We start from the raw sequence: 144179 nt of genomic DNA, 5'->3' as shown, positions 1-144179 counted from the left end.
TTAAAGACACAAAAAAGAAAGAAAACTACAGGACAATATCACTGATGAACATAGACGCTAAAATCCTCAACAAAATATTGGCGAATCACATCCAGCAATACATTAAAAAGATCATACACCATGATCAAGTGGGATTCATCCCTGAGATGCAAGGATGGTACAATACTCACAAATCAATACACGTAATACATCACATAAACAAAAGGAAAGACAAAAATCACATGATCATATCAAAAGATGCTGAAAAAGTATTTGATAAACTACAGCATCCATTTATGATAAAAACACTCAGCAAAGTGGAAGTAGAGGGAGCATACCTCAACATATAAAGGCCATATATGAGAAACTTACACCCAACATCATACTAAGATTAGGAACAAGATGAGGGTGTTTGCTTTCACCACTTCTATTTAACATAGTATTAGAAGTTAGCCACAGCAATCTGACAAGAAAAGAAATAAAAGGCATCCAAACTGGAAAGCAAGAAGTAAAAGTGTCATTGTTTGCAGATGATATATAGTGTACATAGAAAACCCTATAGTCTCTACCAAAAAAACTACTCAATCTAATAAGTAAATTTGGCAAAACAGTGGGATATAAAGTCAATATTTAGAAATTGAAGTCATTTTTTGTACACCAACAATGAAGTATCATAAACAGAAATCAGGATAAAAATCCCATTGGCTATAGCAACAAGAAAACTAAAGTACCTAGGGATAAACCTAACCAAGGAGGTCAAAGACCTACACTCAGAAAACTACACAACACTGAAGAAAGAAATTAATGAAAACACAAATAAATGGAAGAATATACCATGCTCATGGATTGGAAGAATTAACATCATCAAAATGTCCATACTACCCAAAGCAATCTATAGATTCGATTCAATCCCTATCAAAATACCAATGACATATTCCACAGATATAGAACAAATATTTCAAAACTTTATATAGAGCCATAAATGACCCTGAACAGCCACAGCAATTCTGAGAAAGAAGAACAAAGTAGGAGGGATCACCATACCTGACATCAAACTATATTACAAGGCTACTGTAATCAAAATAGTCTGGTATTGGCATAAGAAAAGACACATAGAGCAGTGGAACAGATTAGAGAGCCCAAAAATAAAGCCCTGTCTCTATGGTCAATTAATATTCAACAAAGGGGGCAGGGACATAAAGGTAAAAATACCCTCTTCAACAAAAGGTGTTGGGAGATCTGGACAGCTACATGCAAAAAAATGAAACTTGATGACCAACTTGCATCACACACAAAAATAAACTCAAGGTGGATAAAAGACTTAAGTATCAGTTGTGACACCATAAAAGTCCTAGAGGAGAATATAGGCAGGAAAATTTCAGATATTCCATGCAACAATATTTTCACTGATATGTCCCTTAGAGCAAGGGACATAAAGGAAATAATAAATAGGACTTCTTCAAAATAAAAAGTTTCTGCATGGCTAAAGAAAACATCAGCAAAATGAAAATGAAACCAACTGTGTGGGAAAATATATTTGCCAATGATACCTTGGACAAGGGTTTGATCTCCAAACTATATAAAGAACTTTCACAACTCCACACCAGGAAGACAAACAATCCAATTAAAAAACAGGCAAAGTACCTGAACAGGTACTTCTCCAAGGAGGACATACAGAGGGCCCAGAGGCATATGAAAGGGTGCTCAGCATCACTAGCCATCAGAGAGATGCAAATTAAAACCACAATGAGATACCACTTCACATTGGTGAAAATGGCCATCATAACCAAATGAACAAACAACAAGTGTTGGCGAGGTGTAGAGAAAAGGGAACCCTAGTGCACTGTTGTTTGGAATGCAGACTGGTGCAGCCACTGTGCAAAACAGTATGGAATTTCCTCAAAAAACTAAAAATAGAACTGCCTTTTGACCCAGCAATTTCACTGCTGGGGTTATACCCTAAGAGCCCTGAAATACCAATTCAAAACAACCTATGCACCCCAATGTTCAAGGCAGCAAAATTTACAATAGCCAAGTGCTGGAAACAGCCTAAGAGTCCATCAGTAAATGAGTGGATCAAAAAACTGTGGTATATTTTACACAATGGAATACTATTATGCAGCAGAAAGAAAGAAGGAGCTCCTACCCTTCATGACATTACAGATGGAACTGGAAAGCATCATGGTAAGTGAAATAAGCCAGGTGGTGAAAGACAAATACCATATGATGTCACCTATAAGTGGAACGTAATCAAAAAACAAACAAGTGAACAAAATAGAACCAGAGACATGGAAATAAAGAACAAACTGACAATGACCAGAGGGGAGTGGGGAGGGGATAATGGTGGAAAGAAGAGGAAGGGTCAAGTTAAGGAACAGGTATAAAGGACCCGTGGACAATGACAACGATGTGGGACAGGACTGAATGTGGAAGATGGGTGGTGGGTAGGGCACAGGAGAAGTAATGGCAACAGCCATTAATTGAACAACAATGTAAAAAAAGAAAAATAATGACAATAAAAAAAATCTGTCTCAATACTCATCTCTCCAGATAGAAAATGTGATTCTTCCCTTCCTCCCTCACACTACCTGTACCTAAAGTCTCAACTTAAAAATTATGGCCTCAGAGACAACTCCACTCACCCATATACATAAATTAGGTTTTCCCTCAATTCTTTCTGCCAGAAAATTATCATTTTTCTTCAAAAAATAATAGATTACTAATTGTAATTATATATTTACTTGTTTATGTTTTTTATGTTGTCTCCAGTAAGTAGGATATAAGTATAATGAGGGCAGGAGTAATATTTTTTTCTTTCACTATTTTTAGTATAATGGTGACAGACTTTGCCTCTGGAGACAGACTATCTGATGTAATTCTGTGTTTAGAACTAGCTGTGACTTTGGGCAAGTTCTTCAATGTCTTAAGCTTCAGTCCCCTTATCACAAAAATGTGGACACTAATAGTACCTACCTAATAGGGTTGTGGTACATCCTTAATGAAATAATGCATGTTAAGAGCTCAGCAAATGGTCTGGCATGTAGCAGCTGCTCAGTGTGTATTTCCCATTGGTATTTCTGTTACTATTGACTCCTGTACAGTGCCAGGGAGTGCTCAGCTGGTGCTCAGTAAGTTTTTAATGATTGAATGAACGAATGGCAAAAGTCAAGCATTGCTTTAGAGAAAGGCAGTGTATTTCAATGAGATGTTCTGTATTTCATATGCATTTTATATATTTTAAAAGATATATTTTGAAGGACAAAGTAGTATGTGAAATAACTAAAAATTATTATTATCTTCATATAAGGCCAAATATTTCTCTTGTCTTAATGCCAGCTCCATATAATAATAAAATATCTTAATAGATCATACAAAAATTAATTCCAATTAGTTCAAGCTGAATGTTTACACATTTTGAATTAATGACATTCTGATTAATGAGGTTTTTCTGTAGTTATGGTTTATTCTAAGCTACAAGTAAATTATACATGCTGATAAACCATTCAATTCCTTTCACATAAGCATTTTTAAAATGAGATCATTGGATAAAATTTTTTGTGAATAAGAATATATTCATAGTACTATATACTATAAGAAAAAAATTGACCTTTGAAATTAAAAAAAAAGTAACCCCTTTAAGAATGAAAAGGAGAAGGAAGAATAAGGGTTCTGTTCCTTCATGACATAATTAATGTTATCAATTTAAAATATAACTTGGTTTTGGCTTTAATATTTTTTTTAAATTATAGATAATAATCAGGCAAGATTCATAGGGACAAACATAACAATACTCCATTTTTAAAAAACAATAAAAACTGCTGATACATATACAATATTCCTTAAACATAGTAAATTGAATCTCATTAAAATTAGTTTGTTTTACTTTATAATCATGTGTAACACCCATTATAATAAGTAGCTTCCAGTAATCCTTAATTTTCCAACTCTCAAACTTTTTAATAACTTGTGTCCATTTCACTTAACATCACATTTCCTATGAAAAAATAGAAATGGAAATTCACTCAATTTTAGCTCAATAATTTAAATATTTTCAAATTAATTATTCATCCATTATTAAGCAGAAAAAGATTAGATTTCTATTTACGGTTAAATTCAGAAACTGATTTGCTCAGTTTTTTAGTAATTCAATTTCACAATTTCTTTCAGAATGAAACTTTCATTAACATTCCCAGAGGACATATTCATGGGATTGAATCATGTGTGTGCATTTCAATGTCTTATGTGGAGTTTTGTTAAATTATAATGGTTTAATTTATATAATTAACTATAATCTGCCCAATGTTTTTGCAAAAAGTTCTTGCTATGAGAGTTTTTTAGTAACAGTCATAAGAACACAATGTGTATCTGGGGTTGGGGTATTGTTACTAAGGAAATCTTAAAAAAGACCCACTAATTTTTTAGGAAAAGTTTTCTTACAAAAGCAATAGTTTCTAATTCACTGTTGTTGTTGTTGTTGTTTTTCTTTTAATCCATAGAAAATAATGACAATCCAAGGTTTTATTCTCATGTTTCTCCTCAAAAATATCTAAGAATGGTAAATCTTTTTATCTCATTACAGTCCCTTGGCCAACAAAAACAGTTGCATAAAAATATCGGTGATTCTGCTGACTTAAAATTTACCCAAAATGTTTCTGTATCCATTTTGTTAAATATCATCTTAGGTTAATTTTACTGTGATTCTTCAAAAATTATTAATTCTTGCATTATTAACTCTCATTTTATCAGCCATTCTGGGCTTGGAAATAGAGTTTATTTTGCTTTTCTGCTACAATTTGTTTTTTTAATTCAAATCAACTTAAAATGAGACCAGAGTGTACCTACATACCCAATAGGAAGAACAATTCCATTTGGTCTGTCTTTTATACAGGACTGCATTGCAACCCACAAACTCACTATCCCATGCTGACATTACACACATGTGGCAGGAAAGATCGATAAGATGCATCCGTCCCCCGCCAAAGATTTCCCCACCTAACCTCCAGAGGATGTGATATGATGAGCTATCACTTCTGTGATTATGTTATGCTGTGACACAGCTGTAAAACGGGGAGATTATCCAGGTGGGCGTGATCTGATCACATGAGCCCGGGAAAGCAGAGAGCTTTCCCCAGATAATGGCAGAAGAGGGAGCCAGAGAAATCTGAAATGGGAGAATGATTTGCTGCTGTGAGGATGGAAGGAGCCACTTAAGAAAGAATGAAGATGGCCTTCGGACAATAAGAGTAGCCGCCTACTGATGGGAACACGGCTGTTACAACTGCAAGGAGCTGACTTCTGCCAATAGCAGGAATCATGGGGAGACACTGAGCTTGGGATGAGAACAAAAATAGTCGATACCCTGCAGTCAGCCGTGTCAGACGCTGAGCAGAAGCCCAGCTACACCATGCTGGACTTCCGACTCACAGAAAGTGAGTAAAAAATGGGCTTTATTTTAACTGGTAAATTATGGTAATTTGTTACATAGCAATAGGTAACTAATACAGCCGGGAACAATCCTAGCATCCATTGAATGAGCCGCTGAACCTACATTATAATTTAGATCTCAAACAAAGTTCTTAAATTTGTCTTATGTTGATATCCAAACCACTAAGCCAACATGTACATTAACACATTTGTAAATTACATTGGTCTTTTAAGTTCCTTTTCAAAACAAAAATTTTAACATTATTTGAAAAAAATTTTGAAAAAAATTTTCGTCATTATATTCTAATGAAACAAACTAAAATAATCTATTTGAAGGTTGAGGAAACACTGATTGAAGCTACTTTCTTACATAGGAGATTGCATTTCCACCCCAGACAGACCCATATTTGGCATCACTTTTAATAGTTTGATAATACTGCTCGTCGGCAGCAGTATACATTCTCGTTCTAAAATGCACGCCTATCATCTAAAATATTATTCATGATTACCCACATATGCCTGCCACACATCTGTTTTTAGCTTTTCTATTCCCTGCTCCTAGGTTTCACTCTAGCTTTTCAATGCATTGGTTTCTAAAAACTTCATCAACCACAAATTAATGACCCTGCCACCCGCTCCTTCCATTTCCAAATGATTATGCACACCTGAAGGCTTTTCCACTTCACAGTACTTCTCTGCTCGCCTGGCATTTCTTTTAAGACTATTTTCAATAATCCCAACATCTTAAAACAATTTAATAAATAGACATGGATGTGACTGTCCTATTAGCAGAGGAATTGAAAGAAATTAACAATTGATTTAATATGGAAAACAAATAGAGAGAGAAAGTAAAACTAAGAGCAAGAGTAGATGACTTGCAGAAGGATGAAGCCAGTAACAACAGGGAAATACAGAAAAAGTAAATCTGAGAAGAAATGTAATGGATTTTTGATATATTGACATATTTATTCAAATACTAACAGGTGAGATTTGTACCACAAAATTTAAAGTGTAACCTTGTTTTACAATTTTAGACTAAAATTGTAATCTCTCTTGAATTTTGGATTCTCCAACCCTTTATTATTAGGTAAACCTGTATTTCTCTTTATACCTTGAAACTTATTTTCATTTGTACATAATAAACTATTCTTAATGTGAGTATAAGCCCATATTCTCATTTAAAAAATTATTTTCTATTATGTTTCTCTTTGTAATTCAGGGAGTAATAATTTTCTTTAGGGAATATTCCTCCAAACATTATAGCTAGTTTGCTATTATAACCAAGCAAGGAAATTTTACTTCCAAGTATAACCACAAACCCAGCTACTTTCCTCTGTAAACTATTGTTCCAACATATTTCAGCCTGAAATTTTCCAGCTGTGCTCAAGGGCTTCTCGCAACCACATGGAAACTATTTCTTGGGGCTTATTTTTAATTATAGCCTTTACTCTCCTTTGGTTCTTCAGATATTTCTGCTCCCAAGGTTACATGATGCTCCAGAGACATAATATTTGTGACACCACCACTGTATGATATTCTGTAATAATGAATGTCATAGGACAGATGGAAGCATTACCACAGAACTTGGATGTGTTTTTGTAGTTTATTCAGAAAGATGTCCATCCTACCATTAATGTGTGTGCTTTGAACTCACAGAGGTTATTTATCCAGTTAGATGCCTCTAAATATACCACACAACTAGGATCCCACAAAATGTCATGCTAAGCAGGATCCATACCCTTAATGACAGAAGTGGTAACATACATTACACAACTAAAGAACATCGTGTAACAAGTCTGTCTAGAGAAGCAACCTTCTAAAGACTGATGCATCTTACTGGCAAAAGCATTCAGGCAAACTCTCATGTGAAGTCATGTTCTTTTCTCATAAATGACCAAAAGTAAACCAAAGCCCAAAAACATAGATATAAATGTTTTTAGTTCAGTCTGAAATAACCATGGTGGATATATTTATAAGTCTGCCTCAAATGATTAAATTCTCAAAATTCTGGTTAATTCCAAAGTACGTAAATCCAGAATTTGTAGATTCCAAGAAAGGGTTAAAAGATCCAAGATGGTTTTCTACCTACCAGACCTATTCCCCAGAATTCAACAATGACTGTACTTCTTAGGGACTATTCCAGAATTGACCAAGGAGATTAAAATGATTATTATGCTCTAGATCCTCTGATAAAGGGTCTTCCAGTGACTTTTGCCTCAATTGTTTAGAGCTGTTTAGTTCAAAGGAGTCCATACATTGTTGTCAGGATAATTTTTTTCAGTGAAATCTGTATGAGGAAAGAGGCAAACTAAAATTAGTGTTATTGTTAACATTAATTAATTAATTTGTGTTACTTTATAAGGTAGCTAATAATATATTATCATTGCCTTTCTACAGATGATGAATCTAAGATTCAGCAACAAAAGACCTTCTAGAAAGGATTGAGTAAGATCTAAACCAAGGAGTTTTGTTGTTTTCATTTTAATTTGTTTCAGCTTCCATACTTCTTTGACTATACCACATGATCATCTCAAATTATAAAATTATTAATAAAATGTTTTGTTTGAAAAATTGTTTTTGCCAGAGTTAAACAGCATTAAACAGCACAAATAAATATGCTGTAGACCAATGATTCTCAAGGTATGGTTTCAGAACTAGCAGCAGCTGTGTCATCTGGAAAACTGTTAAAAATGCACAATCTTATGCCCTGGTCAGACCTAATGAATTAAAGTCTCAGGGACTGAGCCTTGGCAATCTGTGTTTTAACAAGGCTTCCAGCTGATTCTGACACACATTCAAGTTTGACGTCTACAATAGTACTTCTCAACATTTGATATGCATTATTGTCACCTCTATAACTTTTTAAACTCCCACACACTCCCTACACTTGCAGCTGTGTAATTCTCATTTTCAAAAAAGGTTGAGTGACATTGCAGTGAGATGTGCAAAATCAGTGACATTCAATCATTGAGCAAATAAATAGCTTCATTATTTTCACATTTGGTCGGGCTAAGGTGTGTCTACCTTTTTGGTGTCTCTGCACCACATTGGAAGAAGAAGAGTTGTCTTGGGCCACACATTAAATACACCACGACATGTAATCACACACACACACAAATCTCATAATGTTTTATGTAAACGTATGATTTTGTGTTGGGCTGCATTCACAGCCGTCCTGCGCTGCATGTGAGGATTTCATGTCAGATTCTAATTGAATATAATTTTTAGGTTTGGGGGGCTGTGATTGGAGCCACAATATAGGCTAATATATTTAGATCAACAAGATCAATGTATCTTGCCTTGTATTCCATAGATATATATAGACTTGCCTTCTATCCATCTAGAATATGTGTTCTAGGTAGATATGTCAGAAGGCAAATCTTAATATCATCCATATATATTTAAAAATTTAGTTACAAACATTTAATTTTACAAATATAAATTAAAAGGATTTCTGCCTCAGCCCATAAATGAGTAAATGAGAAAAACAAGTAGAAAACTGGAAAAAAAATGATACAACTCTTGAGACAACAGACTCTAAGCAGAGGAACCCAAATGAGCCCTACAACTGTACTAGCTCTGCCTGTAGTTTCCCATTGAAGCCCAGGGGGGGGACACAGATGGACTAATGGTCTCACTGAGGTAAGAAAATATAGATTGGTGTTCAGGGGACCAAGAAAGCTAGAATTTAGGAGACAGAGGATGAAAGAGAATGGGCTCCAGAAACCTACTTAGGGTTTTCCTAAAGTCTTTCAATAAAGAATAACATGAACTTATGTAAGGTGAAACTCTACAGAACTATGCAAAAAAAAAAAGAAAAAAAGAAAGAAAAATCAAACTTAAGAGAAAGAAAAATTACTGAGTACCCCATAAGACAAAAATTTTTTGACAGCTCATACAAGTCTGAGTATTATTTATTCAATTCCCACCAGCCAGAGTGCACATACCTTATTAAATATGCTGAATGTTAGGGACTAAATTGTGTCCCATAGTATTCTCATGTTGAAGCCCTAATCTCCACTGTGACTGTGTGTGAAGACAGGGCTTTTCAGGAGATAATAGAGGCTAAATGAGTCGAAAAGGCTCAGGCCATGATCTGATGGGACTGTATCCTCATGTATAAGAGAGGAAAAACAGAAAGCACACAGAAAGACATTGGCTCATGCACAGAGACAAGAGTGTGTGCGAGCACAATGAGGAGAAGTCCATGTACGATCCACAAAGAGAAGACTCACCGGAAACCAGCCCTGTCAGCACCTTGATCTTGGACTTCTAGGCTCTAGAACTGTGACAAATAAATGTTATTCAAGCCATCCAGACTGTGATATTCTGTTATGGCAGCCCAAGTAGATTAATACACTAGGAGTCTTTGGAGAACCCAGAAAACACTGCCCTCTACATTAGAAATGAACTAGTCCTAGAGAATGTTGACGTTTACCTACCCAAAAATGGCTTAAAGCAAGCCTTGAATGAACTGTACTTATTTGTAAGTAATGTAACTGCCTGTCAGAACAAAATATAGAACTTATTAAAGTAGTGCAACAAAATCTAAACTCAACTGTGAGAAATTTATAATGTCTAGCATCCAATCAAAACATACTAAACATGTCAAGAAAAAGAAAAATATAAACCTTACCCTGGAAAAATATGATCAATATAAACTGACCAAGGAATGACAGAGATAATGGGATTAATGGACAAGGACTTAAAAACTGCTACAATAAATACTGTAAATATGCTCAAATTAAAAAAAATCCATAAATAGCCCTGGCCAGCTAGCTCAATTGGCTAGAGCATCGTCCTGATGTGCCAAGGTTGCACTTTCAATCCCTGGTCAGGGCACATACAAGAATCAACCAATGAATGCATAAATAAATGGAACAACAAATCAGTGCTTCTCTCTCTTCCCCCTCCTTTCTCTCTCCCTAAAATCAATTGAAATATCATAAACATAATGCAGAAATAATGGGAGGATATAAAAAATAATAAAATGAGACTTCTAGAAATGAAAAATACATTATCTGTCATGAAAATTTCACTGTACCTGGTTGCCAGCAAATTAAACACTTCAGGGGCAAGAAGTGGGGAGGAGAAGTAAACTGAAAGACATAGAAATAAAAACTGTTCAAAATAAAGCAAAGAGAAAATAAAATTTAAAAAAATTAACAGAGCCTCACTGTCCTATGGGACAATACCAAGCAGCTTAATTTATGTGGAATTGGAGTCTCAGCAGCAGGGGCAAAGGTGGGAGGGAAGAGTAGAATACACACATACACACACACATGAAATGATGGCTGAAACTTACCCAAATTTGATAAAACTGTAAACACACAGACTCAAAAAGCTTAACAAAGCCCAACCATGATTTTTAAAAAATCTACACTGAAAACATCATAATTAAATTATTGAGAACAAGTGATAAAGGGAAGAAGCAAAAAGACACACTGTGTATAGAAGGCAAAGATAAGAATCACTTTAGACTTCTAGTTGTCCAAAAAAAGAAAATGAAGAAACATCTTTGAAATTCAGAAAGAATATGAAATGTCAACCTAGAATTCTGTACCCAGAGTACAGAAGAAGTTCATAGTTAGCAGACCTGAATCAGGAGAAAAAATGATTTTAAAAAGTTCTATAAGCGTAAGAAAAATGATACCAGATGGAAGTTCAAATCTACACAAGGGCAGGAAGGACAGCAGAAAATGGTGTGTGGGCCCTGGCCAGCGAGCTCAGTTGGTCAGAGCATTATCCCAATATGCCCAGGTTCCAGGTTTCATCCTCAGTCAGGGTACGTGCAAGACTCAACCAACGAATGAATCAATATGTGGAGCAACAAACCAATGGTTCTCTCTCTCTCTTTTTATTTAAAAAAAAAATAAAGTGTTTTTTAAAAAAATGACGTGGGCAAATACAAAATATCATCATCTCCAATTTAATTTTTTAATGTGATTTAAAAAACTGTAAGCAAATTATTCCCTCCAGATCTGTGTATTTTTCAAAAGAGTTTCCCATGAATCTATTTCTGTAAATAGTCTGCCTTCTATTGTGACTATGGCTTACAAGTATAGTTCATTTGAAAAAACTCTGTATCTTAATTTTGTCCCTATAATTAATATCCACTCTTCATCATTCAGTTTCTTTTCCCTTTATGTTGTAGCTGGTAAGTGTAGATGACATTTAACTTATTAAAATATGCGTAGCCAATTCTGATGCACCTTTAGTCACTTTGGCACATAATCACTTTCTAAGACATATTATGGGAATTGTAGGTGCTGGAATTCTCAGAGTGATATATACACTATATATGGTTTATATAGTGACATAACAAATTTATTTACTAGGAAGAAACTAGGTTTCCTTAATGCCTACCAAACAATACTCAGCTCTATTCAAAGGATCCACATTCATCCAAATTATGTATTGAACATAAAGAAATCCGGTATTTGGGATCTTATTTTATGTTTTTTCTCCTCTAAATAATAAATTTAATAAACATTGCTAAAATATAGTTTAGTAGTTTAATGATCCCAATTTTTTTCAAATAAAGGTAAATTTATTTCAACTATCAAATTATACAAACCCAGTGCTAACTGGAAAATTATGTTGCAATATAAAAGTAGACTATTATGAGCAGAATCAAATATTTTTTCAAAAGATACTGTTTTTTTACCCTAAAAACTCTAGACCTTAAACTTCAAGAATCCCTTCTCCAAGATATTTTCTGGGAAAAGAAATATAAAATTGAAGGAAAAAGAGAACTAGAAAAGAATTCTTAAATATTTAGAATTGGAATTCACATAGTATTATCTTCTTAACCATCTTTCCCACAAATCCTCCAACGGCTTCCCACAGAACTTGGAATAAAATCCACAATTCTTGTCATTTCAGTCACCTGCCCAAATGCTTTGGCCCCTGCTGACTTGGCAGGTCATCTCCTGCCACTCTCTCCCCACCCTCCTCAACAAGTTCAGTCAAGCCCTGTTAACCTGGTCACATTGTTTGTTGATGTTGCTGAGCTCCTTCCCCAGCAGGACCTCTGAACGGCCGTTCCCTCTAACGGGAAACACTTTCTGCCCGGAGAACTTGTCACCTGCCCTCCTCCTCTCTTCCCATCTGAATCAGCTTATAACATTTCATTACATTCTTTATTTTGCCTTCATTACATTTATCTCACATAGTAATTATGTATTTGTATTCCTACCGTATTCCAGCAGGGAGGCATCAGGTCTATTTTATTCCTCTCTGCATATCCCGGAGTGTTGCCTGGCACAGAGTAGGCCCTTCACATTTGTGCAATGAATTAACAGCAAGATTTGCCCATGAAATCATGAGTGCTTTTTACAAAGAATGCCATTTCATTCTTAAATGAAACCCACAAACTGTGGTGGTATTTGCTATTATTTTACATGCTCTAGTGGGTCTTTTAAGAATACTGTATATTGAAATTGGTTCACTTAGCATTACAGAAATTCCTAGTAGTGGTATGGAGAATCAGTTAAAAGCCTCATATTATCCCATTTAGGGATGCCAGATGCATAGAAATTCTGATGTTTTATCCAGAAAGAAAAGTGTGCCACACACCTTTATGAACTTATACTAGAAAATGGAAGCACTAAGTTATGATGATATAAAGTGGAAAGGAAAAGCAGTGCAGGCACTGGAAATCGTGCGCCAACAGGATAGAAAACGCGTTCCTCTGGCACGGCCACAGAATCTGTGTCGCAACATCTCCACACTGTGGCCAGAGTCGGAATTGCTTCCGACTCTGTGGGAAAGTGTGGTTTTAAGGGTGAAGTATCCAAGCATTTATTCAATACTAATTTGAAGTCATTTGAATAGTTTCCTTAAAATTAATCTGAGTCCATAATTTTATTTGTATCCCTTAATCATCATGGCTTAATGGCACACAGGCACGGTCCACTGTGGTGGTTTTCCTAATGGTTCGCTTCTGTCCCACCCTACATATCCAAAAGGATTCTAAAAAAATAATCAAATACATTATTTAGAAAGAAAAAATAAATAAACTATACTACACCCCTTTCTCAATTGTGGCAGCAAGTTCCTTTATTAATTATCCCTTTCACACAAAATGTATCTAATATACAATAACCTGAGATGCTAATCTGAGTTAAGTTTAATATTTATGGAACTTTTTCAAAACGTTGTGCCATTAGATTAAAAATCTAAGGTCTACTGTTTTCATATACACTTGCTTCAAAATGTCTTTGCACACAACCCTTTTTTTCTAGTATTGAGTGAGGAGGAAAAAGATTTCTTAAATGAAGAACAAAGTGAGAAAAATCTAAATAAATTTTAGCTTTATCTAAATCTAAAAAAAATCCTTCCAGAAGATTCTATTTCTATCAATATATTTTTTTAACTGTTTGCCCAATCCTCCTTGGCCAAACCTGATGGACAAAATTTTGGGGGAGGTTGAAGTGATTGCTCAATGAGCTGGACTACTTTGTTTTAAAAACATTAATCTATACTCTCTCTCGATTGACTTGTTAGTAATTTTACCGTATAATAGAGGAAAGACATTTTGTTGGCTAAAATCATTCATTTATTCTTGTTTCATCCAACACTGACAACTTCCTATATCAGAATCTACAGATGGGACAGCAAAGATTTCCCCCAAGTAGGCGCCCCCAGAGGGCAGGGAGAATGTTATCACCACTTTCTGTTTCCTCATCAGCTCCTAACATAACTCCGTGTCCATAGTGAAAGTCTGATAATATCTAGAACGAATGAGGGGAGCAAGTAATTTTTTAACCACTTTATCATGCGTTGATCGTTGTAACTGTGTAAGTCTGAATCACGGATGGCGTGTGAACATGTCCCATGACTTTTAACTAATCCCCTGATTTTCCTGGGACTTCCATCCTGCACGCACAATAGATGCAGATTGATTTTCTCCGCCTTTTCCGGATTTAAGATTCTATGATGATCCCGCATGTGAAAATAATAATTAAACAAATATAAATTTTTAAACCAAATGCCACATATTTAGAACAGACTAAGACTTTTTTAGGTAAATACTTTAAAGAGAGAAGCAGCTGTGAGTCTATCAAGATGTGAATCGGACCACGTAAGGGTTCTAGATAAAAGACTAAAACACATGGAATACCAAAATTACATTGTTGTATCTGAGGGGCTGGGTATGTTATGTGCTTAACAATTGATTATTCTCGTTAAAAAACAACAACATAAGCTGATTCCATTAATTCCATCGATGTAGCTAACATAGGTAAACATAATAGGCATTATCGCTAAAATCATTGGAGCAAAATCATGTTTGAAAAACTTAGGGCTTTGAAAGACAACTCTTGTCAATGGAAAAAAAAATGAAACTACACCGTTTCTCTACACTTCCTGTAACTATTTGCTGGAATATTATTGTTTGGTACATGTCCTGAAGCTCAGAGAGCCCCTAAAAGTGATCAACTAGGAAAGAAAGTTAGAAACAATCAGTCAAAGAATTGGAATAAATGTTACAATTAATTAAAATAACACAAGAAATTTTATGTTTAAAAACTAAGTTATAATCAGAACTTTATTAGAGTTTTTAAACACTGCATCAGATTTTTGGCCATTTTTTAAAATCCACTCTCTCAAAAGGCACCAGTGAGCTGTGAATCATTACATCAGTTCTATCCAGTTCCCTCATCTCATTTTAGGATGAAGCCGTGACCGCTTACTTAGTCCCTTTCTTAGTACTGGTTATATAACTCTCTTTCATTCTCTTCCATCATTCTAAAAAAATTCCTTCCAGAAGATTCTATTTCCACCAATATATTTCTCAATTGTTTCCTTTGGATGGAATCATAACTACAGTCATTCCTTGGGACCCACTGGGGACTGGCTCCAGGATCCCCTGCAGGTGTCAAAACCCTCAGATGCTCAAGTCACTTACAGAAAATGGTGGCGTATTTGCGTATAATCTATGTACATCCCCCTATATACTTTAAATCATTTCTAGATTACTTACAGTATCTAATACAATGTTAATGCTATGTAAATAGTTGTACTGTTTAGGGAATAAGGGCAAAAAGAGAAGTCTGTACATGTTCAGTACAATCATGGATGTTGAATCCATGGATGTGGAACCCAGAGATGTGGAGGGCTGACTGTACATGTCTTTTAATACCACCATTTAGCCTGTAAATGGTTCTCAACTGCTCTCTCAATATCTCTTTAGGAAATATACAAGGGGGGACCCAAAAGAAACTGAAATTTATTTGAAGAAAATTGTGTATTTATTCTTATATGTTTAGACTTCAGTCACCTTCAAAGTACTCTCCATGTGATGCAATACACCTATCAAGGTGTTTTTTCCACTGCTCAAACCAGTTTTTGAACTCATCAATTTCGACGCCTTTTAGTGCTTCTGCCATCTTTGTGTTTTATCTCTTCTGTATTGGCAAAATGTTTTCCTTTGAAGACTTTTTTCATCTGGGAAAACAACCAAAAGTGTTGCCTGGGGTGAGAGTGGATGAATAGGGAGCATGGGACATGGCGGCCATGCCATTTTTTGGTCAAAAACTGCTGAACATTCTGCAGTATGAGCAGGTGTGGGTGTAAATAACTGTAAATCACTCATCATGAAATGGGCAAATGAGTTGGAAGACTCTTCACTTCTGGTCAAGATGGAGGCATAGGCAATATGGCTTACCTCTTCACACAATCACATCAAAATTACAACTAAAATCCAGAACAACCATCACTCAGTACCATCAGAAATTGGGTTGAATGGAAGTCTGATAACTATGGAATTAAAGAAACCACATCCATCCAGACTGAGCTGGCAGGCTGGTGCCATATCTGAGACTCCATCATCCTGGCTAACACTGTTTGACCCACCTTGGAGATCCCTAGAGGTTCTGCCTCACCCAACTTATGGGCCCACCCAAGCTGCTTTTCCATATGAACAGCTGGCCTTGGCTCATGCTTCACAACTTCCTAAATCCTCTCAAACAAGCAACAGTTGGCTTCCATGAAGCCAACTTCTCATCAAAACTGTCATCATAATTAAATTACCCAAGATTAAAGATAAGGAGAGAATCTTAAAAGCAGCAAAAGGAAAGGAGACAATTACCCACAAAGGAGTTCCCATAAGACTGTCAGCTGATTTCTCAAAAGAAACCTTACAGGCAAGAAGTGGCGGGAAAGAAGCATTTGAAGTCATGAAAGTCAAGGACCTACATCCAAGATCACTTTATCCAGCAAAGCTATTATTTAGAATGGAAGGGCAGATAAAGTGCTTCCCAGATGAGGTAAAGTTAAAGGACTTCATTATTACCAAGTCCTTATTATATGAAACGTTAAAGGGACCTTTATAAGAAAAAGAAGATCAAAACTATGAACTGTAGACTGACAACAAACTCTTAACTATCAACAAATGAACCTACAAAAACAAAAACAAACTAAGCAAACAATTAGAACAGGAACAGAATCACAGAAATGGAGATCACATGGAGGGTTATCAGTGGGGAGGAGTAGGGGGGAAGATGGGAGTAAAGGTACAGGGAATAAGAAGAATAAATGTTAGGTACAAAATAGACAGGGGGAGATTAAGAATAGTATGGGAAATGGAGAAGCCAACAAACTTATATGTACAACCCATGGACATGAACTAAGGTGGGGGAATGCTGGTGGGATGGGGAGCACAGGGCACAGGGGAATAAAGGGGAGGAAAAAAATGGGACAACTGTAATAGCATAATTGATAAAATATACTTTAAAAAATAAAATAAAAGTATTGCTATGAGCTAAAAAAAGACTAAACTTTAAAAAGATATATATTATGTCCTTTAGAACAGAAATGTAAACTTCATTAGTAAGTAAATAAAAACAACAAAAAAAGAAATACAAGTTTCAAATTATTAAACTTAATCTTCCATATAATCACTACTGAGAATTTACTACAAAATAATCATCTCCCAATACCAGATGCACTATAAAAATATATCTACATTACAAACTTGCAAAATATATCCCACATTCCTAGAACACGATAAAATTCATAGTCAGAATATAAAATAAATGTTATTGAATAATTGACCATATTTACAAATGGTCAATTTGTGGTTCAAGGACATAGCCACTTCTGAAGAAACTAACAAGGAAATTGCATTTTCAATAAAGCACAGATGGATTAACCAGATGATGGTTGGACAATACATCTTTCTAATATCAATGGAGTAGGAATAGTACTTAGAAAAATGTATTTAAGAATGTGTGACCTCCTTTGAGCTCAGTGGGAAAGAATGAGATGGGTTACTGGGGTCTGCTATGGTTTGTTGGAGGGAGGAGGAGTTCGGAATAAAGTATTTCCCCACGCTATTGTAGACCATTCAACATTTACATCCTACAGAACTTTCCCTCCCATTCCCACCACCTTGACTAGGTATAAGTTTTCTATTCATTCATATTTAAATTATCAGCTATGCTTTCAAAATACCTCCTCTTTAAGGGAAGTAATATTTAATTTTGATGAACGAAAATCACTTTTTTTCCAGATTTGCATCAGACAGTAGAATCCCAGAATATGCTTTCAGCAGATAGCCATCATCCATCATCAATACAAAATTAATGAGGAAGGAATGTAAGGTCAACCCAGAAAACATTAATTTGGAAAAAAGAAACCAAAAAGTTGAGAATATCAGTGTCGTATAAATAAATATATGTGTGTGTATAGAATACCAGTGCCACATTAATATATATGTATATATAAATATATGTATTTCCCTCATTTCTCTGATTTATCAACATTGGAGGGACCCAGAACTCAGTCCTCAGACGTCACCCAGCATCATACTTTGATGGTGTCAGCCATTCTCATGGCACTAAATAACATCTTTATGCTAATGATTTCCAAATGTACACCTTTGTTTGGTGTCTCCAAACACATGCTTTAGGCCTTCTTGACAGTTTTCAGACACTACTTGACAAACTCCAGAGTTATCATTTCATCAACTGCAAATTGCATTTCCACTTAGATATCTAACAAACACCTTAAATTAGCATATTAAAAAAAAAAAGCCTCCTGGTCTTTCTCCATATCACTCCTACCCCAACTCTTTTCCTCCTGTAGTTCCTCGCAAGTCTATCCTCCACGTGCTCAGGGCAGAAGCTTTGAAGTCATTGATTCTCCCCTTTGTCTTGCCATCAGGAAGTTCTGGCAACTCTCCCTTTGAAAAGTATGTTGTTGGGTCTGACGAGTTCTCACAACCTCCTCTGCTACCATCTTTGTCTAAACTACCATCACCTCTCCCTGGTTTACTGCGGATAGCTTCCTAACTGGATTTAACGCTTCCACCAACCCTTTCCCTTATTCTCTCCCAAAGATTTTTCTTAAAAAATTACTACTTCTCTGTTCAAAATCCTCCAATGGCTTCACATGACATTTAGGGTATAAGCCAAAGTTCTTAGGACGATCTGTAATGCTGTGGCTTTGTGCCCCTCACAACTTCTCATTTCCCATTGGTCTGTCTCTTGCTCACTGATTCATTCTGGCCATTGGTCTCCTTGATGTTCTCATACCTGTATCCAGGCTTGTGTGCTTGATATTCCCTCTACCTGAATAGCCACATGATTCACTTTTGCACCGCTCTCTATTCTATCTTAGTGTTTCCTTCTTAGGGAAGTTTTCTCTCACCATTCTTCATGAAGCGTGACCTCTCCTTCTCAACCTAACCCTCTTGACTGCTGATTTTGCCAATAGCACTCACCGTCACCTAGGCTATGTCGTATTTTACATGTCCATTTCTTTTCTTGTCCTACTAGAATGCAGTCCCCATGAGGTCTGAGATGTTTTAGTCTCTTTTGTTCGCTGCTCTTTTATTTACCACCAAGACTAGTGCTTAGAACATAGTAAGCACAGAATAAATTCCTAATGAATAAATGATTTAATAGATGAGTAAGTTAACATCGTACTCGAGAGAGAATTTAGTGACTGGTTAAATAATTTCAAAAGATCTTACAAATCATATCCCTATTATTTACTAATAAATTCTAAACTTAACTTTTCATCTGTTCTTTTCCTTTCTAACACCACTGAGCCCCAGATATGTCCCGCCTCACATTTTTACCACCCCTATAATCTTCTAACTTCTCTATCCCGGTTGTTGATACTGTGTTCTAGTCTACTTTACATGCTGCTGCCAAGTTCATCTTTCTAGGAGTATTATGACGAGCATTCCCTGGCTCTGAAAACTGCTGAGGCATCTCAATGTCTAAGGTACAGTCTCCAAAGGTGGCCCTAACCCACCTCTACTCCACTGACTTTTCTTCTATTACTTGTCCTTCTTCCACCGTGCGGCACTATCATCAGGGTGCCTTTGTGCACGTCACAAATCCTGCCTGGGAGGCTGCTCCTTTGCATCGGAGATGAGTGTAAAGATCAGATAACAAATATTTTAGGCTTTGCAAACCACACAGTCTTGGCCCAACTACTCAGTTCTGCCCTGTAGAGCAAAAACAGACCAACAATAAATAAATGAGCATAGATATGCTCCAGTAAAATTTGAATTTCATATAACTTTCATGTTGCCAAATGTTTTTAAAATTTTCTCAACCATTTAAAATCATTAAAACCATTCTTAGCTCGAGGTGTTATATAAAAACAGATGTTGAACAGGCTCTGGCTCTTGGAGCACAGTTTACCCACCTCTGTTCTACACGAATCTAAGTCTTGTTCTTTATTTTTAGTTCACTCTGTGAATGTTTCCAGGTTGTTAGAACTAACTGTGCTGTTTTTTCCTCATTAAATTTTCTTCTGTTTATATAAAAATATTAACCATATTTTATAACTATATGTAACCATAAAGCCAGCAGCTGCTGTTTGCCGTTACTAAAGATGTTAATGTCGGCACATCACATTCAACATCGCCACATTAAAAAAAATTAAAACCTGTTACTTAAAAACCTGTTGTGTGTAGCTTATTTCTTCAATTTTAATATACTTCCTCACCTCCCTGCCCACACACACACTTAACATTTCTGATACAGGATTTTTTTCTTTATATATCCATTGAACACAATGCTAATTTTTAGCACCAAAAAGTAATTGAATAATGTAGCTTATAATTGATAAAATCTTACAATATGACAAATCAGAAAATTTTGATTCTAATCAGAAAAAGAAAAAACTTCTCAGAAAGTTTTCTTTTGTTTTCATTTCTAGCTTATGCTATAATAACCATAGCTCCCTAGATTTGGGAATATGGTTTTGATTTGGAATGTTCTATAAAGTACTCAGACTTCGTCTTCATTTTAGTTTCAGAAAATATTACCACGTATCTAAAGCATGAGTGAAAGTGGTTTTCCTCCCCAACATTATCTCTCTGAGCTAGTGAACCATTTAATGGTCAAATTAAATACCATCAAATCCTGCTCTTCAAACTCGTTTGCTTGCTTATCCTTTAAAAGAAGGTTGAAAACTTTATCCCCTCCCAAGTTTTGAGTTAACATTTGAAATACTTCATTACATTACTAAGTAGTTGAAAAAAGTAATTTCCATTTTTTAAAAGAAAAAGGTTAAATAACTCTTTAAAATGTATCCAACTTCATTGAGTTCTCTACCAACCAACATCTACTGAAATATTTATAAATAAGTTCCTCTTTATAATTAGAAATTTTAGTTGTACTCCTTGATGCAGTACAATTTTATTCCAGTTTTTTTTCCCACAGATTTTTATCCCAATGTGATATACTTTATGCTTAAAAGACTTATTAATCACAACACTTCTATGTAAGAAAAATTTCATAATTAGAAATAAAAACTCTATAATGTTTTAAGTGCTAAAATTTTCTTCTGGATTGAGTTATAATTTTTAGTATTATATAAGTTATGAAAACAATATAACTAATTCACACATTTTACTGAAAACCATAAATTAGATGAATTTATTGCTTGTATAAGTCGGACTTCATCAATTATATTCATTTTTTGATAGAAGCATGAAAAATCATCCTTACATTAATAAGTAGAGAAATGAAATTATAATACCACCCAATATTTTGCATATTCCTAAGTAAGATTTATACATTATAATGTACATTAATTTTACATGAAAAGAAAAAAATCAGATGATGATTTGTGGCCAAGATTTATTTTTAAGTAAGTAATCTATCAGGTGAAACTGTAATTTCTTTAATTTTGTAGACACTGAGTAATTTTAAAGTTTAGCAGCCACTTGGCTTGAAAAACTTTTGTTGGACACTGCTGTAGTGATTCCTTTTCACTACACCAACTCCAATAACCCAACAGATTTTGCTACCACCAGGCAATGCACTACAGTGAGGCTGAGAAGGAAGGTGCGAGAGAAATAGATCTTTCTTACGTAAGGTGGGAGAATGGTAACTATAAGAGCAAGGCTGAGTGTAGTCCAGGTCGTTTAGGGAGAGGGCAGGAAATTAGGGATCAGGAAACTGATTACCTTAAAAGTCTTCATAACAACTTAAATTATCTAAAATCTTTAGGTACCCTTAGAAGTTCCTGTTTTCCGGCGGGAAGTCACTACTACAAAGCCAATTCCATTACACAGACTTAGAAAACTCAGAGAAAAGTCTTGGCCACCAGATGTCACTAAAATTCCACATTCTACTTTCAGGTGCTATTGCAGACTTCTTTCCTTCAAAATAATCAGCCGCAGCATTTGGGTTCCAAACAAGAGGAGGATAAAATCTTCTTGACTCCTCCTTAATTTTGAAAGAAAAAAATGCAATAGGGAAAGAAACGCAAAGTAGTTTTGCAATAGTATGTTGTGGTATTTGGGCCCTCACAAATTTGTGTCTAGCAATATGGAATCAAACAAACATGTTTAAAAGGAATTAAAATTTAATATTTTAAAGTAGGTATTCTAAAATGGAACTTGTAAAAACAAACATTTTATTAAAATTCTCAGAAAATTATCTTGTGGATCAAAATAAACCTATCCATTAAAGTAAACGTACCTTAGAAAATGGAATGTATTTGTTCATTTATCTACAAAGTTCTGTGCAGCCCCTAAAAGATTTTAGAATCAAGTTAGTTTTTAAAAATTAGCTATTGCTTATTCAAGAGTGGTATATACTTATACTACTCACTCTACTTTATGTATCTGGAGAACTTGTTTATTGGCATGCTATCTTTATTATGGGTAAGGGTTAAATGCATCACTATGCAAAGTCTAGTGATTGGGATATTTTAAAGGTACTTGTGAGCCCTGGCTGGTGTGGCTCAGAGGATTGAGCTCTGGCCTGCAATTGAAAGGTCACCACCACCAGTTTGATTCCCAGTCGGGCACATTCCTGGGTTGTGGGCCAAGTCCCCAGTGGGGGGCACGCCAGAGGCAACCGATCCATATATCTCTCGCACATTGATGTTTCCCTCTTTCTCCCTCCCTTGCCCTCTCTCTAAATAAATAAAATCTTTTTTTTAAAAAAAGTACTTGTGAACAACTCGAAGCTTTCCCTAACGTGCAAGTCCAAGAGCTTCTGAAGTGCCAGCCTTACACAGACTAGCCTGTAGGGGGTGGACAATGGCGTGGGGACTGACGGTGGGAGTGGAAGGTGGGCTGGGCAGAGGAGGGCAAAGGGGGACAAATTGTGACAACTCTAATAGAATAACAATTAAAAAATTTAAACAAGATAAAGAAAGACTAGGCTATAAAATGAAGAAGGATCATAGCCAGCCATTTAAATATAAGTATAGAAGTATGACATACTTATATATTTACTAATTATGATAATGAATAGCTTAATTTTGGTTAGAAAATAACAAGGAACATAAAAATTATTGAGAATCTCCCCACCCTCCAATATATTGTACAAAACAGGTCCATACTCTACATACTTCTGAAAGCAAGACTGTCTACTGGGCAGTGACATGTCATCATTAGTCCTTGTAATTCATAAAATGTGAACAAAAGAAAATAGCTTTTTAAAAAAGTATTTTTCATTCCAGTACTGCAAATGTTTCAAACTAAGCCTTCATTTGGGTGGAAAGGAAAAGTACAGAGTGAAGTGATCTCTGACAAATTGCCAAAATACCAGGATTATAAAAGGACAGAAAATAAGAGCATTGAATGCGTGTTTAATAACAAGACAAAACTAACAAACAAAACAAGGCAGGCGATGTTTCCAGTTGAAATGCTCCCGAGAGAAGATGATTATTGCTTTAAGAAGAAAACAGTATATGAAGTCAGGTCAGCAGAAGCATTTAGTGTACAACTTGCTGAACCTCTCTTAAAAGTGCTGTGTACGTGCAAGCAGTTATGTCTTCCCGCAAGTCTGTTCTGCATTACTAAGTTCACACTGAAAGAGGAAGTTCATCGCTGGTATTCTAAAAATAGGCATGTGAGTTATATAACTTCTTGTTTTTCTTATTGATCCACGTATAATATTCTTTAAGTCATATACTTTTACAATAATCTTCTTACCTAGAATCACAAAAAGAAAAATCTACCTGCGGATGGTGTTAAATGGATTCCCAATCTGTCCTTCGCACTCAGTTTAGGAGAGTATTCTTCCATATTACGTTGCAGTATTTGGACGTGGTTTTAAATAAGTACCCAAATATATTGTTTCAGCAGTAAACCAAGAAAATGAGACTGGGGGAGGTACTGAGGAATGAAGCTCTGTAAAACTGAGCCACTTGCACAGAAGTTGTGTGATGTTAAAATCACCTCAATTCCCTGCCATTACAGTTCTCATGATGGACCTGGAGGCAGGATGTCTCTTCACGAAAGTAGACAGACTGGTTGAGATGCCGCTTGAGCAATACACTTCCCGTCAAGGAAAAGCCCTTTACTAACATTAACAATGTCATTAAGAAATGTTTTAATCTCTGCTTTTATCTCAACCTCATGAGAACGCCTTTCCTCTAAAGAGGCAGAATTGGATTAAAAAACAGCTCTGTAATTTCCTGACCAGTGTTCCTTCCATACAGCTTTATTAAAAATGGTGTAGACACAAGGGGTAAAATTTAATTGTATTTCTATTCCAACACTGAATCAGTGTCTTCATGGTTTCTTGTTGAACAAGAAACTGCTCTTTCAAGAACGGGATGAGTTGACGACTTTTTTGTATAAACCTCTTATTTACCTAACGACCACCTTCACTGCTGTCCCCAAACTGGTGTTCCATCATTAAAGATCAACACATCCTTTCGAGTCCTCACCAAAGCTTAGTTCCTCTTGTAATCCGTGTTTTATATTCAAGGACTTCTCAGTCATTATACCAAATAATGATTTAGACACTGTACATCAATAGTTTTGTCTACAAAATATCCTCTAGAACTGTCCACCATAATTCTTTCTTGTTCTAGTTTTTGCCCCAATAACACGAAGATTTATAATACAATTTGCCTCCAACATGTTACAAGCCCTATTCATACTCTGGAACTACTGACCTTTGGTGACCCTGGACACCACTGCAACCCCTTCCATCTGCAGGAAGTAGCTACAAAGGAGACCCTACATTCCTTTCCCTTAGAAATTCAGAGCCAAGAGCCTTGAGGAGAGTGGAAGAGTGGGGATATAGCAGGTAGAAAGGCATGAGCTGAGTAAAGACAATAGGCCAGCTGCAGAGAGAGGGTCCCCAGGGTGGAGAACCCCAGGTATCTAGCAAAGGGCAAGGTCTTGCACGACCACTTCCTTAGGCATTAACCCCTGGAGGGGACACCTATGCCTCAGCTGTGTTTCAGCTCCAGGCCCAAAGAAGCAACAAAACCAGTCAGTGACCTATGGCTGCTAAGGACCAGATGCACTGACTAATGACCCTCTCTTCCCTGGTGCCAACCCAGCCGTGGATACAACCCTGAGGGGCACACCTGGGAAGGCTGATGAATATTCCACTGAGACCTCCACGTAAAAGCCCTTAGGACAGGGACCCAGTGATATGCCTTTTCCAGAGCACGACTGCACCATACCTCCCTCCCTCCCTCCCTTTTTGCCTCTGTAATGCCTTTCCTGGGCCCATTTCTCCTATGGCTCACTTCTTCTACCTCTGTGACTGCCTCTAAGTAAACTTTCTCTTATAACTTGAAAAAATAATATCCTCCAGAATGCATATAATAAGAACTGCTCTTCTGTGCTGTTACTGAAGTATGCAACTTTCTTAGAACTTTCCTAATAACTGTTTTCTAATCAGTTTGTTATTGAGACTGTACAAGCTTCTTGGAAACAGTGTTTATTACTTTGTTTTAGATTTAATATTTGAATCTAGCCTACAAATTCAGACACACAGGTAACAGATTGCTTCATAGTTGTTAGAGGCTAGCATGCATTATTTCTGAGGATTACATCCGATGACCCAACTCAGAAAATACAGACAGAAAAATGGACATAATCATTAAGACAAGAGATGTTAAAATGTCTTCATGGCCAAGTCATTGATCGTAGGCAGGGACCTCGGTAACTGATGTTAAGGGAGGTGGCTTCCGGTCATCAAGGGCTCAGTGTGCTGTGTGCCAATCATCTGCGACAGCAACTGGTAGCAGTGTTTCACACTGGGCTTTCCAGTAAGGAGTGCAACTGTGCATGATACTTGTAATTTTGGACTCTTCTCCACCTTGTATGACAGATTTTAAACTAAGATGTGTTATACATATTTTACAGCTGTTCAGGAAATATAAAACCACTTAACTAAATTCATATACCAGGGGTGACAAGTTTGACAGTGACATGCAAATACTGACAGACCGTGTGCTGCTAACCAGTGGCAGATCGCAGGCCACCTTCCTCATAGAATTCAACTGATTGTTGAAAACATCACACTCAGACTCTCTTGCACAACACATACACGTTCTAATTCTGCATGCACACTGAGGTTTGTTTCTACTATTTACATTAAGGCAATTAATGGTGGTATTTGTTACTATTTTCATCAAGCACAAAAACCAAATTTAACCAACATTAAGATCAATAGGAAAGTCCATTACTGAAGATGAACACATTAACTTTGTGTCGGCCGAGCCAACCTGACCAGCATAGTCCTTGTTGTGTTACACAGGCACCTAATGATCACACACTAACAGAACACTACTAGTGAGATTTTATAAAGTCATTACATTAAAATTTATAAAATGTGAATTATGTGCATAAAACTGGCACAATGTTCCATATGTGAAAAAAAGTTTCAGTGCATTTTTTCCCTGTCTGCCCTGTCTGGAAGTGCCCGGCTGTTTACCAAGGATCACCACTCTTTCAGCAGCTCTGCTCTCATCCAAAGGTTAGGGTTCTACCTACAATTCAGATTAAACCCTAAAAGATGACAACAGTTAAAGTGGTAACAAGGGCATCAATAAGAGACCACAGAAAGGCAATTTCTAATAAAATAAACCCTTTATTAAACAGCAGACATTATTTATATATTAAACAAAGTGAGAAAAGCCTAGGAAACTAAAAATATACTGTCTGTTAAAATACCTGATACATGGTAAGTGCTCAATAAATGTTTACAAAATTGGAAGAACATTTAAGAGAAAACACTGATATATTATTTAAAACCAACTTTTTCTTAGCCCTAAATTCTTGTCATAGTTTAAGGCTGCTTTTAGAATTAAAATTATGGCTTTTACAACTTCTCTTAATTCCTAGGAGTTCATAAAATTTCTCTTAATGACTTTGTGATTGTTGTACTGGTTCCAGCATTAAAGCCCCTCACATGTTTACCCATCCCACTTACCTTGGTTCTGTAGTCTAAGCCAAATGTCATAAAGGTCTCCAATCAATGGAGTCAGTACAGCAAAACCACCTTTTTGTTAAATGTGTCCTGTTAAAACTTCCTAGAATTAACTCTAGGAAGCTAATGACCCACCCACAGTGCCATCCTTCCTACAAAAAACCCTGCCCAAATATACCACTGTCTCCAATGTCACTCTTAACTGTGTGGCAACTCCAATTCTCTTTGGAGAAATCTGTAGTTCATTGCTGGGGGCTCTTTTTAAGATGTTAGTAGCATCTTCATTTTTACTAGAGATTACTGGGAATCTATAACTTGGCCATCTGTAAACCACTTTTCAATTTTCTTGACTAACACATGAAAATATATTTTGAACATATGCAACAAAGCAAGAGTTTTACAGAATGGTAGTTTCAAACAACTTTAGGATTTCTAGTGGTTAGAAAATAGGAAAATATTTAAAGGCTTCATACTTTTTCCCTTTTCTATCGTAGACTTGATGTGTAGTATTTTCATCCTTTTGCCTTTCCTTCCTATAAACAGAAATGCACATACTACACACATTCTTAAAAATGCATAGTCAGGAAAAAAACAAAGAATGAACTGTTTTTCAGTGAGCATGATTTATGAGGAAGCAAAATAATAAAAAATATCCTCAGCAATGAACTACACTTTAAAAGGAATATTCCTGAGTTGCTGAGAAGACGTATAATCATAAAACCACATAACTTCAGACTTTAAAAATCACCCTAACTGGCTTATTATGTGTGAAGAAATCAAATACTAGAGTTATAACCCTTTCAAAATATGGTAGTTGCAGTAGTCGGACTGGAAATAAAGAGCAAGAAAACACACAAGTTTTGTGGTTAAAAATAAAGCCCAAAAATCCCAGGGAAAAATCTTCATAACTAAATTATGTAGTTTTCAGTGCATTACATGGGGGGGAGGGGGGGCAGTGGGGGGTGTGCTCAGTTTCTTCATTTTACAAATGCCTAAAACTTTAATAATTTTATCTCCTAAAGAGTGTTGATTGTACTACAGCTCATATACCATTACTCAGGAAGATAATTTTGGCTTTGTTCATTTCACAAATGTTTACTGAGCATCTAATATACATGCTAGGCATTGTCTTTAGCAGACAGGCAAAGGACTAGGAATGTACTGACATAAGGCTCTGAATGAACAGCAGCATTTGTTCCTAGATTTGTATCTTTTGTAAATGTTGAATACCTAATCTCTGTGCAAAGCAATGGAAATTCAATGAAAGTGCAAACGGTCTCTGTTCTGACTTTAAAATCAAGTGGGGAAGATTAATAAATAACAGTAGCTAAGTACTAAGACTGAAACAAACAAGATGCTCTCATAAAATATTATCAATAGGGTCTACTTGGTCTGAGAGGAAATATCTAGCACACAGGTGGCAAGCACATGGCCCGCGGGCCAAATCCCGCCCTCCACCTTGTTTTATCCTGCCCGGCAGCACCGAGCTCCTTGCCCCTAGTTAAGGGGTAGTTACATTTATACAGTCCTTACATTCGGTCCTTTGAAGGCAGCTGCAAGGCTGATGTGGCCCCCTGTGAAAATGTGTTCGACACCCCTGATCTAACCCAAATCCTCAAAATGTAAATAAAGCAGCCATGAAAAATGCTGGGGAAAGATTATTCTAAACAGATGATGTACACAAATTCCTGAAGAGAAAAAATGCTTTACTTACTGAAATTTCCAGTTGCTAACTCCATTTCAATCATAATTCTTTTCTTTCTACAATACATTATCAAACTACAACAAAAAATTAAATCTACAACTTCATATACTTGCCAATAAAAGCACAGGGATAAGTATAGGATAAGCGAATACAAAGACTATACAGTAGTAAATGCTGGATCAAATGATGTGTGAAAATGAGTGGAATCCAACTTAGCTGGTGATGAAAACCAGACTTTGAAGGTAATGCAACACTACTGAAGTTCTGAACATGGAAAACATGATGAAAGCTGTACTTTAAGGGAATATAATGTCACAAACATTATATTCTGAAATATTAAAGCAAAAAATAAGTCTAGGTTTATGTAAAAAGTCTAATTACAGCAACAGCTGAAATAGAAAACAATACTGTACATATGCTACATCCAGACATGGCAAGAAACTGAATACATGAAACAAAGACTAATTCTCAGGCAGAAAGCACAACAGTCGTAACAGGAAGGGAAGAAGACTGGAGATTGCGGTGTGACAATGAGTTCAAGAAATCTGATATAATGGTTACACATATATTTAATATTTATTAAATATTTAATATTTTTATATTACCCCATCACCTTTAAGAAAGATTTTTATTTATTAATTTTAGAGCAAGGGGAAAGGAGAGAGAGGGAGGAACATCAATGTGCAAGAGATACATGGATCAGTTGTTTGGACTTGGCCCACAACCTAGGCATGTGCTGTGACTGGGAATCGAACCTTTGGTTCCCAGTCTGGCACTCAATCCACTGAGCCACACCAGCCAGGGCCAACCCAGAAGTTTTAAATAACTACATGAGCAACTTAAGAGGTTTAATTAAAACATGATACAGTGTGCACTGACACTCCTACTCTGTATTTCCATTAACAATACAGAGTAAAGGCATCTTTGCTTTGGCAGTAAGTGCCAGAAATGACAACCTTCATATTGAAGATAACCAGTCAACAAGGATGCATCAAAAACCTATTACATATAAGAGGCAATATAACTTAGCAGTTATCACAAAACTCTCAGACTCTCACACCTGGTGGTAAATCTAGGCTCTAGCATTTGCTCCAAATGCTGGGAGGTTAGTTATTCAACCCTGTTTTTTTGGTAGAAGGAGTACAACGATATCTACCCCATTTAGCTGTCCACAGGATGAAGTAAGTTAATAAACACAAGGGGCACAGAAAGGAGCCCACATATTAAGCACCCAAAATTTAACTTACATATTAAGCACCCAAAATTTAACTTACATATCCTGTGCAAGGCACTAGGGAAAAAGTGAATTGTGAAATAAGAGTCACCAGTTCTAGGAATTTTCCTAGAACTTATGATCTTATTTCCTTATGATCTATGTAAGGAGGCAAAAGTAACTTACATGCAACAATTTGAGACAATTAAGTGTTGACACTATTAGTATAGTAAAAAATGGGAATGAAAAAGATGCAAACTCATGCAACTAAATGGATCCAGGAAAAAAGGCTTTCCTTAGTTATTTTTTGTTCAGAAAACATTAGATTGTTCAAGTAACACAGTTGGCAGTGGGTTACAGGGGATTCCTTCAATCCTTACATTCATTAATTCAAATATAATTTCACACTTGAGATTCAGGGTATTTAAAAACCGAAAATGACAACTGCTAACCAAAGAGCCCTCCCTAAATAACTCACTAAGAGGAAAAATTAAATTTGCCAGTACTGAGAACAGAAATTAGGAGGTAACAAATTCTAGGGCTCTGATTCTAATTAACACAAGTAATTCTGCAGATTCTGGTTTAATATTTTGAGGTACATTCTAACTCACGGCAAATATCACATTCAATTTTAATATTAACATGTTTTTACTGAAAGACTACCTACCAGGAAGGTTCGAACTAGAAAAAATAAGGTAAAAAGATTCAGTACACTCTGATACAATTCTTAAATATTCTCCTTCCAAATAAAGTGGTCTGCCAAAATATCCTATATTCTTTATTAATAAAATCTATATGACTTAGGTAAAACCATATAGCTATTTAAAATGCCAATTATATATTTCTTGTTGTTCTGACCATAGAAAAGGATATTACCAAACCCAGCAATATGTAGTTCATACCTTAAGACATCTAAACCCAGGGATTAAGGATTGAATTCAACATAAATTTACATAAATAACATAGTAATGAATTATTTTATCTTGTACTTGACTCGGTAGATGCTCAATAACTACTTGCCAAACACGGTTACAGAAAGCCCAGATACAGAAAATCCTGTTTGTAGCACTGCAGCTACCTGCAAACTGGACACATACAAAGATTACAAATGGGGTGTGGGGTGGGTGTGGAAGGGAGGCGAGGCGAGACGACGTGTTATAAAGTAGATCATGTATGGAGGCCCTTCAGAGAAAATCTTCATATTTTTTAAATCTTTCATCAGAAATAGCAATATTCGATCATTATGAAATATACACCTTAGGATAGTTTTTGTGAAGGTCTTGGGAAAATATTTCTAAAATATTTTCCTTTTCACATTTTTATCACTCCAAAGCATGTTCATTGTTCATAAAATTTTTCTTGTCAAAATAAAATGAATTCTGATTTTTGTTTTACTTGACAGTATTTCAGTAGGTTTTGTCTTAAAGCTGACATCTTTTGAAAACTACAATTTACAAGTTAACAGCTATCATAAACTAACAAGATTTCCTAGGAATCATTTATAAGATTTAGTACTCTAGCTTTGGGAGTCTGGCAAGGGGACAAAGTTTCTAAAAATAATTTTAATTTTTAATATAGTGTAGAACAGTAGTCTGGGGGTAAATAAAACTATTATGGCAGGATTTTAACATGGAGAATAAGAATTCCTGTAAGATTCACAGATGTGCTTTAAAGAAGTCTAAGAACTCACTGAAATATTATGCAACAATTGTAGTATTTTATGCAAAAAATACTTTTTCTAGGGAGAGGAAACATAGTTCTTATTTTTCAAAAGGTTGATGAACAGCTCTCCACAACCCTAATTAAGAACAAGTGAAGAAAAGGGCATCTAAATTTGTGAAAATAGGTACTAAGAAAAATGTTAAGGTATGGTTTTCATTCATTTTTATGAACTTAGCCACAAAAGCCACTTTGTTAAAACACAATGTTTCTGACTAGCTAGTTTTAAAATTAAACCACTATTCTTTAAATCCTTTTTTGGTGCTATTAAAATTTTTACTGAGACTAAGTAACTAGCCTTCCTTTAGCATAAAAATGTTAACTTTTCTGAAAACCCAAGAACATTTTCCTAACAAGTATTCACCATTTGCAAGTAGATTTAATAAATTAGAGGTGGCTTTTTTTCCTATTATGTTAATGAGACACATGATTTTTTTTTTGCATTCCAGATACTAATATACTGATATTACTATTACCTTGAGATTTATTTCCCCCAAAAGATACTTGATGTACACTACTGTTTTAGCCTACAGTACATAAAGTCCAGGGGCTCCTGTGATCTGACCACCAGATTATTATGAATTATGTGTAGAAAGTTTTATTCTTTACCACTTGCCTCCACAGACTTCCCAAATACCAGCTGAATGTGATAAAGTAAGAGACAGAAGCCTGGGGTGGGGGTCTTTGCCCTATGCTAAAATAAACAGAGCTAGGGTGGCAGTAAAGGGAGAGTTCAATCTGCACTGGGCTTCTTAGAGGCCTGCCCAAGTTTTAAGCTTCATGAACAAATTTCAGTTCCTCCAGGTCTTCTTTCTCCAAACTGGGAAGTATCCACTTCCCCTTTAACAGTTTTTAGGTAGTCTTAGGGCCCTGCTAGTATATCCCACTCTGACCTTGGTCTTCTGAAATTCAGGAAATTTTAAATGAAAGTTCAAATATTCCCCAAATCTTAGTTTGAGGCCTAAGAGTATCTGTGTATCCACATATAAAACTCAAACTGACAATGTGACCAAAAAACCACCATTGATAAGAATCACCAAAGACAAAAATCTAGACACAGATTCTTTTATACAGAATGTAAGCTTCTATTGCTCACTGTTTCACCCATTCAGTCCAACATTAGGTCCTACAGGTGTGCCCAGCTGTGGGGATTCACAGGACATAAAACATAGCTCCAATTCTCAACAGATTTAGTGTATCAGGGAAATTTCAAATGTTTAAGGGTGATTAAAGCAAAAATGCAGTTTGCAGCTTTACCTGAGCATTACAAATATTAAAAAATTCCATATTACAGATAGCTGGAGGTAATTTCTGCTCATCCTGAGCATCCATAGTTGGATTTCTGCAGCACCTGACATCAACAGCACAAAGAAAATGGATGGAAATCATTTCTAATTTATCCTTTACTTAGGATATTTATCAATTGCATGTTATAAGGACATTTTCAACTTAAAGAAAATTTGGCTTTAACTCTAAACAAATTCCAATAGCTGAGAAAAGACATTTCCCTCTTTTATTAAGTTTTTATTTTAGGACATATCAATTCATACTCCTCATTAGAGGCATGGCATTAAAAAAACAAAAAAGTATTTTCCTCCTGCTTCCACAATTCTTTCCAGTCACTCTAGATGATCACAAGCAGAGTTAAAGGTAGAAAGTTAACATGTACAAATACATCATCACAACATTTCCTGGTTGAATTTTTTCCAAATGGACATTTTGGAAATTAAAATTACAAACTAAATTCAGATCAGCAAGTAGATGCTGGGTGATGAGGAATTTAAATTTTAAAGCAAATATGTAATTAATCTGGCAACTTCACCTCATAACTCAAACCTAGTAAAACAAATCACAGATGAAAAAATCCTAATAATTTTATGAGGGAGTATGCTCTCACATTATAATTTTTGTTGTTGTTTACCTCATCCAAGAGGAAAGCAGTAACTCACTTAAAGGTTAGAAATTGGGCACATCTTTTGAAAAATTTCAACAGTGTGTTTCCTTTATATGGTATGCCAATACATACTCCATAAAACTGTTAAAGCCTAACATGGTAAGGTGTGTGTTCAGCTCAGCACTTATCATTGCCTAGAACAGTTCAGGAAATGTTGCAGGTTGTAAGACATTTAGCTTGGACTACAGTAGGTAACTCTGAAATATGTTCTTCAAATTTTAAAAAGGCAAAGTAAATTTTTTTATACCTTCTAAGTTATTGGACTTTTTGCGTAAGAATGTCATTCAAGTTTTTCTAAAATATTAACTTTGATTTCACATTAAACGTCTCTAATATATGCACTTTAAAAAAAACATTATTGTCATTGCGATGTGTTTGTAAAATTATCTGGACTGCTAAAAGAAATTTGAAAAGGGGAAGCCTTGAACACATTACTCCTTTCCCACATGAAAAGTACACCCATTAGCAGAATATTCATTCAGTAAAATAAAATATTACCTGGTTTGTAAGGCACAATGTTTATAATATCTAAAGTGGAATTTATTTGATGACCTGCATTAAGCCCTCAGAAAATCTGCTGCAACTTGAGTAGAAAGAGGCAAGTATTCACGTAATGTATTAGTCTGCAGTCCAAAAAGATATTTCATCTAAAGTATGTCAATGAAGTACCTGGAAGAGTTTCTTTATAGACTGACATACAGTTCTGAATGCTTTGGAGGGTAACCTAAACTCAGTTCTCTTTTGTTCGACAATGTCTCCTTTCCACTGCATAAACCTTGGCTCCAGTTCCACGACCCAATGCCTACCTTACATTATGTTGTACTTCACTGGTACCACATAGAGTGATTACGTTATAAAAGGCCTCTAGATCACTTGGTTCAAATTTAATAGCTGGTTTCATTAATGCTCCAGGTGCAAGCGAAGCCTCTCCAATAATTCTCAGGTTGATAAATTTGATTTTCCAAGTATTCTCCACAAAAGGGCAGCGGATGAGTCCAAAAATTTGTTCAAAAATGCCCAAGCAAGTGTTCCCTCGGTGGACAGTCCCAGCAACTCCAACCATAACCAGACCATGGGGAGAAGAGGCACATTTCAATCCGCGGGAATCAAGGTTGGGACTGAGAAAAAGATATTCTTCTTTCACTAGTGACAGCAGACGAAGGCTCACAACTTCTGCACCTTGGTAGTCTATCACATTTTGTTCAGAAGTGTTATAGTAAAACCTAAGCTTGACATCATGCCAGAAGTGCTGTGGTCCCCATTCATCTTGAGGTGGTCCAAGAAAAGGATTCTGAGAATTAAGAAGTTCAAAGAACCAGTGACAGAATTCCTTTCCTAATTGACGAAAATCAACTTTTTCAGTTTTATCTTCTTTCTCCTGCTGATTAAGATAAATACAAAATAAAACCAAGGTTAATTCTATCTATTTTTCTACATAGCCTGTTTCACAAGGGAAATGAACTATATGTAAACTCACTAAAACCACCATGCATAGTAAATTCTCTCTGCAAAAAGGGGGAAAATCATTTTAGAATTTCCAAGATTAAACATCTAAAAATCCAGCAAAGAAATTAAGGTTTAACAAAGCCTCTTAAAATCGCATCATGTACAGTCAATAATTATTTACATAAGCATCTTCTCTTGATTGTGGCAGTGGTTTCACAAGTATGAAAAAAAAAGTCAAAACCTTTCAAATGTATGCTTTAAATGAATATATTTGTGGCATATAAACCATACTGCAATGAAGCTGACAATATCAGTCTTTAAAAAGATACTTCTAATATTGAAATAGGTTGTTTTCTATGATCGGAATGAATTTTACACTACTGTTTCTCTCCCCGCCCCAAAGAAAATGTTATTGTAAAAATATACCCAATAGACTAGATTTTCATTCACCTATTTATTCCAGAGCATAATACCTCATTTACATGTTATGAAATCTTCTATTTATTGAGCACGTACTATTTAATATATTGGGCACTACGCTTTCCACTTAAGTGCTACTTCCTTTTAACTTCATAAACCTGTGACATAGATATTATCCTTATGCCCATTTTATAGATTTTTTTTTTTAAAAAAGGCTCAGAAAGGTCAAGTTATTTGCACAAGTTCACATCTAGTATATGGTAGACACTAATTTGAAGTCATATCTGCCATGATTTCAAAGTCAAGGTTCTTTTCAGTACATTAAAAAAGTCCTTATTAGATTCCTTCCTAATGTGAAGGTAAATATCTCTCACTGTAAAAACTCATTAATTCAAAGTATGTGGTATGTAGTTTAAAAATCTGCAAATGGCATAGAGGTTCATTCAATCAACATGTAAATATTCACACAATACCTAAAATGTACAGTGGGGATAAAAAGGACAATGAACAGCCAACGTCAGCCAGAGAAAATTTACAACAGAATTTTTTCTAGGTTAAAAAAAAAATAATAAATGTAATGAATAAGTTTCTTTTATGGAATTTTTTCAATTTAATACCAAAGAATGTTTTCAAAATGAGAAAGGGCTTATAATAGCATGCATTCATTCATTCATACACTTATTTTTCATTACTTTTAGAGAAACGGAGAAACATCGATATGAGAAAGGAACAAAAATTGGTTGACTCCCATTAAGTGCCCAGACTGGGGATCCACCAGGCACGGTCCCTGACCAGGAATCAAACCTGCAACCGTTTAGTTACGGGCCGATGCTCCAACCAACTGAGCCACGTCAACCAGGGCAATAGCATTCTTTTAAAGTAAAAGAAATTTACAGAAAACTAGAGGCTAAATTAAAATTAAATCGATCCTGCAGTCTATCCACCCTCTTTTAAAAATCCAATACTCCTCCTTTGATAAGGGGATAAAATTCTTTTGCCTCATAAATCAGAATAGTATTTTATATACATTACTAAATGTCAGAAATATTGTATTTTAGATGCTTTACTGGTATTCCTTTAGAATCCATAAGATATAAAGCTAACAATTATTTTTAAAAATTATTAACATGTTACCCCAGATGCAGAATTAGACTAAAGAGTCTGAGACAAAACTATGGTTCAGGTTATAACTATAAGATCAATTTTACCTGTTGAAAGATTTTAACGTCCACAGAGGTCTTAACTGGCTCTGGCGTTTCCTTCAATTTCAGATGTAATTGCTTTCTCCAATATTCCTTTGCATGCTGGATAAGATTGTGTTTTTCAGTAGCTGGAGGTATAATAACCCCCTGTGATGCCAAGTACTTAAATATGACATCTCGGTGGACTTTTTTACGCTTCAGAAGTTCTTCTACATTTTGACTATATGCTAATATTGCACGAATAGCATCTAGAAGGAAATTGTAAAGATTAATAGAAAATCATGAGTCACTTCTAAATTTGTCCAAGGTCAGCAGAAACTCTATTTATACTCGTCAAGGCATTTTTGCTTCTGTTTGAGATGGTTATCATTTTTTAAAAATAGGTAGTGAGTTGTCAGGTTTTGGGTTTTTAAAAAAATTTCTTTAGGCTTTGAACTTCCCTACCTAAAATTCCCTCTCATTTCACTTTTTATACCATATAGTGAAATTTTAGCACTTCTTTTATAGTGTGTTTTAAGAAAGAATTTGAGCCAAAATAAAAAAATATTTTCTAATAAGGCCAATGGACCTAAATTCAGTTACAATCCATAAAAATGGGTAAAGTTACAATATTTAGATGTGCAAAAACTTTTAGTTCAATCTCCTCATTCTATACATAATGAAATTTGAGGATACATGAGGTATCAACAATCATACTTCTTAACAGGCAGAACCCTGACTGTACTTTTTTTAATTAAAAAATATTAAACGATAAATCAAAAATTATTTTTAACGTGTGTGAGGTACACAGAATAGCAATAAAATGAACTCTCCAGTACACAGCATACAGCTTAGGACACAGGAAATAACATCTTTGAAGCTGCAGTTTTACACCTCCCTACTTAATACCATACCCTCTTCCCACCGACCTCACAGGTAGCTATTATCCTAAATGTCGTTTACTATTCCCTTTTTAAAAAATAGTTGCAGCGTAACTATGTATCCCTAAACAATACAGTTTTGTATTTTTTGAACACTGTAAATTTCAACCCATCATAGTCTTCTGCAATCAACTTTTCCCTTAATGTTGTTTGAGATTAAACTATGTGAATATACGTAGCTCTAGTTAATTCATCTTCACTGTTGAACCGTAGTTAATTATATGACTATATCACATGGTATCTATCATGCCGTTTACAGAGTTTTATCATGTGTGTCCCATTACAAACACTATTACTTTCATATGTCTCCCAATGCAGAGGGGCAAGTGGATGAGCATTACATAGGAGCTTGTTAAAAATGTAAAATTTCTGGACCCACGCTAAAACTACTGAACCAGAATCCACATTTTAACAAGATCCCCCAGTGATTTCACAGGCACTTTCAACTTTGAGAAGCTCAGTCTAGAATATGTGCCTTGGAATAAGAGAATCTTCCATTTTAAGAGAGAATGTCAAACTGGTTTTCCAAAGAGGTAGTCTAAGAGTTGTTGTGCATGATCACGAAAGCTTGAGGTTTATACATTAAGTTTTTTGCCAATATAGTACATAGAATAAAAATAGATTACATGTTTGGGTTTTCATTTAGCTGCTTTCTAAAGAGGTTACACCTTTTCATATGTTTACTGATTTTTTTTTTCCTCTTCGAGAAATGTTTCTTCAAATCGTTTAACATTTTTGTACTGGAAACTTTATTTTTATTTGCTTTTAGATCCATCAATTAAATCCAGCATTTTGATCTACTATAATTTTAAATTCACTCACCTGGTCTTTAGAGGTGATTAGAATGTAAAATATATACATGCTGAAGAACTACATTAAGTCTAAAACTGTTCTCAGTCTATATTCATAGAAATTTCTTCTTTTAATGTTTATGGTATGAAGTTTCAGATGAGATTTTTCTTAAATGATAACAATATAAATCTGACTTAAGTAGAGAAATATGATTTTTAAAAGCTGAATCTTAGTAAGTAAGCCTTTTCTAATTTAGGGGGCAGTAATTTTCACATTTTAAAATAAAATCCAGCAAGTTTAAAATAAAACTAGACAGGTGACATACAAAAAGAAACGCTTAAACTACTCATTTTTATACGGACTCATTACAATCAATTTGAACGTTAATTACCCTTGAAAACTATTCTACCAAAATGTTTGACTCTGAAAATGTTTTTCTACTAAAATTATCTCAGAAAAAAATCTGGATCGAAAAAAAGAAATAAATTCAAACCATCTGCTTTTATAACAGTGGTTGTTTGAAATCCTCTTCCCAGCTTGAAAATGCCTCAGCAGCAACTGACAGTCTCAGCTGATTGAAACAAAGTGGAATACACCCTGGTTCCCAAATTTTTTTTTTAAAGTGACTGTTCACGTACTCTGGCTCCTCGAAACAACAAATAGTTGCCTGTAATATTCAATGGGTAAAACCAGCGCCCTTTCGATCGCCACAACCTCCCCCAGGGGAAAGTCGCGGAGGGGCCGCCCGAGGATGCGTTGTAGTTCCCAGACCGCTGAACGGCTGCGCCGACCGAGATTCCTGAAGGTTCCGCCCAAACGCAGTCCAGGATGGGTTTGGGGGTAAGGCCCTGCACCTCCTCCACTCACAAGATCCCGTTACCTGGGGGCCAGTGAGGCCTGGGGAGCGGCGGCCGACCGTGGGGATAGGGTTCTAGCCTTACCCTGGCGGTCCTCAGGCTGCACTAGGCGGTTTGTGATGGTGTCGCATAGGGCCATGATATCATCGTTATCCAGTAGGCAGAGCATGTTACGACAGCCCTCTCTCTCTGGGTCGCTGAGCCCCGACATCTCGACCCCCAGGTAGGGGGAGAGGACAACGCCAATAATGTCGCTCCTTTAGGCCCAAGGGGCCGGCGCCTTGGCAACAGGCACCGGAAGTGCCTTTTCAGCTGTTCGTAGCGAAAGCGCCTCCAGTATTCCAAACCCTTGGGCGGAAGTGACCGCCAATGTGGTCAATCAGGAAACGCGGTGCTCCAACTCGTCGTTCCGGGCTGGCCCGGACGGAGCGTGGTCCCACGGATCTCACTTAAGGAAGCACCCCGCTTACATCGAAAACATTGACCTTCCACAAGCGAACTGGTCGCGGAAAGCGAAGCCCTGTAACCTCAGGAGTCCCTCTTCCGAAAGAGTGCCTGGGACGGCTGCGCAGGTGCAGGTGCGTGGAAAGCGGGCGTCGGCCCCAAGCGTACGGCGAACTCCCGTGATGCCGCGGGGCCGGCCAATGGAGGCAACTCCTCCCCGCCAGCAGGCCCAGCCCCCTGGAGGGCTTGACAGTCCTCTGCGGCCACGTCGAAGTTGGGTGTTCCTTTAGTTTGATTCTCTTAAATTGCATAGTACTGTTAAAATACCATGGTTTTACCAATATACTATGAAAAGTCCCCTCTCCCCAACCATCCTATGCCACGCCTGCCTGCCTTTCTGCTGACTTCCCTCTCAAGCTGAGATCGGCTGTTGCTTCCATTCCGAACACCGCGGACTTAGGCTGGGCAGTTGTCGCGTAGCAGTTTAAAGTTAGAACGCTGGAAACCGGAGGCCAGGGTTTTAATCTGCCATTTACGAACGGTGACCGTGGGCAAGCCGTTTTGTCCCAGTTTCCTATCTAGAAGTGAATCTAGAAGAGATACCTACAAAGGTTGTTGGCAAAAAGGGTGCAGAAGGAGGGCGTGAAGAACAGTGCCTGGCCCTTCTTTAGAAAGACCTCAACACATATTAGCTGTTAGTACCCACATTCGCGAGAGGGAGGCAGTCACGCTGTCCTGGACGAAGTCTGGATTAGGAATCAAACTTAAATCACTTGGCCTATAAGGATTTCTAACAAATTCTGAGGTGCTGCTAATTCTGCTGCTCTGGGGACCACACTGTAAGAATCACTGCTGGTAGAAGTCTGTAGCCAACTTCTTTTGTCTCTGAAATCAATAATCATCAGGCAAGTCTAGCCCTCTCAATCTGGATTTATTAGATTCACTTACGTTCTACATTTGTAGGGAAAACTGCATGACCAAAACTGCATGACGTTATGGTTTTAGGACACATCTGATTTTTCATTTCCACCTATTAGCTACGTGACTTTAGTCAAGTTATTTAACTTTTCTGAACCTTGGTTTCTAAAAAGCAGTGTTCTTACCTACTGTCACAATTACACATACAAAGTAGCCGGTACACAGTAATTTAGTAAAACAAGAAGCCTTTCTTCTCCAGTGTGCAGCACCCCCAAATGCCATGAACTATTATTGCCTTCATTTCAAATTTTGACATATAACCAAAACTTGTCTATTATCAGTTGGTTCTTGAAATCAGTATGAATCTTACATTATGCTTTGAAAGGCCACCTATTTATCTTGGGAGCTTACTTATACGAGTATTTCATTGCTTCTCAGAATTCAAGTTTCAGGAAAGAAAAATGGAAAGGGTAGATAAACCCAATAACTGTATCTAAATACCTCAAATATATTTATTTAATAGCTTAAGACCACTTAACCACAATTCATAGACTGAGAATTCTAGAGCTCATCTCTAGAATGCTTTAGTAACTTTCTCAGTGTTTCTCAAAGCATAACATTTGTAACTTGCGCAAAACACTATTCAACACTGTATGTGTTCTTCCATTTGCAGTGCTAACTTCTCACATTAAAGATGTTCTTTTACTACATTGGGCCCATTTTTTTCCAGTTGCAAGTTACAGCAAATAGTGTAGAGGGTTTTCCTTTGTTAGTGAACCAAAAAAGTAGGAGCCCTCATACCCAAGGATCTCACTTTTAGGTACAGATTAATTGGCTTATTTTCCCACTGAAATGCTTTTTTAAGTAGTAATTTTAATTGTCGTTTATATCTTATTTACAAATGACTTCAAAGTTTTTGTTTTATTGTTTTAAGTTCCACCAGAGACTCTTCATCTTTGGAGAATTACCAATATAGATAAGTCCATCTGCTGCCTTGCTTTTGGAGAGTTCTCACATTTGTCTCCCACCAACTAAATTTGCAGAAGGTGCTATCTCACAGTGAAACCATTTATCTGAAATGACTTTAGTAATTCTAGCAATGTGTAATTTCTGCATGTGGACATTAGTTAAAATAATTTCTAATGGTATTTTTATGTGAACTTTTAGAGTTACCTTTTTCGTTTTTAAAAATCACTCAATATGAATATGGTAATATAAACCGAAATACCTCATTTTCTTATGAAACATAATAGAAATTTCTTATTTAATACATATCTTAAGCCTAATTCCTTTTGAAGCATTGTGCTACATAAAACTGACCACTTCATTACCAATACGGACAATGTTTTATTGAACAAATCTATGTACAGTACAAAAAATTTCTTGAAATGAGACACTATTGTTGATTTATTGCATCAATGGCTCAGTTTTAATTTGTACTCTTATAAAATGCAAAGTAAAATAATGTTCAACAAGGAAGCACAAATTCCTTTCTTGCTGAATCTGTAATTATCTTTCACATATTAACAATTCCAAAATGCATATGCAGCACTTAGTCATTCTGAAAAGGTGTTTTACAGTACCAAATAAATTAAAAAATAAACACTATTATCCCTTTTAGATTTTTAATCCATACAACAGCTTAAACCAAATATGAAAGGCTGAACCTTCACGTGTGATTTGAGAATCACAAGTTCAACGTTATAAATTATCTAGTCATTATATAACTGGCAGTTAAAAAAAAACAAAAACAGTTATGGCTGAAGCCCAAAGTACCAGTGTCCTTATCCACAGAGATCCCCCTTTCTACCTTGTCCATAATATCTGAGCAGCAAAAATTCAGATTTGCTGTTTCCTTGACCTTACTGAAACATAACAAAAAGTTAGTATTTAATGTTTTGAAGGCAATTTTTTTTTATTTAAAAAAAAAGGATTGGAACTTGGTCAATGTAGGTAACACATCCTCAAAAGAGAAGACAAGAGAATAAAGTGATGAAGAAAGCTTTCTTGTCTTCTGGATTCCAGATTAGAACTGTTGGAAGTTTATGCACTCTGTAAAAGCAAAATGTTTACTTTATAAAACATACATAAAATGTACACATTCTTTCAATAGCAATTATTTGAGAAATATATTAAGAGGTTAGAATAATGTGGTTAAATAGAATTTTATAAGACATTCCTTGACTTATGTATAAACCAAATTGATCTCAGTCTTTCAGAAAGTTTTCTCTCAGCAACACAAAAATAGAAATAAAACTTCAAATTAAAGAGAAAAAAAATAACACGTGGGGTATGTTTAAAACATCTTGGTATAAACTGCAAAATGAATGAAAATAATTTGTAGACATGATGGTTTCAACTTACAAAAAATAAGTTAAAAGTGTTAATTTGTAATTTCAAACTTATGGAATATGAAGAAGAAATTACATTTCAAAAAAACTTTATTGTCCAAATGAACTAGTTTCCAAACAGACTTTATTGCATGATTATTTTAGACTAAACTGAAATAGATCTCATGTTGTATTTTTAGTCTCAGGGTGTATGGAATACATTTTGAGTTGACCTTAAAGAATTAAAAAAATTTAATTGATTTGTGTGTAACTGTACTATTTAAAAGTAAATCACACAGCCTAACGTAGGCTACATTAAAAAAGAAACCTAAATTTTATTAGAATGGTATGACTGTCAATTGCATAGTAGTGAATGTCCATGATAAATAAGCTAATAAAATTGGGAAATTTTTTAGATGTCTGATCTATCATGACCTATCATGACTTGGAAATCCTAATTTAATAAAATCTGGGTGTACCCTGGAAGAAATGTCCCACTTGCTTGGTAACTTCATTCAAGCTGTAATATTCAAAACATTTGGATATAGTAGGGTCTGATGAGATTATCTACTTTGAACAAAAATGTGTCAGTTGGAATACTGGAATATTTGGTTGACACTGGTTCGTTACTAGCTCAGTTTTTGAAGAATCTGCCTTCGCATTTTTGTTCATTTTATCCCTGCTACAGATTAACACAGTTAGGTAAATGGAGGTCTTTCAACCTTCCTCTTTTAGAAAATGTACAAGTGTTGGGTTGGCCAAAAAGTCCGTTTATTTTTTTCTGTAAAATGACACATTTTCATTTTCACCAATAACTTCATTAATTTGTATATTTTTAGTACATCACCTATCTTCCAGATGCAGTAATATTGATTGTTCTTAATTAATATCTCAATTTGCTCCCTATCAACTTCAACTGGTTTATCCAACAGTGGAGTATTGGCCAGCAAGAAATCTCCAGCACGAAACTTCACAAACCACCTTTGACACATTCAAGCAGTCACAGCACCTTCTCTGTACACTGCACAAATCTTTTTTTGCATTTCAGTTGCATTTGTATCTATCTTGGAATGATAAAGCATAATATGCCAAAAATGTATTTTCTTCCATCTTCAATATTAAAATGGCTACACAAAAATTCACCAATTTTGATATATATTTTTTTTTAATGCATGATGATATGACAGCTGTCACAATGCAATCTAATAAAATTCCTTCCAATGAAGTTAAAGACAAGTAAGCACTACTAGGGCCATCTTACAGAAAAAACAAACATTTTGGCCAACCCAACAGAACATATCTGAGAGGGTATTTAAAAAACACTTTTTGTCTTAACAATTAATTGACAATTAAGTTAAAATCTTCCTTAGGAAAATTACTGGTCATTAAGGAAAATAAATGTGTCAATATATCTTACTGTATTCTTGTGCAAATTTTTGTGTAAATATTTCCTTTCATATATATATATATATATAAAAATTACTATTCAGACCAAATTCATCACTAATAAATATGAAAGGGTAAGTAGTATGGCTTATTTTATAATTAACTCTCCTAACTGAAAAAAAACAATGAATTCTTGACCTGATTCTTAGCTTACATTTCTTACAGCCAGTTATTTTTATATGGCTGTACTTAACTCACATCAATGTCTATAGGACCTTACTATGAATCATCAAGCAATGTCCTAACACTACTCTATATACAAATAGAAATATCCCAGTGTGCTTATACCATTATTCACATTGAAGAATTTGTAATTCAGTGTTTTCCTTCAACTCGACAGCCTTTAATGGTCTTAGGTTCCTCCAATCTGTCCCGTCATTGCTGGTACTTTTTCTATTTAATTAACACTGCTGCCTTTTAAGTACTACAATTCACTGGTATTGTAGGAATGGAAAATGGAAGGTTCTACTGAAGCACTGTTGTTTTGTTTTCTTTTGTTTTTAAATTTTTCAATGCTAGCATGCCATTCATTGAACTTTGACGTGTCTATTCAATCATCTGGAAACAAGTTACAATGTATTATGAACAGAATGGTGATTGGTCAAGTTTTATTTTCATGTATGAGCTTCTAAATTATAGTAAAGCAAATAGCAGTGATTCCTTAAACCATGTTTGACCAGAAGGAAGGTCATAATCTGATTACGCATGACAAGAAAACAAATCCCATTTGTAGAATACTTTTATTGTAAACCAACCCCTCCCTTTTTTTTTTAATAACAGGTTAACTTTTCCCTTTCCGTAAGGCCATAGCTTGTTTCTCTTTGACTAGTTGCCTGAATATTTTTGTCACATAAACAAAACTGAACATGCTGCTATTAATCTCACAAACTTTTTTTAAAATGTGGTTTTCTGGATAACTGGTACTTTGGGAGTTTTGAAATAACCCTTTTGAAATCTAACCCAGCACATCTCTGTGAGTTCATTCTGGATAATGTGCGTTGTCTTTATCTTTAGTAATCCAAGACCACTCTAAAATTAAGGCCATCAGGGAAATAGCAAACTGATGATGCATTTTCTTGTAGTGCTTTTTTCACACTACTGCTCGATCAATAGATCTTTCTGAAACATTTTTATCAGGCACCTGTAAAAGAGAACACGTCTATTAATTCAAATTTTATAGATGTTCATTTGGAATTCTAAGTCATCCCTGTTTATTTATACCCTTACATATTAAAAGAATACTGATTATCAGTAGAAAGACCAGCTTTTCTTTTTCTTTTATTTCTTTTTCAATTATTTTCTGACTCTTTTAAGTATTTTTGTAAAGAGGCTCAATTTCACTTGGTTTATATTCTAGCATGCAGATGAAAAACACTTCCTTCATAATTACTTTTTTTCTAGAACTTTAGTCACATGAAACTTAGAATGAAGAAAAGCCTCAGATACAGTGAAAGAGTATGATCAAAGAGTATTAAAAACCTGTGTACAAGTTCTGGCTCCCACAAGTTCATAGGCCTGTGCCTTTGCAAATTACTTAATTTGTGTATTTGAGTTTGATCTATAAAACAGGAATAGTAATATCACCTAACTGTGCTATACAAATGCTAATTTTTTTAACCTCAAAGATCTGTGGCATTTTCTATTTCTACAGATATACCTACTAAGAAGATAGAAGACTTACTTTCATCATCTGAATCAAATCCAAAGAGTGCCTGACATTTCTTTTGTGCAAGGTGAGCCTCAAGTGCTTCTGCATTACAGTAGGTGGTCAGGCATTTGCCACATCTTAGTCTTTTCACTGACTTTTTACAAATGTTATCTTGATCAGAACAGGCATCTATTCTATCAGTCAGAAATTTTCTGCGTTTTGGCATACTAAGGTACCGTTCATCAAGGTAACTGGGAGGCAATGGTCTGACATATGGCTTCGATAAAATTAAGCCATATGAAGTATGTTCACTCGTCGGATTTGGTTTGGATGGTGCCTGAGATACTGGCGGGGTACTGTGTTCTTGTGGTAGAACACTGGGTAAAATGGAACCATTTTCTGTCCTGATTCTATTTGTATCAGTTTTCAAAGCGGGATCTGATGAAACTAAAGGTGTCTGTTCTATTCCACTGTGTCCATTGACTAAATCACTAATACTACAGTTATTTTCAGAATTTGGCTCTATGTCAGGCATCTTTTGGTCTATCAAGCTTATATCAGAAACAGTATCATCAGAATGTTCATTTCCATTCTGAACTAAATTGTCTGTCTTCTTTTCCATACTTTCTATACATGTCTTTGGTTCTGTAGAATCTTTCCTTGACTTGCTAGTAGAAACTGGCAGACTAATAGCCTGTTTCTCATTACTAGATGAGTCTTTTTCCTGATGATTAGGATTTGATACTGTAAGAACATCCCAAACAATTGCTTCACTTGGTTGTGCAGATGATTCTGGTGTTTTACTTAAATAGTGCTGAGCTTCATGTTCATATAGCAGAGGAAGATCTTCGAAAAGTTCATGGCATTCTGGAAAACTACACTGAGCTTGAAATATCCTGTGACTTTTTGTGTGTTGAGCAAGCTGGAATGGCAGCTTAAATGACTCATTGCAATTAAAATGCAAACAGAAGTATACATTTGGATAGCTGTGTCTATTAAGGTGATCTATAAAATGCTGAGAATCTTCAAACTGCCTTTGACAAAATTTGCATTTTCCTTTGCTCCACTTCATTACTGTTTGCCGCACATTCAAGTCAGTTGGATGTACAGTCCTTGCATGTTTATTTAGAAACCCAATTCTTTTAAATATCCTGACACAGCCAAGAGCAGGGCACTTAAAGTTTCCTTCTTGATCTGTATCATATATGTCTTTTGGATGGCACACAGTTCCATTGATTTTATGAAGTACTGAGGTTTCTTGATTCAGGTCATAATCATCTTCAAAATCACCTTCTTCGTCCTCTTCCTCCTCGTAGTCATCCTCACATACAGGTAAAGGCTCTAATGCATTATTTATATATGTATCAGTACTGCCATTTTCAATAATGTTTTCAATAGCATCTTCTGATACACTTATGGGAATTTCAGTGAATTCAGCCACATGTGCAGGGATGACTTCTTCATTTCCATCACTGGAAATATTAATAGTCTGTACTTCCAAATCTTTATCAGAATTCTCATTTTCAAGTGAAATTAAAGAATTGGAACAACTTATTTCTCCCAAAGCAGGAATTTCCTGATCCTCCTGTTGAGCTGCAGCAATTTGTTGTCTTTGTATTTTTTTAACATGGTTCTTTAAATGCTTCTGCATAAGTCCTCTGTTTCTAAATTTCCTACCACATATTACACAGGAAAAACTGCCCTTTTTCTGATGAGCCTGGGCATGCCTTACAATGTGACCACCTAGAAATTCCTTGTTACATAACATACACCGATGTCTTGGGACATTGTGATCTACTTTAGTAGCATTAAGAGCCGTAAGGTTTTTCTTTGTATTAACATGGCCTTTAGGTTGGGCTCCAGATATATCATCAGGATCAAGCTCTCCAGTGCTCTGATCTGTTAGAGAGTCAAGCCCTTCATCTAAATCTTTCTGTTCCACTGTCTTTCTTAGATTACCTGTAGAATTTTCCAGTGTATTTTCATTTAGAAATCTAATTGCTGATTTATCACTCAGTAATGCTACACAGTTTTTCTTAATCATTACGAAGTTCCAGAATTCAGGATCAAAAAACAATCCCTTTTTTAAAATTGGAAGTAATTCAAAACGAACACGATTTTGAACACTACTAGTGCCTTCATTATATTCTTCATCAGGACGTTTGTAAAGTTCTTCAACAGTGTGATAAGCTTCCAAGGAGCGCTCAAGAAAAAATATTGAGAGTGCACAAATCCTGAGGATCTCCAAATCATTTGGCAAAAAATGTGCAATTGTTTTATAAATCAGACATTTAGTTTTGGGATCATCATGAAGGTCTAGTTGTAGAGCACAACCACATATTTCAACACAAATTTGTAAGCCTTCTTCTTCAACCTGTAAAAAGAAAAAAACATTACTACTAAATACCTTTTTATAAATATTACACTAACTAGTTTATCTTTTAAAAATACAACCCTAAAGTGAAAGCTAAAAAAAAAACCCACAGTATTCCAAATGTGTAATTTTCCTTAATGGATAGTCTTAACTCTTATTTAACATATAAATAAATCTTCCTAAATTTGAGAATCTGAAAAAGATAGCATTTTCACTTTTAATTTACTTAATTTGCAAATTTGGCAAGCATTACTAACCACAATAAAAAATGCTTCATAACCTTATGTTGATTTAAAATACAAAATACTCTGTAAACTTACGAAGATTAAGTTTCTTACTTCAGGTACTAATCTCATTTTGTGGCAGAAGGGTTAAATTATATGAATTTAAGCACACTTATCAATTTTTGATGTCAAAAAATAACTAGACTTAAAAAAAATAACTTTATGGAAACACTTTCATAAAGCTGCACTATTTAATTAATATGATTTAACCAAATAAGGGAAGAAATGTAGGCCACATGAGGAGGGCCATTACAATCTTTCCAAATCTAATAAGGTTTCAGAATAATGAACCTACTGGAAGTTACCAGCAAAATTATTCAAGTTTTGAAATTTTTACTTATGACTCAAAGATAAACTGCATCAGCCTTTACTCATGTATTTGTTGTCTATCCAACTTAATTCAAATTATAAATAATGCTGCTAGTGATTTGAAATGATCTAAATACCTGGTTGAATAGAAAGAGGTACAAATAATGGATTTTAAATTATGTGTGTGTATACATCATACCGCCTACATATGGTATATTACAGATGGTAAGAGAGGAAGACACCTTACCATCCTTACGACCACACAGTCCTTTACATGTTCTACAACCCTGCTTAACTACTTACAGTTTCACACACAGACCTTAACTTTGTACATCATATTCCTACTTTATCTAGCTGATAAATTCTGACACATCTCCTATTCATTCTTTGGGAATTAATTCTACTGTGAAAGTGTTTCCTCACCATTCATTCTGACCCCTGCCCTGGGGTACAGTTAAGCATTCCCCATTCTTTCCACTTGGAATAACTCATACTTATTTCTAAAAAGCATGTATATATTGTCTTATAACAACCTATGTATGATGTCCCTACCCTCCTACTTTTAATTATTAAATTCCTAGGAATCTTTGAATTCCTAAATAATATAGTATCTCATTTTTTATATCCTCCTATGGTTAGCAGAGAAGTTAGAATATAGTGACTTTTGAATGAGATCAGATATATTCCACTGAGTTTAGTTTTCTATCAATCCATCCTTTCCAGTCTGAAATCCTTTACTGAATTCAAATTTCCTCCCTCTAATTGTCTGTTACACTTAGACAGTTCCACCTAGATTTTCCAGATATATAACAAATTCAAAATTCACTGCTTCAAAACAAAAATTCCTTCTTTCTCCAAAGTTCTGTTTTTACATTCTCTCTTTTGCCTCATGAAGTTATAATGTATCCAATTGCTCAAGTTTAAAAATTTCAGGATCATCACAAAGGACAAAAGGAAATGGGACACTTTCCTTACCTGAAATCCTTTAACAATTCCAGTATATTTATAGACTGAAGTTCCAATTTTTAATGTAGAATTCAAGTCCCTTTAGGATCTCCAGCAACCCACCCTCAACTCCAGCTGTCCCTCCAATCAGTATCATCTTCTACATACTTCCCCCAGGTTTCTCTGCTACACTATTAATGTCACTGAACAGTTGTGAGATAACAGTAACATGAGAAAAGTGGTCTGTAAAATACAAATATTAGTATTATCCTCATCTATCATTCAAAACCCAGCTTAAAGCATCCTCCTTTGTGAAGCCTTTTCAGATATGCCATCTATGTCTCCTTCTGAACTCATATGGTAGGTATTGTGCCTCTGTTCACAGCACTGGGGCATGAGAGTGACCTATTCCATTAGACAAAAATCTTTTAAGTACGGTGTAAACAATTAAGGACATTTTAAATATTTATTTCATCTTTGAATTTTTCCTCTTATAATGTATTCTTAGGTTGATCAGACTTGTGAAAATAAGAAAGCTTTCTGATAATTGGCTGAACTTCCCCAATGTTATAAACTTTAACAAAGTCTCTTAATGTTTGGTGCAAATGAGAATTACATGTAAAAAATATACAGATACATCTTTTATTTTTAAAAGAAGTTTTCCAGGTGACTCTGATGCACCTAAATATTGAGAAGTATTTTATGGCATAATTTGTTTGTTTTTCCTCCTTTTTTGGTAGAGAGGTTAAATTTAACAATACATTTGAATGACATCTCACTATTAAATGATGAGCTATTAAGGCTGTTAGCAAAATAAATAGGAAATAAAAAAATCCCTCCGATATAATGCTGTCAACTGTGTGTCATGGGAATATGATCACTACATGGTCATATAGCTAATGAGTGATAATGAATGTCAGAAATAAACAAATATAAGAAAATAATAAAATATATTACTTAATGGATGCCTCCTTATGTAACCTGCATTATGGTTCAGTTAAAATGTAGGGTAGCTTTATCTTTACTATCTTTGTAATTAAACTTGTTAATATTTGAGAGAAAAAAGTTAAAGGACTGGCAGGATCTATTTTCATGTCTATATAAGTCATATAGAATTTACTCACTTGCAAATGGCCCATGAAAAACTTGCTTCAGGACTATTTTTAAAAACAGTTAATGGGTTTGTACTGTTTAAACCCATTTAAACACTCTAAAAATGTGTCCTTAAGTTTCAAAAATGCCTTGTATTCATGGTTTCTTTAACCTAAATACCAGACTTAAAACTATGAACTATACTTCTTTATGACAGTGAGCAGGCATTGCCTATAGATAAAGTTCATCTGCAAATTAAGATTCTACTAAAGTGGTAAACTTATTTAATTATATATCCTCTTCAAATTTATAGTCAAATTTTTTCATAAGAGATTCATGTTTCACTGAGCTGTCATTTAATTTTAATTTAAAATGAAGGGGTAAATGTATCCTATTTACCTCATCTTTAATGATTTTCATGAAAGGAAATATGACTCTCACATTAGTTGCTGTTCTTAAAAGCTGGTAGCATTGATCTACAAAAACTTGTTTTGAAGGATTAGACTTAAGCTGAAGTTTACTCCATATGAAAATCAACTCCCTGTAAATGAGAAAAAAAAAGAAATATCAAAAATACAGTTTATTGAAATGCAGACAACAGTTATCTTTAACTGATTCCTTGGCTGAGATATATACAAAGTGGGTATAAATGGACATTATGTTAGCCCCCAAGCTACATCTGCTACCTATATGAAACTAATAGAAGCTGGTGAGGGGAAATTTCAGAAATTGAAGTTTTACAGTGCTAAGGAATGAATTTCAATCACATGCTGACAATCCTAAGGCATCTCTAGTACTTGATCAAAATAAATTCTAATCCAAATGTACTAACATTATATAAAAAAATAAACTTTAGCCATTAATTAATACTCTACTTGCCAATTTAGAGATCAATGCTAGACTTTATGCAAAAAATAGCTCATATTTTTCATTTTCAATTTATTAAGATAACCAGAAGTGCTACAGATCCAAAGCTTAAATATACTTATAGTACTAATTCTGAAATGTTTTAGATTATCTGCTCTTCCATTAATATGTAGACTTTCAATATAGACAAGCTATGGACCATTTTCTAAAAATATGGCTTAGGTTATATGAACAAGGTTTTAGATGAAGCAGTGGGTTTTGTAGGAAAGAAAATTATAAGATATAATTGATATATGTGGATATCATATTTTAGCAAATTAGAGTTCTTTAAGTATATCATTAGTTACATAGAGCATCATAACCTAAAAAGTATTAAAATAATTAATGGAAAAAAAAATTTTTTTAAAGTGACTTACTGAGTATGTACTTTAAGCCCAGCATATACAACTATTAAATCTAAGGGCAGCTTGACTCCTATCATGAAGGTATGAATAGTCTACTTAAAGAGACAATACAGAAAACACAAAACAGAAAATGATAGCAAGCAATGTATTAGCATTAAAAACCAAAATTCCCCGTATTTCATACTAGCTCTGTGGTGTTCATATTTCAGTCCACCACCAACTTTTTTTTTTTTTTTGCATAGGTACTCCTTTGGAAGGTCACTGGGTTTCACATCTTGCTGCCAGATCTGTAGCTCTGACTTCTTTACCAATTTCCATTTCTGGGTATATTTCAATTAAGATTGCTTTCTATTACCGTAACCCTATCAGAACAAATAGCATTCCTGCAAAATTGACAATCTTTTCCTAGATCAGTCAATGACATTAAACATTCCTCTAACCTGTTTGTTTTAACCTGTTCATTTTTCAGTCTTTACACTTTGATTATATTTTTTCCCCACAGCCATTCTTCTCCATGTACCACCTTAGGCCCTTTAATTTTATATATGTACTTCTATAGGTTCTAAACTAACCTGTTTCCACTTTCCAGACAATTTCATGTAGTGCTTGTTCTAGATGCCGTATAGTGTCAATAGCAATGGAAACATGGATTTTGAAATCAGAAGCATCAGGATTTGAATCCTGGGCACTCTTCTACACTGGTCGCCTTACAGTTACCGTATTTTTCAACTATAAGATGCACTTTCTTCCCGCAAATTTGGGAGGAAAATGGGGGTGCATCTTATAGTCCAAATGTAGCTTACATTTACATTGGTGAAATATTATGTTATTTGTTATTAAATATTTTACATTTTTTGCTTAAAAATTTTTTCCCCATTTTCCTCCTCTAAAACCTAGGTGCGTCTTTATAGTCCAAAAATACGGTAATTTGCTTCATTTATTCTCATTTTTGTTTATGTTGATTGCTCTACTTGGAAAGTAGTTCTTTATTTCTAAGATGAGTTTATCTTTCAACATCCATACCGTGTGCCTCTTCACAAAAGCTTTCATGAATACCCCAAAGTGGTAATAATTACTTCAGAACAGATCTTTATCCCTTTTACTGATTTCATGCCTTTCATATATTTCCTTGCTTATATTTATAGATCCTGTTTCCCTAACTATTAATACATTATAAATCTCAATGATACACTGTATGGACGTAGTGGCAAAAACATGAGACTGGGAATGAGAGACACCTAAATATCAATAGGGCATTGTATGCTACTGGGCATGGCATTACCAAGTTTACAGTGAGTCACGTTTTTCTGGCAAGCCCTAATACACAAGATTGGAACCCCAGTAGCCATGCCTCCTATGTGACCCTTCTCACCCTCCTTAAGATAGTAATTCAGGAACAGAAAACTGACCCCAGTCAGTTTCAACTCTAGAATGTTCTCAACTCTAAACTACAAAGCATGGGGACTGTTGACATTCCTTCTGGTCTGCAATAGGAGAGACTGGAACCAACTGACACAAAAGAGAAACAATTTTTTTAAAAAAGATTATGACTTGCTTTATCACGATACTCCCTGTGTTGTAATACTCGCTATATTGTACTGACTGAAACTGAACCCGCAGTATCTCTAAGGAATGCCTATATTATTATGTTTTCCCTAAACTAGTTAAATGTTGAAGAAGATGTGGCATATCTCTGCAACAGATTTAAAAACAGAAAATGATAGTTGGAAATTATGGCAAAATATGCCATCCAATATTATGCAAATTAATGTTTAACATATTAGAAATGTATATATTTATTCTCCAACTTATTCCAAAATATAATTTGAGACTCCTTAGAGAGACATTCTCAAGGTACAATATTTTTTTTTTCTTTTCTCAGGAGAGAGATCTTATCTTTGCTTCTGTTAACTCAGGAGGAAAGTTGGTAAACCAAATGTAATACCAAGATCTTAATAAATTTGCCAGGAGAGGGCTACCAATATGGATTTTAGCTTTCGAGCAGGCAAAGCAGAAACATGGTTATGAAGCTCCATTCTGACTGAATTTATAAGAGGAGTCTCAGGGTTTACTTGTGCACTGGGTTTTGAAGGAAAACACAAGCAAAAAACAAAACACCCTAAAAACCACTAATAGGCTTCTTTGTGAAGACTAAAGGGGATGTTTTAATGAAACTTACTTTTTCTTTTCAAACAGAGGTTCCTTTAGAAAACACAGCACCAATTTGGTGTACATATTTACCAGGTAGCAAGTACTAATAAAGCCATCAAATTCATCAAGTTATCTAGCTGAGAAGAACAGGCTATAATAGGCTCTACAAACACCCTTAAAACCCAGAGGCTGTGAGTCAGGCGACCTGGATTTGTATCCTGGCTTTATCTACTAGTTGAATGGCATTGGTACAATATTATCTACCCTGTAAAATTGTTGGAATAAGTAAGATAATAAGGCACATATACAGCAAAGACTATAGGAAGCACTCAGCAACTAGTAACAGCTGCCATTACTATTTTATTTATTTATTTATTTATTTAGTGATGGTAAGAGAAATAATGTTAGTAGCTTACTCCACTAGCTTGAGATGGAGCGAAACTGGACTGTGGATCAGGTCCTATCCTTAAAGTGTCCAGATAAAGGGTAAGCTGATCATAGGGAAGGCCAAGATGAAAAAGACAACACAGACCTTGTAGACTAGAAGGAATCCTGCTTCTTTAAGTTACAGTGAAAATCTACTTTCAGAAAAAGGATTTCAGCATTTAGAAATATAGAGGAGAGGAAGAAGAAATAAGAGGGCAGACCACCAGAACTCAGCCTACTCAGAAGGAAAGACAAAGAAGCAGGCTAAAGATTCCTTTCCAGTTAAGCAGCTGGGAGTTACATTACCCAGCTTCTGTTCTTGGAGGGTAACTGTGGCCAGGAGCAGGAAAGATAGGTATGGTTCTACTTTAAGGTCCCTCCTTAGAGAATAGAATTTGGTTAGTCAAGAAAAGAAGAAAAAATATTTTCCTCTTTGTTGTTGTTTACATGTGATTCCATTTGTTTAAAAAGCATATTAAAATGAAAAGACAGAGGATATCCTGTTTAAATAGTTTAATACAGCCAAGAGCAGAGAACATTCCTATCCCTATCATAGGAAAAGATCTACTATAATAGTCGTGAGTATATTGTTTGGGAATAACTACATATCAAGAAATGATAATACTTAAGTGTATGTCATACCACTGCCTCCTGATCCCCTCCTCTATTTGAAATCCAACTCACTGGGTAAACTCTTGAATAAGACTTACATAATCTAACTAAAAGTATCCTCTCCTAGAAAATAAAAAATAAGAAGTATACTCTCCTAGAAAATTAGTAACAGAGCTGGATCTAGAAAACACCAAATCCAGCTCTGTTACTAATTAGCTTTTTTACTTTATCTCTTAGTCTAAAGATTTTAATCTGTAAAACAAGCAAATTAAATAAGCTTGGCTTTAAATCCCCTTCAAGCTATTGTTTTAAATATTTAAAATTCAAAAGCACCTATTAAAGAATGTTTATAACCTGTATCATTTCAGATTATTATGTTCAGAAAATGAATCCAGTTTTCCTTTAAAAATTAATGAAATGTCAAAGTGGTATTGGGGGGGGTGTATGCTGGGGGAGGGGGGTCAGAAGTTACTAGAATCTTCCATAACTATTATTCATGGTTTCACCTAATAGCATTTGAAGGGTAGATACTAAAAACACTCTCAGACCACATTCTAAATTACATAATTACTAAACTTGATGCTTTGTATATCCTACTAATAACTTTGACATAGTTCTTATGTTTTAAAAAAACTAATACACAATACCATTTACATTAGCATTTAAGAAACAAAATACTTAGGTATACATTTAACAAATATGTAGAAGATTTCTATGAAGAACACTAAAACTCAGGTGAATTAAATCAAAGAACTAAATAAATGGGAGAGATTTTTCAGGATAGGAAGATACAATATTGTCAAAATTTCTGTTCTTCTCAACTTGATCTACAGATTTAATGCAATCCCAATTAAAACCCTAGCAGGTCATTTGATGGATATTGACAAACTGATCCTAAAATTTATATGGAGAAGTAAATACCCAGAATAGCTAATGCAATATTGAGGAAGAACAAAGTTGGAGGACTGATACACCTAACTTCAGGACTTAGTATAAAGCTAAATTGAGGACACTGTTATATTATTGAAGGAATACACAAATAGGTCAATGGAACAGACTAGAGAGCCCAGAAATGAACCCACATAAATATAGTCAACTGAACTTTGACAAAGGAACAAAAGCAATACAATGGAAATAGTTTCTTCAGCAAATGATGCTAAAACAACTGGGCATCCACATGCAAAAAAAATAAATCTAGACACAGACCTTGTTAACATTCACAAAAAATAACTCAAAACATATCATAGGCCTAAATATAAAATGTAAAATTATAAAACTTCTAGAATATAACATAGGAGAAAACCTAGATAACCTTAGGTATGGTGATGCCTTTTTTTGACATAACACCAAAGATATGATCCATGAAAGAAGTAAATGATAAGCAGGACCTTCATTAAAATTAAAAATATATAATGCTCTGTAAAAGACAGTATCAAGGAAATTAAAAGACAAGCCACAGACTGGGAGAAAATATTTATTAAAAAACACATTTGGTAAATGATTGTTATCCACAATATACAAAGAACTCTTGAAAGTCAACAATAAGAAAATAAGCAACTCAAATAAACAGGCCAAAAATCTTAACAGAAACCTCACCAAAGAAGATATACAAATAGCAAAAAAGCATATGAAAAGATGCTTTTATGCTTATGTCATCAGGGAAAATGCAAATTATAACCACAATGAGATACCACTATACATGCATCAGCAGGGCCAAAATCTCGAACCCTGACAACAAATGGTGAGGATGAGCAACAGGAATTCTCATACACTGCTGGTCGGAGTGAGAAGTGGTATAACCATTTTGAAGACAGTTTGGTGGCTTCTTAAAAAACTAAAACATATTTTTACCATAAGTTCCAGCAATCATTCTCCTTGATCTTTACCCAAAGGAGTTGAAAACATGTCCACACAAAAACCTAAACACTGATGTTTACAGAAGCTTTGTTCATAATTGCCAAAACTTGGAAATAACCAAACACCCTTCAGCATCTGAATGGATGAATAAACTGTGGTACATCCAGACAAGGAAATATTATTTAACACTAAAAAGAAATGAACCATCAAGCTATGAAAAGACACAGAGAAACCTTAAATGTATAGTACGAAGTGCGAGAAGCCATTTTGAGAAGGCTACACATTGTATTATTCCAACTATATGATACTCTGAAAAGGCAAAACTATGAAGACATTAAGAAAATCAGTGCTTTCCAGAGGTGGCAGTCAGAAAGAAAGATGAACAGACAGAGCACAGATGATTTTTACAGCAGTAAAAATACTTTGTATGATACTATAATGATGAATTATGTCATTATATACTCATCCAAACCCATAGAATAATATATAACACCAACAGTGAACCGAAAAATGAACTATGACTTTGCGTGATTATGATGTGTCAGGGTAAGTTCAACCTTGGTAAAAATGTACCATTCTGGTAAGTAATATTGATATGTATGTATGTAATATTGATATGTATTCCCCAGGGGGAATATGGAAAATGTCTGTACCTCCCTCTAAATTTTGCTGTAAACATAAAACTGCTCTAAAAAATTAAGTCTCAAAAAAAACAACCCCAAAAATCAAATTTCACCCTCCAAATTTAATTTAAAACATAACTGTTTCATTATTGCACATACGTTAAACATTTACAGTATCAATTACTGGTACATGATCATTTTTTTTTAACTGTTAGGTCTTACTATTGCTTCTTGCCTAACATTTTCACATAACTTTTTAAAAATTATAAAGTCCAAACTCTGCTAACCAATTCTCCTCCTGTTCCCCATCTTATTTCAATTTCTACATTAGGAACACTTACCAGATACAATACATATCCCCATTCTGGAGCTGTGAAATAAGAAAAGATTCACAGAGTTGCAAGGCTAGCACAGTTTTGCCTTCTTTTTCAGTGTTACAGATGATATCAATTCCACTCTTACAATCAGTTTTCAATAAATGCTATAAGAGGAAAAGAAAAATCAGTTCATATCATTAAAAATATCTAAAAAGCTAGTTGTAATAAATGTTTAAACATTCAGAAGAAATTAGATTTCTAGTTTTCTTCTATGAAGCCAATGATGAACTGTACAGAAAAATTCTCATGGTCTCATAGTTTTACTATGTAGAACCTACAGTTTACAGTGACTACTTTTAATCTCATTAATGTCCATACTTGTAGGTAAGTAGGGTCCATATTAGGAAAGATTCTTTCATCTTGAAAAAACAAAATAACAAACATGAAATTTAATTTCTTAGTATTTTATTTAAAAGGCAAAAACACAATGCTTCTCAGTTTTTATTTGATCTCTGTAACACCAAAAACTCAACATAAATAATGCTTATTAATGAATGTTTTGTTAATTTCATCATTTGTGAATATCAGATTTTGTCTAATTCAACATGAGCTTAAAGAATGGTGCCAAAGAGAACACATCTAGATAATGTAATCTAAAAACCTTTGGTACTACTATAAAAGGAATTTAACAAGAATGGGCTACATTTTTTTTTTTTTAATTGTAAGGTTAAAATAATGACAGGCAAACAAAATCTTAAACAATACCTCCTGGAATAGTTGATCTTCTACAGGTGACATAAATAGACATGTGAAGAGTGCTTGATGGAAATATAAGTCTTTGCTGATTTCTGGGTGATTTATACAAGATTTAATGAGAGCCATTGCTTCGGGTATGCGTTCACAAGCAATTAGGTATCTGGCACGTAGTTCAAAGAACAGTGGATTTTCAGAACTTAAGTACTTGTTCACTATGTTAAAAAGAGAAAAGACTCATATTACTCTCAAGAAAAGATTCTCTCGAACTCTTGATTGTTGTTTGAAACTTTAGCAGCACTAACACACGGCACCCAGTTAGATTAAGTAGTTAATTAAATAGTTCAAATATCTGTTGATATCTTCTCAGTATAAAAAGTAAAATGCAAAATAAAAAACAAATCTGAAATATTCTTTTTTCAGTTCACTAATATGTTAAAATGTTTCAAATAACATTGGGTCTGGAATATCTAGCCTAAGATTAGTACTTCATCATCTTAGTGCTCAATATTTTCATTACTGTTAAGATGAAAAGGCTGAATCTTAATTTGTCATTAAAACCACATTAATTCAGATTAATTATAGAGAAATAAATCTGAGTTAATGAAAAAGTTAAATCATAAAATACATGTTTTATTCCTTTTCAACAAAAGATTAAGTCAAAGGACTGCTTATTAATATATGCCCATGTATCAGCAAGAATAATTACTAAAAATACCTGCTTTTACACAATTTAAAAATATACAAACACCTTTATCTACATATTTATTTAGACCTAACAACAACCTTATGACAGGTATTATAGTATTTGTTTTACAGATCACACAACTGAGTCTTAGAGAGGTCAAATGACTTGCCCAAGGACAAAAATTAAGTGGCAAAGCAGGAACTGGAACCCATATTTCATGATTTTGGACCCAAAAGTATTTTACTTAGTTATGTATATTTAATCATTAGCTTCTAAAATGCTTATGAGTGATATTTTATTTGGGCTTCAACATTTTCCTTGCAAATCTGTTTCCAATGTATGATATACAGACACTGAGTTATAAAGTTAATGCAAAGATAAACTTTAGTTTTTACCCTAATGATCACCAATGAGAGAATAGTCATCCATATTAATGAGGCTCTAGAGCAGCTTTTCCCAGAGTGAGGTATGTCAATGTAAGTATGAAAGGGCTACCTATGTATGAAGAACTATACATATATATATTAAGGCCATCAGCCCTCACAGCAACCAAGTACGTTTGTTCTAGCTCCTACTCAAAGAAGCCTAAAAGCTCCCAAAAGCCCAAACTTTCTTTTCCCCTTTTCACTCTTTTTGAAGCTCTTTGTCTACCTGCTGTCCCCTCTAACCTCATTCCCCAGTTGCTTCATAGTTTCCTTCAGTCTGTCACCCTTGCCTTATCTGTGTTGACTCTTTATACCTTTCCTCAATAATCCAACTCTCCTCCTCAGTTCTAGCTGCCTCTGTCTTCAGTTCTTTTATTCCTTCCCCAGTCTCCTTTGTATCCCTTAGTATACACCACTTTATACCTTATATATGTCACATATATACCTTAGCCCTTTTCTGCTAGTCTTGTCCTACCTCCTATCTCACCCCACAACTTTGCACTGCTTCTGCTGGCCTTTTCACCTCTCACATCTGAGACTTAGGCCTCCACACTTGTATCTGGGTTAGCTTGCTCTTAAACCCAAGAATCATAACGCCTTCTCTACTACACTCTACTCACAGTCCACCCTAACCTCTTACCCTGGGAAAGAACCTAACCTGCTCAGCACAATTTGTGGTGTGAAGTATCCTTCTCACCAAACCAAGGTCTGAATGATTCCGGAGCTGAGAGTTCTTGCCTTTTCCCTTTGGCCAGCTTATAATTGCACTCCAGAGGCTCTCTCCATGCTTTCAAATGTGTTCTACAGTTTTGTGTTTATTCACTACTGCTAAGCTTACTTCCTAAGTTTTGGGGATCAAAAACATTCTGTGGCTTAGGAATAATATGGTAAATGATATCCATGTACATTTTTTAATAATTTAATAAATATATTTTTTAATAATTTTCTAGAAGGAGTTGACAGAACCTCCTTCTTCAAAAGAGAATTTTGGCCCACAGGAACCACTGTGCATCTAGGTGTGAGAGGAGGTGATGTCAAAGAAGTATGCAGATGGAAAGGGGATAAGAGAAAATTTAACTTCTATTAATGGATCAAGTTTGGGAAATACTGTCCTATAGTATTTGTAATTGAAATTTACTTATTAGTCACTCATTCATCATGTGGTTATTCAATCAATCAACATATACCTATACCTAACACTGGGCTAGATATAGGATATACAGTAGTGGTGATAAAAATTGGACGAGTTCCAGCCCTCAGTTTCCTGTATGAGGGAGATCTCATGTGCTTAAGCAGGGAGTTTTGTTTTGTTTTGTTTTAAAAGGGTGTTCCTACTTAAATAGATTTTTAAAATATAACTGAAGAGACAAAAACAAATGAACTCTGTAACATCTGAACAAGTAAATGTGTTAACACTCTGAATTCCCATTAGAATGATAAATTACTAGAAATAAATGTACCTCAGTCTAGTGCCAAAAGTCACTCTTAGGGCAGGTTAGTACAACAAATTAAACACAATTCATGTGAAAATACATAACTCTTACTCAATATTATAAAATAAAGAAAAATCAGTATTTCTACTCTAATTAGAAAGTGAAACTGTGCTTGCTTCTCACAAATGGTGGTTTTGATTTTGAGTCTCCTGAAGTACCTATCTCCTGAGATGCTGGCTGGGCTTTAAGAACAGCTTGCAACACTGGATCTTCCCATGGGCCACCATCTCTAATGATTCGAGTCACCAGTTCCAGATTCACATTTCCATATCTGCGGAGGTGATTCTGGCATTCCTAGGAGAGAAAAATCATTTTGGCTTTATGAATTTAAAGGGGTTAAAAACTAAACTTGATCATCATTGTCAATAAAATGACTGATGGCCAATGAGGCAGCTATTAATATAAAAGAGAAAGGATTGCTGAGTAACCTAAGTAGGGTGTCGAAACCCCAGAAGTACACAAATCAACTTTAATGCCAAAGGTTACACAGTTTGTACATAAGTGGACTTAGGAAATCCCATTATAATAGGGATGAAGTGTAACCTAAGAAAAAAACTTAAGGGATGCATCGTTTCTAGAAAGAAGATCACATTACAAAAACATAAGAAAACACTTAAGGGATGCATCATTTCTAGGAAAAGAACCAGGTTGCAAAAACATAAAACTTAAATGCTCGCTTAAATTTACACGAGGGCTCATAATGTTTGTTAACAGGGAAGGCAAAAGCCCTGACAGTGAGAAGGGGGAGTGGGGTCCAATGCAGACGCTGGCTGACAGCACTTAGGTGCCCTGGCCCAATCCCAAATGTATAATCTTAGTTGTGGTAGAAGGCTGAAAGATGAAAATCCTATTCCACTTTGTTGTGTAAGAACATTTGTAGTCTTGGGATGAAGAAATAACAGGCTGAAGGAATGAATACAACCTATAAAATGAAGACTTTGCATTAGCTTTAAGATTAAAATGTATTGATAAATTGGGCATTAACTGAAAATTTGTCTCTGCACATTCTGGGATTTTTTTAAAAAGATATTTGAAGTGTTTTTAGATAATCTGATATCTTAGACTTGTGATTATAATAAGAATTATGTAACAGAAGTTAAGTCTGTAAGCAATATTTAATATTTAGGAGAACTTGGTTTACTGAATTGATAAATTTGACTAATCTGATTAAGATTTACAAGATTTAATTGTTTGATTATGCTTTTTGATTCATTACTTTGTTCAGTGTTGTGTTTTAAAATGTTTCAGGGTATTTAATTCAGTAATTTAAAAAGATTAACTGAGGGCCTAGTGAAGTTAATAAATTTATTTTTTAAATGCATAAATAGAGATTAAAGCCTTAAGAAAAAACTAGATATTAAAATTGGCAATGTTTAAAATTTGAATAAATTGCATATCAATTAAAACAAACTGCCAGAATTTCTTTCTGTGCTCAAAAAAAAAAAAAGTCTTCAGGCATTAAAAATTAGTAACAGTGATAGGCAAAGCTTCAGGATAAAATGATATACTGGGGTGGGAAAAAGTAGGTTTACAGTTGTAAGTACACGAAACACAGAGTGTATTCTTGTGTTACTATTAATTATTGTATTATTTATTTGTATTACAACTATAAATCTACTTTTGCCCACCCCTGTATATAGTCACAAATTTTACTTATTGGATAAATCACCAAGCTACATATTCAAAGTGACAATAAACACTTGCTTGTATTAAATTGTCATATTCTTTCATCATTCGAACATTGCAAAGAGATATATGTCACTTCACATTCTTTGTTAAAATAAACAAGAGGTTTTGTTTTATAAGACAGCAAGGCAATAGAAAAAATCAAATTTCAAGATAAAGAATCATTCAAAGAAGTCAAAGGATCCTTAACTCAAAACATGAAAGTAAATATCATATAAAAGTTATTTAGGACATTCCCACATTAAAAAGAAGCAAGCAAGCAAAACAAAACAAAACAAACCCTATAAACAATGGGCAAGTTACTTAACCTCTCTGTGCTCCTTCATTTAACTCCTGCAAAAATACTAAAACACCACCTTCATAGGATTGTTGTGAGGATTAAATTATAAACAGTATTGAAAAGTGCTTGGTATAGTGCCTGACATTCAGTAAGCACCTAAAAAGTGATAGCTACTATTTCTTCTAGTATATTTTAACATTTTGAAAAAGTATTTTACTGTAGGATACCCAGTTTCCTCAGCATAAAATTAATTTCTACATTTCCATGTGTCAGCATGTTACAGCATTCAAAAAATAAGATATAAAGTTATTGATCAGCTATGCTTTTTTTTTTAATATATCACATGGAACAAGTAATGATCTGTGGCAACAGCTTCATAGTTAAACAATCATCAATTTCAAACCTCAAGGTAAAAAAATTCCCAAATTACACTACATACACATGTTGGTGCCCCTAAAATTCAAGATGGCTTTTGTTCTAATCAAAGCACAAGAAATAAGATGAGTGGATGCTAGCCCCTAAATCATTGGTGAGCTTTAGCAATGCTGCTGAGCCCTCAGACATCCCATCTTTCTAGTTGTGTTAGGGTAAGTGAGGCACCAATCATACGGCCATTAACACTATGGGACCTAGAATTGGACTTAGGGCAAAGTCAAGATATGGTAAAATAGGTCTATTGCTAATTTCCTAAACTTGGCTGAAAATAAACACTTGGAGGTCTTGTTTAATAACAAATTCTCAGGGCCCAATTCAAACCTGCTGAATCGAAATTTCAAGTGGAAAACCCTGGTGATCTATCTGTGTATCTGCCAATTCTTACCCCACAGTCAATTTTGATTGCATTTCCTACAGTTAGTATGTACTTTCATAAATATTCATACTATATATAAATTATATTCTTGTATTCCCACCAATCCTTCCACTAAAAATTAGCAAATTAACAAGTTCATTTTTGTAAGATAAAAATTATAAGTGAGTTTTGTTTTGTGTGTGTGTGTGTGTGCACTTCTTGAGTCAAGTACACCATATTTTGAAGACCATGTCTATGAGAAATAGCTTTGGACAGGAAATAAAGATTTAATAAATATTTTATTTTTTTCTATGTAAAAAGGCACAGGATGAAAGAGAACAAATAAGTTGGTATCTTTCGTCCCCTCCTTCCTTAAATAATAGTGGATATTTTGGATGATATTCAATCTAAAAACCTTCAAAGTGAAAAAGGAAGCACTGAAATCACTGTAGAATTCACAACTTATCTTTTTTAGAGTATATGTATATACTGTGGTCTTTTTTTTTTTAAGAACGTTTAGTTAATTAAAGATTTGGACCTGTATATTAACCTAATCCTTTACTAAGTCATCTGCTGTCATTGATACCCACTGTGCTAAATACAGGGGTAGGCAAACGTAGGTATACAGTTGTTCATACAGAAAAAGGACAATAATAAGTAATACAAGAATAAACTGTTTCTTATACTCACAACTATAAACCTATCTATGCCCACCCCATATAATTCCCTTAGAAATTTCCACTTACCTTTATGTCATTGCTTCACTCTTCTTGTTTTGGTATCAATGTGGCATGGGTTTAATGTTTTATTTTACAAGGTCTTTCCTCCTTGAACTCACTGCCACTTTGCTGAACTCTGGTTGGCCAGTAGAACATGTCTGTGAAGGTGCAGATCAGAGTTCTGGCCACTCTGCATAACTAATCTGAACCCTCAGTCAGCTTACTACAGGATGAAAGACTTAATGCTCCAACTTTATATTTAAAGGCCGCTGGATTTACCTATCTACTCAGCCGTTAAACATCATGAGGTCTTTTCTCTAGTCAGGTCCTTTCCATGTCTCTCAAATTCATCTTCTACTTTCTTGCCTATGCTTTTTCTCATATCATGGTCTTTCTCCTGGAACTTCGGGTAAACCTATCTAAACCTTCCTTTAAACCTATCTAAATGTTCCTGTAAACCTAATTAAATCATTTCCTAACTGTCTTTCCACAGTGTCACTTTTCCCTGAGAAGCCTCCACTAGCTCCCTCAATCCATGATAAATTTAATTCCTTCTCCTGGTAATCCCTGCACTGGGAGAGTACTGAAGATCTCTACCAGTGCAATCTTCTGGTGTTTATCATATAAGAGAAAGACCTTGCTTTACTGAGTGTTAACATCTTAATTCCTAGGTAGTTAAAAGCTTCTTCACACAGAGTCAGGAAAGGAAAACTGTACCAAAGAAGATATGTTCTCAATAATAACTTTTTAAATCAAAATTGGGTTTTATGGAAATAGTGTTAAATAGAAGCACTATGCATTCTGTCTTATTTTAACAAAATACAGGTTTCAGAGTAAAATTATAGAATACCAGTCATATTCATTCATAAGCAAGTTATTGTAACAAATCAAAGCAAAAACATAAAAGGTCTTTAATTTGGTTAATTTTATAAAAACAGAGCCTTTAAAATACACTAAAATATTTACAATACTTGAAGTGAGATAACAATGATCATGACATTTTATTATCACTTTCATTATCTTACAACAAAGCACTTCAAAAGTTGTAAAATTTAAAGATGTGATGAAGTTTTCTTTTACAAAAAGAAAATTATCACATATTTGCTGTTGTTTTCTGTGGTTAAGTTCCTGAGGAGTATTCACCCGATGTTTTAGAAAAAATAAATAGTCTGAGTTTTACACAAATAAAATAAAGACAGTATAACAATGAAGTTACTGCTTTTCGAAAAAAAAAGTTCTTATGAAGAAAATCATTTTAAATGAATGTTTAGAAGTGTTTGCATCAAAAATCAATGTCACCTTCAGCCCTGACTGGTGTGGCTCAGTTGGTTGGGTGCCCTTCTGCAAAGTGTAGGGTTGGCAGTTCGATTCCTGGTCAGGGCACGTACCTAGGTTGCAGGTTTGGTCCCTGGTGCTCGGGGCACATATGAAAGGCAACTGATCGAAGTTTCCCTCTTACATGGATGTTTCTTTCCCTCTCTCATCAATGTTTGTTTCCCTCTCTTTCTCCCTCCCTTCCCTCCTCTGTAAAAATAAGTAAATAAAATCTTTTTTAAAAATGTCACCTATAAATCTTGTACCTATGCCATTAAAAAAAACTTAAACTAAAATTTTCTATTGAAAAATATTTCAACTGGATCATTTTAAATTCATTTGTTAAAAGTGGTTACTATTCAAGAAAACACTGACTTTAGGAACAATGAAAATGTAATACTCAAATTTCAACAAAACTCTAAAAATTTGGTGAAAGGCACTTAAAACTGAGAAACATAATTTAGAAATGAAATTTTTTCCATGTAGATCTACCAAAAGTATCTTTTTCACCTATATGATAGCTATTAAAACCAAATATCATAGTAAACTAAATTTAAAATCAGACTTTGAATTATTATATGACCAAGTGTTAAAATTTTTCAAAAATAAAGCATATTCAATCACATTGGTGCCATTAAAGTTTTTACACTGTTAAACATTTTATTTTTATCCTTTTAAAATGTATTTTTATTTCATAATGTATATAGTATTATTACATGTACATAAACAATAAATATACATATACTGGGGATATGTGCTCAAACTCTTTACAAAAACAACAACAACATAAAAAACCTAGATGGGTAAGATATCAAAAGTCTGCAAACTCCTGGAGTTAGGTATTACTTGTATTTAATTTGTGTTTGGAATCAGACACAAAACTCTGCTGATCTTAAGGTCATGTCAGTTTTTTAACATCTCCTGATCTGCTTCTTCCTTGCTACTTCTACAGGCTTATACTCTTGCCTAGGCCTTCATCATAGTGTTATCACTCAGATAACCACAATAAAGTTTCTATGTCCACCATCTCTCTAATAAGGCAGTTTTTAGAAGGCTTTAAAAAGTTGGGACTATGAAGCATTTAAGCTAGTAGTATAAATAAAACATTTCTTTAAATCTAATCTTTTGACATATACATTATTTACAAACACATGGTTATTACATTATTTCATATAAAAAAATTAGGAAATACTGGGAACAATGATGGGGAGAGAATAAGACCTAGGTCCTTATTCTGCTTCTACAAACCTCATCCCCATTGGAGCTTACAAGGGATTATTAGATTAAACAATTTCTAAGGTGACTACCAGTCCCAAGTTATAAAAATGCATGAATACCTATAAATTAGACATATTTGATTTTTTAAAATAACTAGAATCATGTCCTTATTGAATTACTTAATATATCCCTTATTTAACTTTTGGAAAAAAATGAGTATTTAAATTATCTAATTGGTTATCTATTTAATAAACAATTACATTTTTATACTTTTAAAAATTTAAGTAATAAACAAATGTTTCTTAAATTTAGCAGAGTGTTATCTGAGGGGGAAGCTAATCATAAATACTGTAAAACCATCAAGTGAGAGCATAGTCAAATTCCAAAATTAATTGGTGGTTGCCATGCTAATGAAAGCACATTCCTCCATTAACATTTTAAAATAAGTAATGAAATAATATGGCCAACAGAGAAGTGCAATTGTTGTAGTTTTAACCTGTAAGGCAAACCCTGAAGCAAGAATTAAGGTGCATGCAAGATTTGAGCACAGATTTCTACACAAAGAAATAAATACAAAATCTGATTCAGCAGAAAGAGCACTGGAGTCAATCAAGGGAACAGGTCACAGTACTGGCCGTGCTACAAATTGGGCAAGTTATTTAATCTCCAATAAATATTGCTGAATAGATGAATGAACGAATCTCTCTGGTCTTCAGTTGCACCATTTATTAAAAAATTAGATTGCCCTCTACAGTTCATGAAAGCTAAATTTTCTATGGTCTAATGTTTTATCTGGGAAAATATAAACTACTCCAAGCACTAGCATGCTTGTAAGTCCACTTAGTATGTATCAATATGAGCACACTCTACAAAATCAGCTTTCAGTGAACAATGAACATCCCACTAATCCTGATGTGCTTTCAGAGCTAGTTTCAAAGTGTTAATCCTATATCTGATTTTGAAGGCACTTACATACCTGCTCCTGACAACACAAGACTACAAGATGCTCAGAATATACGATCTTTATGATCCGACACAGTGGTATGAAATAAGTATTAATACACATTGATGTGCAGTATACTCTTTTAGATGACTGTTGTTCCATGTGTCACTAACTTTTCCTGAAATAAAGAACTTAGTAACACTGACAGTCCTATCTTTTGGAGCCTTGCTTTTGGCCCCAGCTTACATGTTTCAAATTTATTATATAGTATCTTAAGCTCAAAATAACTCAGGCTTTTGTGTCCCTTCAAAGTAAAACCTCAACAGTTGAACTGAAGTAAGGTATTTCCTTCTCCAAAAAATTATTTTAAAAAATGCAGAGAAAGTGAAAATATTTCTGAGGTCATGATATATAAGAATTATTTTGCCAATATATATATCACTTTTGGCAAGGGAAACAAAGTAAAAAATAAACAGGACTACCTCAAATTAAAAAAGCTTCTGCACAGCAAAAGAAACCATCAACAAAATGAAAGGGAACCCACAGTTTGGGAGAACATATTTTCCAGTGATACATCAGACAAGGGTTTTAGCTCCAAAATACAGAAAGACTTACACAACTCAACAGCAAGAAGGCAATCCAATTTAAAACTGGGCAAAGGACCTGAATAGACAATTCTCCAAAGAGGACATACAGATGGTCAATAGATATGAAAAAATGCTCAACATCAGTAATCATCAGAAAGATGCAAATTAAAACTACAATAGGTATCACCTCATACCTGCCAGAATGGCTATCATCAATAAATCAATAAACAACAAGTTCTGGTGAGGATGCAGAGAAAAGGGAACCTTAGTGCACTGCCAGTGGGAATGCAGACTGGTGCTGCCAGTATGGAAAACAGTATGGTGTTTCCTCAAAAAGTTAAAAATGGAGCTGACATTAGAGCCAGCGATCCCGCTTCTGGTCACCAATCAGAAATAATATATGCACCCCTATTTTCATGCAGCATTATTTACAATAGCCAAGATCCGGAAACAGCCCAAGTGCCCATCCATAGATGAGTGGACAAAAAAGCTGTGGTACATTTACACAATGGAATACCACTTGGCTGTAAAAAAGAAAGAACTTTTACCCTTTGCAACAGCACAGATGGACCTGGAGATGATTATGCTAAGCAAAATAAGTCGGTGGGAGAAAGGCAAATATCATATGATCTCATTTATATGTGGAATCTAATGAACAAAATAAACTGGCAAACAAAATAGGACCAAAGGCATGGATACATGGAACAGACTGACAGATCTCAGGGGGTGAGAGAAAGGGATGAGATTAGCCAAAGAACATATGTGCATACCCCATGGACACAAACAACAATGTGGTGAAGGCCGGGGGGTTGGTGGTGGTAAAGGTGGGGCACAGGGCTGGGTGGAGGTGGGCAAAGACGGGGGAAATAGGGGACATCTGTTAATAGTGTTAGCAATAAATAATAAATTAAAATAATTAATTTAAAAAAGATAAATTCCTGTGGAAAAAATATCAAAGCTTTACCTATTTTAACACAAGATTTATCAAAGGAATATAATCTTTACAAATGATTTCAGAACCTGAAACTTTAATTTTAACACCAATCCTTTTTACTTCCAGTATTATGTAGGGGGCATACTTTTCAAGTATGTTTCATTCATAGATAACTATTTTCCCTTACACTTTTCTCACAATTAAGCATACTTTGATTCTCTTTTTTTCTGCACATGGTCAAAGCAGAATCCACAAGTAAATATTTGATGGTTTTACCCCATGAGTATGTTTGCTGATCTCTATCTCACTGTACACAGGAGTGACCAATGAAATATAAGGTAAACAGTTTTCGACAATATGCCTTATTGTTTCTTGTGTTTTAGAGTTCAGCAAGATGATACATCTCTAAACAAATTTTTAGAAATGAAAAAAACGGCTAGACATCAGATAGAAGTTCTATGGACTTATTTGTCCTTCATTTGTTTTTGCCAAAACAAGTACTAAGGGACTAAGACTAGCAAGTGTTGGAGACACAGGGATGAGTCAGTCTCTGCCCACTGATCTAGAGCAGTTAGAGAGACTACCAAACCATAGACAGAACATAGAGGGATGTATATTTTGATTAACAGTGGAAAAATTAAAGGGAGAAAAGCCATGTACAGTCAAAATGGTACTGAGCAGAGACAAGAAATAACTTCTATCAGGAAAGAAAATGTAGGAACACAGTTTTGAAACTGCTACTTACAAAATGTCTTGCTATTAAGCTGATATGGTGTAGTATTCTTTAAACACCAGGACTATTTTGGTGTTTTAAAATACCAAGATTAGGCCTTTGCCAAATTAAGTCTTTGGGCAACTCATTCCAAGAAGTCTAGTAAAGGGATATGGTCCAAAAGGTTTTGATATTAAGTCAGTAGCTCTAAACTTCTTCATATTAGCTAAAAATAATAAAATCTGGGGTTTATAGTGCCAATGAATATACACTCTAACACTTAGGGGAGATCACCACTTATTCCCGTGAAACAGCGTGGGAACAATTTATTTAACCTCTTCTCTTGTGCTGGTTCTTTTTGATTATTTTATGCTCTTCTCTTATCATGTTATTACAATAAGATAGCCTTGGACCTCCCTCCTGCTTGAAGGGTATATCCCCTACATACTCCTATCTCCTTCCCCCATTCACCTAAAGGACAAGCAGATTTAAAAAAAAAAAAAAAAAAACCACAACTAGGTGGAATCCAAGGAAAGAAAGCTTAACTAAGGTTTACTTCTAGTCTTAAAACAAAAGATCTTTCTGACTTATACACTGGTGGGATAGGGAGAGAGTTTTCTCTGAGGTCAGGGCAGATTCACTAACACATCTGCAGAGCCATAAGCAGTAAGGTTTCTAGATTACCGGCTGGCATTTTGCAGGCTTCCCTAAAGTCTCTTTTTATTTTTCTAAATTAAAAAAAAAATAAAAAAACTTCATAACATCTATTTTTCTCTTGACTTATAAAAGTATTACATGTTCTTGGATTAAAAAATAAAAACTGGGAAGCTACAAATACAGACCTATGAGTCTAACCATCACTGGGCATTAGTATTTGGACATTCCAAAGATATTTCAAACTGTGTCTAAAATGGAACTTACCTTCTTTCTATATCCTGCTATTCTCCCTGTAATTCCCACAGGCTTAAGGAATGGCCCTACCCTGTGTGGTTACTTCAGCTTAGATACCTAATAATATACTTGATTTTTCTGTATCTTCCTTAGCCACATCCAATCAAAACATAAGGAGATTTTAGTTCCAAATTATTGCTTTTATTTAAAACTTGTATTTTCTTTTTCCAGAAACATTTCTGACATTAACAGAATTTTCATAATAGTCATATTAACAATAATCTAATTTTAACTTGTTTCCTCAGGTCAATCTTATTTCTTTTATTCTATAACAACTCTACAGTAAATTCTTTGTTTCAATCATTTCTAAACTAGCTGTCATACTTCTTTGTTTTCCTGATAGAAGACATGTAGTTGGTTTGTTTTCCAAAAACTTGAAGTATTATTTCTCTTGCCCTAATAAATTATAGGGCTTGGCAGCTGTATAAAACAGTATTTTTCTTCTCTTGAAAAACTCCCTATACAGTATCTATCTATGCTGGCTTTTGTTATAAAAGTCATTGTCAGCCTGATCACATTTTTTTCTTTGTTGAAATCTTACTTGCTCTACACAAGTCTTGCATTTGTAGATCTTTCCTTTACCCTGAAAATTGAAGACTACTACAAGATATAGCTGCACTTAACTTTGAATTGAAAATTATTTTTTAGAGACCATTTCCTTTATTGACTTGGTTTTTCCTGGAGCTAATCCACTGTTGATTGCCTTTACTACACTTTTAATTTAGTATTTTCATCTCTATACAATATTTTACCTCCATACATTTTTTGGTGTTGTCCCTTTTTTACAATTTCACTTCCCATTTCAGTGGAAGATACCCTGAACTCAACTGCATAAGAACATAACATTCTTTTTTAACTGTCTTATCTTATCATGTAATTGATTGTAAAAGATGTTATTCTCTTTATTCATCTTTATCTAGAATATCTAGAACAGAGAGCTGTTCTACTAATGGTAAGTCTCTGACCAACCTTCTAAGCTCAAACCAACAGAGAAGGGAGAAGGTTTAATTTGTTAGATCAATGGCCTGTGAGGCAGTAATGAGGAAACTATAATGAGATAACCACACCTTTATAAGACTTTCTTACCTCTGTGTATTGGGATGTACTACTTTTGGTTTGGGTTATACCTTCATTCTCTCAATAGAAGGAATGCTCTCATGCAAAGCCATACATCTCACTTCTAATGTAGGTGTAACAGTTATATCAGGATTCCTGTTCTATGGGCTCTGATGCACACTTGGTACACTCTCAAGAAGCATCAACAACTCTTTTCCTCCCTGGCTGCTTGAAGATCAGCCACCATCATGAATAACACAATAACTATCCTTGGATCAGGAAGTTCATGACCAACAGACTACTTCAGTGGAAACAAATGGTCATTGACATCCTTCACCCTGGGAAAGCAACAATACCTAAGACAGAAAATTCAGAAAAAAAGCCAAAATATGTAAGACCACACCAGATGTTATCTTTGTATTTAGATTCAGAACCCACTTTGGTGGTAGCAAGGCCACTGGCTTTGGCATGACTTATGATTTCAAAGAAAAATGAACCCAAACATACACTTGCAAGACATGGCCTGTATGACAAGACAATGACCTCAAGAAAAGAACAAAAGGAACATAAGAACAGACTAAAGAAAGACAAGGGGACTGCAAAGGCCAATGTTGGTGCCGGCCCAAAGTGAGCTGGAGATTGGATAAAAGAAGGAGTAAACATGCTTCAGTGACTTAATCTGCAGTGATTGTGTCAATTTTTTATGAGAGCATTAATAAAATAAGAACTTACAAAAAATAAAAGCCACATACCAAATGCCCCACCATCTACCATTTCCTCCAACCCCAGTTGTTATAAGCTGGTGGTAATAGGCAAGGAACATTACTGGATAGCACTGAATGTCTCACTCCTCTTTCTCTTTCTCTCAAATTCCCCTATTTACCTTCATTCAGTTAAACAAGTACTGTTTGCCCAAGTAGTCTGACATCAACTGGTTGCCATTTGTACACACCCCAACCAGGGACCAAACCTGCAACCCAGGCATGTGCTCTGACCGGAAATCAAACCAGATGATGCCTAATCGAGCCAACACTGGTCAGAGCAGGTTTGCCCGGTTCTTCATAGAGGTCTTTGTCCGAGTTTCTAGCATCCGTAAGGAACTTTTTCCTTATTTTATATTATTTTTGTCATTTCATTGGGAATCTAGAAAACTTAATGAAATTAATGAGGTTTGGAGACCTAGTGTATGAATTCAATCACAAACCTATGGAAAACTCACCAATGAACTAATTAAAAATACTGAGGTAGGTACAGCATATAAGAAATATGTCACCTTGGCCAGGTGGCTCAGTTGGTTGGAATACTCATGTACACAAAAAGGTTAAAGGTTCAATCCCCGGTAAGGACATATACCTAGATTATGGGTTCAATCCCTGTCAGGTGCATGCAGGCGGCAATGGATCAATATTTCTCTCAATGATGTCTCTCTCTCCCTCCCTCCCTCTCTCTCTCTAAAATCAATAAACATATCCTCAGGTGAGGATTAAAATAAAATGCATGTTCTTCTTGTGGTGAGGTAAAGAAAAATTGTCAGAAACCAAGGGGTAAACAAGCAGACTTTTAAAAGCCAGTAAATGGAATATCTGGCTCTAAAAATAAAGTTTCCTCCTGGAATAAGCCAGAGGAAAAATTATAGTTAGTGGATAAGACTTAAAATTTTCTATTTGGCCCTGGCTGGTATGTCTCAGTGGATTGAGCGCTGGCCTGTGAACCAGAGGGTCGCTGGTTCGATTCCTAGTCAGAGCATGTGCCTGGGTTGTGGGCCAGGTCTCCAGTAAGGGGCGTGTGAGAGGCAACCACACATGGATGTTTCTCTCCCTCTCTTTCTCCCTCCCTTCCCCTCTCTCTAAAAATAAATACATCTTTAAAAAATATTTCTACTTGAACAGCTTAGGTTTTAGGAGATAAGAAATTCATGGAAGAACAAAATAAGCTTAATTAAGGGCTAGGTTTTAGTCTTATTGTGAAGACAAGTAAGTCCAGGTAGTATGACATCAGAGAGCCCACACTGTTCACCAGACAGGTTTTAATGCCTTCTTTAAGTATTACACCAGATCTTTTCCTAAGAATGATGCCAAGCTGATGACCCTATGCAGCAAGTATAATACTGTTCCCACTTTACAAATGCAGAAAACAGACACAGAAATTACCCAAGATGACAGAGTGGGTAGCAAAACTAGTATACTCACAGTTGGAATGTGGGGGTGGAGGGTAGACACAAAAGGAATAATTAACTCAAAACCAGCAAAGAATATTAGTCCATTGCTGACTCAGTCTGGTCCAGGGACCAGCACTACAAGCATCACCTCAAAGCATATTAGAAATGCAGATTCTCAGTCTCCACCCAGAGCTACTAAGTCGTAATATGCATTTTAACAACATTCCCCAGGTACATGGTAGAGGAGAAAGAGCACAATCTTAAGCTGGTATGAATCTGTATGAAAGATGGATAGAAAGAAATGACTTGGGGAAACAGAGTTTATACTAGGAATATAAAAGTTTAAAAATTTTCAAAAGATGACATTGGGATTGCTATTGAATTACCCAAGGTTGGTCAAAAACCTAGAGAATTTACGAAGCTTATTAAATACAAGATTTTAGGGGAATGTACACGATGGACTACATGTTAAACCTTCCTGTGCCTGTTAAGGGCATAGGCCTGAGAAGCAGAAGCAGCAACAGCTCAGTTCAGAAAATTCTTCAGGTAAAAGCTAAAAGTGGAACAAAAAGGTGAAGTCTGTCCTATGAGGCAGGAGTTAAAGGCTCCAGAAAATGCTGAGTAGGAAGAAGCCACAGCAACAAAATGGCAGAAATGGCAGAGAAATTTAAATATACATACACACAAAAAGGAGAAGCAGCGGGCTTTTAGAATTTGAGCAGGAGATAGAATGGGTACAAAAATCATAAACTCTCCCTTGAAGAAATGATTATATTGATAACTGAATGGATACACTGCTCACAAAAAATAAAAATAAAGAATATATCCCTTCAAAATCTTAAGATTTCAGACATTTAAAACAGAAGTCAAATACTGTCTCTCATCTAATCTATAGACACTTCATTGGTTCCCACTGTCAAAGCTCAGCCGTCATCCCCATGAGGGACTCCCTGATGACCCATTTAAAGCTGAAATTTTTCTCCCCAATACTACTATGCCAGCACTCCTTAGCTCCCCGCCTGCTTCATTTTTCTCCAAGTCATCTGTCTCATTCTAAAATACTCTTAATTTACAAGTTTATTGTCTTTCTGTTTCCACATTAGAATCAAACTCCACAAGAGCAAGATTTTTCTGGTTTTGCTTACTACTGTTTGTTCCAGAGCTTAGTACCTAGCATATAGTGGGAACACAATAAATATCTGCTAAGTAAAAAGCTGAAGAATGGATTGCCAAGAACACAAATTTCAAAGGAAAACATTAATGTAAAATTAATAAATTTTAAATACTTGACTATAGGCTCAATTAAGCTCCATGATGACAGTATTTCTACCTCTTTTGCTGAGTGTAGGAATGGATAAAGTAGAATGTTTAATATAACATTCCTAATTTCACTGATTCTAACATGCATTTTTAAATATTTGTACCACTCTAAAATCAGAGTATTTTGTATATTCAATATCATAGAATTCATGTCAGCCCGGTAATGGTCATGATGTAGTTGTAATTCTCCTTGAATGGACATTCGAAGAACACAGAAACTTGCGAAAGGGTATATTGTGACTCAGAATAAAATCCAAAACTAGCAGAACACTTTTTTAATTCTTGGGAGCCAAACGTGAGGCATGGGTGTAGAGCAATTGATCTAATTTAACAACACCTTTGAAGCAGGTCAAAAGTTGGCTAAACAGAACCATAAAGCCAGCTTAAGCTTTTAAAAAAGCCAAATTCCAATGGCCTTTAGTTTTTATTATTTTAGAAAATGCTATTTCACCAACACTTTGATGTCACCGAAGACAAAATCGTATTAAAAAACAGACGTCAATAGGTGAGTGGAAAAGCAAATCTGGACTCAGATTCTGAATGTGAAGAAGTTTTAGATATACTTGATACAATTAAGTTTGCTTATAATTGTTCTCTTTTGTGTATGCAATAGAATGATTGATTATGAAAAAATCTACTCACTGTAAAAGCTTGCTTTAAATAAACATAAAAGAAAAATTCTAGGTGAAAGAAAGCACTGGACTCTTCCTAAAGGTGGACAGCAAAATTCCTGTTTGACCATCAGCCTTTCTTGTTAACACCATAAGAATAAATGTAAGATACGTTGTGTGAACACTTTACCCCTAGGGGGAGCTCAAAGCACATCTTCCTTTATTCCACCCCAGAGAAGTGCTGATGAGATTAATGCCAAGGACACACATTAGTGAGCCCAAGTACTACCAGGTATTTCTTCATAAATAAATGCTAAAAAGATCAATGTTCTTGCCATCTACAAGAAAGGTCTTGGATATTTTTTATTCTCTTCTCTCATATAGAATGTGCAGAAATATCTGCCTTCTATCTTGGGGAGGTTATTGAGAAAATAGATAAAAATAAATCAGGGTACGGCCAAGGGGGAAAGTGCATGGAACAGACAGCCTGAGTCTAGTCTAAGTAAGGGCCAAGCTCTACATGGGGCTGTGAAATCAAAACCTGTAGCAATAAAAAATGAGTATATGTCCAGGATGTGCTTAGAAATCTACATTGGTGGGGACAGTAAGCTCTGGTGAAGCAAATGTAAAATTGGAATTCTATTCATAAACTCCCTAGAAATACAGCTAAAAGTTCATTTTAAGAAACATTCTTTTTCTACTAGTATAACAGGATCCTAAACATTGCTACCTTAGTTAAATATAAAAATTACAAACAATAAATAACCAATATACTATTTTTAAGGGGAAAATAAAGGCCTGCTTTGAATGTAGACAAAATGTGAAGTATTAAATTGTTTTACCTGAAATGATCCAAGAATATCCTTTAAGGGTTCTTCATAAAACTCATCTCTTCCGAAGAACAGCAGCAACTCAAAGAAACTCCTAGGAAGAATAAGTGAATCATAACTTTCATTGCTTCTTTAACTTTTTTGTCCCAATTTAAAAGAATCTCGAAAGGTAACAGTTATGTATTATCAGATATCTAGTTTTAAAATAGTTGGTTTTGAAACACACTGATCATTTAGGATTCGTGTTACATATTCAGTAAAAATTTAATAGAAGCATCTTCAAGGAAAATACAAAGAAATGCACTTAAGTTATAGAACTACAGAATGCATAATTACATTACTCATGCCTACTAGGTTCACACTGCAAAAAAGAGAAAAAGAAAAAGCAACAGGATACCAGGTGGCCAAAATTTGACTACACATGTGAAGATGATCTAAAATGAGTACACACTCATAGTATAATGGACCCTGGAAAAAATTCAAACTCTAATTGTTTTCAGAGGGATATAAGGGATGGATAAATCGACACAAAAATATATTAGAGAGGCACCATGAAACTCTCCACCAACATTTATATTATAGCAATGTCACCAATTATGTATCTAATTAATGACACATGGATCCTCAAACTCTAGGCTTACCTTAATTATCATTATCCCACTTATGACAGACTGCCCCAAATCCTCATTTTTAAATGAGTTATTTGCAAAATATAACCAAAGACACTGAGATTGAGAACTGGGTGACAGTGACCAGAGGGGAGAGGGGAGGAGATTACAGGGGAAAAGGATGAAAGGTTGGCAGGAACAATTATAAAGGACACATGGACAATAACAAGGGGGGATGGAAACAGGGGAGGGAGGTGGGGAGGGATGGAGTGGTGGGGAGGGGTTGGGGGAAAAAGCAGAAAACTGTACTTGAACAACAATAAAAAAAATGTTAAAAAAATAAATGAGTTATTTGGAAAATTTATTACTAAGTATTTTATGTGCCTTTAATAATTCATTAATTAGTTTGTACAGGAAGAAACATAACATTTCCTAATCATGAGCATGGGAAAGTATAATATATTACTTTGCAATCCTAAATGACAAATACTTCAAACTCTTGAAAATGTGGAAGATACTCAACTAGAAATAGCTAAAGCTGTATTTTTCTAAACACTTTAATCAAAATCACTAATAAAGACTGAAATTTTTAATGCAAACATAACTGTAAGATTATATCATTTTAAAAATTAGATAAAAGACCTAAGCATTACACAATAATTACAAAGACCCTTCTAAACACAGCATAGCAACTACACCCCATGAACTGATATTTTTATAAATTTGACTAAATTTTTAAATGTCAACAGACACGAACCATAAATGCAGTCAAAAGCAAAATGATTCACTGGGAAAGAATATTTGCAGATTTCCTTAATTAAAAAGCTTATACAAGTAATTCTTTATAATGTCAAAAACCTAGTAGAAAACTAGGAGAAAAGGACTACTTCACAGAAAAGAAATGCAGGTGAATTTTTATTTCAAATATGAAAAGATGTTCTACTTTACTCAATTAAATAAGTAAAACTTTATGAAGATGAAATGCCATTTTTCCTTCATATTTATAAAAATGAAAATGTTGATAGATTCTATGATGGCTCTGATGTAGAGAAATAGACTCATGTATATATAGTATTATCTATGGCTGCTTTAGTGCTACAAGAACAGTAGTATGGTTACAGCAGATACTCTATGGTCCTCAAGTCTAAAATATCTGGCCCTTGAAAAAAAATGTTTGCCAACTTCAGTTTTAAACAGTTATATTTCAGTGATTAAAAGTTAGGAATATTCCATTTTATATGTATGGTTTGGCTTTTACCATTTCCAGTTCTCTTCATTTCTCTGGGTAGATTTTCTGTCTAGCATCACGTTTGTGGTACTTTTTTTTTTTTTGCAGTTCAGGTCTTCTGGGAATGAATTCTTTCATTTTTCTCTTCCCTGAAAACACGCTTGTTTCTCCCTCTCAAATTGAGACTTAATTTTTTTCTTTTAGCACTTTAAAGATGTCAATTTGTTATATTCTGGCTTGCATAGTTCCTGAGGAGTCTGCTGTATTTATCATTAGTCTTCTAAATTAGGTAGTATCTTTTTACTATGGTAGCCTTCAAGATTTTCTCAGTGATTTTCAGTTTGAATGTTAAGCATGCAGATGATCTAGATGGGTGTGTGTGTGTGTGTGTGTGTGTCGCATATTATCCTGCTTGTTGCTCTATAAATTGCTTGAGTCTGTGGTTAAAGGGTCCTCTTAGAAGTAATTATTACATCTCTTCCGAGGTCTCCTTTTACACAAATCAATGCTTCTCCCTCATCAACCATCTGAATTCTCTTAAGCTCTACCAATACCTCCTCTTTCCTTCCATTTCTAGGGCTAACAGCAACTTACTAGAGTGCTAAGTTTCATTCACCATCCTCTTATCTATTCTTTCAATTTTCTAACAACTTTGAAAGAGGTTCTATGAATTAAATTCCCTCTACTGAATTATCTAGCATGACTTACATTTCCCTAACTAGATCTTGATTGGAATAATCTATATATCTTAATCAAAAAGGAAATGAAAAAGGAAACAAAAATAAATGTATTGATGACCATTTCCTACAAGACCAACAGGAAATTATTTTTGGTCTCCCCATGTTCCAAAATTAGAACAGAAAACTTTTTCAGAACATAACTTACGAAAACTATAAACAATAGGCTACAGCCAACTTAAGTCACATATTTATTTTTATTAAATATTCAAAAATATGTAAATTTGTCTTGGTGCCTTGATACGGTGGGATTTTCTTTTCTATTGAACTATAATTAACATGTAGCATTGTATTAGATTCAGGTGTACAACGTAATGATTTGATATTTCTATATACTGGAAAATTATCTTCACAACAAATCTAGTTAATATACATCACCACACAGTCACAACTTTTTCTTCTTGTGATAAGAATTGTCAAGATCTACTCCTTTTAACAACTTTCAAATATACAATATTTTTAACTATAGTCAACATGTTATACATTAAATCCCAATGACCTATTTATTTTATAACTAGAAAGTTGTACTTTTTGACCACCTTCACCTATTTGGCCCACCTCCCAATCCTCACTACAGCAACTATCAACCTGTTCTGAATATCTGAGTTTTGTTTTGTTTAGATTTCATATATAAGATATTATTTGTCTCTCTGAATTATTTCACTCAGCATAATGCTCTCAAAGTCCATCTATGTTATCACAAATATTAAGATTTCCTTCATTTTTATGAATGATAATATTCCATTATATATATGTGTGTGTATCCATTTTCTTTATCCATTCATCCATCACTGGACATATGGGAGGCCTCCATGTCTTACCTATTGTAAATAATGCTTCAATGAACACAGAGGTGCAAGTATCTTTTCGAGTTAGTGTTTTCATTTCCTTTGGATAAATATCCAGGAATGGAACTGATGGATGATATGGTAATTCTATTTTTAATTCTTTGTGGAACATCCATACTGGTTTCCACAGTAGCAACACTATTTTATATAACTACCAACAGTGCACAGGGGTTCCCTTTTCTTTATATCCTTGTCAATTCTTATTTGTTACCGTTTTAGAAAAAAAAAAACAAAACATCCTAACAGGTGTGAGGTGATACCTCATTGTTGTTTTGATTTGGTTTTGATTTGGACTAATGATTTCCTTTATAGTACAAGTTTTTTTAGTTTGATTTAGTTCAAATAGTGTTTTGCTTTTGTTGCCTTTGCCTTTGGTGTCAAGTAAAAAAAAAATAAATAAAGAAATCATCCCCAAGACTGATGTCAAAGAGCCTTCTGTCTCTATTTTCTTCTACCAGTTTTATGGTTTCAGGTTTTATGCTCAAGTCTTTAATCCATCTAGAGTTGATTTCTGTGTATGGTATAACAGTGGTTCAGTTTCATGCTTTTAAATATGCCTGTCCAGTTTTTCTAACACCACTTACAGAAGAAACTGTCCATCCCCCACTGCATATTCTTAGCTCCTTTGTTGTATTCTAATTGACCACGTATGCATGGGTTTATTTCTGGGCTCTCTATTCTCTTCTGTTGATCTACATACCTGTCTGATCTATGGGCCAGTATCACACAGTTCTGGTTAGCTTTGTAATATAGTTTGAAATCAGGAAAAGTGATGCCTCCAGCTTTGTCCTTCCTCAATACTACCTTAGTTATTCAGGATCTTTTGTGGTTCCACACACATTTTAGGAATTATCTGTTATAATTCTGTGCAAAATGCTATTGGATTTTTGATAGAGAGTGCAATAAATCTGTAGTTTGCTTTGGGTAGCATGGACATTCTAACAGTATTAATTCTTCAAATTTATGAACATTTTTTTCTCTCCAATTATTTGTGTCTTCAATTTTTTTAATCAGTGTCTTACAGTTTTAGTGTCTAGGTCTTTCATATTCTTGGTGAAATTTATTCCTAGATGTTTTATTCTTTTTGATGAAATTATAAATATGATTGTTTTCTTAATTCTTCTGGAGTTATTAGTGTACAGAAAAGCAAAGAATTTTTATACATTGACTTTATATCCTGAAACTTTACTGAATTAGTTTATTAGTTCTAAGGGTATTCTGGTGGAGTCTTTAGGGTTTCTATACATAATGTCATATGCAAATAGAGATGATTTTACTTCTATCAGAGAATAGAATAACATATGTTTAACATATTTTATACCTATATATTATATATACCTATATACAGATTATAGATATCAAGTTAACCCTTTTGCTTACCTATAAATTTTTAGTATGTCAAGTGATTAAAAAATTAAAAACACATGATATATATCATAAACAAGAATTCTACAAACATATGAATTATAATGAAATCCATTAATATCCTGACATCCTGTCCAGGTACTTTGGCACAATCTGTTTACCATCCCTGGGTGGCTCTCCTGCTCCTTCATCTAACTTATTTGCTCTCATTCCTTCTGAGCTCAGCTCCAGTGTTAGCTCACCCAGCAAATTTTCCATAACTTCCCAGTCCAAGTCAGGTCCCCTCTTACACTCTTATTGTACCCTGTAATTCTTTCATGATTACAATTACATAATACTGTGACTCTTCAGTATGTTTTAGCTTTGTAAAGTCTTTCAGAACAAGGACCAACCTATGTTTTCTATTTTATTCCTAAAACCAAGCAAAGATTTGCAGAATGAATGAATGAATAATTATGAAATAATTGTGGGAAGAATTTTCTGGCTTATTTATTTACTTATTTAAGTAAATTAGAATTACAGACTCGCTCTTTTAATACCACCATGTTGCTATTTCCACATTTTTCTTCTGGTAATAAAAATACAATGAACTTTTCTTTTAAAGTAAATTCAAATAATACAAAAACTTTTCTTTGTAAGAAACATTATTATTTGACAAACCAGTAAGATATGTAATTTATTTTGTCTATGACTGTCACTTCATGTTAAGATTTGTTTCTGTTTAATACATTATTCTTTTCATAAGCAGTAGTAATAAAAGTCTAAAAAGTAATGAAATCGAAGTCCACAAATGACAAATATTTTTAAAAGTATTTTTGGAAGCCTTAAAAGCATTTTCACATTATATCACTAAAGCTAGCAAAGATTATATAGAAAATGGGGAAAAGCCAACGCATTGTAACAAGAATACTTCTTGCTTAAAAATAATGTATTTCTATTAATAATGTTTTCCTCCAAAATCACTAGAGAATAACAACTGTTTTGATAGCTTTCAAAATAAACATATAAATGTAGTCCTTGTACTCTACCTCACTCTCTTTTCCACTATCTCACTAACTTCTTGAGGGAAGTGTGTATCCCTCCATCATTTCTATGGTTCTGATAGGGTTGCCAACGGCTGCCAATGTAGTATCCTCATTTCCCCAAGTGCAGGTTTGTCACCAGACTGAAACAAGTATTTTACCACACTCTCCTCAACACAGTGATTAGTCCAAGAAGTGGGCACACTTAACCTTGGCTGGGCCTGAGTCCCCCAAATATTTCGGGGATTAGAGGTGTGGAGAGGGGGTTTCTTCTCCCTTGGGATAAACTAAACTTAATCGCAGAAATGTCAGCCCTGAGAGAGTGAAGCCCCTAGAGAAAGACAGAATGGGAGAAAACAGTTCCAAATAACATTTCATTCTTTGGATTCAGAAAATCATGAAACTAGGTGGAGGCATAGGTAAACATGGCTAACCTCCTCGCACAACCACAGCAAAAATCACAACTAAACTACAAAACAACTGTCACTGAGAATTGTCAGAAAATTGAGCTGTATGGAAGTACAACCACCAAGGAATTAAAGAAGTTACATTCATCCAGATGGGTAGGAAAGTAGGAGGGGCAGAGAAGCAGAGCAGGCAGACCCACATCCTTGTGTAGTGGATAAAAATCAGGAGGAATAACTTGAGAACAAGGGATCCCAGGCCCATACCAGACCATTCAACCCAGGGTTCCAGAGCCAGGAAGGTAAGTCCATATAACTTCTGGCTGTGAACACCAGTGAGGATTGAGGCAGCAGAAGAAATTGTAGGACTCTTGGGAGTCTCCTCTTAAAGGGCCTACAAGGGACTTAGGACTTAGGCAGACTCAATTCCTCTGGGCTCCAGCTGGAAGGTCACCAGTGTCTGGTATCATGGTGACAGCCAGAGGACAGCTACCTCCCAGACAAAACTCCAGAGGCCAAGCAATGGCCATAGTCCCCTTTCTGAGCCATCCCCCACACAGAACCACAGAGCAGTGATACCTTACCTAAGACTCCATCAACCTGGTTGACACGGGTTGCCCCTCCCTCCCTGGTGATTACCTAAAGCTCCTCCCCATCTAATTTACTGAGTGATTTTCTACAATAGGCCACACTACTAAGACAGGGAGTCAAAGCATCCCTACCTAATGAACAGAAACAAACACAGGGAAGCTGCCAAATTGAGAAAAAGAAATATGGCTCAAATGAAAGAATAGAACAAAACTCCAAAAAAAAACCTAACTGAAAAAAACCTAACAGATCAAAAACTATGAACATTAAAATGGCAATAAATTCACAACTATAAACAACAGAATCTAATAAACAAAGCAAACAAACAAAACAGAAACAGAATCATAGATATGGCAATCATTTGCAGGGTTATCAGTTAAGAGGGGGGAAGGGCAGAATAGGGAAAAGGCGTAGGGATTAAAACTACAAATTGGTAAGTATAGAGTAGACAGGAGGATGTTAAAATCAGTAAAGGAAATGGAGTAGCCAAGGAACTTACATGCATGACCCACTGGCATGAACTAAGTGCAGTGATTGCCAGAGTGAAAGGAGGTACTGGGTGGAGGGGGAGAAAGGGGAATAAATTGGGACAACCAATAGCATAAGCAATAAAATATATTTTAAAAAATAGCAACAATAAAAAATAGAAAATATTGAAATGTTCTAGACCTTACTTTTCCATAGTTTAGTCATCTAATGAATCCTCCCCACCCACCCATTTGCAGGGCGGAGGCTTAAACTAGATTGACTAAGATTTGTCAATTATAACTCAAAAGTCCCAGTACATTTTCCATGTTCATTCAGGCTTGATAAACTAAATATAAAACATTATAGTTTTATTAACTGTCTTGCTGCTATAAATCTAAGTAACATTATATCCTAAATGCTCCTTCTCTCCACTATTTTTTCAGCTTTACTGGCGTATAAATGACCAACAGAAACTGTATATATTTAAAGTGTACAATCTGACTTTTGATATACATAAGATAGTGATATAATCACCATAATCAAGGGGGTTAACATACCCATCATCTCACTGAGTTGCCCCTACAATTTTAAATATATACAAGTAATCCTGTAAAAAATCATAATGTACATGCATTCTTTTTTTTTCCTATGAAAAAGGAATTCTTTATTTTTCAACATCAATTATTCAGCTTAACATTTAGCTTTGAATACATCTTTATCAATATAAAATTCAAATAGACAAATAAGGAATGTTGATAAATACAACAATATATATGACCATTTTGACTCTTCATATAGTTTTTCTTAGTAATGTTAGATAAAACAGTGAAGTTGTGACTAGAAAACACGTAACAATGATAAAATATTTTTAAATAAGCAAATGAATTTATGATCCAGATAACAAATATCTGGGACTAAGTTTGTTGAGGGAAACAAAAGGAAAATCACAAATCAGATGTGGGTCGACTTTAAAGAAACTTCTATGAAGCTCAGTTGGATAGCTGTAATTGTTTTATAAATAATTCAATAAATCAGCCACTAAACTAATCCCATGTATTGCTTAATTGCTTCAGGTAGAATTTTTCTCACGAAGTTACACAATTGATATTCTTTTCAGTTTCACTTTGCTAGCTTAGCAACCTTCTTAGCTATATTGGGCCAATTATTATCTTCCTTCTCCACAAGTCTACACACGTTTGCATGTGAGCCTCAAGGTACCATTTTAAACAAAATTTTATTGGGTTATACTGATTATGAAATTTGAATGTTATTTATCCTCCCTGCATTTTGTGGGTACTGTAAATTTTTTTAATTACTTTATTGTTGTTCAATTACAGTTGTTTGCATTTTCTCCCCACTACTCCCCACCACCCCAGCCAAACCCACCTCCCTCCCTTGCTCCCACCCTCCCCCTGGGTTTTGTCCATGTGTCCTTTATAGTAGTTCCTGAAAACCCTTCTCCCCACTGTCCCCTCCCCCCACCCCTCTGACTATTGTTAGATTATTCTTAATTTCCATGTCTCTGGTTATATTTTGTTTGCTTTTTTCTCTTGTGGATTGTGTTGCAGTTAAAGGTGAGATTATATGGTATTTGTCCCTCATCACCTGGCTATTTCACTTAGCATAATGCTCTCCAGTTCCATCCATGCTGTTGCAAAGGGTAGGAGCTCCTTCTTTCCGTCTGCTGCATAGAATTCCATTGTGTAAATGTACCATAGTTTTTGATCCACTCATTTGCTGATGGGCACTTAGGTTGATTCCAGTACTTGGCTATTATAAATTTTGCTGCTATGAACATTGGGGTGCATAGGTTCTTTTGGATGGGTGTTTCAGGGCTCTTAGGGTATAATCCCAGCAGTGGAATTGCTGGGTCAAAAGGCAGTTCCATTTTTAGTTTTCTGAGAAAATCCCATCCTGTTTTCCACAGTAGCTGCACCAGTCTGCATTCCAAACAACGATGCACCAGGGTTCCCTTTTCTCCACATCCTCTACAATGTGGATTTCTTTATGATGGCCATTCTGACTGGTGTGAGATGGTACCTCATCGTGGTTTTAATTTGCATCTCTCTGATGGCTAGTGACGCTGAGCATCTTTTCATATGTCTCTGGGCCCTCTGTATGTCTTCCTAGGAGAAGTGTCTGTTCAAATCCTTTGCCCATTTTGTAACTGGGTTGTTTGTCTTCCTGGAGTGGAGTTGTGTGAGTTCTTTATATATTTTGGACATCAAACACTTGTCCGAGGTATCATTGGCAAATATGTTTTCCCATGTTGTTGGTTCTCTTTCATTTGAATGCTGTTTTCTTTAGCCGTGCAGAAACTTCTTATTCTGATGAGGTTCCATTTGTTTATTCTTTCCTTTATGTCCCTTGCTTTAGGGGACATATCAGTGAAGATGTTGCTGCATGGAATGTCTGAGATTTTCCTGCCAATGTTTTCCTCTAGGACTTTTATGGTATCATGACTTATATTTAAGACTTTAATCCACCTTGAATTTATTTTTGTGTATGGTGTAAGCTGGTGATCCAGTTTCATTTTTTTGCACGTAGCTGTCCAGATCTCCCAACACCATTTGTTGAAGAGGCTATTTTTACTCCATTTTATGCTGCTTCCCTCTTTGTCAAATATTAATTGACCGTAGAGACTTGGGTTTATTTCTGGGCTCTCTGTTCTGTTCCATTGGTCTATGTGCCTGTTTTTATGCCAGTACTAGGCTGTTTTGATTACAGTGGCCTTGTAATAAATAGTTTGATATCAGGTATTGTGATCCCTCCTGCTTTGTTCTTCTTTCTCAAAATTGCTGCAGCTATTCGGGGTCGTTTATGGTTCCATATAAATTTCTGAAATGTTTGTTCTGTATCTGTGAAATATGTCATTGGTACTTTAATAGGGATTGCATTGAATCTATATATTGCTTTGGGGAGTATGGATATTTTGATGATGTTAATTCTTCCAATCCATGAGCATGGTACATGCTTCCATTTGTTTGTATCTTCCTTAATTTCTTTCTTCAGTGTTGTATAGTTTTCTAAGTACAGATCTTTGACCTCCTTGGTTAGATTTATCCCTACGTACTTTATTTTTCTTGTTGCTATAGCCAATGGGATTTTTTCCCTGATTTCTGCTTCTGATATTTCATTGTTGGTGTACCAAAATGCCTTTGATTTCTAAGTATTGACTTTATATCCAGCTGTTTTGCCAAATTCATTTATTAGGTCAAGAAGTTTTTTGGTGGAATCTATAGGATTTTCTAGGTACGCTAACATGTCATCTGCAAACAATGACAGTTTTACTTCCTCCTTTCCAATTTGGATGCCTTTTATTTCCTTTTCTTGTCTGATTGCTGTGGGTAGGACTTCCAGTACTATGTTGAATAGGAGTGGTGAAAGTAGGCATCCTTGTCTTGTTCCTGATCTTAGTGGGAAAGATTTTAGTTTTTGCCCATTGAGTATGTTGTCAGTAGACGTCTCATATATGGCCTTTATTATATTATGTATGCTCACTCTATTCCCACTTTGCTGAGTGCTTTTATCATAAATGGGTGCTTCTATATACATTCTTTTATATAAAAATAAAACAAAAAATATAGTTTGTCAAGAATGAAATTCATTAATTAATTCACTATATATGAAAATAACACTTCAAGATTTAGAAATGCTACATGTATAGAAAGGCTTCAACCCTCTCTCACTAGTCCAATGCCCCAGAATCAACAACTTTCAATATTTTTAATAGCTGTTGATAATAAGTTTTGCTATTTTCTTGGTTTGTCAATTTTAAATATTATCTCTTGACTCTCTGCTCTGGGAGAATTTAATTTCTCACACAATCAATTCCATCTTCCCAATAGTTATTTATTTATTTATTATATTTATCTTTATCTATTATATATCTTTATAACTTTACTTGCACATTTATTTATGGCTTCATGTACTACTGGTACACCATTTTATAAAATAAAAATTAAAGGACGGATATTAGTGCCCTGTCCTTCACTTTTAACTCACAACTTCCATTAAATATTCTTATATTGAAAAGTTAGTAATTTCCCTCTGTTCTATAATTATTTTATACATTGAAAGTTTAAAGTCAATAAACATCATTTACATTAAGAAAACTACATAAAACCCTGGCTGGTATGACTCAACTGTTTGGGATGTTGTCCTGTACCTCAAGGATTACAGGTTTGCTGACTCCCCAGTCCAGGTACATATGATCCCCTGTCCGAGTATAAGGGAGGCAACCAACTGATGGTTCTCTCTCACATCAGTGTTTCTTTCTCTCCCTCTCTCCCTTTCTGTCTCCCTAAAAAGTAATGAAAAAATGGCCTCGGATCAGGATAAGAAAGAAAACAATAAAAATAACATTTAGTGCACATCTAAGTAGTTTGCTATGACTATGTATCCTTTCCTATTCAGATTATTCTTAATTTTCCTGGAGTGTCTAATTCCCTTTTTAATTCCTTTGCCTTGTGTACTTTTTCACTACCTTAAATGGCTCCAAGTTCTCAAAGTCGGTCCCATATCTCAATTTCTACTGGATATTTCCCTCTTGGAGGTGACATATCCATAAGAGCTATTATTTGGCAGTGATCCTCGAACATCTTTTCCCTCTATCTTAAGTAAATGCCACTGTTTTCTAGATTCACTGTCATTTGGTCTTTTTATACGACATCCTCATCTAGAGCACATTCTCTAAAAACTCCCCAAAACAGTATGTGGACAAATCAATCTTCTAGGTCCTTACATGCCTGCTAATATTATTTCTGCTTTCATACTTAACTGACAGTTTGAATGAGTATAAAATGCTACATTAAAAATAATTTATCCTCAAATCTTTAGAGCCACTAATTATATTCTACCATCCACTTCTGGTTGTATGAAGACTGGTATCAGTCTGATGTTTGTTCCTTTATAGATGACCTAGTTTTTCCTCTCCAGGTGTTCAAGTCTGTTTTTCATTCTTTTTAAATTTTTTTTTTTAGTTTAGAGAGAGGGGAAGGGAGGGAGAAAGAGAAGGAGAGAAACATTGATGTGAGAGAGAAACATCAATTGGTTGCTTCTTGTAAATACCTCAACCAGGGAACTAACAGACATCCAGGCATGTGCCCTGAATGGGGATAGAACCAGCAACTTTTATTTTGGGGGATGATGCCCAACCAAATGAGCCACACTGGTCTGGACCATTTTTCATTTTTGATATTTTGAAATTGGAATATGATGTATTTAGCTGAGTATCTTTCATATTCATTCTGCTGAGTACTTGTTGGTTTCTTTCAGCCTAGAAGTTCATGACTTTCAGTTCTAGGAAATTCTTTTATTATGAGTATGTCTTAGAAAATTTCCTCCAATGTATTTCCTCTAAGTTATTTTCTGGAACTCCCAACTATTTAAATAACAAATCTTCTACATGGAGTTACCATTATAATTTTTTAAAAAACACATTCCTTTTCGGTTTTGATTTACATATTCTGCATTATTTCTTCAACTTTACCTTCTAACCTTCCTATAGAACTTTAAATTGTAACTATATTTTCTTAATTTCCACAAACTCATTTTGGTATCTTATTATTCCTTTCAGCAAGGCATGTTGATGCTTTAACATTAAACACATTTTCTCAATTCTCTCTGAAAATACTAATTATAGATTTTCTATTTCTCTTTTTAATTTTATTGGTTTCAAAATTAACACTATTTCTTCCAGGATTTTTTATTGTTTTCATTGTATTTTTCATGTTAAAACATTCCTCATGTGTGTCTGATGACTCCTGAATACCCATTAATTTTAAGAGTAAAGCCATAAGCAAATTACTTGCAAGTTTCTTAAGCATGTCTACTAACCAAAGGGTTGCAGGTTTGGTGACTGGTTAGTTTCTTTAGGATAATTACCAGCTAGCTGCCTCATTCTGCCAAAGAGACAGAATCCACAATGTTTAAAAAAAAAGCAATACCATTTTCTGCCCTACCCTTGGCCCTAAGGCCTGGTGGTTGGCCTATATGGAAAAAGTGCTGTTAATGCTTTAATCTGCATACTTCCAAAATATCTCATTCCTACTCTGTGTTTCATGCCTTGCATGTTCAAATTCTGTACCTCTCCAGGCTTCTGGGGGTAGGGGTGAAGGACAGATGACTTCTTCCTCTCTAATAAGATAAGAGGATCATTTTGTTTTAATTGCTACCAGCAGTTTTTAAAAACTGTTTTACAAAGAAGTCATGAGTTGCTTAACAGTTGCTTAACAACAGGAATACATTCTTGGAACTGTGTCAACACAGGATTTTGACGTTGTGTGGCCATGATAGTGTGGCACTTAACAAACCTAGATGGTATAGCCCACTGTACACCTAGGTTATACGATAGAGCCAACTGTTTCTACTTCTACACTACAAGCCTGTACAGCATGGTGTTGTAGTGAATACTGCAGGCAACTGGAACTATTTGTGTATCTAAACATATCTAAAAATAGAAAAGAGACAGCAAAAAGGATAAAAAATGGAATACCTGCACAGAGCACTTACTATGAATAAAACTTCTAGGACTGGAAGTTGTGTGGGTGTGTGGGTGAGCAGTGAGTGAACTTGAAGGCCTAAGACATTAGTGTACATTATTGTAGACTTTTTATAAACACTGTACATTTAGGCTACTCTAAATTTATAAAAAATGTTCTTTTTTTTAAATCATAAATTAACCTTAGCTTAATGTAACATTTCTACTTTATACACTTATTTAGTTCTTAACTCTTATATATTTCACTTAAAAAACATGTTGTACAAAAATATTTTTTCTTTATATTCTTATTCCATAAGATTATTTCTATTTTTAATTTTATATATTACTATTTACACTTCTTTTGTTTAAAACTAGCACACAAACGTATTAGCCTAGGCCTAAACAGGGTCAGGATCATCAACACCGCTTTCACCACTGTATCTTATCCCACTGGAAGGTTTTCAGGGCAGTAACACACGTGCAGCTTTATTCTCCTGTGATAACAATGTCTTCTCCTGGAATACATCACAAAGGACCTGTGTGTCTCTTCTTGACATCTTACTGCTTTCTGAAATGTATCCATGGGTCTATGGCTATAGCACCCTGAATCCACTCGATCTCAGAAGCTAAGCAGGTGGGGTCTGGTTAGTACTTGGATGGGAGATGAAATATGTCCATTATAGTTTGTTTGGTTTGTTTCTTTTTCTCCTTGTAGATTATCTTATATGCAGATAATGCACCATGAACATTCCTTCCTATTAATGAAAACCTTTCAGTTGGAGTTCAGGTTTTAAACATTTTAAGGAGCCTAATGAGGTCTTCAAAAGCTTTTGCTAACCCTGACCTATCAATTTTCTTCTTGTTCTTTTGTAGTTTCCTTTTCTCTTTCCTTTTTTTCAGCTATACATTCCAGTTCCAGTTCCAACAAATGCACATTACTCACTTCTTCAGGAACCACCTCTTAGAATTGCTCATTATCATTCTCATCCACACCCTGGTTGAAGTTATTTGCCAGCTCAACCAAAGCCTTAGTGAATTTTGCAACCTTTACACTAAGACATTATGATGGCTATGTCACTAGGCAATAGGGATTTTTCAGCTCCATTGTAATCTTATGAGACCACCATTGTACATGCAGTCTATCATTGACCAAAAGTCATTTTTTGGCATATGATGAGATATAAAAAAATAAATAAAACAATAAGTGTTTCACAAATTAATACTTATGAGACATACTCATATTTTCTATTCTATTTTATAATGTTAATTCATATCAAAACCCACAATTGTGATACAAGTACAATTTGAAGCACAACAGCCACACACAAAAAAAAATCAAATTAATCTGTGACTTGCGCTGCCATGTTTCAATGAGACTTATCTATTTTTTCTGTCCCTCAGAAAATTGTTGAAATCTTTCATTCACTGATGACTTTTCTTTTCACTGTATTTCTATCTTTTAATTCTTTACTATAAGTTTAGTAGGATCTAGGAGGGTAAAAAGGATAAACATAAGTCTGTGATCTTTACTTTTTTAAAAAATATATTTTATGGATTATACTATTACAGTTGTCCCAATTTTTCTCCCATTGCCCTCCTCCGAACAATAGCCCCAGTCCCTCCAGCAATCCCCATCTTAGTTCATGCCCATAGGTCATGCATATAAAGTATCTGGTTTCTCCATGCCCTATACTGTTCTTAACATCCCCCTGTCTAATTTGTACCTATCTATTAAGCTTCTTAATCCCTGCACCTTTTCCCCCATTCTTCCCCATACCCCTCCCAGCTGATAACCCTCCATATGATCTCCATATCTATGACTCTGTTTGTTTTGCTTGTTTGCTTAGTATTTTTTTTAGATTCAGTTGTTAATAGTTGTGAGTTTGTTGTCATTTTAATGTTCATAGTTTTGATCATCTTCTTTTACTTAAATAAGTCCCTTTAACAGTTCATATAATAATGGCTTCGTGATGATGAACTCCTTTAGCTTTTACCTTATCTGGGAAGCACTTCATCTGCCCTTCAATTCTAATGATAGCTTTGCTGGATGGAGTAATCTTGGTTGTAGGTCCTTGCTTTTCATCACTTTGAATAATTCTTGCCAGTCCCTTCTAGCCTGCAAAGTTTCATTTGAGAAATCAGCTGGTAGTCTTATGGGAACTCCCCTGTTGGTAACTCTCTTCTCTTGCTGCTTTTAAGATTCTCTCTTTATCTTTAACCTTTGGCATTTTAATTATGACATCGTGGAGTGATTGTCTTTGGATACAACTTGATTGGGACTCTCTGTGCTTCCTGGACTTGCATATCTATTTCCAAATTAGGGAAGTTTTCTTTCAATATTTTTCCAAATAGATTTCCAGTTCCCTACTCTTCCTCTTCTCCTTCTGGCATCCCTATGATTTGGACATTGGTATATCTGAAGATGTCCCAGAGGCTCCTTATCCTATTCTTGTTTTTTTTTATTCTTTTTTCTTCTCGATGTTCTGATTGAGTGCTTTTTTCTTCCTTATGTCCCAAATATCGTTGATTTGAATCTCAGCATCATCCCCTCCACTGTTGGTTCCCCGTAGAATTTTATTTCATTTAGTTTAAACTTCCTTTCTGGCCGAGTCTTTTTTATGCTGTTACCTTACTCAGTGAGTTCTTTTGAGCATCCTGATAACCGGTGTTTTGAACTCTGCATCTGTTAGGTTAGTTATCTCCATTTCATTTAGTTCTTTTTCTGGGGTTTTGTTCTGTTCTTTCTTTTGGGCCATATTTCTTTCTCTCTTCAATTTCACAGCATCCTTGTATATTAGGTACAGCTGCTTTGAGTCCCTGTCTTAGTAGCATGGCCTATTATAGAAAGGATACCAGTTGTATGGGGCTGAAAGTTAGGTAATCACCAGGGTGGGGCAACCTTCACTGCTTTGTTGCTCTGTGTGGGGAGAAAGGGCTCAGAGGAGGGACAATGTTGTTACCTGGCTTCCAGAGGTTTGTCCAACACACACCCTGTTTCCAGTCACTTCACTTACTCCCCGTATGCTACTACAGCTGATACCCTGGTGCTGAATCCCAGAGGCAGTGGGTGTGCATTAAGTTCTAACTCTGTGCAGGTCCTTTTAGGAGTCTCCTAAAAATCGGGCAGTTTCTTCTGCTGCCCCAATCCTCACTAGTTTTTACAGCCAGAAGTTATGGGGATTTATCTTCCTGGCCCTGGAACCCTGGGCTGTGTGCTCTGGCCTGGGTGTGAGATCCTTTACTCCTAAGGTATCCCTCCCAATTTTTATCCACCAAATGAGAAAATGTGACTGACTGCCCATTCCTCCACATCTACACATCACACTGGGTCTCCAAACTTCTCCACCCGTCTCTACATCTCAACCTCTCCTACCTGTATGGATGAATGTGGTTTCTTTAAATCCTTGGTTGTCTGACTTCCATACAGCTTGATTTTCTGACGGTTCTGGGTGTTAATTTTTTTGATACCTGGTTGTAATATTTTCTGTAGTTGTGCAAGGAGACAAAGCATGTTTACCTACACCTCCAACTTAGTCAGAAGTCCTTCCTCTGTGATCTTTAACTCAAAGTCTTCTACAAGTATTTTTTAAAAACCAAGAGTTTCCTTTTAAGGTCCCTCTGCTAATTATGGTGGCCTTCATTGCTATATTCCGGGACTTACCATTACAGCTTGCCAAAACAATCTAGGGAATTAAAAAGGAAAGGGAAGTGCTGGTAGTGACCCTGAGAATGTATATTCCAATTCCATTTAACTCTGACACTAAAAGTAAAATTGTAACTAAATGTTCAAAATTAAATGTAAATACTTAAATGAAGAAATATTAATTTCTTTTTGAGAGAAGACTTTATGAAAGGTGCCTTCCCCAAAGACAATAGTAAAAAAAATTCAATTACATCATGATAAATAATATTTTAATAATATTTTTAAAGAGTACTTACAAAGCAAGGCTACTCAAAACATACTGTACGTGCTCACATTCATCCGGGAATGATGCACTGGCTGATGTAAAACAGCATAGTGCGGTCTGAAGAACTTGAAGCTGTGGCAAAGGGACTTGCCATCTTCCAGCATAATCTTCAACCACCTGATAGGGAAGCAATCCAAAAAGTGTATTATGGAAAATATTCTCAACATCTCCAGTTTAAAAATTTGAATAAAACTTGCTAAATTAAAGTATTAATTAAGAATGAATACAAATGATGCAGGGGAGGTCCTTATTGTTTAATTTTCATGGTGTATATCTAAAAATAAAGTAATGATTATCTTTGAAAATGTAAAAAAAGAACTATATCATATGGATGACTATACTGTTCAGCTGCCAAGTCTTTACCAAACTTTGTAACACATACTCTTCACCTCCTATATTTAGCTTTCATCAAATGGCCTTTTAATATTAAAATAGCTTGACGTTAGGATATAGTAATGTAGAAAAGTAGAAATGAGTATGCATTATTATTTTTATTTGTAAGACTGAACTCTAAGATTTCTGGCAAGAAACGGATATTAAAGATATAGTGGCATGATGCTCTGATTATTAAAATTGAATCTATAACATATTATGGAGAAAAAGTTCAGAATATAATCAGTCTTGTCTCTGTCATTGGGTAGGTCTCCTACTTTCTCTATGCATTACTTTTCTCACCATAAAATGGAAATACTAATCCTTATCTCACATGCTTACTCTGAAGTTGAATTGGGATAATTTATGAGAACATATTTTAGGACTATCAATTACTATAAAATAGTGATCATTTGTATCTATAAATCTATATAAAAACTAATTCAAATGCAAGACTGCTGTATTAAAACAATGTATTATATTTTAAAAACTTATCATATAAAATGGGTTGGCAAACTATGACATATAAGCCAAATTTGGCCTACAACCTGTTTTTGTAAAACCCACAAGCTAAGAATGGACCTTATATTTTTAAATGGTTAAAAAAATATTTTGTGATGTGTGAAAATCATGTGAAATTCAAATTTCAATGTCTATAAGTCTTACTGAAACACATCCAGGTTCACTCATTTATGTTTTACCTATGGCTGCCTTCCTGACATAACAAGCCAAGTTGAATAGTTGTGACAGAAATTATATGGCTCACAAAGCCTAAAACATTTAATATCTGCCCCTTTACAGAAAGTTTTCCAACTCTGATTTTAAAACTTAAAAAACTAGTACAGAATAAAAAAACCAAGAACAGTCAGAGATCAAGGACTTTTCATACTAACCACTTCCTGTTGGGAGACAATTTTCCATGGGTGTCTTGTATTCCTAAGTTTTCAAAAAGAGACTCTGACAGTCTTTATCTTTTTCAAATATATTTATAGAAAATGACCTTGAAAAATAGAGATGATGTCTCCCTCCAGACCAGTGAGCCTGTTTACTGTCTGGTATAATCATGATGTTATTTCCCTATGGAGCAAAGGTCAGGCAGATATGCTTTCAGACTACTATAAAAAAAAGTAGGGTTCCCTAAATTTGGGGTTTCTCAGCTGTGACAAAACCTACTTTGAGTGCAGGATCCACCTGAGCCACGTACAACACCTTCGTGAGACCTGAGGGACCAGGAGAACCACCATAAACATGAACCTCATGCTGCTTGCTGTGCCATGAGACATAAAGTCCTTTATCTCTCACCCAGGAGTTTCATGTCTTCTACCAGCATCCATGAAACTATGGCAGGCTTAGATAAACTCTCAGACCCTTCACAGTTCTTTGACAATTCCAAATTGCAATACCAGGTAGCTAGCACATGTCTCCAATATTTCCAGGACCGTGTTAGATAAAAAAAGAATGCTAGAAGGTATTATCTCTGTGAGCATGTACCCTTCCAGATTTTGTAGTCCTTCCTAGCTGGAAAGTAAAAACTACTACTAATTATGACCCCAAGGTTTTCTAAACCACCATACGCCAAAAAAGAATGTTAGATAAACAGTGATTCTCTGGCTTTAAATTTTCTCTTTGCTGAAGGGTTTGACCAGCTTTACTGCCTCTCTTTGGCCACGACAATACTGTTTTTGTACCACATAAAAAATAGGCACCTGCCAGTCTCACATTTTTCCTGTCCCCAGTACCAAATAGTTTGCCCTAATCCTTATCTACTTACAACTTTATTCACTTTCTATTTATGGGCTGGGTTTATCTCCTTAGAAGAGAAGCTTTCTACTTTTTTCAGCTTCCATTCTCATTATTGCTTCTTTCATTTACCTACATTCAGCTAGTAATACCCTGTCAGATCTAGCTGATCCTAAATCTAACACAATAATAGTTCGTGTAGGCAACACTTCCAATGTTTGCCACAATAAGCTTGAAGAGACATAATCTCTTCAAGTAGGGTGAAAATTTACATATTGTCTTCCACTGTTTTATGTCATGGCTGATACTGCCCTTAACATAACACTATAACACCATTTCTCCTCTACATTTTTTCCCTCAACATATGTAATACAATACACATTACACTGCACTGCACTTTTGCTTTTAATTTTTTCTCCTGTGTTATAAGAGCTATTATAAACACTCGGCTAATGAGATTTAATAATGTAAATAATAATCTGAATGTGTTCTAGCTGGCCACAGTGCAACACATCTTCCATATTTCTTTTTCTTTTGTATTCTAATAAGTTAACAGTCTTAACATAATGGTCAGAATGGTAAAGTTGCTGCAAACAAACTAAGAACAGTACTTACCTGGACCTTTAAAATCAACTATTATTAAAGTTCTAAATTCTCCCAGAAAATGGTCTAAGAAACAGAGGATCAAGAAGGCACATCATAATTACATTAACCAAGATTAAAGATAGGGAGAGAATCTTAAACGCAGCAAGAGAAAAGGAGAAAGTTACCTACAAAGGAGTTCCCATTAGACTATCAGCTGATTTCTCAAAAGAAACCTTGCAGCAAGAAGGGGCTGGAAAGAAGTATTCAATGTCATGAAAGGCAAGGATCTACATCCAAGATTACTCTATCCAGCAAAGCTATCATTTAGAATGGAAAGGCAGATGAAGTGCTTCCCAGACAAGGTAAAGCTAAAGGAGTTCATCATCACCCAGCCCTTATTCTATGAAATGTTAAAGGGACTTATCTAAAAAAAAGAAAATCAAAAATATGAACATTAAAATGACAACAAACTCACAACTATTAACAATGAAACCTAAAAACAAAACAAAAACAAACTAAGCAAACAACCAGAAAAGGAACAAAATCACAGAAATGGAGATCACATGGAGGGTTATCAGTGGGGGAGTGGGAGGAGGAGAGAGGTGGAAAACGTACAGAAAGTAAGTAGCATAAATGGTAGGTAGAAAATAGACAGGGGAGGTTAAGAATAGTATAGGAAATGTAGAAGCCAAAGAACTTATATGTACGACCCATGGACATGAACTAAAGGGGGGGAATGCAGGAGAGAGGGGGTGTGCAGGGTAGAGGGGAATAAAGGGAGAAAAATCGGACAACTGTAATAGCATAATCAATAAAATATATTTTTTAAAAAATCAGCAGTCCATTGGGGACTGGTAGAAACCTCCCCCCCACACATTTTGAAGGACATAACAAATGTTACTGCAATGCAATTTACTATAAATTATAGAAACTGTATGAATACTGCTAAAAGAAGTTAGAACCAAAGCCAAAAGTATGCCATGACATAAGGGGAGAAGAAGAGAAGAGCAGAGCTATTGCCAAAGAAAGATGCTGGAAGATTTCAATGATCCTACAGTACTTTCTCAGCACTCCCATTTACTGGAGCATATACCCTGCTCTATAAGGAATACAGTATATGCTACACACTGTTATATCTTAATTTACATGGAAAATTATTTTGAGAATGAACACAAATTCATTCTGTCAAAACTGTCAAAACACAGACAATGTAAACCTATTATGTTAAAATGACATTCATTATTTAGGAATATTAACGTACATAATCCAAATTAGTATGGACTGAAATATGTCTACCTAAAATTCATGTGTTGAAGTCTTAATCCCCAATGTAACTATATTTGGAGATAGGGCTTTTAGAAGATAATTAACGTTAAATGATGTTGTAAGAAAGGGGTCCTAATCAGATAGAATTGTGGGCCTTAGAAGAAGTGCAAAAGGGATCTCACTTCCTCTCTGCACATGTTTGCACAGACGAAAGGCTATGGTAAGATCCACAGAGAAGTTGGCTGTCCATAAGTGAGGAGGAGTCTTCACTAGAACCCAACTGGCACACTGATCTCAAACTTCCAGCCACCAGAACTGTGAGAAAATAAACTTTGTTGTTCAAGCCACCAAATCTGTGTTGTTTTCTTATGGCAATTTACAAATGTATAAAAATAATACAAGTGTAGCAGTTTAAGAACCCCTAAAATATCACATAAATTGATTAACTAAAATATGGTTATTTGTTTCTTATCTTCTCTAATATAACAAAGATTACCAAACACAAATTGATCACTGAGCAAACACAATCCTCTTAATTTTTAAATCCAGGTAATATTAGACTAGATCATCAACACAGTATCAAACATGACTTTATTTCTTTTATTTATTTATTTGTTTATTTATTTAATAGAAGAGCCCAGCTCTTCACAAATCTATCATTTTCATCCCTGAGTCTCCCATTCTCATCACCTGTCAAAGTTTCAGACACCTCACTGTCCCCAAGTGTTAGCAGGCTGTTCACTGTTAATTTCATTGCTCTTTTATACATAGTGAATCCATCCACTTTCCAGATCTAAATAACAAACCAGAAGACACATTACTATTATCTTGCATTATAAGTGATTCAAAAAATGTCTACATATATGCCTATATTAATCTGCTGAAAAAAGATTAATATAATCTATGCACTGAGTACCATATTTTGCCATGTATATTGCGCTCCCGTGTATAATGCGCACCCATGTTTCTGACCAAAACTTTCAGGAAAAAAAACTTTCATTTTAATTTTCTAATTCAATTTTTTATTTAGTTATATTTAGTTACTTGTTTTTTGTATTATAAATGAATTTTAGCATTTATTTTTGAATTGTGGTACAAGAAATTTTATATACCAATAACAAATTTACAATAGGAATACATCATAGAAGGCCAAGAACTCTTTGTCACTGTCAGTATCAGAAGTATCGTCTTTAATTTCTCCCTTACCGTTGTTTTCTGAAGAGTCACTTTCCTCATCCCAGTAAACTGCATCATCCTCAGTTCCACCCACAGCATTGTTGATGCAGCATTTTTTAAACTATTTCACAACCACTTCTTTCTTGACATCGTTCCACAATCTTAGGATCCAGTCATAAACCTGGGCGATGGATGCTTTCTTGATCCTGCCTGTAGGTGTTAAATCATTACCAGCTGACTGCATCCACTCTTTCTTCATTAGAGCCTTAAAGGGCTTGCATAGTGGCACATTAGGAGGTTGCAGTTAGCTGGATAGCCCACTAGGTATCACAGCAAGTTGGGTTTTCAAGTCTGCTGCAATTGCTTTTGCACTTTGGGCTTTGAACTGATCACAAATAAGCAAAGCTAGTTTTTAAGTAATCCTCCAGGCCTTTGTGACCAGACTTTGGTTACAGATTTTCATGCCTCCTTCATTCATCCATCCTTTTTCATTCATGTGGGCAATAACTCCACTTAAAATCTTTTCTTTCAGAAATGTTTTTCTTTTAAAGATGATCATAGGTGGAGCTTTGTCCTATCTGTGCAACAGGCTAGAATAATAATGAAATGTGTTTTCTCATGACTAGCTTTAACAGCCATGGCCTTTGCTCCTTTGATGTCCACAATTCTGTTGGATGGCACATCAAATGTGAGTGGGACCTCATCCACATTGGTGATTTGGGACGGTTCAAAGATGTAAGTCTTTCTAAGATTAATAACATAAGAATGAAATTCCAAAACTTCATTCTCATAGGCTGCTGGAAGTTTGGGGGCAAGTTTCGTTCGTGTCCTCATGCTCAAACCTTTTCTCCTCATGAAGTTAAAATACCATTTAGGTGTCCCTGAGAAATCATCAATGTTTTTTTCTCGTGCAATCTTTTTACCTCCTTGTAACATCTTGGTCTAAACAGACATCCCAGTGTGAGGCTGCCCAGAATCCAGGTCTGCACCTCCTGCTCCACCTCTGGCCACTTTGGAGGTTTCCCTCACATTGCCTTCTTCTGTCCAGGCATCTTAAGAAGCTGTTCTTCCTGTTGCCTCCACAATCTGATGACATTCTCTGTGGGAGGAGGTCCAAAGTGTCTCTCAGCAGCTCTGTTGGCATGCTTTTTAGCATATTTAATAACTTTTAGTTTAAAGCTTGCAGTGTATGAAAACTGTTTTGACATTTTCCAAGGGATTTTCCAATAATTTTTCCCGCCTGAAATGTACAGAGAGAAATGTCGTGCTGTTCACCCTATGGTAATAAAGTCAGCATCACCTATCTTACCAAGTGGATAACAATACATCACTCTGTTTCATTTCATTGGATCATTAGCCTGAACTGCATTCGTTGCAAGTTCATCATAAATTCAATAAGACCAATTATCATTTCCAGGGTATAATTTCCCATACAGATATCATTACTGTTTTCTAGAGTTATACTTTTAGTGCATAAGCATAAATAAAAGAATTGAAAACATTTATATATATACGGAATTAGTACTACCCATGTATAATACACATCTTTCTTTTCCCTCAAAAATTTGGACAATAAAGTACACATTATACATGTCAAAATATGGTAAAATTGCTAATTTTCTAAGTACCTAAAATAAATATTTTAATAAACATTTAGTTTTTTCCTCTGCCCCATTCAGTATGATTATGTTATTCATTTGTAATGTAGCTACTATACATACAAGAGGAGAACCCCCCAAAATAGAATTTATTTATAAAAAAATTGTGTATTTATTCTTACATGTTTAAATTTCAGTCACCTTCAAAGTACTCTCCATTTGATGCAATACACCTATCAAGATGTTTTTTCCACTGCTCAAAACAGTTTGTCTTTTAGTGCTTCTGCTGTTTTTTGTTTCACCTCTCCCACATCAGCAAAATATTTCCCTTTGAGGACTTTTTTCATCCAGGGAAACAGAAAAAAGTCACTGGCTGAACAGGGAGGGTGGGGCATGGAGGTAGGACCATTTTGGTCTAAAACTGCTGAACACTCTTTGCAGTGTGGGCAGGTGCACTCCTAAATCATCCATCATGAAATGAGCAATACATTGAAAGAGTCTTCAAAAAAAATTCACTGAAGCCAAATGCAGCCTGTCACAACAATGCTAGTTGGTACACTGAGATAGATGGGTTCCTAGAAAACGCATGTTGTGGGGGAAGCCTCTACTACAAGGGGCCATCAGAAGATAATTCCAGATTTTTAGTCCCCCTTCATTTAAATATACTTAATTCTATCTTCTGAGAGAACCTAGGAGCAATAACATTATAGTAGCAATATGCACATTTAGGGCCAAGTCTTGGTTTCTATACACTATTCTCCAAAAACAAAAGAAACTTGAGCTCCTCAAGCACAAGGAACTTAGGCTCTTAAAGCCCTCCTCCAGCAGGGCTGGAACAGGGAAAATATAAGATTAAACTGGAACATTTTTTGGTGTCAGAAAGTAATCACACCCTAGAGAAAAAAAATGATGGGATATAAAAGCATAGGAGCCAATCTGATAGGGCTCCTAATGGCTAAAAGCTGGAACAATTTGAGCAACAAAATAAATGATGACAATATGAGGCTTTAACCCATGGAACCAGATAAATATCCATGAGTCCATACTAATACAAATAATCAAATAAATAAATAAATTTTAGAGATGAGACAGCTCTTCCTCACAGTAGAATCCCAATAAATAAACACAGAAGAAAAGAAGGAAATAGAGAATTACCATTAGGCATCTACACAGAAATGAATGTTGCAGACAAAAATCAATAAATCAACACTAATACTAGTGGGTGAAAGTTTGAGATGCAAATTTGTATCTCCCTCAAGACATTTATCAACTATAAGGAGAAAGACAGTAGCTTCAGAAGTAGAGAAACCCCACAGGCACAAACTTAACCAAGTTATGAAAATATGACCAGTAAGTAGTACAAGATATTATCATAAATCTCTTGATATGGTTCACCAAGAAAGACACAATGGCATTTTTGTGGTACTTTTACCAAAAACGTACAAACTCATTCAATCATTTGAAATCATTAGACAAACTCAAAACGAACAATATCTTACAAAAAAATTGATCAGTACTCTTCAAATGTGTCAAGGTCATGAAAGACAAAGAAAAACTGAAGAACTGCTACAGGCTAGACGAGACTAAGGAGAAATAACAGCTAAATATAATGTTTAGGTCAGCAATAACATCCTGAAACACACAAAGCATTAGTGGAAAAACTGATAAATTTCTAGTAAGGCCTACAACTTAGTAAATATTATACCAATGTTCTTTTCCTGTTTTCTATTAAGTATAAAGTTAGCTCAATTATTTTCTTCAATCTCTTACCTCAATTTCAATATTCTCATTTACTTTCTGGAGGCTAATTTAAATATAACATAAGTACAATTCTACATCTACTTCCCCTACTTTGTTTCCTAACTACACATCAAGATTTACCCTTGTCTATGGTAAATGTCAGATGGAAAAATAAAACGAGTAGGTTGGCAGCCCTGTGAAAGGAATTATAGGTTTGGAATCAGATGGCCCTGGCTTTGTCATTTAATAGTTGTGTAATATTAGCAAAGTTATTATATTAGTACTTTTCAGTCTAAGTTTCGCAGAAAATAAACATTATATCACTTTAATCACAGAGCTACTTAAGAACTAAATAAGATACACATTAAAATCTAGGATAATTCCTGGCACATAACAAACAAGAGCTATTATAACTAGTACACTTTAAGAAAATGATGAGGTTAAGTGTTATTTGGTTAATTGCATAAGTCTGAACTGTTTAATTATTTGTCTCAGCATGATTAATTACAACAAATTTTACTCACTTTTGGCAAGCAGACCAGCCACTCCCAAATAAAATCTATTCAAAAGCTACTGCTGTGTTTCAACTACTTAACTCAACACTCATTGACCAATGAAGCATATCCTAGATACAGCAATACAAATAAAATGCTTCATGCCTGAACAGTATCTGAGGATTCTTTTTTTCCCCCACAGTTTTCCATTGAGAATCAAGATAAAGAAAAGTTCTGTTTGAAAAAAGAGGAGTCACTTGTTGTTTGACCTTTTCAGGATAATCATATTTTAAAAACCAACAAAATAGTTTAGAAGTGCAGCTTAGTAAGTTCAAGCTGTTTGATACCTGGAAAAGGCATACTCTTTAGTAGCAAGCAATCTGAAACCCAGTTCTTTTGGGGGTTCAATAAAGCATAGTTTGTTCAGCTCATTACTTCTTAAGTTAATATTTATATAACATTAAGGTCTTTAATAGGTTCTGTAAATATAAAAAGACTAAACCTTTTACGAAATGGAAAATGGGAGTAAGCATCTCCAAATCCTAATATTCCATACAATCTTACTATTAAAAGGCATCTTCATGATCATCTAGTCAAAGCTACCAACCATAGTAGGAATCCATATGGTGTGAGGCAGGCCAAGGTCTTCCGACTACCTGAGTATCTGCTTAAAGTCCCAATTTTCCGCTTCAGTAAAAGAAGGTAAGTAGTAGGCTCATTTTAAAAGGCTTAGATAAATATTGATCCCAAATTTTTCATTTGATTCCAAAATCACTAGGGAAAGTAATATATCAAACATTTCCCTCATAAACATTAAAATTGACATGTAGACAAGGGATCCCCTAAATACATGCATAAGGAAATGTATATTGACATCAAATGGAAATGTGTGAACATACCTCTTTGTGTGCCTGCTGCTAGTATCCACATGTGTGTGCACATGATAATGTCTTAACTAGGGTGAGCCAAGCAGAACTCTGTCTCTGACTTCAACTTAGGATGGTTTGGCCACAGATGGTTTTGCAGGTATGGCTGAGGCATTGATTATATTATTGATTTTTTTTAAAGTCTTTTAGCTATAGAGGTCTTTTTTAGACATTAGCAGGTAGAATTTTTGTTGTTCTTGTTCCTTCTGTCTGGTTTCTCAACACAGACCACATGCCACAGCATTAAACTGAAAAGTTGGTTAAGTTCCATCTGGGTCTTATTACACTAGTGTGTCCATGTCTAGTCTTTAAATCATTAGTATTAATTATAGATTAGATGACCTAATTCTGTTCCTCTCTCTCTTAATTTCATTCTCAAAGCAGCTCTTGCATTCATGTGACTTGTCCAAAGGCTTCTAGAGTCACTTCCATAATATGGTCTTAAGTAGCTTCTGAGATTGATAAGGCCATAAATCTAATCAATGCTGTAGATGTCAAAATTTCATCTGAATTCAGCAAAGATGGCCAGTGCATTTTATCAGATAGAGATAGATAAAGAAGGGTATATTATTATAAAGGGCATAAATCCACTTCTTACGAAGAAATCCAAAGACCAAAAGGGGACTTTAAAAGGCCTATGCCTCAAACACTAACATTAGGCACTAGGTTTGCTCAATTTCAAGAAGAACTAAACTTTTTTAAAAAGATGATACACTTACAATTAACAGTGGGGAAGCTAAAAAATAAGGTTATGATTAAGACAGAAGAGAGGGACTTCCTTAAGCATTAAATTCACTCTAAGAAGTTAGACTAGACAGATTTGAAAAAGAAATATATATACCATATATATTGGAAGTATGTGTTCTTGAAGATGGAATTGGGGGGGAGGAATATTTTAGTTGTTATTAGAAAGGAAGGGTGACTGGTTTCAAAGCTACCTAACAGAGGAATAGAAGCTAACTGTAGGATGGAAATCTGAGAGTGAATCACAGTGGAAATCCAACTATGATAATATGCTCTTTGAAAAAAAAATAGAAAGTCTATGATAAGAGAGAAAATTGAGACTGCTTATATAATGTAACATAAAGACTGTACAGATTTGAAAGGTTAAAAAAACCCTGAAAGACTACCTCAAAAATACCTAAAGTATTTCAGGAACATTTCAAAATTACTACAGATGCTCTTTGACTTACAATGGATTTGCAACCAGTTAAACCCCATCATAGGTTGAAAATACTGTAAATGCATTTAATACACCTAACCTCCCGAATATCATACCTTAGCCTAGACTACCGTAAATGTGCTCAGAACACTTACATTAACCCACAATTGGGCAAAATCACCTATCACAATGCCTATTTTATAATAAAGTATTTAATATCTCATGTAATTTATTTTGTACTATACTAAAAGTGAAAAACAGAATGGTTACATGGGTATTCACCATTAACGTGCACAGCTGAAGCACACTGAAACAGATGGGCATTTTGTAGATATGAGGGGATGTGAAAAAACAATATCCAAAAGCACTGGCAATACAGTATACTGTAGGGTATTGGTTGTTCACCTCATGATCACATGACTGACTGGAAGAGCTGCGGCTGGCTGCCACTGGTTGCCCAGCATCACAAAAGAGTATCTTACCACGTATCACTAGCCCAGGAAATGATCAAAATTCAAAATCTGAAGTACAGTTTACTGAATACATATTGCTCTTGAGCTGTCGTAAAGTTAAAAAAAAAAAATCCTAAGTGGAACCATGTAAGCCATGGACTGTCTATGGTTATTGCAGAGGGCAATGTACAGTATGGCGTGGTGCTACAAAGCAACGTGCCCCAAGAACTCAGAGTTAGGCCCCTGAGCATGAATAAGAAAATGTAACACTGACGAAAAACAAAATAGCAGGTCAATCAGAGGTTTGATCTTGAGCTGGTGAGATTTTCTTAAGTCAGGGAGATGAGAGTGGGCAAAATCTATTTGCTAACGAATGCTTTCTGATGAACTCAGAATTCCCAGACTTTCATCATTGACATTATAGGATATCTTATAAGAGATAATTGATGAATATTAAAACCTGGGCCCAAAAGCTAAGAGAAAGAAAAAAGAAGACAGGAGGTACTTAAGAATAGGCTAAAATGGCCCTGATCAGTGTGGCTCAGTTGTTTGGGTGTCGTTCAGCAAAGCAAAAAGGTGGCTGGTTGGATTCCCAGTCAGGGCACATTCTGGGGTTTTGTAATTGGTTTGGTTGCGGCGCATATGAGAGGGGGCCGATCCATGTTTCTCTCTCACGTCGATGTTTCTCTCCTCTTTCTCCCTTCCCTCCCCTCTCTCCAAAAATTAATAAGTATGCCAAAATATGCCAAAATTTAAACAAACACAAAAATCAGTTATGTTTATCTGAAATGGCAATATCCTATCATTACTGAAAGAAATGCAACCAGAAGGAAATGTACACTTCCAATGAAGTAGAACAAATTATTCAAGACTTAGAACAGTTAAAAGCATACTTAAAAATTAAAAAAAAAAAAAAAAAGGGTCTAGCCCTGACTGGTATGTCTCACTTGGTTGGGTGTTGAACCCCAAAGAGAAAGTTCACCAGTTCAATTCCTGGTCAGAGAAATATGCCTGGGTTGCAGGTTTGGTCTCAGGTCAAGAGGCAACTGATTGATGTTTCCCTCACATGGATGTTCCTCTCCCACTCTTTCTCCTTCCTTCCCCTCATTTTAAAAATAAGTAAATAAAATGTTTTAAAAAAAAATCTAGTGGCAGAAAAGATAGTCTTCAATGGGCTCCTATGAGGGCAGACATCAGAAACATTAAACGCATTATTTCATGGACTCACTTACGGTTATTATCCGAATTATACAAATATGGGGCACAACAGGAATGCTTTTATAATTTTAGCTCAATAGGCCTAAAAATTTCAAAGGGAGTGAAATAGCCAAGATAGTATAGAACTAAAAAGGCTATTGAACAGAGAAATCTAGAGACAAGAGCAGAACACCAAGGCTGTGATTACTGTGCTTTGAGCTTTTTAAACTAGAAGTGATACACTCTTTACAAGAGGCAATATAGAAAAGCTGGACCACTAAATGGTATCCAGACTTACTGCAGGACAGAAGTACCAGAAGAAATGGAAATTAAAACCTTTTAATATGAAGGAAATCTAAAGGAGGAAACCTGAAGTAAGACCTGGTACCTGAGGCTGCCAGCCATGGAAATTTGTATACTTTGTAAGACAGAGATTCAGATACAACTTTCAAAGTAGTAGATTATGTTCGGGTTAAGTGCTCCAACCCCCAAAAATATGCTAAACACACAGGGGCACAATTAACCACTTGATGAATTTTCACAGTAAAACTTAAATACAAGTTAAAGACTTTGGCAGTTGGCACAACTGACTGGCACCCTGGTGAAGAAACCAAAATTAACTTGGTACCATTTTCTTTGAATACATCTTCCCTCTGATAACACGAAATCCTACTGGCAAAAGTAATGTGAGTTAACTGAATTGTGTACTAAATTCAAGGAATTACTAATGTTACTAAATTTAGTGGGTACTGAGCTGGGTAGAGTAATAAATGTTTATCCTACTGATCTTCCTGATTCTTCAAAAAGCAAGTATAAAAAGAGCCTGGGGATTAAATAATTCCTCTTTAGAGGTGCAAAAGAAGCCACTTCCAATCAGAGGAAAACAACCCAAGCTACAGCTCCTGAAAAATCCCCAAGTGTAACCATAGAGGCAAATGAGAAACCCATTGGCTTTGATTAAGCAATATTCTGGGAAAGAAGGAATTTGAAAACTTAACCTCTTTGGACTCTAGACTTTAATTTCTCTTTGTGAACTTGATAATGGCAAACAATTCATCTGACCAAATTAGATAGACTATTATTTATTTTTTATGTTTAGTCCCCTGTCCTCAAATTAAAAGGAAATTTCAAACTTGAAAATTATCATAGATAAGTTAACTCACAAACAGAGAAACAGCCTCTATTACTGAATGAAGTAGTTCTAAAAAGAAATTCCGAGTTCTTTATTTTCATAAACTCTATCAGTTACCTGAGAATGCATGGTTCTTAAATGGGATGAGTATCCTCAAGATTAATATGTTCATTGTGGCTAATGATTAGCTATTCTGTTGGGGTTTTTTTGTAGACTACATTAACTCATCAAATCCAATAGTCAAAACTCCATTGTTAGATTCCTTAACTGTTCCTTCTACCATTTACTGTTAATACTACCATATACCCAGATATTTACATGAAAAACCCAATGCAATTTCACATAATTCCTTGTATCTTGTGTCCACATTCAACCAGATGCTAAGTATTTCATTTTTGTATTTCTTGAAAGTGTTCCTGTATCTCCATTTTCATTGCCACTACCCAACCAGGCCCTCGACTGATCATTTTCTGAAATATTCTAATCACTTCCATTTTTTGTCTAAGCTTTCATTTTTTACCTCCTTTACTTAAAACAATATTTTAAGATTAATAATGGCACTGCTTTGCCCTTAAATCTACAGATCTTCCTACAAAATTCAAACTCTTAAGCCAAGATCTGGACCAGTCCATTTTTCTAATCTTAATACCCATAAATACTTTTCTGAATCTATGTTCTAGTCCAGGGGTTTTCTACCTTTAGAATGCATCAGAATCATCTAGAAGGCTTATGAAAAACAAATTTCTGGGCCCCAGACCAAGTATCAGATTCCACAGGTCTGGGGTGGGGCCAAGAATTTACATTGCTAATGGTGTTTAGGTGATGCTACTGCTGGTGAGAGAATCACACTTTTAAGAATCACAACTGTAGACAACTAACCACCTGTTCATAAATACACCATGCCATCTACCTTCTTACAAATTATCTGCTGTACTTATAATGTCCTCCTACCCATACCACTTCCTTTTTCATGACTACATTTTAATGCTAACAATTATGACTCAATTCAAATGTTACCTCATCAACTAAAAAGTTCCCAAATTATCTCTATTGGAAGTATTGTAGTCTCTCCAACTGAAGAGGACTTAACATACACTGTTTTACTGGTACTAATCATCATTTTCCTGTTTTAGGGTTTATTTATATTTACTCATTCATTTATTCCAAACTTATTGGGTGCTCACTATATACCAAGCACCCTAATTTCAGTTGTAGTTGAAGAAAAATAGGTACGAATATATGTTACATGATGTTAAGTACCTTGGAAAACAGTACAACACAAAGTAAGGAGAAAAGAGAATGTTAGAGATGGGATGCTACAGTATATTTTATCTGGAGGTTCACAGAAGACCTCCGTCTCTCTCATAAAAGGATACTTGAACAGGGTTCTGGAGCAAACCATAGAAATATCCAAATGAAAATTGTTTCTGGCAGACAAAACAAAACCCAAGTGCAAAGGTCATGGGGTAGGAGCATACTTACTCAAATTGAAGAAGGAGCAAAAAAAAATGCTAGTGTAAGTGAAGGTAAGTAGTAGAAGCAAAGAGTAATAGATAGGTGCTGGATCAAAAAGTCCTGCAGTCCATTTTAAGGATTTGTTGAGTCTGAGATAGAAAAGCATAGAATTTTAGAAGAAATCTCACTCTTGTCTTTAAAAGAATCACTTTAGCTGTGGGAAGAATAAACTGAGAAAAACTGGAAGCACGGTGATAAAATAATCAGGGGAAAGATGACTGTCGTGTGGATAAAGGTCCTAACAGTAAATGCAGTACTTAGGTACACCTTTTCTCCCTAACTAGATGATTCATTTCCTTGAGGTCAGGGGGGTTGTGACCTGTTCTTCCTAAATCCCCTCTAATTATTAGGATGAAGTTTTTCATGTAGCACACAACAAAATTTTTCCTTTGAAAGGAATACCTTATATGACACTTTTATTTTATAATACTTTATCTAGATCTATGCCTCAAATAATTAAGGATAATTCACTTGATTGATATTAAGAAAAGTAAATTACATATTGTCAGACAGACATACGTGCAGCATTTTATAAGCACCTATTAAATTATGAGCACTTAATAGTTACTGAAGTTAACTTCAAAATATAAAACAGAGGACAAAGAATCTCAAGAGTTAAAAAATTGCTTCAGTTAATACAGACAGTTTTAAAGAAACTATAATTTTTTTTCACAAAATCAAGAGTTAAGGAGGCACTGCATAATATGAGCTAAGCACCAACAAGGGAAGCAAAAATTGCATATCCATTCAAAGTTTATAGAAACAGATGACATGGTAGGAAATCAAAATTAGAAAGCATGACTGAGTTTTAGGATTCTCACAACTAAGTTTTACCTAATTTTTAAAAAAATAATTTCCTTCTCTGTTGATTTATAAGTTATGTATACGCACTGTAGTAAATTTGAATAATATATGAAAAATTATGCATCACTTAATTACCCACATGTAACCACTATAATCTTCATATATTTCCCGTTTCTAATGTGTGATCTGGTGTTAGTTGCTTAACCTCTCTGAGTCTCAGATGCATCATTCATAAAATGAAGATAAAAATAGTATCTATCTCACAGGACTGTTATAAAGAATAAATGAGAATCTAGGACAGCGGATGACATACTTTTTCTTAAAGGGCCAGAAAGCAGCTTATTGGTCATACAATCTTCTCCAACCCAGCTACTCAGCCTTACTGTATTATGAAACCAGTAATATAAAAATGAATGGGCATACTCCAATAAAGTTTTATTTGCAAAAACAGGCAGTGCTACTTGTATCATAATAATTTACAGCAAAGGTCCATAATCTTTTGGTGTGTTTGTTACTGGGTTGTGTTTGTTCAGCAGGTTTTGCAATTCTTAAGAGAATCTGTTAAAAACAAAAAAACCTTAGACCTACTCACCAAGGAAATGCAAAGATAACTTCTTACAAATAATTTCAGAGAGTTTACAGACTTCCAGAAGTATATGAGTGGATCCTAAGAATTATCATCAAGAAATCCTGTTTCTGGAGAAATAGCTCACTTGATTTTTCTTTACAGCATAGCACTTTCCTTCTCTAAAATCCACATATAAGTAAATGGGAATGGACCAGCCTACATTCAAAGTGTGTAATCCTGCTACGAACAAATTTTCCCACCTAATTTTTTTTATCATATTATATATCCCATTGAAAACATTTTTAAGATTGAATAACATTTTTGTTCATAAGGGTAGAAAGGTTTTAAACTATTTTAGATCTTCTGGCTGCTTTTCTTTTTCAATTCATTCCTTTCATTAATTATAATTAATGCTATGATGTATATAGCTTTATGTTCAAATTTATATTCCCTCAGAAATTAATGCTATAAGGAAGACTACTAAATCAAAAGGTACAATTTATTTTTAACATTTCTAATATATTTTGATGGATTATGGTCCAAAAAAGTTGTGATTTTTACTCCCATCAGCTGAAAATCAGATATTCATTTCACCATACCTTCATGAACATGGAATATACAGTATTTTTCAGAATATACTGTATTTTTCGGACTATAAGAAGTACCAGACCATAAGACGCACCTAGGTTTTAGAGGAGGAAAACAGGAAAAAAAAATTTGAAGCAAAAAAATGTGGTGAAATATTTGATAACATAAATAACATAATACTTCACCAATGTAAATGTAAACAGAACTCAACAGCATCATTAACAACCATTATTACTGACTTTAAGCTTTAAGTACGGAAACTCCTCTCATCATCAGGGAACCCCAAGAACTCCTCATCACTACTGTCCACATTTATGAAGCTCAGTTCCTCCGAATCACTAGTATCACTGTCTTCACTTTGTTCACAGAGGATGTCATCTTCAGAGCTGTCTAAGGCATTGCTGACACTGTTATGGGAGAGATCTGCTGCTGGAGGGCCACAGGTTGTGCAGCACTCTTGTACGGGGACAGCAGTTTTGCACAGCCTGTGTGGCTCTGCAGCTGTTGCCAAATTACAGCTCCCATCATCCCAACCTGTCCAAGCATGATGGGAGTTGTAGTTTGGCAACAGCTGCAGGGCCACACTGACAGGTGACCCTGCAGTGGAATCTGCCTATGTTAATGTTAATGGGGGGACACACCAGTCATGTGATGGAGGCACGTCCGGGCACCGCAGGCTTTCTCCTCCTAACGTGCCTGCACCGCCTGTATCCTCCTCCCTAGCACTGTAGTATGCTGCAGCGGGGACTCTGCTCCTGCCTCCCCTGCTTCACACCACCGGGACACCCCCTCCTCCCAGCCCAGGGCCCACAGCATTGCCCCACTCCTGCCTCCGCCAGCTTCCTGCAGCAGCGACCCTGCTCCTGCCTCCTGTGACCCCACTCCATCAGGCTCCTCCCAGCCAGCCAGGTAAGCCACATTCGGACTATAAGATACACCCCCATTTTCCTCCCAAATTGGGGGCAGGGTGAGAGTGCCTCTTATAGTCCGAAAAATACGGTAAATTTTAGACTTTACTAATGAGTTCCATAACCTGAGAAATCATTGGCAAAATTTCCAAAGCATGGTGAAAAAACAGATAATGAAGTCTAAAAATGCACATCCATTATACTCTGGATTGGTAAGGTTTCCAGATATTCAGGTTAAAATTAAATACTATGAAAAGATTGGTATTCTGAAATTGAATCATTTATGATAACCATCTAAAACATATTCCAGACCCTTCTTCGAGAACACAATATAAATAACATAACTTCTACTGGTTTGTAATTATCATAATTCTTGCATTTTAAGAATAACCACTATAGTGAGCCAGTGCTTCTGAGAGAAGTATATCCCATTAAGGTTGGTTTGAAAAAATAAAAGGGTTGAGAGTCACTTCCTATATGGAACTTCCGATAGCTTGAGTTTGATTCTTTTCTCTCTTTACACTCATAAACATCTCTAGTTCCTGCTGCCTTAAGTCTTTTTAAATCACTTCTCAGTCAATAACTGCTTTAGTACATATATTGAAAGACATGCACAGATGCTATAACAGATACCAAATACATTTCCTAGATAAAAAATAATGTGTGTGTATATTGGAATAGCTAAGGACAATCAGACTTGCAGACTGCAATCTATCACATACTAGCTACGCTTACTTAGTCAAGCCATTTAATCTCTCTCATCTTAGTTTCCTGATCTGTAAAATGAGAACAATGGCACATATCCTGTAGGGGTAGTGAATTAAATGAGATAAAACAGGTGAAGGACCCATCACAATACCTGATAACATGGAAAACAGTCAAAATATGAGTTATATACATATAGAGAGCATTCCAATAAAATAACCTTCCAGATATTAAAAACATAATACACACATACTGAATTATTGGCAACAGTGTTAGTGAGTGTTTAGAGTACTTTGACTTTGGAGTAACCCAAACATATACTGGTTAACTTTAGTAAATTCCAGTTATGAAATATATATTAATACACTATGTACATGATTTATTGGGACATTACATATAACCACATACAGACACACATTTTTTCACAGTACAGAGCAATGTTGTGCAACTATCTATTAATATCTACTGATAGAATCACTTCTTTCCCTTTTCTGTCTTCTCTCCTTTCACTTCTCTGTACTGTACTGTACTTTTTTTTATGACAAATGCAACCAGAAAACGAGCCTGTCCCCTTCTTTCTCAAAGTTCATTAACTGGTCAATTACAGTATATTGTGTGTGCTCAACCCTGAATGACTATAACTCATCATATTCTCCATGCCTTCCCCTATACAGATAAACACTGCTGAACAAAAGGACATACTAGCGGTCACTCTACATTCATATTCAGCACTCTCAAATGATTCTGTTGGTTAATTCAATCTACCTGTCTATGAAGTTACCATTTTAGAACTCCATTCACCTTAAATCTCCAACTACCCCCAGGTACTCTCAACAGATGAACCTTCCTCCTACCCCAAAGCTCCTATGTAAAGCAACCCCTCCATTTGTATCTTGTCCTTCCTTCCCTGTACACAATCTTATTTTATATATCATCCCTTCTTCCTTCTGTAGATTTACCTCTTCCTTTCAAATGAATCATTCCATCTCATCAGATTTTAACCATGTCAAACTCTCACCGATTTTGTTTTAAATCTTCACATTTAATCCACAACCTCTCCAGCTCCTACCCATATCTTTCCTTCTCTTTTATAAGTTATCTTTATTTATTGCCTCTATTTCTTTGCCTCACAGTCTTCAAACTAGAAGACTGTTTAAAGTCACCAAAGGCCACCTTGTATCTCAATGAATCAATCTCAATGGCTTTTGATGCCAGCTATCATTTACACCATCCTGAAATATTCCCTTCCCATGTCTTCTGTTAATACCACAGTTCCTTGGCTTTCTTCAACCTCTTTAAACCTTTTCAGTCTTCATTGGAAGACTCAAATTGATTTGAGTCTTCCAATGAAGACCATTTAACTGTGGAGTTCCTGAAGCTTCACTTCTAGGGCCTCCTCTTTTCCCACTCTATGTATGTCTCTATGTGAGCTCATTCACAAACAGGCTTCAAATACCATTCACACAGGTTTTGATGACCAGACCTCATTTCTGAACTCTGGATTCTGCAAATCCAGCTTTCTTTACCTCTCCTTGGATAAGGAAAATTATCTTAAATTTCAACATGTTCAAACTAAATAAAAAATGTTATAGCAGAGTTCAACTTACCCAAGAATCCAAAAATAGGCAAGCCTCTTATTAGCCTCCATTTTATATTACAGTGGTCCCCACTCCCTATCCACAATCTCACTTTCCAGGGTTTCAGTTACCTACAGTCATCTGTAGTAACATCCAAAAATATTAAATAGAAAATGCAAGAAATAAACAACCCCTGAGTTTTAACTTGCACGCCATTCTAACTCACATGATAAAATCTTGCACAGTCCTGCACCATACCACCTAATATGTGGACCATACCTTTGTGCAGTGTATCCACCTCACCTCATCTTATCACACAGGCATTGTATTGTACCATTGCACACCATCACAAGAAAGGTGAGTATAGTACAGTAAGAATATGTTGCAAGAGACCATGTAAATTTTATTATAGTATATTGTTATAATTATTCTATTTCATTGTTATTGTTGTTAATCTCTTACTGTGCCTAATTTATAAATTAAAACTTTATCAGAGGTACATATGTAAAAGAAAAACACGGTATATATAGAGTTGGTACCATTAATGGTTTTAGGTATTTTGGGAGTCTTGGAATGTATCCCCATCAGATAAGGGAGACTACTGTATTACACACTTTTTTTTTTCCTGTAGGACTTATCAAAGTTATAACTATATATAAAAACAAGGACAATGCCTGTTTTCTTACTACTGTATGCCCAATGCCTCATATAAGTGTAAAGTTTCAACCCTAACATCAATGACACCTTTTTCCACTGCTCATTTTCACCACTGCTTTAGAGAGCTGAGAGTATTGAGTGTTTGATATGGAGTGTTAATGTAATGAACTTTAGAATCTTATGTATCACATTATACAGATTGACCTGCTCTCATATATAGTTTGCCACCAGTGTTCCAACCATGCCTCTAACCAGATGACACTGATTGGGTCTCATCCTAGAGAGCAGATCCATACTGAACAGAGTGTACTGCCGAAATGATGAACTGACCTGTCAAAGAAATAGGGAGCCGAGAAATCACCGTAATATATATTATATGAAAACTGAAGGTTCTTATATTACATTCATAAGAAATTACAAAAATTAAAAATACTCTCCAATTTAGACTAGGTACTACTGCTCATTGATTTATAACATAACTAAAATTAATATTTAGTTAAATAAATTACTTTAGATTTTAAATGATCTAATATCCTTGCCATTACATACCAATATATTAAAATGGCATATCAATTGACCGTATTTTACTGATCATATTTTATTTTTTCAAATACCTCATCAGATACATATTTTACCACAGCTTTCTAAAATTTACTTTAAACTTCTCTTTTTTACTTTTGTTTGTAATTGTTAAGGTTTAGCATATTTTGGCAGAAAATAAAAAGAATTATTGTCAGCAATAAAAGTACAACTGCTGACTGACTTCTGTTTGGCATAACTGCAAAATGACAGTATCATTACAAAACTTAAAAGCAGTGAACTTTATTTAAAATTTTTTTTCTCCTACTAGTTAAATGTGGCATATTGAACACAAATTTACTTCTGTTCTTACTCAAAAATGCCACTAACAGTAAAAATATTTTTGTTGTAAAGGAGCTAAACTCATAAGGAGGAAAACAATGAAAAAGGAGAGATGACAGACAACATTTAGGTGGCTATTATTTAGAACGGAGTGAGGGAGTTCAGGAACAAGCTTATTTATGCTAAATCTCAGGAAGTTGAAACACCACACTCCTCCAAAAGTGGAGGATAAAGTAGAATTAAAAACAGACAGATCAGTTGAACACCTCCTCCAGATCCCCTTCCCTATTAGATCAGTGGAAACTAATTCTCTGGAGAGAATGAACTCATAATGGGGCATGGTTGGAGGGAAGGAAAGGGAGTCCAGAGAACATGGTGCAAAACAAAGTACACATACTGAACAGTAAGATGGTAAGGCAGTAACCACCTCTCCCTCCATCAACTAGGCTAATTAATCATATCCACAACTAAGAAAAGAATTACTTATAACCATAGAGGTAAATATCATAAAATTTCAACAGTTGCAAGTGACTGCCTTTGGGGAATGTATGGGGAAGGAAAGGGACAGAATATGAATTGCTATTTTTTTTGTTATAAGCTGTGGAAGAAAAAAGTAGTTGCCTCTACAATATCCATTCTTGTTTTCTTCCTTCCTTCCTAATAGAAGCATAGACACGTTTTTATCACGGGAAAAAAATACTAAAAAATTCTCAAACATTCTTTTCAGATGGGAATAACTAACAAGATGGAAGTGGTAACTACTGAGTAAGATTTGGGACAAGATGTTTTTGGCTTACCCCTGAAAAAACCCTGATCTGCTACTTGGAAATTAGATGTGATGGCTGAAACTCCAGCAACTATTTTGGATCACAAGACAAACTTGAGATAAGAAGATGAGGAAGACTGATAAGAAAGAGTAAATGATAGGACAATAATGATAAAACCACCATACCCCCATACTGTCTATTCCAGACTTTTCACACAAGTAAAAAGTCCTGTTTAAGCCAGGTCTCTATTAGCAGCAAAATGCAATTCCTAATACATAAATCTTGTATGACTTTTTAGACTAAGTATACATAAAACACTTATAAAAATTAGAAGTAAAATTTTTAATAATACCAATAGCAGGAATTGTTAAATAATATATTATTATACCCTAAGAAACTACTCAAAAAACTATAAATATTATGTAAATTACCAAGACTAAGAGATAAGGATTGTGTTTTTCTACACAATTAAAACTTTAATTTTTCTACAGTAAGAGACATTAACACGTATTTTACAAATTATAAGGCAAACCCTTTTTTTCTGTTAGACTGTCTGTTAGGCAATGATTAAAGTGCCTGGTACACAGTAGTTGTTAAAATTTATTTGAGGATCATAAAGTACTCTTTTTCTACTTATACATGCATTACAGATATGAAGTACCCACTACCAGGTCCAAAGCAAGAGTAGCGCAAGTTTCTCAACTTGGGCACTACTGATATTTTGGACCAGGTAATTCTTTTTTGTTGGGGCTTACCTGCACATTGTAGGATGTTCAACAACATCCCTGGCCTCTACCCACTATTTGCCAACAGCAACCCACCCAATTAGAACAATCAAAAATATCTCCAGACATTGCCAATAATCCCCTGCAGGAAACAAAATCTCTTAAGAAAATGTTGCTGAGGTTGAAAATCATTTGGTGCTTTATCACAGGTATTTAGATTTTCTAGTTAAAAAACAGAATTTTAGAATTGTAACATTGCTAGAAATGACCTGCAGATTAGATTATCTCTAATGTCCCTCTTTAACCTTCAAAGGAGTTCTCACATGAGAAATATTAATAGCCTCTATCTCTTTAAGCCTATCTATGTGCAAGGTATAGTACGGAACACTTCACATTCATTTTATACTCATGACATCCTCATGGGATGACTATTAACCCCATTTTAGTAAGAAACAATTTTAAAGTCTTTTAATCAACAAAGCAAAGTATTTCCAGAAATAATTATCATTCACTATAGTCATTCTAGCATTGAACTATAGAAAGTACCTTAACTTGCTTACTTTACAATCAATTTACAATAAAAAATTTCAATGTATCTAGCAAAAAAATAAGTTGAATTATTACAATCTTCAGGAATGGAGGAAATGTTCACAAGAGCCAACAAATCAGAGAAATAATAATCATCCTGTTTCTTCAAATATATTTTACACTTTGGCCTAATAAAAGAGTACTTTAAAATTTTTTCATACATGATTCCCTGCGTACTTCCAGTAACTATTTTTCTCCTTTGCACAACTTGCCAAAAACAAATCACTTCATAGTTATTTGAGAATTTACTCATAATTTTAATCTGCCTTTCAATAGAAATGTAAGTCTGGGTTCAAATTCCAGCTGGTCTACCTACCAGAACTGAACGCAAATTAACTTATTCAGGCCTCAATTTCAACTATGATACTTGTATAACAGGACCTATCTGAAGGCCTTACAAGTTAGTAGGCACTAAATAAAAGTTAATTTCCCCTTCCTTTCATCCTCACAGTAAATTAAATATCAGTTGGTAGCCAATTCTGTTTTAAGAATTCGTTGAGAGTCTACTAGCAAGAGCCAAGGGAGGATGTGATAGGTGCAGTTAGTCAACATTATACCATGTAACTATTTGGAAATCAACACTTAAAATCTCCCAAATCCACCATCACAAAAAAATCAGCCGAAGCCTAAGGGACTATTCCCTGAGTTTGAGATTTTATAAGTACTGCTATTGTTTCTCAAATAAAGAAGTATATCCTTAAATGCACTGAATGCATGCATAATTTATTACTTATCTATTGTCTTGTTTACTTTTCCTTATGGTAAAAGACACAAGAACCTTACTTGATGTGTTCCTTCCTCTCTCCCTTCATCCACTGAACTAACTGCCAAGAAATTTTTATTCAGATGTCTCTCTAAAAGAAGGAAAATAAATTGGAGCCTCTCTTTGCAGTGCCACAAGACTGTGTATGTAAGTCATATTTAGCCAACTGTCACCCACCCAAGTGCATATTATCTATCTTATGGATTACTCACAATTAAGTCATTTACTAATAAGTGCAAGTTACTTAATATTATTTTACCCTTAGTAAATATAAGGAAACTAAATGTTGAAAAACAAAATTTGGGGAATTAGATTACATAATCTACTCTTCCCTTACTGGCAAATAAAACATAACTACTATACTGTTAGAATTTTATTAATCAACGGATAAAATGCAACTTACCTAATACAGGTACTCTTTTATTCTATCTTAGTTTTTTTGTAGTGACTATTAGACTTATCTCTCTTTTTTTGCATGTTTTATTTATTTTTTAGAGAGAGGAGAAGGGAGGAAGAGAGGGAGAGAAACAACCATGTGCGAGAAAAACATCTGTTGGTTCCCTCTAGCACACCCCCAACTGGGGACCTGGCCCCCAAGCCAGGCATGTGGCCTGACTGGGAATCGAACAGATCACTTTTAGTTTGGTTCACAGGCCTGCGTTCAATCCACGAAGCCACACTAGCCAGGGATCTATCTTCAAGTTTTAATACAAAAGGACTTCACAAAGCTCACCTGCAGGATGGAACCAAGACAAGAGCCCTAAGAACAGATCTATTGCTAATCAAGAATATTATAAAATAGGTAATGAGGTTTCAGGTAAAAGTTGGTAACATAAAAGCATGTCAATATAACTTAACTCATAATTTAGCAATGTAAAAATAAAAGTTCGTTAAGTTCTTCCTGTTAGTTTTTTTTTTCCTTGTAATATTTAGGTGGTAGTGGAGTTTTTAAAAATACAGTCAAACTTCATTTGTTCTTAAAGTAATTTACTGTCACTGTTCAGACACTACATTTCACAGGCTAAATTTATTCATATGTTCTTAAAACTGATTTCAAGAATATAGTAAGCGCATTTAAATGTTCTCCAAAAATGTTCTGGCCCTCAAATAAAATTTCAATGCAATTTCAGCAATTAAGGGTTACCTGATCAAGTAAATTAAAGCTCAAGGTAGCCAAAATCAAGTTGCTCATTAATGATAACAAGAGCAAAACACAGGAAAAAAAAAGGTTTCAATCTATTAATATATTTAAAAAATCAATTATAATCTAATTTTCAGAAGTTTAGAATTCCTATATATACAAAGTCTACAGACAACATGGTTTCTAGATGTAAAACATATTTATAAAACAAACACTGTAAAGTCGCTGAACCTCTAAACCCAGTGAATGCCAATAACAAAAATAAATAAATAAGTAAATACTCAAACAAACAAAAATACATTTTCAAGAAAGTCGCTAAATAGAGAGCAATGAGGCCCTGAACGGCGTGGCTCTGTTGGTTGGGAGTGGTACTGTGAAGAGAAAGGTTTCTGGTTAGATTCCCAGTTAGGGCAAATGCCTGGGTTGCTGGTTCCATCCCTGGTGGGGCCTGAGCAAGAGGCCCCTATCGATGTTTCTCTCCTTCTCTTTCTCTCTCCCTTCACCTCTCTATAAATAAGTAAATAAATAAGTAAGAGAACAATGTCAAACAAAAACGACACAACCTTTATACGAAGACAATTTCCACCTCCAAGCCAACTTATCTATGGTGGGGAAGGAGGAATGAAATACAAATCAAAAGATAATTTAAAGTATTAAAAATTTACCTAAAAATTTCAACTCCACCATTTTCCTTTTAATGCGTGGGAAGGCATACAATCAAATTTCAGCAAATATGATGCTTAATTCTGTTAAGTTTATTTCCTACTTGTTACCAGAATGAAAGAGCTAACTTTACATTATATATATATATGTAAAGAATCCAAACCCTTTACATATTCATTCATTTAGTTACTATCCCCATTTGATAGAAGAAGAAACTAAGGCACAGAAAGGTTAAGTAACTTGTCCAAGGTAACATCTAGGGAGTGGCGGGGCCATGATTTAAATCCCTATACACATGCGAGATAATAAACAAAATTTCTTTAAACAAAGGAACAGGGTGAAAAAAAACAGTAAAACTTTTTCCCAAAACAGTTTGCAAAACAAGACTATTGTGAATGAGAACAAAATATTTAAACTATAAATATATGTAGATGTAAATGTAGACTACACAACTTTTTACCCCTGAACAAGTATTTTGGTGCTATAATATTTGATGATGGTCAAACCACTTTAACCTACAACAAATTGTAGTGACAGTAGACTAAGTAAACAATTTGTTCTTACGGCTCAGAATTGTATTTTATAAACCAAATAAATGCACTGCAATTTAAAGGGGAGGGGGGCGGGCACAGTGATGTAACGGGAGCAATAACTTAAGGAAAATTATTCTATTATCAGTTCATTAGAAAATAGAGTGAGTGTGTCGAGGAAAGGGGTAAGAAAAGATGACAATCACACTGTCTTAACCCTACCTACTAAAAAAGTAACTAAAACACCGTGGGTCAGCGCCTAAACCAAAAGAATTGGCCCAGCGCAGTCTCCAGAGGGAATGACAGGAGACCCTACCAGAGGGGGAGGGGTGGCGATGACAGGAGAGCGACCAGTAGAGAGACGACAGGTCTCCGATCTTCCAAAAAGGGGAGACTAAAGGGGGCAAGGGGCGGAGAAGAGAAGACAGGAAATACTGCCAGAGTACCCAAATGAACTGGGAAGGAACAGGGTAGGAAACACAAGAAGGCGGGACCCTCGGGCAGAAAGGGGTCGTTTTGGGGAAAGGGAGGCATGTCAGTATTACAGAGCTTTCCTGCCATTTGACTCTCCTCTCTAGCCCCTCTAACCCCGGCAAACTACTTTCTCAGCAACCCTAAATCCGCGGGGTCATCCTCGTCCCTCTCCCGCCCCCCACTCCAAGCCAGATAGGTAGAAGAGGGAGCTTCACCCCCGCTCTCCCTGTTGAGCTGGTAGAGTGAGCTCCGGACACAGCCCCGATTCGAGGACGAGAAGGCCAAGAGACGCAGGGAGGCCCAGAACCCGAGTGACAAGTCCGAGCGGCCGACAGACGCCTCACCTGACAGAAGCGTCGGCAGTAATCCCGACTGCTGATCCCCACGACGCCGCCACCGCAGCTGCTGCCGCCAGTGCCGCCAGTGCCGTCGCCTGCAACTCTAAGCCCCGCAGGGCCTGGCGGGGACTCCACAATGGCCACGAGCTCTTCTCCGAGGCGTTCGGCCTCTTGGTCGCTCTCTTCCTCCGCCATGAGGCTCTCACCGCCCAGCGCGTACCAGCCCCTGCGCCGCCGCCGCCGCTGCCGCCGCCGTAGCAGCCTCGGCTAACCTCCTCCTCCAGTTCCCTCCCCCTTCCTTCAGCCCCGGGCAGACAGGGGCCTCCCGTCTAGCTCTACTTCCGGCTCCGCCCACCCACGCCCCCAGTTTTCATTGAAGAAATACAGCCGCCAATCATACACATGCCCGCCTTTCCACTACTATTGGTCAAGTAATCCGCCTGTTTGATAGACCCATTGTCCATTGGTCACTGCTGCTCGGCGATTGCTGGGGGCCGCCTACGAGCTTTGCCACAGGCGGCGCAGGAGGACGGGGCGCGGTGGGGGACAAGGCAGCCGCCGCGGAGCTCGACCGTGCAACGGCGGCGGCGGCGGCAGCGGCGAAGAGTCTTCCTTTTCCCTTACCCCCTTGCTCCTTTTCCTCTTCTTCTTCCTTTCATTTCCTTTCCGACCGGACCTCGTCCACTTCCTTTACCGGCCGCCGGGATCCTACGGTAACGAGAAGCTGGGGGAGCCGAGGGTGGGCCCGGCCGTTGGTGCAGGCTTTGGGCCCGGGGCCTTCCTTCCGAAGCAGGAACCGGGGGCGGATCCCGGGCGTCGCTGTCGGCGGGAGGAAGAGGGAGGAGACGGGAAGCCTGTCAGCGGCCGCCTCCGTCAGGCGCTAACCGCCTCCTCCCCTGAGACGGCCGCCAACTCTGCTGTCGAGTTGCCGGGCCCGCGGCAGGCAACTGGGACTCGGCCCTACCCCGTTAGCAGGACTGGGGCGGTGGGTCGCCGGCGTGCCCGGGTTGGCGCGGGAGGAGGGAGTCGAGGCTGCGAGAACGTCCCGCGCCCGCCTTTCTCTTCTTCTCGGGAACCCTGGGGCCTGGGGCGCGGGAGGAGGTGCAAAAGCGGGGCGGACAACTGTGAAGGGAGTGAGTGGAGGAGTACGGAGGTAAACGTTGGGATCGGGATTTTACGTGTAGAGTTTCCTAAGGGCAGAGGTTTTAAAGACATCCGCAGAGTGGCAGTTGTTGATGTTAACGTTTTCGTCCACTCTTCTTACCTTACCCCCATTTTTTCCTTTCCATTTGTTTTCGTGTTTTACTGTAAAGGCATGACTTCCCAGCATCTCAGGGAAAACAGGGTGCAAGCCCAGAAACTATTTCCACACCACCACTTGTTGAAAAACTGATTTGAAAGAGCCTCCGGTTTGAACAAACTGAAAGTGCCAGGATTTCGTGCGTCTCTGGTTTTGCGCTGGGGACCCTTTACTGCTAAATATCAAGACGAAAGAAAAAACTGGAAACCAATCCGGTAAACATTCAAACTTGAAAACTGCTAATGACTTTTATTTTGCTCTAGTAAGTGATTTGCTGCTTCTCTTTTGTTGGCTAATTGCTGCTCTTTTTAATTTCCGCGTTTAAAATATCTTTACCTCTTTTTGAAAACACTTTTGTTCTTCAGGTCTGTAAACTCGAACTTCCTCTGCTGGGTGGATGTTTGCCTCTGCAGTAACACAAACAGACTTAAAGTTACAAGACATTGCAATAGGCCTTTCGCGTTGTCACAAGTGATTGAGCATTTTATGCTTCAGAGAGTGACGAACATGTTTTTTAAAATTTGAAATTCAACTAAAGATAGAAGACTTTTCAGGGATTTAGGCATTACTGGACACAAATATTTAATGTTTTGCTGATTCGCTGTAGGAGTGTAAAATACAAACCATTAGCTTAAAGTACCAATGTATAATGGTAAATCGCTAGCTACTTATTAGGCAGGAATCATATCTGCCTTTTCTGCCATTGAAAACCTATAGCCAAAGACAATATTCGCCCATGAAAGTCGAGCATTAAACAGATTTTTAATGGGCACAAATAGAATTAAACCTATTAAAATGTGAGTTTTATCATACTTTATAGATTTTCTGTGAAATATTAAGTCCTCTGAGTTGGTGTCCATAGGTGTCTAATACACTGGCAAGTTACAGTTCTTTTGAGAGAGATTTCATATTCCCCACCTATGAATTCAGTGGTATGGAATAGCACCATTGTTTCTGATTAAAGCATAATTCTTCAGGACACACTTAAGAATTTGTCTCTATCATTTTTGTACAGAACAGAGTTCCATCCTGAATTCTCTGGAATTCACTTTTTTTTTTTTTTGAGTTTTATTTCATTTTCATTCAAGAGAAGGAAAGGGGAGAGAGAGACAGAAACATCCATGTGAGAAACATCAATCAGTCATCTCCTGCACATGCCCTGACTGGGGATTGAACCCGCAACCTAGGCATGTGCCCTGACCAGGAATCAAACCGGCAACCTTTTGGTTACAGGATAACGCTCCAACCACTGAGCTATACTGGCCAGGCTCAAATTCATTTTAATTTCTTAATATCTGAGGCCTCAGGGAACAAATGGTCACCACCAAGGACATTTGTTCAGTATCTTAAGTTACCAGCACCCATGATTTTGGCAATAATGATAACAGTTTGTTATTAGGGTAAATTTAGAAATTATTAAGCTGCTTGTGAGTTAAATATTTGGAAAAATTGGGAAGGTATTTTACTTATTTCATCAACAAATTGTACTTGAACATCTGTTGCACGCTAGGTACTATGTTAATATGTTCTTAGTTTTGTTCTAACTTGCTAGTTATTAATGAAATAAATATTAACAAATGTAAGTATTAGTTTTTAATGAAAAAAGGTAAAAAGATGTTAGGAAAAGCACTTTGTATATGTCTTGATCACCTTTGAAAACTTAGTAGAGGTATATTTGCATTAAAAAGTGATTTATTCTGAACTCTATTTTGACTTTAAAATGTAATGATGTGTCTGATGTTGATTGTGTGTGTTCTGTCTTTTTTGTTTTTTTACTTTTTTCTCTGAGCAGTTTTGGAAATCTGTATTTTATCTTCATGTAGAATTATGCCAGTTTAGTTATGCACCTGTTTGAACAAGCTTTGTTTACAATTACCTATAGTTGTGTTCCCTAAAATGAGTTGGCCTCAGAACTACTGTAAAGGAAAAGCAGATCTTTTAAACTTGAATACACATCTAAATTGGATGAAATTAATATAATACCCTAAATATAACCTGATTAGATTTTCCTAAAAGATAGTGGCATCTGAGATAGTTGCAGTTCTTTTTAATAGTTCCAATTTATTTGAATGTCATCAAAATCAAGGAATGCATGTAGTTGTTACTAGTAATGGACACATGGTCTATTAATTTAAATTTAGTTTCTGAAATCTTTGATCTTAAAAATGTTTATACTTTTTATTGTTATTGCTTCCCAAATCAACTGTTGTTATAACACTTATATTTTCTCTTATCTTGAAAGAACCTTAGTCAAAGTCAGAATGGAAAGATTTGTAGTGACAGCACCACCTGCTCGAAACCGTTCTAAGACTGCTTTGTATGTGACTCCTCTGGATCGAGTCACTGAATTTGGAGGTGAGCTTCATGAAGATGGAGGAAAACTCTTCTGCACTTCTTGCAATGTGGTTCTGAATCATGTTCGCAAGTCTGCTATTAGTGACCACCTCAAGTCAAAGACTCATACCAAGAGGAAGGCAGAATTTGAAGAGCAGAATGTGAGAAAGAAGCAAAGGCCTCTAACTGCATCCCTTCAGTGCAACAGTACTGCGCAAACAGAGAAAGTCAGTGTTATCCAGGACTTTGTGAAAATGTGCCTGGAAGCCAACATCCCACTTGAGAAGGCTGATCACCCAGCCGTCCGTGCTTTCCTGTCTCGCCATGTGAAGAACGGAGGCTCCATACCTAAGTCAGACCAGCTGAGGAGAGCATATCTACCCGATGGATATGAGAATGAGAATCAGCTCCTCAACTCACAAGATTGTTGACCAGGAGGTTACCACCATTGTGATCAGGATAAATAATGTGGAGTATTAAGGTTATGTGTTAATTGTATGGTTAATTTTTATATTTATTTCATTTAAAATCATGTGATGCAGAATAGTTTGTCAATGTGTACATAGTTGCAGGCAAAAAAAAAAACAAAAAAAAAAACTTGCCATTATACTTACTGTTAATTTTAGTCACCAATGGTGTAAAACAAAGCTTAGGGTTTAGAGTGTGCTAGAATACCTTAAACCTGATGGTTATCTTTAAAATTGAAGGTTTTTCTCCTGAAATGTTTGTGCATGGAAGAAGTGCCCTGCTCTTTTACCTTAATGTCATGTATGATTATTCCTTCTGAGATTACTTAATTACTTGGATTGAAGACTAGCCTAGGAAATTGAAGCTGCTGCCAGACAACACTACTCCAGTAACTTAAAGGAATTATTTGTGATTAGAGGATCCTCCTCAAAATGGAAGGGATGGTGGACAACTGTTCTTGTATATTCAGATCCCTAGCAGAAAATGACTGTTTATTTCAAACTGTGCTTTACTTGTATATGATGTAGTTACCTTAACTACCCTTTCCCCCCATTTTAAAGACTTACTGTTATATTTAGTAGCAGCTTCAAGTGACCAAAAGACTAAAATCTTTTCATGTCAGTGCCAAAAGCCATAGGGAATTTTGCAGTGGCATGATTTTAGTCTTACTATGAACACAAGTTTTTGAACTATAACTTTTGTTTCAGTATCATCTTGAGTTTGTAAGCTTTTTTTTTATGTCTTCGTGTTAAAGACTTCAGGATGGTCATTTTAATTTAAACAGGTAGACATTTTATGATAGTTTTCTGTTTTTACAGAAAATTAGTAATTTTTTGGCTGACAGATCAGAAAATAAGGAAGTTACTTTCTATACATTAATTTTTCCACATGGTTTCATAAGAGTTTATTTAGGATAAGCAAACTAGAAGTAAGTTTACTTTCTCTTTTATGTGCTTTGTCTCTGGTGGTACAAGGTTTTTAATGGATAGTAAACAGTTGTCTAAAAATACTGGCAAGATTTTTGTAGGGGAGATCTGACTGTATCCTGCAAAACTGTTTGGATGAGAAACTAATCAGTTCTGTTAGGGGTCAGCCATGTTTGGGAAATGATCTCTGTCTAAGCCTCACTATTTAAGGTTATCAGAGACCCAAATTATATTTTTAAAAAACTAACAGTTGAAACTTGGAGTGGAGCTTTAAAAAAAAAACTGAAGTTCTTTGAAAGCATTCAAGTTAATTACACAAAGCACTGACAAATGATGCCCTATGTAACAGCTGGAGTTATCTTTAAGGTTATTTTATCACAAATCTTAATTAAAAAAAAGAAAGCCAAAGTGAATAAGAAGAAGGTTAGGCTTTATATTTTTCAGTAACAGTTTTCCATGTCTAAATTTCTTTTACAGACTTAAGTTCCTAGTTCAGGTTGTCAAAGTATCCACCTGATTTTAGATTTGATGTGGATTGGGGGGGCAGGTGGTTTCTTAGTTTAATTTTTAAATAAGCCTGCCACCAAAGAAAAAAGTAAAAATTTGAACTACCAGTTTTTCTCATGTTCAGTTATGTTAAAATAGCACAATAAATGCCTAAAGTAGTGCTGTCATTAATAAAGCACATACCTGAGGAGACCAGCATGTACTTTGCTTTTACTTCCTCTCGTAAAGAATTGGTAGGAAACCATGATTAATTTGAATTATCTGTGATGGTAGAAAGTCTTAAGGAGCTGGAAAAATAATTGAGTTTTATAGCACTATTTTCAAAATACAAAAATAAGTTTAGATATGTAGTCACTGTAATTTTTCAAAATTCCATGTGATTCACTATTGTTTGGATATTAATTTGCACTGATAGCAAACCTGTAATGGCAGAAAAGCTTTGAGTAATCCTAAGCCATAAACTAGATGACGTTCCACTGGAAAAACACCAATAATTCACCTTTGCATTGCTAGGATTTGATGATTATTTAGGTCCATATATCTTAATATATTTCACCAGGCTCCAAACTATTCCCACATACTCTATAATATCTAGGGGCATAATCCATCCTCCTGTTAGGATTATATCATGTCCTTAGAAGTGTTTTTCATCCTGTTGTGGAGGTTTAATGTGTTTCTTTACTTGATTATAAAACTTTTTGTTTCCTGCAACTGGTTAACTTTGTCTTATAGTTAAATAGATAAAGCAGAATGATTGTTTTAGCCTGCTCAAACGTACAAGTCTGTGAAACCATGGTTGGCATATGTTAGATAACAAAGAGAATATCTAAGGTATATACTCCTGTGAGGTGTAGTGGATATGTGTAAAGAAGCTTTTAATCTTAACTATATAGTGTTAGTGTGATGCTATACTATTTGGAAGAATAGCATTTTCTATTTTATAAGTTGTATGCATAAACATAAGATTTGTAATGTTTCATTTATAAACTGCCTTCTTCAATACATGCTTATCTGTTAATAGTGTTTTCTCAAAGTATAGTAGTATGTCTTCCAGAACTTCACTTTAGTAAATAGTTCCTAGGTAGTTGAAATGTTAAATTCCTTGTTGGTTTCTTTTGATTCCATGGGGCATATAGCAAGCCTGAAGGACATTGTAATCATTTCTTACAGGGTGGAAATTTGGAAAGATTATGTATGAGAGCCTAAATAGTTATTTTTATTCATTATCATCTTTGGGTAAGACTTTCTTTTTTAAACAAATTCTACTTCCAGTTAATGCATTTGGTTCTACTGACTTTTCAGGGACCAGAAAACTTTAAAGAAAATGTTTTGCATCTTAGAATTATAACAAATTAAGTATTGGCTTGGGATTGTTCTTAAGTATTCATTGCTTAGGAACTATTTTAAGTAACAATTGGCAAGATCTCTAAGCAGAAAGTTCCATGTTAAAACTTTTGTGTGAAAGCATTTGTATGTGTTAATGAAAAACACATTTAAACAAAATAAAATTTAAGGTGGCCCAAAATGAAAGCCACAAAAATTCATTTGGTGCTTAGTCTTTGAAAGGGCTCTCCGAGGATTGACTTGCCCCAACTGCCTTTAAATGAGTACATATTACCTTCATTAAATAGTAGATTTCTTCTATAATTTCATTGAAAATCTTAGCCTAAAATTAATTGCTTTAGCTTCTGGTCAGCACTGATTAAAATGTGAATAGTGAAGTGGCTATCTTAAACCTTGGTTTATCGGAATCCATACTATCATAGATTTCTGAGGTAAATACAGTTCTTACCTAGTGGTATTCCACTTGTATCCAGAATACTGTATTCATTAAAATTTTACTATGTTCATTTTTGTACTCCTGTGCTTTTTTTTTGCTCATGCATGTGTTAATACAAATGTGTAGCTTTTCATATTTTGTCTCTCTGACATTTAGAAATAAATTTCAAAGAGAATTTGTTTCAGAAGTTTTTGAAAGCACATTTTGTTTCGTGAATGAATAACGTGTTTTGTAATTCCAAAAGATGAACAGAATTTTATTTTTACTTTTCTGTTATATCTCTAGGATTATTCATCCTAATGCTCAATATAAAAGCATGTGTTCTGTTGTCAGAATCACATTATAGATACAAATAGCCCTCTTCTCCAAATATTATGTAGGTAGTATTTAAATAAGTTTAATCAGTGCTTTTAGTTGGGAACATTTTAATTTTCTTTTAAAAATACCAATTATCAAAGATGGGCCTAATTTGTATCTCAAGTTTTATTGGGTTTTGAAAGATTTGCTATGTTCTTATTTGCCACTGGGTGCAAAAAAAAAAAAAAAAAAGAAGTTGAAAATGGCCTTACCTTTTAGTAGTGTTACATAGTAAGTAATTTTTGTTTTTCCTGGAATCAAAATAGTAGAAAAGACCCTAAGAAATCTGTCAATACTTAAGCTTCCGGTTAAATCTCCAAACTGTCAGAGACCTGTCTTCATTTTTCCTAGAGAATTTCTTTGTAATGTTTATTAAATGTAAGCCAATTGACTATATGTGCTTCTGGGTCTCACATAACAGTTCCTTTTTGTTTTCCTATGTAAATTGAGTTGCATCATATTCCTGAAATGTATGTCATGGTAAAAAGATGCTCCTGGGATCAGACTAGCTAACCTAGCCCTGTAGAATAGGACTGACTTTACGATGGGATACATTTCATATGTATGGCGTGACTTTTCATCTGATTACCCGTCCAATATGTTAAATAATTTTAACTAGTTTATGTGAGTACTACTTGGAGTGTGTGCTGCTTAGCTCTCGTTTAAATGTTAGATCATTTAAAACTCCATGTCTCCGAGTTCTTGGTTAAATTTGAATAATATACAATCAACTAGTACTGTTGAGACCCTATCATATGCCTGATACTACTATAGCCAATGGGGACACATCAGAGAAAATTTTAAAATCCTTTTATTTCTAGTAATGATACATTGTCCCAATATGGAGGAAGGGGTACACATTGTTAAGCAACTCCTTAAGCATTCCTCATGAGACTAGTTAGTTCCCAGCCAAATAGTTATTACTAGTTTTATCTTCTCAAAGTCTTATAAGAAACCAATAAAATTGAAAATTTCATTGCAGATTAAGTGGTCTGTATATTCTTTGAAAATCTGGTAGTCTATGTAATCTATAAAATGTCAATTTCCAGATTAAAATCTATTGGGGAATGGGACTGATCAATTTAAGTGCCTATAAAAAATAAGAACATGCCCCACATTTTAATTCAATGCCCTGGTAAATCAAGAATTTTACTGAATATTGGATATCAAGATAGTCATTGGTATACATAATCACGCACTAATGATTATCAATCATTTTTTGGGAGGAAATATGTTTTTATTGAAACAGTTTATCAATTAACAATGGAGCAAAGTACAGTTTGACTCAAACCTGTCCAACAATCTCAACTGCTATTGAAAGAAAAACATACAGGATAGGGTGGGATCCTTAGGTCTCATTTCTGCCAAGATGACTATTCTATGTATTAGATGACAGACTGCAAACTTTTCTGTTTGAGCATAGAAGGAAATGTAAAACAATGTAATAGAAAACATTGTTTTTATGTCTTCTTCCTCTGAATTTTTTCTGACCATGCTCATGTAGTACCTATTCAATTGTAATAATATTATGTATTATTTTTGATCTAGCAAATTCTACTTTTATGATATATCCTACAGAACAAAGCAACCAATATGTAAAGATATGTAAAGGTGAGTTCATTTTAATACTATATAGTAAATACTGTGAATGTTCAACTAAGGGAATGGTATAAAATTTATGACACATCCGTATTATGGAGACCTTAACTAATCTAAAAGTATGAATCAAGAGATTTCTATAATACTGCTAATTTTTTTTTAATTACAGTATATTATCTCACTTTTCAGAATAAAAACTACTAGTATAATTGCAGTGTGTATGAAGTAGTCAACACACACTGTATGTTAGGATTACCGACAGTGATGATATTAAGTGGGGTAGAGGAGAATATTTGCCTTTTTTAAAATACATCCCTGAATGTTGAGTTATTTACCACAAGCACATGTTATCTTTGTCACATACATAAATACTAAATAGACTTACTGAAACCTCACACAATAGTTACATCCAAGTCATAAAGAACAGCAATATCACAGAATGTATCTACCTTATTGAGAATATTAAAGAATTTTAATTGATGAACAAATATTTCAAAATATCTTTTTTAATTCTTTAAAATTTTATAAAATTTAGTTGCACGTTTACAAAGCTGTCTTTTTCCCAAGGTATTCATTACTAAGTATGTAACGGAGTCAATTTCAAAGCTATTACTTTAATATCCTTGTACTTTTTTTCTATATACTGTCCAAACATTCTAGTTGTTCATAGTAATTGTACACATTATCCCACTCTACTTCAATAATGCTTAAAACAAACAAATTTAATCACTCCCAAAACCCAGTACACGTTTCAAAATTTCTCAGTTAGTAGAAATACAATGAATGTCATAAAATATCATCAGTTCTTTATAACATAAATTCTATATAACACCTTAATTTCCTATTTCAAAAACTCGGCATTAGATTAGAATTGGAACTTCATGTCTGCTAATTGTTATCTAAAACTCATTCTAAATGAAGATTGGTGTTTTGGAACTTACATTACAGTCTTTTGAATACTCACTCATCTTCTCCTGGGGGATATCCTAACGTCTCCTTGCTTATTGATACAACAATAATTTCTTTACTACTCAGTATATTAGTAACGTACAACTATCAAGTTGCAATCTTTCTCCATATCAATGGCTATTTGTTCTTAATCTTTCTTTTCTGTCTGATATCCTTTGTTCACAAATGCTTCTGCATCTTTACCCCTTGTCTAACTTTATTTTTCTCTTCCACTCTTTTTTTTAAAAATCACATTTTATTGATTATGCAGTTACAGTTGTCTCAATCTTTCCCCTTTTGCCTCGCTGCGCCTGGTACCCCCCCTTCCCTCCAGCAATAGTCCCACATAGTTCATGTCCATATGGGTCATGCATGTAAATTCTTTGGCTTCTCCATTTCCTATACTGTTCTTAACATCCCCCTGTCCCTACAAATTATGCTTCTTAATCCCTCACCTTTTCCCCCATCCTCCCCATTCCCCTTCCCAGCTAATAATTCTCCAAATGATCTCCATATCTATGGTTCTGTTACTGTTCTGCTTGTTTGCTTAGGCTTTTTTTTAGATTTGGTTTTTGATACTTGTGAATTTGTTACCCTTTTAACATTAATAGTTTTGATATTTTTATTAAATAAGTCTCTAACATTTTATGTAATAATGGCTTGGTGATGATGGCCTCTGTTAGCTTTACCTCGTCTGGGAAGCACTTTCTCTGCCCTTCCATTCTAAATGATAGCTTTGCTGGATAGAGTAATCTAGGTTGTTAAGTCCTTGCCTTTCATGACTTTGAATACTTCTTTTTTGTTTGTTTTCACCAGTAATTTCTTTTTTTTAATTTTTTAATTTTTTTATTTAAAAAAAATTGTTTTTATTTTTATTAAGTTACAATTGTCTGCATTTTCTCCCCATCCCTCCACCCCACCCCAGCCAATCCCACCTCCGTCCCCCATCTCTACCCTCCCCCTTGATTTTGTCCTTGTGTCCTTTATAGTAGCTCCTATAGACCCCTCTCCCCACTGTCCCCTCCCCACTCCCCTCTGGCTATTGTTACATTGTTCTTAATTTCAATGTCTCTGGTTATATTTTGTTTGCTTTTTTTCTTTTGTTGATTATGTTCCAGTTAAAGGTGAGATCATATGGTATTTGTCCCTCACCGCCTGGCTTATTTCACTTAGTATGATGCTCTCCAGTTCCATCCATGCTGTTGCAAAAGGTATAAACTCCTTCTTTCTCTCTGCTGCGTAGAATTCCATTGTGTAAATGTACCATAGTTTTTGATCCACTCATTTGCTGATGGGCACTTAGGTTGCTTCCAGTGCTTCGCTATTGTAAAGAATACTTCTTACCAGTTCCTTCTAGCCTGCAAAGTTTCTTTTAAGAAGTCAACTGACAGTCATGGGAACTCTTTTGTAGGTAACTATCTGCTTTTCTCTTGCTGCTTCTAAGATTCTTTATTTTAACCTTTGGTATTTTAATTATGATGTGTCTTGGTTGGCCTTCTTTGAGTCCAACTTGTATGGGATGCTCTGTAGTTCCTGGACATGTATGTCTATTTCCTTTGCTAAATTAGGGAAATTTTCTTTATTTTTTCAGATGTTTCCAATTTCTTGCTCTTTCTCTTCTCCTTCTGGCATCCCTATGATTCAGATGTTTGTACCTTTGGAGATGTCCCAGAGGCTCCTTATACTATCCCTTTTTTTTAATTCTTTTTTCTTCTTACTGTTCTGGTTGAATGCTTATTTCTTCCTTGTGTTCAAAATCATTGATTTGAATCCGGCTTCCTCCCCTCCATTGTTAGCTCCCAATAGATTTTTCTTTATTTCACTTAGTGTAACCTTCATTTCTTCCTTTATGTTATTGCTATACTCAATGCGTTCTTATGAGCATCTTGATAACCAGTGATTTAACTCTATCTGTTTTGTTCAGGGGTGTCCAACCTTTTGGCATCTCTGGGCCATACTGGAAGAAGAAGAGTTGCCTCAGGCCACACATTAAGTACACAAACACTAAAGAAAACTTATGAGCAGAAAAAAGGTTTTAAGTAAATTTATGATCTTGTGTTGAGCTGCATTCATAACCACCCTGGGCCACATGTTGAACAACCCTCTTAGCTCTTTTTCTGGGGTTTTGTTCTGTTCTTTCAGCCCATATTTCTTTCTCTCCTCAATTAGGCAGCCCCCCGTGTTTATTTCTGTGTGTTAGGTTGAACTGCTTTGTCTCCCTGTCTTAGTAGTGTGGCATATTATAGAAAAGGCACCTATAAATTATGTGGGGCAGAGCCTTAGGTAATCACCAGGGTGGGGCAACCCATTTCACTGCTTTGTGGCTCTGTGTGGAGGGAGGACTCAGAGAGGGTACAATGCCACTACCTAGCTTCTGGAGGTTTTCCCAGTACTCACCCCATTTCCAATCACTTCACCTGCTTTCCATGTGCAACTGGCACCCTTCCAGCTGTTGCCCTGGTGGTGAATCTCAGAATGGGTGGGTTTGCATACACTCTGAGTTTGTGTGTGCCCTTTAAATGGACTTTCCTGAAAAACCTGCAGTTTCTTCTGCTGCTCCCACCACCTCTGGATTTTACAACCAGAAGTTATGGGGATTTATCTTTCCAGTGCTGGAACCCTAGGCTGTGCAGTTTGTCCTGGGGCTGGGATCCCTTGCTCCCAAGGTATCCCTCCTGATTTTTATCCACCACACATGAATGTGAATGTGGGACCGTCCATTCCACCACCCCCACAGACTCTCCGTGCTTCTCCACTGTCCGGACTCCGCCCCTCCTACTTGTCTGGATGAATGTGGCTTCTTTAAGTCCTTCGTTGTCAGATTTCCATACAGTTTTATTTCCTGATGCTTTTGAGTGTTACTTGTTTTAAGATCTAGTTGGAATTTGTTCTATGGTTGCGTGAGGAGGTGAAGTGTGTCTACCTATGCCTCCATCTTCATTGGAAGTCCCTTTGTCTAACTTAATGCTGTACCTTTCACTAAAACACAAGCGATCACAAGAGTTTTAAGCAGCAAATTCATTTTTAGAATCCATATAGTCATTAATCTACATGTTTATATATACCCATAAAATGCAGCAGATTTTTGTAATTCACACTGCGAATTCTGCCAGAAAGCTGCATCTAGTATCTCCACCAAGTTATGCATGTACATGACTCCATATTCTAATTTCTGTAGAAATAGGTTTTACAAATAAAATTGTCTGGCACTACAATTAACTGCATTAATCTTAAACTCACTAAGGGTCTTTTACTGTGTCTGTCATACTGATTTTTGTGTTTGTTAACCAGTATTGATAATGATACTAGTACTATAAATATCTGATTGACTTAATTTGGCATTTTAATCTTCTATATTTTAATTAATTAATTACTTTTTTGATTGATTTGAGAGAGAGACATGCTCCAATGATTTATGGATTTATTTGTTTATTCTTGCAAACAAGATGGGGATCAAACCTGCAAATTCGGTGTATAGGGACAATGCTCTAACCAACTGACCTACCCAGTCAGGGCCTCTATTTTTGTAAACATAATACATGCATATAATTTTAAAAGTTAGATAATGTAAATAATTTATAATCAGTAATCTCTGCCTCACCTTCTCACCCTTTGCTATTCTTTAAATTCTCCCATCATCTACTTTAAACCCTTTCCCTGTTTTTGCTTCTACTTTTATGTTTCTGAATGATATGCTTATTCTACAATTTTGACAACAATTTTAGATATGGTACTTAAAAATGAAGATTTTATTCTTTTCCACTAGCATCATCCTACACTTTTTCTCACCATAGGATCATTGTGTAGTTAAAATCAATAGAAAATGTTTCCATTTTATGGCCACATAAATGATTGTTAACCACTGAACAAATAGTATACCTTGATTATTTCCTTTCTCATGACTTTTTTATTTTTCTTAAGATTTTATCCTTCTTTATGTTACCAATTTTTATTTGCTTGTTTCCTTTTTTCCCGAATGCACCAAGGGATATGGTAAATACCTATATACCTATATATGGCAGATACCTTTCAAATGCTTAAATATGTCAAACTATCAATATCATTTACTTTCCCAAATACCTTCTTTCTCAGCATTTTTTATCCATTCAAATCTGAACCTGTTTTTCTCTAGATCCAAGACAGTGGTCATCCTCAGATATCCCTTTCCTTTGCTGCTTTGCTGCTACTTCTTTCTTTTCCCATATTCCATAACCTATAGCTTGCTGAATCCATTACTTGGCTTAAGCACATCCTCTAAAAGAGGGATGTCAAGCTCATTTTCACGGGGGGGGGGGGGGGTACATCAGCCTTGAGGTTACCTTCAAAGGGCCAAATGTAATTTTAGGACTGTATAAATGTAACTACTCCTTAACTAGGGGCAAGGAGCTTGGTGCTGCCGCTGAGTAGAAACAAGGTGCCGGGCTGGATAAAACAAGGTGGAGGGCCGGATTCAGCCCTCAGGCCTTGTGTTTGCCACCTGTCCTTTCTCTAAAAGCTTACTGAAAAAGAGTATATGGAAGGTTTATTTTATGATATCTTGTATGACTGAATAAATCACTGAATAAAGTTATGTGAATAACTTCATCATTCCTTCACAATTAAACTTTGGCTAAGAAGGTTGAAAATAATTTTCTTTGATAATTTGAAGGCATTGCTTCATTGTCTTTCAGGATCTAGTGTTGCATTAAGAAATCTAGAGCTTTTTTCAATCTTGTTCCTTGGTTTTTAAGGTGGTTTTATATTATTTTTAGATTATATTTAAACTATACTGCCACATAGGCATCAAAGACATTCCAGGATGACCACCGCATTGAACCTAGAGAAAAACAGGTTCAGATTGGAGCAAGAAGAAAGTGTTGAGAAGGAATATTGCCAGGGAAATAAGTGGAATGTACATTATTTTGTATTATATTTACTTGTTTATTTGGCTCTGTACAGTGAACTTTATTGATGGTCCATGATAAGGTGGGGCTCCCTAAGCCCCTCCCCTCTTTAGGCGATCTGGGATGGAAACTGAAGGTCAGGAGATTCTCAGTGTGGGGGGGATCAGTTTGAGGCAAGGAATACCAGCCCCTGAGGGCACCTCTTTCTGTCACTGGGGCTGGTGGTCCAAGGGGCTCTTACTCCTTTGAGGCCATGTGGACCATAAGGTCCACCACCCTGTTGCTGTAGCCAAATTCATTGTCATATTGGGAAATGAGCTTGACAAAGTGGTCATTGAGGGCAATGCTAGCCCCATCATCAAAGGTGGAGGAGTGGGTGACACTGTTAAAGTCACAGGAGACAGCCTGGTCCTCAGTATAGCTCAGGATGCCCTTGAGGGAGCCCTCTGATGCTTGTTTTACTACCATCTTATGTCATCATATTTGGCAGCTTTCTCCAGGTGGAAGGTGAGATCCACAACCAACACATTGGGGGTGGGGACATGGAAAGCCATGCCAATGAGCTTCCCATTCAGCTCAGGGATGACCTTTCCCACAGCCTTGGCAGCGCCAGTTAGAAGCAGGGATGGTGTTCTGGGCAATCCCTCAGCCATCATGCCACAGCTTCCCAGTGGGGCCATCCATGGTATTCTGGGTTGCAGTGAGGTCATGGACTGTGGTCATGAGCCCCCTCCATAATGCCAAAGTTGTTATCGATGACCTTGGCTGGGGGGCCAAACAGTTGGTGGTGCTGGAGGTATTTCTGAGAGTCTTCAGGGAGTTGTTAATGTGTCATGGTTCACACCCATCACAAACATGGGGGCATCTATAGAGGGGGAAGAGATGATGACCCTCTTGGCTTTACCCTTCAAGTGAGCCCCAGCCTTCTCCATGGTAGTAAAGATACCAGTGGACTCCACAACATACTCAGCACCAGCATCATCCCATTTGATGTTGGCGGGATCTTGATACTGGAAAATGGAGATGGACTTTCCATTGATGACAAGATTCCTGTTCTCAGCCTTGACTGTGCATTTGAACTTGCCATGAATGGAATCATACTGGAACAAGCAAACCATGTAGCTGAGGTTAATGAAGGGGTCACCGATGGCGACAATATCCACTTTGCCAGAGTTAAAAGCAGCTCTGGTGACCACACACCCAATACAGCCAAATCCATTTACCACAACCTTCACCACCATGTCTCAGAGTTGCAGCTGGCACTGCAATGGGAAGATGTGGCTGTCTGGGGAACAGCAGGAGCAGAGAGCCATTCTGTATATGATATTTATGTCATTGACAGTCTACTCTCCTCTATTTACTTCTATCCTTTTGATTTCTAAGACCTCTTCCTTATATTCTGAATATTTCCATTTTATAGCATCCAATTTTAGGTTTATGACTGCAGTATTTTATTTTCTCCTTTTGTGACTATCAATTACAATTTTTTAAAAGCTTTCTTCTGTTCCTGCATCGTCTCTGTTGCCTTTAGTCCCTTCTAATTCTGACTCCTTGTTTCAGTCTGTCTCTTCCCTGAGAAACATTGTTTAAATACCTACTGTTTCTTGGATGGTCATTCATATTTAAGAACTAAATAGCTGATTTAAATCTTCGAGTGCATGAGTGGGACCTGGAAACAAGTAGAATGATCAGAAGTAAAGCACAATCTTTGAAGAATTCCAAATATCAGATTTTGAGACTCCTGTATCTAAGTGCTTTTAGTTTCTCCAAACTCATAGGAGAAGGAGACAAGGATGTTTACAATATGCCCACTTACTTGGATTCCCAGAACTGGATGAGTACAGGAGCAACCATGGGTTGAATTATGTCTCTCTCCACACCTTCCCCCTGCCTTTCATTCATACCAGCACCTCAGAATGTGACCTTATTTGGAAATAGTCATTTATATATGTAACTAATTAAGATAAGGTCATACTAGAAGAGAATAGGCCCCTAATCCACTGTGACTGGTTCCATGTGAAAAGGGGAAACTTGGACACACACAAACAGAATGCCACATGAAGATAAAGGCAAAAATTGGGGTGACACAGAAGAAGCCAAAACATTAAAGATTGCCAGCAAACCACCAGAGACATGAAACAGATCTTCACAGTCCTCAGAAGAAACCAATCCTGCCTACACCTTGATCTTGAATTTTTAGCCTGCAGAACTGTGAGACAATACATTTCTATTGTATAAGCCACTGAGTTGGCTACAGCAGTGTGATGAAATTAATACAGGAACTTATCATTCAATATGTAATAATTCTTTTAATAACATGTTGTTAGCCCCTTGCCTCATTATGGTCTGGCATTCAACTGTCTGTCCTGAATCTGCAGCTTCTCTGGTTCAAATTATTCCGAGAATAAGGTTCTGGTCCCTTTATTGATGAGGGGTGCACATATGAGTGGGGAAATTGTTATCTTCTTGTGGGGTCTAGAGGTATGGGCCTGGAGCACACTGAGAGCCTCCTGCTCACCTGGAAGTGCTGAGCCCGAGCCGCATGTGCTTTGGAGTGGAGAAAGCACGTAGAGTGAGTCAATTAATTCACCCACCCAACTACACTCTATCATTTGAAAGTTGAGACAATTTTCATACATTATGTGTCATTTTCCATTACACACACTAACACACATAAGCACATTTTTTAATTCATGTATTTTTATTTTATGAGAGAAGAGTGATAAAAACATGCTAACTAACCATTTTTTAACACGCAATCCTTTACTTCTGGTCTTGATATTTTACATTTGAACATCAAAGCCAGAGAGTGAATAGATATGAAAGACCAAACATATGTATTTGCTTCCTTTTATGCCTCAAATTTCTTAAAATTAGAAGAAGTTCATTGTGGCATTATAAAATAAGAAAGGTTTCTATGGACAGATAAGATATCTTGAAGAACTTCTGGGTATTGAAAAGATTAATTGTATGGGAAAACTAATTGTATGGATGTTGGTAAATAGATTGTGATTAGATTGACTGAGAAGCGAGAGAGTGAGAAAAACCAAGGCCCAGACGCTTTGAAGAAAACCACATCCTGAAGAAAACCACTTCCAAATTTAGAGCAGATCCAGAAAAACAGAAAGCTCAAAATGAACAAATATGAAGAGGGGGAAAGTCCCTCTGAACAATCATCAGGGTAAATAATAATAAAGCTGGAGAGGCGGCATTATTTTGGCGGGCTACAGCAAGTTTCTCCAGAAGGCCGTGTATATACACACACATATATACTTATGTGTATATATATATCAGTAAGATGTGTGTGTGCATATAGGGTGTGTGTGTGCGTGTATATAGAGAGAATGTATGAATACATGTGTATATATAGGGTGTATACACATCCTACTGGTTCTGCTTTTCTGGAGAACTCTGACTGATCACCCGAGTAAACGCCTTCCTTTTTCTGGCAGATAGGGAGGATACTCCAGTCCTTCCTCACCTGTGCTTTCAGGTACTGCCTCACTTACGTAGCTCTTCCGCTCAAGGCAGAACATTGTGAGGAAAAGGATCCATGCAGCCACAAACAAACCCCAGGAAACCCGCCTGTGTCACTTTCTTAGAGCTGCTGTAATAGAATATCATGAATTGGGTGGCTTAAAACAACAGAAATTTATTGTCTCACAATTCTGGAAGATACACACTTGAAATTAAGCTTGTCTGTCAGGACATGATCCCGAAACCTGTAGGGCAGAATCCTCCTTGCCTCCTCCTAGCTTCTGGCAGCTTGCAGATGGTCTCTGAACCGCAGCTGCGGCACTTCAAACTCCACCTGTGTTGTCTCTCCTTCTACCAGTGTGTCCCAATTCAAATTCTGCTCCTAAATGAACACCAGCTCTTAGATGAACACCTTCTTATATGAAGAAGGACTTGATTCCGTCTGCAAACACTCTATGTCCAAATAAAGTCATGTTAACAGGTACTGGGGATAGGAGGACTTCCACATGCCTTTTGGGAGGACACTATTCAACCCATAATACCGCCTGAACTAATCAACTTAGAACGTTAGTCAAAAAATTTTACCACGTATTTGACAAAGCCAAAGGCGTTAATAAATTTACTAAGATGACCAATCATGATCTAAGGAACGAAAAGAGGAACATTTAAAAAAATGAATTAACTATCTTCAGATTGGATATCATACAAGAGAATACTGTATCCACAAAACAAGTACAGGGTGCAGTAAAAAGGTTGCAATCAGAGAAAAACATAATTCCTACAAATTAAAAATAATAAAATTTAATAAATGGACAATCAATTCCAAATGATTTATTTGGAAGATAAAGTTATAAAACCCTCCACAATTGTAAAACAAAAGGCAAAGAGATAGTTATTATGAGGAAATAAAGGCACATAAAGAAGTAATTCAGCATGAACGTTGCCTATCAAACAAAAGTTGTAGAAAGAAAAAAATAAGGGGCGGGAATAATCAAATATGTAATTGAAGAAAATTTTTCCTAACACTAAAACCATAAATGCTGTGACTTATGAGAATGCTCTGTAAAAAACCAATAAACCTCATTTAAAATAAAGTTGGGTCTGGCCGGGTAGCTCAGTTGGTTAGAGCATTTGTTGTCCCTATACACCAAGGTTTTGGGTTCAATCCCTGGTCAGGGCATATACAGGAAGCAAACAACGAGTGCATAAATGAGCGGAACAACAAATCAATCTCTCTCTCTCTCTCTCCAGTAAATTTAAATTAAAAAAATAATAAAATAAAGTTAAGAGGCCAGAAGGGGGCGCTCTTACACCCTACGTAGATCCCAGAGCAAGCGCTCTGTTTAATTAATATCTCTGTCAACTTCCTCTTCTCTTCTGTAAAAGAGGGGCTTGTGCATTTAGTTCACCGTTAGACAAGATGCCACGAATTGCAATTCTATGTTGTTTACAAATAAGCCCATTTTGCTTCAGAAATATCTAACTATGTGTTTAAGCCCCAAATCTGGAAATATTAAGACAATAAAAATTTTTGCCTTACACAACTAATTCTTTGTGAATTTTCGGAACTCTTCAGACTCAGAGAAATAGCTAAAAGCTTCCCAAAAGGAAAAAAATACTATCCATAAAGAAACTGAAGCATTTCAAACTCAAGGGGGTACCATGCACATGACCTCTCCTAGCATTGTGTCCTGAAGGCAGAGATGCCTCCAGGACAGGATAGTGCTTTAATAGTGAATGGGTTTTAGAAGTCAATAATCAATAATGTGGCGTCATGAGAAATACATTTGGTCTTTAACTCCGGTTCATAGGACAAAGCAGCTAAAACCTTTGCAATTTCCCAAGTCTTTGTTATTCATGACAAGCCCTTTTTTTTTTAAATTTAATGAAGTCTAATTTGTCATTTTTTAAAAAGATTTAATTATTTATTTTTAGAGAGAGGGAGGGAGGGAGAAAGAGGGAGAGAAACATAAATGGGTGGTAGCCTCTTAAGTACCCTTAACTGGGGACCTGGCCCACAACCCAGGCCTGTGCCCTGACTGGATGACTCTTTGGTTTGC

The 144179-nt window shown here is 35.6% G+C and overlaps 4 protein-coding genes, 1 long non-coding RNA gene and 1 pseudogene across 8 annotated transcripts; 3 read left to right on the top strand and 3 right to left on the bottom strand.

The window, feature by feature from the left end:
* Positions 1-33089: 33089 nt before the first annotated feature.
* Positions 33090-39920, bottom strand: C2H3orf38 (chromosome 2 C3orf38 homolog). 2 transcript variants are annotated; one of them, XM_045193558.3, is made up of 3 exons: positions 39378-39920; positions 36731-36972; positions 33090-35034 (listed from the first exon to the last, which is right to left on the bottom strand). In XM_045193558.3, the coding sequence occupies exons 1-3, from the start codon at positions 39502-39504 to the stop codon at positions 34459-34461; spliced, it is 945 nt and encodes a 314-aa protein (XP_045049493.1). In that variant the 5' UTR covers positions 39505-39920; the 3' UTR covers positions 33090-34458. The 2 variants fall into 2 exon arrangements, with proteins under 2 accessions (XP_045049493.1, XP_024413965.1); XM_024558197.4 differs by having other exon boundaries at positions 33090-35037; positions 39378-39917.
* LOC139440690 (uncharacterized) lies at positions 39733-122306 on the top strand. Its single transcript, XR_011650865.1, has 4 exons — positions 39733-39871; positions 46083-46164; positions 113567-113752; positions 118279-122306. It is a non-coding gene; the product is annotated as an uncharacterized lncRNA (long non-coding RNA).
* Positions 41913-123809, bottom strand: ZNF654 (zinc finger protein 654). Of its 3 annotated transcripts, XM_024558127.3 has the most exons (9): positions 123547-123809; positions 95500-95645; positions 77821-77902; positions 61858-61993; positions 59106-59308; positions 58365-58504; positions 51483-51624; positions 46113-48453; positions 41913-45572 (listed from the first exon to the last, which is right to left on the bottom strand). In XM_024558127.3, exons 1-9 carry the CDS (start codon positions 123733-123735, stop codon positions 45565-45567), a joined length of 3387 nt encoding a protein of 1128 aa, XP_024413895.2. In that variant the 5' UTR covers positions 123736-123809; the 3' UTR covers positions 41913-45564. The 3 variants fall into 3 exon arrangements, with proteins under 3 accessions (XP_024413895.2, XP_053774253.1, XP_053774254.1); XM_053918278.1 differs by lacking the exon at positions 41913-45572 and having other exon boundaries at positions 45583-48453; XM_053918279.1 differs by lacking the exons at positions 41913-45572; positions 61858-61993; positions 95500-95645; positions 123547-123809 and having other exon boundaries at positions 45583-48453; positions 77821-77898.
* A 255-nt stretch (positions 123810-124064) lies between these two features.
* On the top strand, positions 124065-124993 carry LOC112302612 (uncharacterized). Its single transcript, XM_024558192.4, has 2 exons — positions 124065-124253; positions 124854-124993. The coding sequence occupies exon 2, from the start codon at positions 124856-124858 to the stop codon at positions 124931-124933; it is 78 nt and encodes a 25-aa protein (XP_024413960.2). The 5' UTR covers positions 124065-124253; positions 124854-124855; the 3' UTR covers positions 124934-124993.
* Positions 124994-127101: 2108 nt separating this feature from the next.
* Positions 127102-130925, top strand: CGGBP1 (CGG triplet repeat binding protein 1). Its single transcript, XM_053918280.1, has one exon. The coding sequence runs from the start codon at positions 127102-127104 to the stop codon at positions 127603-127605; it is 504 nt and encodes a 167-aa protein (XP_053774255.1). The 3' UTR covers positions 127606-130925.
* Positions 130926-138879: 7954 nt separating this feature from the next.
* On the bottom strand, positions 138880-139883 carry LOC112302574 (glyceraldehyde-3-phosphate dehydrogenase-like; annotated as a pseudogene).
* Between the last annotated feature and the right edge of the window lie 4296 nt (positions 139884-144179).

This window comes from Desmodus rotundus, chromosome 2 (assembly GCF_022682495.2).
Source record: "Desmodus rotundus isolate HL8 chromosome 2, HLdesRot8A.1, whole genome shotgun sequence".
NCBI lineage: Eukaryota > Metazoa > Chordata > Mammalia > Chiroptera > Phyllostomidae > Desmodus > Desmodus rotundus.
The sequence above is the reverse complement of the archived record's forward strand: the minus strand, read 5'-3'. Positions and strand labels throughout refer to the sequence as shown.

What these genes read in the sequence shown, in the direction of transcription:
- LOC112302612 (XM_024558192.4), top strand. Translation starts at nt 124,856, where the DNA reads ATGACTTCCCAGCATCTCAGGGAAAACAGGGTGCAAGCCCAGAAACTA.
- ZNF654 (XM_053918278.1), bottom strand. Translation starts at nt 123,735, where the DNA reads ATGGCGGAGGAAGAGAGCGACCAAGAGGCCGAACGCCTCGGAGAAGAG. An exon ending in GCCAGCATCTCAGGAGATAG is followed by an intron (nt 59,309 to 61,857) that starts GTACTTCAGGAG and finishes TTTTTAACATAG; the next exon opens with TGAACAAGTACTTAAGTTCT. An exon ending in AAGATCAACTATTCCAGGAG is followed by an intron (nt 58,505 to 59,105) that starts GTATTGTTTAAG and finishes TTCCTCTTATAG; the next exon opens with CATTTATTGAAAACTGATTG.
- C2H3orf38 (XM_024558197.4), bottom strand. Translation starts at nt 39,504, where the DNA reads ATGTCGGGGCTCAGCGACCCAGAGAGAGAGGGCTGTCGTAACATGCTC. An exon ending in GCAGCCTGAGGACCGCCAGG is followed by an intron (nt 36,973 to 39,377) that starts GTAAGGCTAGAA and finishes ATTTCCTTCTAG; the next exon opens with ATGCTATTCGTGCAATATTA. An exon ending in ACGTTAAAATCTTTCAACAG is followed by an intron (nt 35,038 to 36,730) that starts GTAAAATTGATC and finishes TATCTTAATCAG; the next exon opens with CAGGAGAAAGAAGATAAAAC.
- CGGBP1 (XM_053918280.1), top strand. Translation starts at nt 127,102, where the DNA reads ATGGAAAGATTTGTAGTGACAGCACCACCTGCTCGAAACCGTTCTAAG.